We start from the raw sequence: 144,179 nt of genomic DNA, 5'->3' as shown, positions 1-144,179 counted from the left end.
GTTGTGGTGTTCACAATCCTCTTACAATTGGACAAGCTGGATGGCAAAACAAGTGCTAGTAATATCCCAAAAGTCATAGGAATGAAAAAATAACTTTTAACCATGCCAAAGGAGTTGAAAAGAAAAGTCTTGAGTGAGGAAAAGAAGGGCTCAATTCTGGCTTTACTAGCGGAGGGACACAGTGAGCATCATGTTGCCTCCATCCTTAAAATTTCTAAGACGGCAGTACATTACAACAAGGCAAGCAGCAGACATTGGGGACAACAAAGCTACAGATCGGCAGAGGGCGAAAACGACTCTCCACTGACTGGGATGACCGTTATCTTATTCGAATGTCACTAAGCAACCACAGGATGACATCATTTGACCTACAAAAGGAATGGCAAATAGCAGCTGGGTTGAAATGCACGGCAAGAACAGTTTGTAACAGGCTACTAGATGCAGGACTCAAGTCATGTAAAACTAGAAAAAAGCCTTTCATCCATGAGAAGCAAAGGAGAGACTGCGGAGACCTGCGTGTCGTAACCAGTGCCTTCCCCCCTCCCATCAATCGCATAATGAAACACATACAGTCCTGGGTGGGTTGAACAGGTCAGTCACAGTATGTTAATTACATAAACAGAGAAAGGCAATAACATTTTGTAATGGGCGGCTTGCGCCGAGCTCCTGTCCATGATCGACAGGTGAATTGGCCCAATGAGCGGTTACGGCCTTGCCCTCCTCCGCTTTTCCCGCTGTGACTTAATAAAGTTACCTGTTGTGAATTCCGCTCTTGGGCTCCCTCCGGTGGTTGTAAGTGGCATTTTTGCGGGTTCTGCTCTTGGGCTCCCTCCGGTGGTTTAAAGTGGTGCTGCTGCTCCTTGGATTTAGTAGTCAGCAGCTGCTTCCACTGATTGTCTTTCTGGCTCGACTATTTAGCCTGGTTCTATCCTTCAGCCTGTGCCAGTTTTCAATGGTTCCTGGTTGGATTCACATCTCTGCTTGGATTTCCCTGATATTCTGACCAGTTCAGCAAAGATAAGTCCTTGCTTTGTTCTTTTGCAGTCCACTTGTTGTGGACTTAATCTTTCTGCACTTTCTATGTTTTTTCTAGTCCAGCTTGTCAGTATGGATTTATTCAGTTAAGCTGGAAGCTCTGGGAAGCAGATTTACCCTCCACACCTTTAGTCAGGTGTGGAGATTTTTGTAAACTCTGTGGTGGATTTTTCTAGTTTTTAATACTGACCGCACAGTATTCTTTCCTGTTCTATTTATCTAGTTAGACTGGCCTCCTTTGCTACATCCTGGTTTCATTCTGCGTATGTCATTTCCCTCTCCACTCACAGTCAATATTTGTGGGGGGCTGTCCTATCCTTTGGGGATTTTCTCTGAGGCAAGATAGCTTTCCTGTTTCTATCTTTAGGGGTAGTTAGTCCTCCAGCTGTGACGAGGTGTCTAGGGAGTGAGAGGAACATCCCACGGCTACTTCTAGTGTTGTGTTATGCTCAGGAACTGTGGTCAGTACAGGTACCACCTCCTCCAGAGCACGTCCCATGTTGCTCCTAAACCACCAGCTCATAACAGTACAACTGGCCAAAGATGAATTAAATGCATCTCAAAAGAAGGAAAAGGAAGTTCTGAGCCATTTTTTTTTCTGCAATCTGTTTTGTCTTTTTTTTCCTCTTAATCTCTGGGTGGTTCAGGATTTTGGCGCTGGCATGGATGTTCAGGGTTTGTTTTCTCGTGTGGATCAACTTGCTGCAAGAGTACAGAGTATCCAAGATTATGTTGTCCAGACTCCGGCTTTAGAGCCTAGAATTCCAACCCCTTATTTGTTTTTTGGGGACAGATCCAAGTTTTTGAACTTTAAAAATAACTGCAAATTGTTTTTTGCCTTGAAACCCCGTTCCTCTGGTGATTCCATTCAGCAGGTTAAAATTGTCATCTCTCTGCTGCGTGGTGACCCTCAGGACTGGGCATTCTCCCTTGAATCAGGGGATCCGGCATTGCGTAATGTAGACGCATTTTTTCAAGCACTCGGATTATTGTATGACGAACCTAATTCTGTGGATCATGCAGAAAAGACCTTGTTGGCCCTGTGTCAGGGTCAGGAAGCGGCAGAAGTATACTGCCAGAAATTTAGAAAATGGTCTGTGCTCACTAAATGGAATGAGGAGGCTCTGGCAGCAATTTTCAGAAACGGTCTTTCTGAAGCCCTTAAAGATGTTATGGTGGGGTTCCCCACGCCTGCTGGTTTGAGCGAATCTATGTCTCTAGCCATTCAGATTGATCGGCACCTGCGCGAGCGCAAAGTTGTGCACCATATGGCAGTGTCCTCTGAGCAGAGTCCTGAGCCTATGCAATGTGATAGGATTTTGACTAGAGCAGAACGGCAGGGATTCAGACGCCAGAATAGGCTGTGTTTTTACTGTCGTGATTCTGCTCATGTTATTTCTGATTGCCCTAAGCGTACTAAGAGGGTCGCTAGGTCTGTTACCATCAGTACTGTACAGCCTAAATTTCTCTAATCTGTGACCTTGATTTGCTCATTATCGTCCTTTTCTGTCATGGCATTTGTGGATTCAGGCGCTGCCCTGAACTTGATGGACTTGGAATTCGCCAGGCGCTGTGGTTTTTCCTTGCAGCCTTTGCAGAGCCCTATTCCTTTGAGGGGCATTGATGCTACGCCGTTGGCCAAGGATAAACCTCAGTATTGGACTCAGCTGACCATGTGCATGGCTCCAGCACATCAGGAAGATTGCTGTTTTCTGGTGTTGCATAATTTGCATGATGTTGTTGTACTGGGTTTTCCATGGTTACAGGGACATAATCCTGTGCTGGATTGGAAATCTATGTCTGTGACTAGTTGGGGTTGTCAAGGGGTACATAGTGGCGTTCCTTTGATGTCAATTTCCTCTTCCCCCTCTTCTGAAGTTCCTGAGTTTTTGTCGGATTTCCAGGATGTATTTGATGAGCCCAAGCCCAGTTCCCTTCCTCCACATAGGGACTGTGATTGTGCTATTAACTTGATTCCTGGCTGTAAGTTCCCTATGGGCCGACTTTTCAATCTGTCTGTGCCAGAGCATGCCGCTATGCGGAGTTATGTTAAGGAGTCTTTAGAGAAGGGGCATATTCGTCCGTCTTCGTCACCATTGGGAGCGGGATTCTTTTTTGTTGCCAAGAAGGATGGCTCCTTGAGACCCTGTATTGATTATCGCCTTCTTAATAAGATCACGGTCAAATTACAATACCCTTTACCTTTGCTTTCTGATTTGTTTGCTCAGATCAAGGGGGCTAGTTGGTTTACTAAGATTGACCTTCGAGGGGCATATAATCTTGTTCGTATTAAACAGGGTGACGAATGGAAAACTGCATTTAATACGCCCGAAGGCCATTTTGAATACCTTGTGATGCCTTTCGGGCTCTCTAATGCTCCTTCTGTATTTCAGTCCTTCATGCATGATATTTTCCGCAATTATCTTGATAAATTCATGATTGTGTATTTGGATGATATTTTGATTTTTTCTGGTGATTGGGAGTCTCATGTGAAGCAGGTCAAGATGGTATTCCAGATCCTTCGTGATAATGCTTTATTTGTGAAGGGGTCTAAGTGTCTATTTCGAGTTCAGAAGGTCTCTTTTTTGGGTTTTATTTTTCTCCCTCGTCTATAGAAATGGATCCTGTTAAGGTCCAAGCCATTCATGACTGGATTCAACCCACATCTGTGAAGAGTCTTCAGAAATTTTTGGGCTTTGCTCATTTTTATCGCCGTTTCATTGCCAAATTTTCCAGTGTGGTTAAGCCCCTGACCGATTTGACGAAGAAAGGCGCTGATCTGACGAATTGGTCCTCTCTTAAACGCCGATTTACTTCTGCCCCTGTGTTGCGTCAGCTGGATGTTTCTCTTCCTTTTCAGGTTGAGGTTGACGCTTCTGAGATTGGGGCAGGGGCCTTTTTGTCTCAGAGGAGTTCTGATGGTTCTTTGATGAAACCGTGTGCCTTTTTTTTCCAGAAAGTTTTCGCCTGCGGAGCGCAATTATGATGTCGGCAATCGGGAGTTGTTGGCCATGAAGTGGGCATTTGAGGAGTGGCGACATTGGCTTGAGGGAGCCAAGCACCGCGTTGTGGTCTTGACCGATCATAAGAATCTGATTTACCTCGAGTCGGCCAAGCGGCTGAACCCTAGACAGGCTCGATGGTCCCTGTTTTTCTCCCGTTTTGATTTTGTGGTCTCGTATCTTCCGGGATCTAAGAATGTTAAGGCCCTCTCTAGGAGTTTTTTGCCTGATTCTCCTGGAGTCCTTGAGCCGGTTGGCATTCTTAAGGAAGAGGTGATTCTTTCTGCCATCTCCCCTGATTTACGGCGGGTGCTTCAGGAATTTCAGGCTGATAAACCTGACCGCTGTCCTGTGGGGAAGCCGTTTGTTCCTGATAGATGGACAAGTAAGGTAATTTCTGAGGTTCATTGTTCGGTGTTGGCTGGTCATCCTGGGATTTTTGGTACCAGAGATTTGGTTGCTAGGTCCTTTTGGTGGCCTTCCTTGTCGCGGGATGTGCGTTCTTTTGTGCAGTCCTGTGGGACTTGTGCCCGGGCCCAGCCTTGCTGTTCCCACGCTAGTGGGTTGCTTTTGCCTTTGCCGGTCCCTGAGAGGCCCTGGACGCATATTTCCATGGATTTTATTTTGGATCTTCCTGTTTCCCAGAAGATGTCTGTTATCTGGGTGGTTTGTGACCGGTTCTCTAAAATGGTCCATTTGATACCTTTGCCTAAATTGCCTTCCTCCTCTGACTTGGTTCCATTGTTTTTTCAGCATGTGGTTCATTTGCATGGCATTCCGGAGAATATTGTGTCTGACAGAGGTTCCCAGTTTGTTTCTAGGTTTTGGCGGGCCTTTTGTGCTAGGATGGGCATTGATTTGTCTTTTTCTTCGGCATTTCATCTTCAGACAAATGGCCAATCTGAGCGAACTAATCAGACCTTGGAAACCTATTTGAGATGCTTTGTGTCTGCTGACCAGGATGATTGGGTGGCTTTCTTGCCGTTGGCCGAGTTTGCCCTTAATAATCGGGCTAGTTCGGCTACTTTGGTTTCGCCTTTCTTTTGTAATTTTGGTTTTCATCCTCGTTTTTCTTCGGGGCAAGTTGAGCCGTCTGATTGTCCTGGTGTGGATTCTGTAATGGACAGGTTACAGCAGATTTGGACTCATGTGGTAGACAATTTGACGTTGTCTCAGGAAAAGGCTCAACGTTTTGCTAACCGCCGTCGGTGTGTTGGTCCCCGGCTTTGGGTGGGGGATTTAGTCTGGTTATCTTGTCGTCATGTTCCTATGAAGGTTTCTTCCCCTAAGTTCAAGCCTCGGTTTATTGGTCCTTATAAGATTTCTGAGATTATCAATCCGGCATCTTTTCGTTTGGCCCTTCCAGCCTCTTTAGCCATCCATAATGTTTTCCATAGATCTTTGTTGCGGAGATATGTGATGCCCGTTGTTCCCTCTGTTGATCCTCCTGCCCCGGTGTTGGTTGATGGGGAGTTGGAATATGTGGTGGAGAAAATTTTGGATTCTCGTTTTTCGAGGCGGAGGCTTCAGTATCTTGTCAAGTGGAAGGGTTATGGCCAGGAGGATAATTCTTGGGTTGTTGCCTCCGATGTCCATGCCGCCGATTTGGTTCGTGCTTTTCACTTGGCTCGTCCTGATCGGCCTGGGGGCTCTGGTGAGGGTTTGGTGACCCCTCCTCAAGGGGGGGTACTGTTGTGGATTCCGCCCTTGGGCTCCCTCCGGTGGTTGTAAGTGGCAATTTTGCAGGTTCTGCTCTTGGGCTCCCTCCGGTGGTTTTAAATGGTGCTGCTGCTCCTTGGATTTAGTAGTCAGCAGCTGCTTCCACTGATTGTCTTTCTGGCTCGACTATTTAGCCTGGTTCTATCCTTCAGCCTGTGCCAGTTTTCAATGGTTCCTGGTTGGATTCACATCTCTGCTTGGATTTCCCTGATATTCTGACCAGTTCAGCAAAGATAAGTCCTTGCGTTGTTCTTTTGCAGTCCACTTGTTGTGGACTTAATCTTTCTGCACTTTCTATGTTTTTTCTAGTCCAGCTTGTCAGTATGGATTTATTCAGTTAAGCTGGATGCTCTGGGAAGCAGATTTACCCTCCACACCTTTAGTCAGGTGTGGAGATTTTTGTAAACTCTGTGGTGATTTTTCTAGTTTTTAATACTGACCGCACAGTATTCTTTCCTGTTCTATTTATCTACTTAGACTGGCCTCCTTTGCTACATCCTGGTTTCATTCTGCGTATGTCATTTCCCTCTCCACTCACAGTCAATATTTGTGGGGGGCTGTCCTATCCTTTGGGGATTTTCTCTGAGGCAAGATAGCTTTCCTGTTTCTATCTTTAGGGGTAGTTAGTCCTCCAGCTGTGACGAGGTGTCTAGGGAGTGAGAGGAACATCCCACGGCTACTTCTAGTGTTGTGTTAAGCTCAGGAACTGCAGTCAGTACAGGTACCACCTCCTCCAGAGCACGTCCCATGTTGCTCCTAAACCACCAGCTCATAACAGTTACCTATGGGCAGCTATATATACACACACGCATTTTTTTTTATTACCGTATATACTCGAGTATAAGCTGACCCGAGTATAAGCCGACCCTCCTAATTTTGCCACAAAAAAACTGGGAAAACTTATTGACTCGAGTATAAGCCTAGGGTGGAAAATGCAGCAGCTACCGGTGAATTTCAAAAATAAAAATAGATGCTCCATACCGTTCATTATGGCCCCATAGCTTTGCCATATAGTGCTCTGCACCGTTCATTATTGCCCCATAGCTGTACCATAGAAAGCTGTGCCATATAGTGCTCTGCACCGTTCATTATTGCCCCCTAGCTGTGCCATATAGTGCTCTGCACCGTTCATTATTGCCCCATAGCTGTACCATAGAAAGCTGTGCCATATAGTGCTCTGCACCGTTCATTATTGCCCCATAGCTGTACCATAGAAAGCTGTGCCATATAGTGCTCTGCACCGTTCATTATTGCCCCATAGCTGTGCCATATAGTGCTCTGCACCGTTCATTTTTGCCCCATAGCTGTGCCATATAGTGCTCTGCACCGTTCATTATTGCCCCATAGCTGTGCCATATAGTGCTCTGCACCGTTCATTATTGCCCCATAGCTGTACGATAGAAAGCTGTGCCATATAGTGCTCTGCACCGTTCATTATTGCCCCATAGTTGTACCATAGAAAGCTGTGCCATATAGTGCTCTGCACCATTCATTATTGCCCCATAGCTGTGCCATATAGTGCTCTGCACCGTTCATTATTGCCCCATAGCTGTGCCATATAGTGCTCTGCACCATTCATTATTGCCCCATAGCTGTGCCATATAGTGCTCTGCACCGTTCATTATTGCCCCATAGCTGTGCCATATAGTGCTCTGCACCGTTCATTATTGCCCCATAGCTGTGCCATATAGTGCTCTGCACTGTTCATTATTGCCCCATAGCTGTGCCATATAGTGCTCTGCACCGTTCATTATTGCCCCATAGCTGTACCATAGAAAGCTGTGCCATATAGTGCTCTGCACCATTCATAATTGCCCCATAGCTGTGCCATATAGTGCTCTGCACCATTCATTATTGCCCCATAGCTGTGCCATATTGTGCTCTGCACCGTTCATTATTGCCCCATAGATGTACCATAGAAAGCTGTGCCATTGCTGCTGCTGCTGCAATAAAAAAAATGACATACTCACCTCTCTTGCTTGCAGCTCCTCAGCGTCCCGTCCCGGCGTCTCTCTGCACTGACTGATCAGGCAGAGGGCGGTGCGCACACTATATGCGTCATCGCGCCCTCTGACCTGCACAGTCAGTGCGGCCAAACCGTTCCATATCAGTTGTCATGCATTTGTATAGATCGGCCACCTTTTGCTTGCCTAGATCATTGCCACCCGCGTGCAACACTGTTATCACCGGGCATTTAGCCCTCCTTGCTATGCTAACCATCTCTTTGAACACCTGTTTCCATTGAAGGCCTCTGATACCCCTCCAGGTAACTTCTAGGCCCGGGAGGCCAAGACTTGTTCCTCCCAGACGCAGTCTGGCCCTTTTTTCGGCCCAGTAGACATAGGAATGTCCTACAATCCAAACTTCTACTCCTGTAAGAGGTAACATATGTTAATTCAGCAAATCAGGTCTTATGTATCTGGTGAAACATGTGGACTTCCAACGACCCATTCTCTGCACCTCGGCCTCTGACACTCCTGCCCTAGCTGCTTCTGTGGCTGCCTCGATCCAGAACGAATGTGTTTTGTACTCCTATGGATTTGCGCCAGTTTTTTCCAAGCATAGCTTGAACATTGACTGGAACTGGTACTTGGTCAGAGGGGCCCCTTTTGTATGAGTGAAGAAAAATCTACTTGCGTGTCTTATTACGGCGTATCTTTTAATGACTTTTAGCGGGCAAACTGGGCCATCTGTAGACTTAACCAGGACCCATGTGCCCCTACTGATGGGATCGCGCTTGGATTTTCGCCACATATAAGTATGTCCTCGTTAATTAGGTCTCCTTCCGACTCGTTTTTTGACCGTGGTAGTAATTCGCTAATGCGCAGTGCTCCAAAAAAGCAATTGCAAAAGCTGCCAATATCAGTTCCGCCTCGTATTGCGATGTGCAGACTGATGGGGATATCGAAATCATGTCATGCAATAGCCTCAGTGAAATGGGGCGGCGACATTCCTGGCTTAGCTGGAGCCTTTTCCAACCTTTAATGGCTTGCTTAATGAAGAAGAAATTAGTTACGTCTGCCCATCCCAGTAGTTGAAAGAAAAAGGCTAACCCTGATAATTTCCATTGCACTGACATCCCCGACGCCCCGCCTTCCCTCAGTCATAGTAGAAAATCGGCCGTCGCCGCGCTTCGTGCTCGGTCGCATTTATCAACTGGCCTACCCTGACTTAATGAGCACCACTCCTCCCAAGCCTTACTATAGACCTGCCAGGGAGCCGGCGAAACGGAGGACTGGATTAAGGGCATCAGTGATAGGCCACTGTGTCCCACAGGGACGGTGGACACTGAATACCCCAGGGTTGCTCATTGGGATGCTGGATTCTGAAAGCCTGCCAATTGGAAAATAACAGTGAGTTAATGGTATTGTCGTCTACCTCCGCCACCATGGTGGCTCTACACCAAATATTGTTTTCTAGACATAGCAGCGCCAGCCAGCGTAAGAGAGCAAGTATGGGCAAGGATGAGGATGGCGTGATTTAGACTCTTTACTGTTTTTGCATTTTTTGTTTGAAAATGAATGTTCATGTTTCTCAACTGATCAGCCCATATCTCGATAGCTGTCACCATTGCAAACATTTCCCACAGGGCTGGGTCTCGCCCCCAGTTTGATGTTGTCCATAGCTCCGGCCAATCGGATTTGCACCATTGGCTCTTATAAATTGCTGCAAAATCCTCTTTTTTGCTCCACCCTATTGCCAGCACTAATTCCTTGCTTGCAGTCTCTCTAGCCATGACACATGTGTGACCATTGTATGATTGCAGGAATGTCTGCCATACTAGTAAATCTGCTTTTAGCGCGCGAGTGAGCCTAATTCTATGGCCAGGCTGGGAAGCGCCTTTTGTTGCCAACGATAATCTGAACGAGAATGCTCTGCCGACCGGCATTATGCGGCAGGCGAATGTTAGTAGACCCAATAATGCCTGCATTTGCTGGAGGGTTACTTTGTTAACTTCACGAAAGCCTTCCAACATCTGCTGCGTTTTTTGTATTTTATCCATCGGTAAGCGGAAAACCATCGAATTGGTGTCCATTTCGATGCCTAAGAAAGGCAATGCATTGCATGGTCCCTCCGTTTTTTTACGGAGATAATGGTACGCCGAATTGCCGTGAGATAGCTTTGAATTTTTCTAGTTGGATGGAGCAAAGTTTAGAGTTTCTGGGGCCGATGAACAAAAAATCGTCGAGGTAGTGAATTAGGGATTTGGTGCCTGTTTCGTACCAAATTATCCAATCCAAGAAGGTACTGAATAATTCGAAATAGTGACATGAAATGGAACATCCCATTGGTAAACACATATCGAAATAATAGTGCTGGTTCACTTTGCCGCCCAGCAGGTGGAAACATTCAGGGTGCACAGGTAGTAAACGGAATGCCGATTCTATGTCGGATTTGGCCGCCCGGACTAGTTCCACTGCCTTATCGAAAGACGCATATGTGACGGATGCTTCTTCTGGGGAGATAGTGTCATTAACCAATTCGCCTTTTGGGTGAGACAGATGATGGATTAGACGATATTTACCGGGTTCCTTTTTTGGTATAATGCCTAACGGCGATATTTTTATGTTTTTGAAGGGGAGCGACTGAAAGGGGCCTGCTATTCTACCTAGTTCCACCTCCTTTTGTATTTCGGGAAATTCACAAGCAGATTTTAGGTCATCAGATAGAGTTGGCGTTCTTGTAAACTTGAAGGGGATAAAAAATCCATCCGTGAAGCCAGCTAGTAATTGCTGTGCCGCTTTCTTATTGGGGTAGAGATTTAGCAAGGGGGCCATCGCGGTTACACTCACTGGGGTTCTGCCTTGCAGGCGCTTTGTATGGCTGGAGAGTGCACCTTGAGGCTGGGTGCCCCCCCCCCCCCCGCAAGCTGAGCTATCATGTCTGAATTTGCGTAACGCGTGGAAACGGCAGTTTTCCTCGTTGAATAGCCAGCAGGCCCTGGGTTTTCGCACGACCACTGAGTTTTGACCTGCAGCTGCGGAGTAATTAGTGGTCATAGCCAAAAAGGGGGGCTGCTTCTGTGACAGCAACACGTCTGTAGCTTTCACCCCCCACCCTAGATCTGGCTGTAGATCGTCATACCGTCGCCAGGCGGAACCGCCATGCGATTTGTATGAGCTATATATCATGTCCTGATAAATAATTTGGAGCAGCGTTCCAGATGCTTCTGGCCCATAATACAGCCCAATACTGTGAAGGCCTGAAGCCAATTATTCATAGTTAATGCGATTTTTGATCTATTCCTATCGTATCCCCGTTTGTTAGCTTTATCCACCGTTTGTTGGCCGGCTGATAACAGCGACCATATGTCCATATGACCATATGTCAATATAATCGTTCCAGATTTTTTGTCTGGTTTCCTGGTCTATATGATCGCCTAGCGGGCTGATCCCGCAAAAGAAGGCGTCTTTGTGTAGATTCGCTGACTGTGGTGTTTTATTTTTCACCACTGTACCGCTAGGATGCGATAGGTATAGAATTAGGCCCTTTATCGCTGAGGTCAGTTCCATTTCCTTTAAGTTACCCCTGTAGCGTAACAGTTCCATGCTACCTTTGGAACACTCACTGCTTTGTGACTCTGGAGGAGTTTGCACTGATCCTGGAGGAGCCCCGGCTCCCGTTGATGCTGACGGGGTGATGTCACAGGACGGGGAAACTCTGGCTCCCGCTACAGTGATTGACCGGCCGATGTGTTGACTGGAAACCAGGGAAGCTTGAGAGGCGTATTCGGGGTTGTTAGCCAACGTTGGAGCGCATGACGATCTGTCGTGCGCTCGAGCCAAATTACAACCATGTGATGGCGGAATTACGGCTCTGTCTTGTGCAACTGCATGGCTGCTGGCGTGGCTGGAAGCCGTGAGGGATGGTTCTCCCCAGCCGATAGGTCTGGAGGGTGCACGTGACTTAGGAGTTTTGTCGTGTGCCCGATATCGCTCATCCGGGCTCTTCGATGTTTCGGACCCTTCAGATGTGGCTGACGAAAGCCATCCTGAGGCCCGCAATCTCCGGCAGCTCCTATGTGAGCTGCACCTGCGTCTGTGACGAGAGGGACGTTTAGAGGGGTGGTGGAATGGTGACGGGAGTTACCAGAGGCAGATTGGGAGGACGTGTGGCATCTATGCCTGCGTCCGCTGTTACTATGCGATGTGTTGGGGGAGATTATATCGGCTGCCAGCAGGGGGTTACTGGTCGCAGTCGGTCCAGTCATGCTGCTTAGAAGGGGGGGTGTTAGGAGGTAACTGTACTCAATCCAGTTGCTGGGATATGACGGGGCAGGGGTTAATGGGACATCTTTGTTAGGTATTTGGGCTGTGGGGGAGGTGTAAATGGGTCAGTATTTGGTGCCATTATTGATAAATCACATTGGTCCATATTGTGCACCTGTGGAGCGCTCTGATCGGTCTGGTTGGATTGAACAGCACGCTCTCCAGCTGCCATATTGTCTCTACAGCCTGTCCCCCAGTACCCCTGTGCAGGCATAAGGGCTGCGCCTGCTGGGGGTAGCCTGGAGGCCATTCCTGTACTGGGGCTCAAATCAGCGTGCTGCTCGGTCCGGTCTGGTTTATTGACTGCGCTCCTGTCAGCCTCCAGATTACCCCCTGCGGGCAGCATAGATGCGCCCGCAGGGCAGGTAATGGAGGACAGGCCAGCGCTGTTCTCCTCTGGACACGGCGGGGACCAGAAATGAGTGGGCGTGGCCCAGAAGTGACTGGGCGGAGCTTGGCCTGGACACCGAGAGGAGCCACAGGGAGCTGGAAGCCGCCGCCAGAAGCTGTGAGGCCAGAGCGGTGGCGACACTGCACCATCCCCCACCTGGAGCTGCTCTGGGGCGCGGAGTAACCACGCAGACCGCCTGCCCCCCGGTGCCACTGGCACAGTCTCCGGAGTGGCTGGGAAAGGTGGCGACGCCGCGTGCTGCCCGCCACCGCATGCCGCCCCAGCGAGAGGGGAGAGACCGCCGTTCCACAGGTGGGTGCGCCGCACAGCCCTGCCTTGCCGCCTCTGGGTGCCCGACTCTTGAGTGCCCGCAGCAGGGGGACCTCCGGTCGGCTGCGCTGCAGAGAGGGGTTGCCGCACGGAGATCTGTACCCCACCTACCTCCAGACCGCTGAGAAGCCGCGCTGAAGGCCCCTGGCCAGGGCGCTGGTCAGCAGCAAAGGTGAGCTAGCACGCGGCGTCAGGGCCACATGAGGACGAGGGTTAGGGAGGGCGATCCCCTAGTAGCTGGGCCGAGGCCGGACAAGGGCAGTGTAAACAGGGGGTCGGGAGAGGGCCCAGGGAGGTGAGCGCTGATGCCGGTAATTAGGGCTTGAAGCCAGTGCTCACCTTCCTGTGCCGCTCTCTGCCGCAGAGCCTCAACCAAAGGATCAGACATCACTGCAGGGACAAATGCTTCGGACATGCTGCTGAAGGTTCCAGGGAAGATTCTCCAACAAAAGCTTCCAGGTGTCCGCCGGGGAAAAAAAGAAGTTACTGGCACGAACACCTGGATTTAACACCTGTCGGAATGGCTTCAGGACCCTTCCCCTTTAGGGACCATTGGCCGGCTGGGGCATCCTAATTAGTGCATCGCCAAGGGGAGTGGTGCGAGGGGGAACTGGGCGCTGACCGCATTTTATTGTTGCTTGCTCTGTGTGCTCCCCAGTCAGAGGAGCGCACCTTATACAGTACCGCGCCTGCCAGCCAGGCTGAAATTTGCCAAAGACCTTAAGGATTGGATCATAGAGGACAGGAGTAAGGTAATCTTCTCTAATGAGTGTAATTTACAGCTTTGCCCAACACCAGGTCGTCTAATGGTTCGACGGATACCTGGAGAGGCGTACAAGCCACAGTGTCTTGCACCCACTGTGAAATTTGGTGGAGGATCGGTGATGATCTGGGGATGCTTCAGCAAGGCTGAAATTGGGCAGGTTGTTCTTTGCGAAGGATGTATGAATCAAGCCGCATACAAGGTTATCCTGGAAAAACTGTTGATTCCTTCTGCTCAGGCGATGTTCCCCAACTATGAGGACTGTTTTTTCCAGCAGGACAATGCTCCATGCCACACAGCTACAGTAGGTCAATCAAGATGTGGATGAAGGACCACCACATCAAATCCCTGTCATGGGCAGCCCAATCTCCAGACCTGAACCCCATTGAAAACCTCTGGAATGTAATCAAGAGGAAGATGGATAGTCACAAGCCACCAAACAAAGAAGAACTGCTTACATTTTTGTACCAGGAGTGGCATAAGGTCACCCAAAAGCAGGGTGAAAGACTGGTGGAAAGCATGCCAAGACGCATGAAAGCTGTGATTAAAAATCATGGTTATTCCACAAAATATTGATTTCTGAACTCTTCCTGAGTTTATACATTAGTATTGTTGTTTCTACATGATTATGAACTTTTTTTTGCGTTATTTGTGGTCTGAAAGCACTACTTTTTTATTATTATTTTGACCATTTCTCATTTTCAGAAAATAAATATTTAAAAATGTATTGCTTGGAACTTCGGAGACCTGTTGTCCGTAATTTATAGAATAAAAGAACAATTTACATTTTACTCAAAAACATACCTACAAAGAGAAAAATCAGAGAAACTGATCATTTTGAAAAGGTCTCTTAATTTTTGCCAGAGCTGTATAATAATATACAGGAGATGCCCAGGTTATACCAGCTGTACATATATAATTATGTACAGGAGATGCCCAGGTTATACCAGCTGTACATATATAATTATGTACAGGAGATGCCCAGGTTATACCAGCTATACATATATATATGTACACATATATAATTATATACAGGAGATGCCCAGGTTATACCAGCTGTACATATATAATTATATACAGGAGATGCCCAGGTTATACCAGCTGTACATATATAGTTATATACAGGAGATGCCCAGGTTATACCAGCTGTACATATATAATTATATACAGGAGATGCCCAGGTTATACCAGCTGTACACATATAGTTATATACAGGAGATGCCCAGGTTATACCAGCTGTACATATATAATTATATAGAGGAGATGCCCAGGTTATACCAGCTGTACATATATAATTATATACAGGAGATGCCCAGGTTATACCAGCTGTACATATATAATTATATAAAGGAGATGCCCAGGTTATACCAGCTGTACATATATAATTATATACAGGAGATGCCCAGGTTATACGAGCTGTACATATATAATTATATAGAGGAGATGCCCAGGTTATACCAGCTGTACATATATATATATGTACACATATATAATTATATACAGGAGATGCCCAGGTTATACCAGCTGTACATATATAATTATATACAGGAGATGCCCAGGTTATACGAGCTGTACATATATAATTATTTAGAGGAGATGCCCAGGTTATACCAGCTGTACATATATAATTATATACAGGAGATGCCCAGGTTATACCGGCTGTACATATATAATTATATAAAGGAGATGCCCAGGTTATACCAGCTGTACATATATAATTATATACAGGAGATGCCCAGGTTATACGAGCTGTACATATATAATTATATAGAGGAGATGCCCAGGTTATACCAGCTGTACATATATATATGTACACATATATAATTATATACAGGAGATGTCCAGGTTATACCAGCTGCACATATATATTTATATACAGGAGATGCCCAGGTTATACCGTCTGTACATATATAATTATATACAGGAGATGCCCAGGTTATACTAGCTGTACACATATAGTTATATACAGGAGATGCCCAGGTTATACCAGCTGTACATATATAATTATATACAGGAGATGCCCAGGTTATACCAGCTGTACATATATAATTATATACAGGAGATGCCCAGGTTATACGAGCTGTACATATATAATTATATAGAGGAGATGCCCAGGTTATACCAGCTGTACATATATAATTATATACAGGAGATGCCCAGGTTATACCGGCTGTACATATATAATTATATAAAGGAGATGCCCAGGTTATACCAGCTGTACATATATAATTATATACAGGAGATGCCCAGGTTATACGAGCTGTACATATATAATTATATAGAGGAGATGCCCAGGTTATACCAGCTGTACATATATATATATATATATATATATATATATATATATATATATATATATATATATATATATATATATATATATATATGTACACATATATAATTATATACAGGAGATGCCCAGGTTATACCAGCTGCACATATATATTTATATTCAGGAGATGCCCAGGTTATACCGGCTGTACATATATTTATAATGAACCAAAATGAGATTCAGAAACCGGGCGGCACCAGGTTAGTCAATCTTCACAGGCTATTCACTAAGCGAAAGCAAGCAGACTTGAGACACTTCCAGACTAAGCAATCAAGGGTGGTGCACTAATAATGTTCAATAGTAAAACAGAGACTTCACTTATAGCAACCAATATAACAGATCTGGCACTCACCCCGAAGATGCTGTGATTAATGTCCTTTATTTGCTACGACCAGCATTTAGACATACATGGAGAGGTGGCAGGGAATGAAGAGAGGAGGGTGCGGGGAGACAAGTGAGGACGACGGCCGTTTCGCGCGAATGCGCTTCCACGGGTCCAAGGGACCATATCTGTTATATTGGTTGGTACATATATTTATGTACAGGGGATGCTCAGGTTATACCAGTTGTACAAATATATTTATATACAGGAGATACCCAGGTTATGTCAGCATATGATTGGCTTTACTTGCAGTTTTTTATTACCTATGTATGTAACTGTTATTATCTTTTATGGTGTGCCGTAATGTAATACTCATATAACGCACAGCTCATTCATTCTATGTCTTTCCTCACATGTAGTGTCATTATCCCCTGCCTGTGTACCAGTGGGAGATGGCAGCTGGAGACGCCGCTTCTGGTCTCTTCTCAGTTAATTAGGCATCGGGACAAACCAGTTTAGGAGCAATTTACTGGTAATTGAATGATTGGTGGCTCCAGGGAGGCTAAGGGTTGTCTGGAGATTTTGGTTGCAAAAGTGACATCATAATTTGTGAAATTGGAGGAGCCACCAGCAATTACTTTTCTGTATAATGGAGCTGAGTGCAATCTCTGTGTCATGCAATAATTACCCAATTCTCCGATTCTGGTCATACATCATTAAATGATTGCCAACTCTCCCACATGTCCAGAAAGCTCCCAGAAAAAAGGAGACCACCTGGACAGCACTGTGTACCCGTAAAGGAGACCACCTGGACAGCACTGTGTACCCGTAAAGGAGACCACCTGGACAGCACTGTGTACCCGTAAAGGAGACCACCTGGACAGCACTGTGTACCTGTAAAGGAGACCACCTGGACAGCACTGTGTACCCGTAAAGGAGACCACCTGGACAGCACTGTGTACCTGTAAAGGAGACCACCTCGACAGCACTGTCTACCCGTACAAGAGACCACCTGGACAGCACTGTGTACCCGTAAAGGAGACCACCTGGACAGCACTGTGTACCCGTAAAGGAGACCACCTGGACAGCACTGTGTACCCATAAAGGAGACCACCTGGACAGCACTGTGTACCCGTAAAGGAGACCACCTGGACAGCACTGTGTACCCATAAAGGAGACCACCTGGACAGCACTGTGTACACGTAAAGGAGACCACCTGGACAGCACTGTGTACCCGTAAAGGAGACCACCTGGACAGCACTGTGTACCCGTAAAGGAGACCACCTGGACAGCACTGTGTACCCGTAATTTTCTTTTTCACCTCGCTCTGCTGGGGACAATTTAGTTCCTCCAGGGTCAAAGTGTGTAGAAGTCTGTAAGAACTCAGATCTGAACTGGTTATAGGGGATATCTGCAGGTTGTGGGCAGTTTTGTATTTTTAAGGGGCCTAGTCATGTGTTTCTTCTAGGTTCTGTATTTGATTAAGGGGGTCTGCTATGGCGTATATGTATGTTACAGGTCAGGCGGGAGTGTATGGAGTAAACATAGGTGGCTCTGTCTGTGGTCGCCTGGCAGCTCTAATTAGGGCCTCCGTGGAAAGGCTTTGTGCTAGCTACTCCGACTATCAGGTCTCAGTGGAGCCCTGGTCTTCCACCCTAAACTACTGCAAAGGGATGTGGACTTACACAGGGAACCTGGGTTGAGTCCTTGGAGTAGCCTCTGGCCAGTGGACTGTGGTGGCAGGAATGGTCAAGTTACTGGATCATTATCAGAAGGGATGAAAAGAGACAAAATCGTAAGTCAGAAGAATCATCACTTACCTGACTGAGGACAAGAAGAGAATCAATTAGATAGATTAGAAAATGAGAAACAGAGGTGAACCAGAGGTAGTATAGGCTATTACTGGCATCTCTCAGCTGTAAGCTAGACGGGTGTGGTGCTGTCCAATTGGCCACAACAAGGAGCTGATTTCTCCAGCTGATCAGCACACACACACATACAGACTGGACTAGACTTTCGGTTGGACTCTGTGACTGGACTGAGCCTGTCCTGCTTAAAGTCTCAAGTCCTGACATCTCCTCCATCACCAGCACCAACCACAGAATGGTGACAGAAGATTATATGCTCCTCATCTACCAAAGATTTGTTATGGCCTTATATGTCCCCACAAAGTGTGAAATAAATAAAGTAGAAGAAATAAAAAGCCATTGTCAGTAAGAATTAATTTTGTGCCAGACGAAAAAAACCCAAACAAATAAACATGAACATAAGTCAGTTACGTAAAAATAATTATTGAGGAAAGGAGAACACAATTTAAAATGTTTGCGGTAGTAAAAAAAAAGAAAATAAATGTGCCTGGTCACGAATGGGGGAAAATGATCTGGTCTTGAACTGGTTAATTTAAAATCTTATGGATTGGAAATGTCTGTATCATACCCAATGATTTGATTCCCATCAGTCAGAATCTGCTCCATTTGTCGTAACAAATTAGGAAGGGTTTTTTTTGGAAATGAAGAAGCATGTGCTTGGCTCTTTTAAGCTACGTTTCCATAATGAGCTTTTGGTGACTTTTCGATGTTGCCGATTTTCGGCACCATTTCTGAACCTATTAACTCTTTCACCGCAAAGCCTTTTTTTCACATTCCTGAACAGGCCATTTTTTCAATTTTCACCACTGTTATATGTGGTAATTACTCTCAAACACTTCAACAGATCCCACTGATTATGAGAAGGTTTTTTCGTGATTTTTTGTATTTCATGATGGTGGTAAAATTTATTTGATATGACTTACATTTATTTGTGAAAAAATCAGAAAATTTGTGAAAATGTAGCAATTTTCAAACATTTCATTTTTATGCCCTTACATCAGAGAATCATATCGTACAAAGTAGTTAATAAGTAACATTTCCCCCATGTCTACTTTACATCAGCACAATTTTTGAAACATACACAGTACAGACTAAAAGTTTGGACACACCTTCTCATTTAAAGATTTTTCTGTATTTTCATGACTATGAAAATTGTACATTCACACGGAAGGCATCAAAACTATGAATTAACACATGTGGAATTATATACTTAACACAAAAGTGTGAAACAACTGAAATTATGTCTTATATTCTAGGTTCTTCAAAGTAGCCACCTTTTGCTTTGATGACTGCTTTGCACACTCTTGGCATTCTCTTGATGAGCTTCAAGAGGTAGTCACCGGGAATGGTTTTCACTTCACAGGTGTGCCCTGTCAGGTATAATAAGTGGGATTTCTTGCCATATCAATGGGGTTGGGACCATCAGTTGTGTTGTGCAGAGATTTCTCATTTTTACAACACAATTTACAAAGCTATTATTTTAGAGAGCACCTCACATTTGAAGTGACTTTGAGGGGTCTATATGACAGAAAATACCCAAAAGTGACACAATTCTAAAAACTGCACCCCTCAAGGTACTGAAAAACACATTCAAGAAGTTTATTAATCCTTCAGGTGCTGCACAGGAATTAATAGAATGTGGAAAGACAAAAATTAACATTTACCTTTTTTTCACAATAAATTTCCTTTAGACCCAATTTTTCTACTTTCATAGGGGTAACACAAGAAAATGGACCCCAAAATTTGTTGTGCAATTTCTCCTGACCATGCCGAAGTCCCATATTTAGGGAAAAACCACTGTTTGGGCGCATGGCAGGGCTCGGAAGGGAATCAGCACCATTTGACTTTTTGAATGCAAAATTTGCTGGAATAATTAGCGGACGCCATGTCACGTTTGGAGAGCCCCTGATGTGCCTAAACAGTGGAAACCCCCCCACAAGTGCCCTCATTTTGGAAATTAGACCCCTCAATGAATTTATCTAGATGTGTGGTGAGCACCTTGAAACCCCAAGTGATTCACAAAAGTTTATAATGTAGAGCCATGAAAATAAAAAAATCAAATTTATCCAACAAAATGTTTTTTAGTCCCAATTTTGCATTTTCATAAGGGTAACAGGAGAAGTCACAGAATTTTATACCATTGGGCAGTGAAGTATAATAATTTCATTTTCACCACCAATATTTTGTGTTATTCTCAGATTTTACATTTTCATACTGGGAAATGGGTAAAAATGGCACCAAAACGTGTGTCACAATTTCTGCTGAACGTGGCAATACCCCATATGTGGCTGTACAGTACTGCTTAGCCATACGGAGAGACTCGGGAGGTCGGAGCGCTATTTGCCTCCTGGAGCAGATTTTCCTAGAATAGTTTGTGGACTCCATATACAGAGCCCCCTAAGTGCTAGAAAAGCAGAATCCCCCCTCAAGTGACCCCATTTGGGAAATGATACCCCTTTGGTAATTTATCTACAGGTGTAGTGACGATTTTGACTTCATGGATGTTTTCCAGAAACAAGCAGCAGTGGATAGCAAAACCATTAATTGCCTAGATCAATGGCACCTAGATCAATATATGCAATCCTATAAACGCAAGGAAGCCTTATGCCAAGTATATAAAAAATGAGTATCTTTATTTAAACGTATACATACACAAAAATGATTTAAAAATTGGGGTGATAAAAGTACAAGGGTGTATACTGATTCCCTCAAGGATTGAGAAACTCCATATATCATCATGGCTTGCCTATTGTTACAGAACAATGGTCTAAAGAGGTTGTTTGTAGAAGCTGCCTGAGACCAGTATAGATGAGTCTGGAAGGAGATGAGCCACATACACAAAAATTAGAGAAGAGTACAGGTAGATAGGCTTAGTAGGCCTTATTAATAGATATTAAGAGTCAGTGTTGCTCTTGTTTTCAATTTCTGAGAATGGGGGGGATCTCCTATGGTAAAGGTCTGGTAGTATGAAAGCCTGAGTAATGCACTGATATATAAAGAAAATTTATTTCAATATTCAAATATTGACTTATCTTGGAGAGAGTGCTCAAGAAAAATGTATTAGAATGCTTTAGTGCATAAGCATAGTGCATAATTAAACATTAATATAAAAATATACTGCAGTCAAAATTGATATAGAAATACCTTTAAACATAGAGCAGCACACCACGGTAAAATTTTAGAAGCACATCACATGGAGTAGCAGCACAGTTACACTGGGAATAGGCATACAAGGTAAAAATAGCCTCACAATATAAGGTAGGTAGGTAGGCAAAGCAAGAACACACAACCTAAGGATGCAGCACTGGTCCCCAACGCGCGTTTCGCATTAGCTTCTTCCTGTGAGGTTCTGTGCAGAAACGCGCATTTTTGTGTATGTATTCATTTAAATATAGATACTTGTTTTCTGTATACTTGGCATAAGGCTTCCTTGTGTTTATAGGATTTCAAGTAGCAGAGGATGTTGCTGAGTGGAAATGCCAAACATGTGGATGCTATATGTGGTTTAGGCACACTGGAGCTCAAAAGTGAGAGGGGAATTTGGATTTGGGAATGCAGAATTTGATGAATTTCTTTTCCAGAGCCCTTGTGCTATCAGTAACGTGGAAGCACTCTATATTTCTGTTAACAGATGACAGACCTGAGTGGGGACTTGTTTTTTTGTGGATTGAGTTGAAGCTTTTATTGGGAACAATTTACATAACATTTAGAGTCACATTTATCCTGCGCTCTACGCTGAGCACTTACTTTGGGGTTTCCATCTAAATTTCTGATTGATGTGACAGATGAAACCCCCGATGGATCCATTCACTATAATGAGGCAGCAGAGTCACTATTGACTTCATCTGACCTCTATTCAGCAGTGTCCTTCTTTTCAGAGGTGAACAAAACTATAGTCAATCACACTTTTATGCACCCCTAAAATGACAGACACCGCCAGATCACAGGTCCTACGGTGTCTACAGTGCCTTCTTCTGCCTCATTATAATCATAATGACACAGTAGGGTTACTCTGGACTCCATCTGTCCTCTTTTCAGCAGTGTCCTTCTATTCAGAGGTGCACAAAACTGTAGTCATCCATACTTTTATGCACCCCTAAGAAGACAGACACCACCAGATCACAGGACCTACAGCGTCCACACTGCCTCCTTCTGCCTCATTATAGGGACTCTTCCACCGGGGATTGCATCTGAATCATGTATTTCAGAGATTTACACAGAAACCCTGATGTAAATGATCAGTGCAGAGCGCAGGATAAATGTATGCCGAGCCTTACTGCGGTCTTTGGGCGGCTGAATGAACAAATCAACAGCAGGTGAAGAATTGGTGTATTTATTTTTCATCAACAAAGGTAAAACGAAAAGTAGGTCTTCGAGTCAGTAAAATTACAGTGATACCAGATTTATATCGGGTTTTTATGTTTGGCTGCTGTCACACACTAAAAGATATTTTTTATTGCAAAAAATAGTCTTTGCATCCCCATATTTAGACAGCTATAATTTTTCCATATTTTTGCTAACAGAGTCACGTGGCAGCCTCTTTTTGGGGGACGAGCTGACATTTTTATTGGTACCATTTTCGGGCACATGACATTTTTTGATCGCTTTCTATTCCAATTTTTGGGAGGCAGAATGAACAAACATCAGCAATTCAGAATTTTTTTTTTAATACCGTTCCGAGTGTGGTAAAATTGATAAGGCAGCATTATTCTTCGGGTCAATACGATTACAGTGATACCCTATTTATGTCTTTTTTTATGTTTTGATGCTTTTACACAATAAAAACTATTTTATAGGAAAAATAATTATTTTTGCATCATTTTATTCTGAGAGCTATAACTTTTTTATTTTTTCACTGATGGAGCTTTGTGATGGCTTGTTTTTTTGCAGGACAAGTACCATTTTTATTTACATTCGTCTTATTGATCGCTTTTTATTACACTCTTTGTTTGGTGGTATGATGATAAAGCATAATTTTTTTGTGGTGTTCACTAAAGGGGTTAACTAGTGGGAACGTTTTATAGGTCTGGTCGTTTCGGATGAGGCAATACCAAATATGTGTACTTTTTTTCTTTATTTTCTTTTTTAGATAAATACAGTAAATGTATTTATTTGAATAATAGTTTTTCATTTTTTTGTACTTTATTTGGGGTCTATTTGGGAATTTTTCTGAATATTTTCTCACGCTAGAGTTCATATAAGTTTATGCCAGCAGGGGGCGCATCACTGCAAGTCTAGGTAGCTATGTTCCCCTACATTTCATTCATTCCCCAGTTTTACAAGCCTGAGCAACAGCTGCATTAGCAGGCTCCTGGTTGTAAAATTATTTAACCTCTTCAAATGGATTTACAGCGTGGGACATGACTGAGTGCAGGAGAGGTATAGGATATTGTTGCTTTTTTCTTTTTTTTTCTTTTACAGAACGAGGGTCTTCAGGTAGATTAAGCATATAATAAAGATTTTACAACGCCATGTGTGTATTAATTTCATTAAAATACTTTATTCATAATGTGTGTATGTATTATTAACCCTTTATTACTATTGGATTAATAATGGATAGGTGTCTTATTGACATCTCTGCATTATTAACTAGGCTTAATGTCACCTTACATTAGCAAGGTGACATTAACCCTTTATTACCCCATATCCCACCGCTACTCGGGAGTGGGAAGAGAGTGGCTAAGTGCCAGAATAGGCGCATCTTACAGATGTGCCTTTTCTGGGGTAGCTGGGGGCAGATGTTTTTAGCCAGGGGGGGGGCAATATCCATGGTCTCTCTCTTCTAGGCGATTAATATCTGGCCTCAGTCACTGGCTTTCCCACTCTTGCAGAGAAAATTGCGCAGGAGCCCACGCTAGTTTTTTTAGGATTTAACACTTTATTTTAACAGCTAGAGCCCCCAAATTTTGCACACACACTCCACTAACATTAGTAGTGAGGAATATGTAAAAAAATAAGGAATATGAAATAGTTTACTGAATGTAAACCATGTCTCATATCCTGTCGTGTTTGATAAGGAGATAGCAAAAGCCGGCAATTGAATTACCGGCTTTTAAGCTATCTAGCGCTGTATGAAATATAAATATATATGTGTCTCACATATATATATATATACATATATATATATATATATATATATATATATATATATATAGACTGTATATATGCTTTCATGAATATTTGAGCCCATGGATCCATTATGTGTCTATTTTGCAAGGTTGCGAGAAAAAAACGCAGTACGGATGCCATACGGATTACATACGGAGGATGACATGCGTAAAATACACTGCCACACCCTGCCTATGGATAACATACGGATCACTGTTTTGGGATCATTTTTGCATATTACGCCTGTAAAAAATGGACCGTATTTCCCTATGCTGAGTGTGACCCCAGCCTTATACTGATCTGATACTCTGCAATGCTTCTGAACTGCAGAGCATCAGTTCAGCTTCTGACAGGCAGGGAGGGATGCTTGTCACCTCCTGCTCTTAGTACGCTCTCACAAGCCACCTTACTTGAAGGACCCTGACGGAGCCCATGGCCATCTTGCAGCCCGGGGTCACCGTAGAGACCATCAGCATAACGTGATCGCATCATGCTGTGCTGATAGGAGCAGACAGGGAGTTCACTCCCTCTGCGATACTGCTTGACAGCAGCATTGGAATGAGTTAAACGTCCACTATCGGGGCTAGCACAATAGTGGGTGTTGCTGCATGATATCAACTCTCATATAGAGCTGACTCCCATACTTGATCGTGTCGGCGCTGAACATGAGCCCACGTGATCGAGATTAAGTAAATGTATGGCGGTTTGCCGAAAAACAGTGCCGTACATATATGGCACCTGTTGGAAGGGGTTAAGTAAAATTGGTTACTTGAATTTTTTCAAAAACACGCAGCAGAAAAACCTCACCAAAAACTTGACTTAACCTTAGTGTCCATTATCCTAGTTGAGCTCTGGTATAACATAAGCAAATTTGCCAAGTCAATGGTCACATGCCCAAACTGACATGTGGTTGATGTCTCACTGATACTGATACAGAACTGGTAACATAAGGGGGTCACATACTTTATAAGCAGTCACTAATCATTGAAGTGTGGAATGGGTTAAGTTCTCAGCTATAAGATTTTTTTTCTAGCCCTGGAAAGAGCAGATTGTTCAATTCGCTTTGCTTCTCTCTAAATAGCTGTGGGAATTGTGAAACGCGTGCGAAGGGCGAGGAGGGGTGTCAGGCGGAGGATAATCTGTGCAATTATTTCATTTGGTGAGACATGTTGTAGCCTGACGTGTGAGCTCCCCAGCGGCCATTCAGCGAGAGATCTGCTGGAGTGTACGTCTGCGGTGAGCACCAGGAATAGTGAGGCCGGAGCCGAGCGGCTGTCACAGTGTCGTAACCCACAAAGAGGAAGTGTGCATCTACATAGAGAGAGAGATAGATAGATAGATAATAAATAGATAGATAGATAATAAATAGATAGAGAATATATAATAGATAAGAGTGATAAATGATAGATAATAGATAGGAGATAGATAATAGATAGACAGATAATAGATAGATAGATAATTGATAGAGAGATAATAGATAGATAATATATAGATAGACAATATATCATAGATTGATAAATAATAGATAGATAATAGATAGATAGATAGATAGATAGATAGATAGATAGATAGATAGATGGATAATAGATAGATGATAGGTAATAAATAGACAGAGAATATATAATAGATAAGAGTGATAAATGATAGATAATAGATAGGAGATAGATAATAGATAGACAGATAATAGATAGATAGATAGATAGATAGATAGATAGATAGATAGATAGATAGATAAAAATGAAATGGAAAGATAGAGGGGCATACAAAGAAATTGTGGGGCCGAATAAAAAAGTGCAAATTGGGCTAGAAAACCTTTTAAGCTGTACCCCTAATCCTGACAGTCCTCAAATAGTGCTCTGACTGAAGCCCCTTAGTGTGCCCCACACACATGATCTCCCACTGTCCCGCACACATGATTCTCCCATGGTGCCCCACACACGAGTCCCCACTGTGCCCCCTACATGATTCTCCCATGGTGCCCCCACACATGATTCTCCCACTTTCCCTCCCTACATGATTCCTCCACTGTGCCCCCTTACATGATTCTCCCATGGTGCCCCATTACATGATTCTCCCATGGTGCCCCCCACACATGATTCTCCCACTTTCCCTCCCTACATGATTTCCCCATGATGCCTCACACACATGACTCTCCCACTGTGCCCCCCTACATGATTCCCCCATGGTGCCCCACACACATGATTCCCCCATGGTGCCCCACACACTGTATGATGCCCCTGACACATTATGACACACACAAACATTTTGAGTGTTCACACAGTGTCCCCGATACAGCATGCTGCCTCCATACATTACATTGGGCCCTCATCAGAATATGAAGCTGTTACAGTGAAAAAAACGAAAATTAGCTGCAGAGGCAAAAGGTTAAAAAGGCTATCCAGGCTGGGGACAAAGGGATGCAGCAGCCCTCATGCTAAAGGTGGGGCAGCACTGGGGCAAAATACTGATGTAATGACCATCTACCAATTCATGGAGGGGGTGGCTGCCTGGCATTCTGACTGCACACCGATGGAGCTTGCATAGGACACCAGTCACACAGATGCACAGTGTCTGGCTTACAGTTTATTAGTGACGCCCATACTGTTAAATCAGGCAGGCTGCCCGGGACTGAATAAGTCCACCCCAGATAAACAGAAACTCCAACTTCCCAGCCAACAATAAATTTCCTGGCTGCATACAACGTCTCCATTACAGATAAGCCAGCGGACAGGTATTTGGCATTTGATGGGTATGTTAGAGGATAGAGAAAAAACTTTATGCCACAACTAAGAACCTTCCAATAGAATAGGCTTAAAACGCGTAGGACGCGATGGCTATCATGTTTTGGCTATCATGTTTTGAACTTGAACTCTTCACAGGTTTTAGAACACATCTGTTTCTAATTTGATATTATCAAGCATTTGATTTTTTTTTCTCACCCTATCAGACGAGTGCCGAAAATTTGTTTTCGCTCCTCTATGGGATCCTTAAGCTAGAAAATTTCCATAGGCTTGTAGGACCAAAGCGTCCTCGTGCCAAAAGTGCAGCCAATGGTCAGTGAAGGCAAGGATGGATAGACCAATGGGGATAATTCATCTACTCTGGAAAACCCGCCAGGTTTATGATTCATAGAGGTTACATTAGGGCTCACAAAATGATATGTATCCACCAGTGATGAACAGGAATGATGACATTCGAAGTCGCCAAATCGCGCGGATTTTAGTGAAAAATTCGTAAATTTATTTTCCGTGAATTAAATGTACCTTTTTATGCCCTAAATTGTGGAAACGTACCAGAAAATAATAAAAGTAAGATGTAGAAACACAAAAAAATTAATGAAGGGCTCAATCAGACGTCAGTCTTTTCCATGTACAAAAAAGTGGACCAGTTATTTTGATAAGGCTCTGATCTGACTTTGGCCAAGTGTCATCACTTTTTCTCTCACGTGGAGTTAAAAAAAAAGTTTCTCCAGCTTCTCCTGATGTCATCCGAATGCGGTCCGATTTTTTCACAAGCCTGTAGACTTACTTTGTCAAATTTAACACGATCCTCGGATCAAAATTGGACATGTTTCTGTGATTTTCCCTGGAGCTCTTGGTGTGCAATAAATTCACTAATGCGTGAATGACCTCAAAAATTGGGTCAGGCACAAAGACTCATAAGCGAAATTCGAATATCTGAATTAACCCTTATACTCACTCCACAGCTGACCCCTGCTGCCCACTATCCTCCGTATGGTCCTATTTTTACTACCACCGTGTGGCATCTTCATGCTATGCGAAGTCTAGTGGCAACCAGATGTCCTGGCCTAGAGTCCATATCCTAAGTTTGCGGCACCCATCATGACGTAAGTCACAACTTTATGGCACAAACTCAAAACCTGGACTTTTATCTATGACTAGGCATCGGACGTCCCTGCGCATGCAAGCCAACCCACCATCTCCTTGAATTCGTTAGGGGCACATTACAAAAAATCCGCATTTAGGAGAATACAGATTTTCGTAAAATTTGAGTAGCATTCACTTCCTCTGGAGTAGATTCCCCCAACTCTAGTGTCCACCTCAAGGACCTGTGGTCCCACGATCTGTACGGTGAAGGTCTCCGATGGTGATCTTGTATCTCCCTGTGTGTAATGTTTCTGTAGACTACAACTTCTTGTCCTGTGTATATAATTATAACTAATGTGGAAGGTTTATATCACATAACGAATGGTAAATATTCACCTGTTGCATCATCAGTGATCACAAGTTGTAGCCAAGTCTATAATTATAGAGCAGCTGCTTCTTCCCACACGACAACCTCAGCTTACTGATTTCTCATAGTGAATCCCACAATCATCGTTTCTGGAAAAAACTTGTACGAATCACAAAAAAAATTGGTAATTTTTTTTGTTACAGAATTTGCACATTATTAGAAAATGAAACTCTATGAAAGAGCAAAAACTTGATGTAAACTAGGCCAAAAAGCCAATGAAGAAACTCAACAGTATCATATTAACTGTGTTATGTTGTAATATCACTAGATGGAGCCATCTACCTATGAAATGAACATGAATATGTCATATTTCCAAAAATTTAGGGCACACTGTCAGGGACCATGTCCAAAGAACACTCACACCCCCCAATATTTTTTAACCCCTAAAAGACAGGACATTTTTTTCCATCTTTGTTTTTTCTTTGCCTTCTTATGAGAGACATAACATTTTAATTTTGTCCCCCAACATAACCCTACGAGGGCTTGTTTTTTTTTCCAAGATGAGTTGTGATGTTTATTAACATCGTCCATTTTTGCATTTGATGCCCAGGAAAACAGGAAAAAAAAATTCCAATTGCGGTGAAATTGTAAAAAAAAAACTAATTGTACATCCACAATTATTTTTTGTTTTTGTGTTTAAGGTGTTCATTGTTTGGTAAAAGTGAACCTGTAATATGATTTTCCAGGTCATTATGATTACGGCAATGCCCTAACTTGAAAATATTATTTCTTATTTAAATGGTGAAAAAAAGCGTAAATTTGTTATAAAAAAATGAATATTTTACTTATGTTATTATTTTCTGAGACCTTTTCATTTCAGTCAATAAAAATCTGTCAGGGCTTGCTTTAAAATTGACAAGATGACATTTTCAGTGATACTATTTTAGCCCGGTTTCACACGTCCTGATATTTCCAGTACCCGAAAAACTGGTACTGGAGATATCCATGTCCGTGTGTGTAATACGTGCGCCACACGTGTGGCGCATCAGTACCACACACATCGGCACTGGGGAAGAAGCGCTACAGGTAGCGCTGTTCCCCGGCGGCAGATGCTGAAAACAGCTCTCATCATTCTCCCCTGCTCTGCTGGCGATTGGCGCGAGCAGAGAAGAATGATGAGAGTTATAATAAAGTCAGAATGATGACAGAAGGCAGGGGCTTTTGGGATTCTAACCCATCATCCCACACCTGCTGCCACTAATAAGGCCGGCGTCACACATGCGTGTTTTACGGACAAAAGAGCGCAGAAACAACGTGCGTAAAACTCGCATTACATACGGCACAATGATTCTCAATGGGTCTCGTCCTATCAGCCGTATATTACGGATCCGTAATATACGGCGTTCTACGGCCGTACAAAATCGCAGCATGCTGCATTTGTCAGCGTATTGCGCAAAAAATCGCCAATGAAAGTCTATGGGGGCGAGAAAAATATGGATTCCACACGGACCAGCAGTGTGACTTGCGAGAAATACGCAGCGGTGTTAGTGAAAAGTCGGTAATTCAATTGCCGGCTTTTCATTTCTCCTGCCTAAACCCGACAGGATATGAGACATGATTACATACAGTAAACCATCTCATATCCCCATTTTTTTTGCATATTCCACACTACTAATGTTAGTAGTGTGTATGTGCAAAATTTGGGCGCTGTAGCTGCTAAAATAAAGGGTTAAATGGTGGAAAAAATTGGCGTGGGCTCCCGCACAATTTTCTCCGCCAGAGTGGTAAAGCCAGTGACTGACGGCAGATATTAATAGCCAGGAGAGGGTCCATGGTTATTGGCCCCCCCGTGGCTAAAAACATCTGCCCCCAGCCACCCCAGAAAAGGCACATCTGGAAGATGCGCCTATTCTGGCACTTGGCCACTCTCTTCCCACTCCCGTGTAGCGGTGGGATATGGGGTAATAAAGGGTTAATGCCACCTTGCTATTGTAAGGTGACATTAAGCCAGATTAATAATGGAGAGGCGTCAGTTATGACACCTATCCATTATTAATCCAATTGTCTGAAAGGGTTAAAAAACACACACACACATGAATAAAAAGTATTTTAATGAAAGAAACAAACAGGTTGTTTTAATAATTTATTGCTCTCTCAATCCATTTGCAGGCCCTCGCTTGGCAAAATAATAAACACACAATATACATACCTTCTGATGTCCTATCACGTCCCACGAGGTAATCCATCTGAAGGGGTTAACTAATATTACAGGCAGGAGCTGCGATAAACCACTCGCTCGTGCCTGTAATCCCCGGGTGCTGAAAGTAAAGCAGTGATCAGTACTTACATTGAGTCGTGGTGAGGCGCCCCTGCTGGATGTCCTCATGAACTGCAGCCTGGGAACTTTTTCCCACGCTCCAGGTCATATGAGGACATCCACCAGGGGGCGCATCACTGCGACTGAAGGAAATGTAGGTCAATGACCTACATTTCCTTCATTCGCCGGGGAATTACAAGCACGAGCACAGCTGCATTTGCAGGGCTCCTGCTTGTAAATTATTTTAACCCCTTCAGATGGATTACCTCGTGGGACGTGACGGTTCAACAGAGGGTATGTATCTTGTGCATTTATTGTTTTGCCAAGCGAGGGCCTGCAAATGGATTGAGAGAGCAATAAAATATTAAAACAACCGCTGTGTTTATTTCATTAAAATACTTTTAAATCATGTGTGTGTGTGTTTTTTAACCCTTTCAAACAATTGGATTAATAATGGATAGGTGTCATAATTGACGCCTCTCCATTATTAATCTGGCTTAATGTCACTTTACAATAGCAAGGTGGCATTAACCCTTCATTACCCCATATCCCACCGCTACACGGGACTGGGAAGAGAGTTTCCAAGTGCCAGAACAGGCACATCTTCCAGATGTGCCTTTTCTGGGGTGGCTGGGGGCAGATGTTTTTAGCCATGGGGGGGCCAATAACCATGGACACTCTCCTGGCTATTAATATCTGCCCTCAGTCACTGGCTTTACCACTCTGGTGGAGAAAATTGCGCGGGAGCCCACGCCAATTTTTTCCACCATTTAACCCTTTATTTTAGCAGCTACAGCGCCCAAATTTTGCATACACACACTACTAACATTAGTAGTGTGGAATATGCCAAAAAAATGGGGATATGAGATGGTTTACTGTATGTAACCATGTCTCATATCCTGTCGGGTTTGGGAAGGAGAAATGAGAAGCCGGCAATTGAATTACCGGCTGTTCACAGATATCGCACTGAAGTAAATATAAATACAGAATATATATATATGTGTCTCAATGACATATATATATACACTGTATATATGTTTTCCCGAACATTTGAGCACATAAATCCATTAGATGTCGGTTTTGCAAGCCTGTGAGAAAATCTCGCAGTACGGATGCCATACGGATTACATACGGAGGATGCCATGCGCAAAATACGCTGACACACCCTGCCTACAGATCACTATTTTGGGAACATTTCTCCGTATTACGGCCATATTACGGCCGTAAAATACGGACTGTATTGTCTTACGCCAAGTGTGACGCCGGCCTAACAGTGACAGCAGGAGCGGATGATCTGGGTATTCCACAGCCGCCGCCTGTGATATAACTAAATAAATGAATGAAAAACTCGACGTGGGTTCCTCCCTATTTTCCTTTACCAACCAGGCAAAACTCACAGCTGGAGGCTGCAACCCTCAGCTGTCAGCTTCAGCAATGTTAGTTATCAAGAATAGAGGGGTCCCCACGCTGTTTTTTTAATTATCAATAGTTTTTTATTTTTCTGTACTGTTCCAGTTGATGACAAGCAGTCAAAAGCCTTAGCAAAATTGATTTCCTTTAAGACGTTGGAAATGGGTTGGGTTGCTGTCTCTCAATAATGACTATGGATTTCTGGAGTCACAAATCCTCAAAGAAGAACTGCAGAAGTTCGGTGTATGCATCTCTTATCATGAGACATTTGGTCAAGGGACTTATTTAACAAAATTACAGGCCTTTGCAAACATTATCATTCAGTCCTCAGCAAAAGTTATCATACTGTTCTCCACAATGAACACACAGCCAGAATAAAGTATTTTATTTGAAATAAAACAAAACACACTTTTCCATTTTTATTTAAAAATAAGAAACACAATCATACTCACCTAACGCCTAATTCCTCTGAATCCATCATCTCCTGTAATAAAAAAATAAAAAATAAACAACAATATCCCTCACCTGTCCATCATTCTGTCCCTCTCCCTAATCCATGTCTGGGGGATAAATAGTTTTCAACCTGGTCGGTGCCAAGATGCAGCAGTCCAAGCTGATAACCACTGGGAAAAGAGCTGCTGCGAGCTCAGCCTCAGTGACTAGCGTTGATGTCACTGAGGTTACTGCCGGTCACTGAGGCTGCAGTCCCAGCTGGGCTGAACTGTGGTGACCTTGGTGAGATCCCCGCTAGCACAGTGAGAGAAAGTCTCACAGTGCAGAGGCAAGTTCACCGTAGTTCAAATTCACCGCAGTGAATTTCTCTTGGTGAACTGCTGTGGACTCACCTTGGCACTGTGAGACTTTCTCTCACTGTGCTAGCGGTGATCTCACCGAGGTCACCACAGTCCAGCCCGGCTGGGACTGCAGCCTCAGTGACTAGCAGTAACCTTGATGATGTCACAGCTAGTCACTGAGGCTGTGCTCACAGTAGCTCATTCCAGATTGAAAACTATTAATCCTCAGACATGGATGACGGCGTGGGACAGAACAACAGACAGGTGAGGGATATTGTTGTTTTTTTATTTTTGTTTTCTTACAGGAGATGAGGGATTAGCAATGGAGAGATGTCTTTTAGACACCTCTCCATTACTTAGCTGTGAGTTTGATGTCACTGGACAATACAAAGGTGACATCAATCCCAAAAATATATGCCTCACTTACCACAACTACAGGGCAAGTGGGAAGAGCCGGTCAAAGCACCAGAATTGGCACACCTAATAGATGCACCATTTCTGGGTTGCTGCGGGCTGCTATTTTTAGGTTGGGGGGGCAATATCCATGGTCCCTTATCAGCCTGAGAACACCAGCCTCCACCAGAAAGTCTGTGCTACTGTTTGAGTTCGGCACCCCGAACATCGGGTGATTGTAGCGCTGTCATGTGCATGACAGTGTGGCAAACACTGCTTCTGATCGGCAGTAAAATCATCATTGCCAGTCAGACAGCTGCAGTTCTCAAGCTGTCAAATAAAAGCGTGAGCCCGCAGCTATGATTGGAGGTATAAAGTTTACCTCCGGTCATTGGTGTCAGCTAATGATAGACTACTGCTCCCATCAGCCGATTCCTGCTGCCGCTAATAACAGTGAGAGCAGGATTGATGGGAGTATTCATCAGCCGGCTCCTGTGCTGTAAATAAATAATGAAAAAAAAAACGTTTTGGGTTCTTCTGCATTTTTGATAACCAGCCAGGCAAGACACACAGCTGAGGCTGCAACTCTCAGCTGTCAGCTTCATCAAGGCTGGTTATCAAGAATAGAGGGGTCCCCAAGCTGTTTTTTAATGATTTAATTACATTATTTTAAAAACCGGTGTGGGGACCCCAATTTTTTACAGCCAGTCTTGCTAAAGCAGACTGCTGGGGGATTGTGTTCTCAGGCTGGTAAGGGGCCATGAATAGTGGATCTCAGCCTAATAATAGCAGCCCTCAGCTGCCCAGAAAATTCACATCTATTAGATGCACCAATTCTGGTGCTTTGCCTGGCTGTTCCCAGTTGCCCTGTAGCGGTGGCAAGTGGTGTTCATATTTGTGGGGTTGATGTCACCTTTGTATTGTATAGTGATATGAAGCCCACGGCTTAGTAATGGTATCCATTGCTAATCCTATAGTTATATTGTAAATGAACACACAGCCAGAATAAAGTCTTTTATTTCAAATAAAACAAAACACACTTTTACATTTTTATCTGAAAATAACAAACACAATCATGCTCATTTAACGCCTAATTCCACTGATTCCATTGTCTCCTGTAATAAAACAAAAATAAATTAACAACAATATCCCTCACCTGTCCATCATTCTGTCCCTCTCCCTAATCCATGTCTGGGGGATAAAGAGTTTTCAACCTGGTCGGTGCCAAGATGCGACCATCCAGGCTGATAACCACTGGGAAAAGAGCTGCTGTGAGCTCAGCCTCAGTGACTAGCGTTGATGTCAGTGAGGTTACTGCTGGTCACTGAGGCTGCTTTCCAAGCTGGGCTGACCTGTGGTGACCTTGGTGAGATCCCCGCTAGCACAGTGAGAAAAAATCTCACAGTAGAGAGGCAAGTTCACCGTAGTTCAAATTCACCGCAGTGAATTTCTCTTGGTGAACTGCTGTGGACTCACCTCTGCACTGTGAGACTTTCTCTCACTGTGCTAGCGGTGATCTCACCGAGGTCACCACAGTTCAGCCCTGCTGGGACTGCAGCCTCAGTGACAATCAGTAACCTTGATGATGTCACAGCTAGTCACTGAGGCTGTGCTCACAGTAGCTCATTCCAGATTGAAAACTATTAATCCTCAGACATGGATGACGGCGTGGGACAGAACAACAGACAGGTGAGGGATATTGTTGTTTTTTTATTTTTGTTTTCTTACAGGAGATGAGGGATTAGTAATGGAGAGATGTCTTTTAGACACCTCTCCATTACTAAGCTGTGGGTTTGATGTCACTGGACAATACAAAGGTGACATCAATCCCAAAAATATATGCCTCACTTACCACAACTACAGGGCAAGTGGGAAAAGCCGGGCAAAGCACAAGAATTGGAGCACCTAATAGATGCACCATTTCTGGGTGGCTGCGGGCTTCTATTTTTAGGTTGGGGTGGCAATATCAATGGTCCCTTACCAGCCTAAGAATACCGGCCCCTAGCTATCTGATTTAGCAAGGCTGGTTGTCAAAAATGAGAGGAGACCTCACTCCATTTTTTTAAATTATTTATTTGAATAATTAAAAAATATAGCATGGGGATCCCTCTATTGTTGATAACCAGCAGCCTCAAGCTGTGAGTTTTGTCTGGCTGGTTATAAAAAATACAGAGGAACCCACTCCATTTTTTTTCTTAATTATTTAGTGCAGGTGCTGACTGATGAATATTCCCATCAGCTGCTCCTGCTCTCACTGTTATTAGCAGCAGCAGGCGTCGGCTGCAGTAGTACCATCAGCTGACACCATTGACGGGAGGTAAACTTCATACCTCTGATCACAGCTGCGCACTTACACTTAGCGTGGGAACCGCGGCTGTCTGACTTGCAGTGGTTGATTTTACCCCCGATCAGAAGCGGTGTTTGCTGCGCTGTTTGCTGCCCTGTTATGCGCATGACAGTGTGACAAACACTGGATGTTTTGGCTGACCATTCAAGTGAATGGAGTCCGGGTTCGGGTTCGGAACCGGATACTGTTCTGATACCCGAACTTTTTGAAACTGTTCTGTGGAATCGGCTGGACCCCTATATCTAGGTGTCTGCCCATCTCTACCCTTCAGGCAACAATATTCTTGAGTGTCCCCTTAAAGTAACAATCCCCCACAAAAAAATAAAAATGCATCCTGAGTACCCCAATGAAAACCTATAATGACCACATTTACAACAAATAATGTCCTCTGAGTACCCACATAACTCTGTATATACAGTATGATGGCTCTACATCCCTATTCACAATATCATGGCTCCTATAGCCCTTTATTATACATTGAGAACCCCAGAGCTCCCTATATATAGTATAATTGTTACAGAGCTCCCCTATATACAATAAGATGTCCCCACAGCACCCTATATATAGTATGAGGTCCCGACAGCCCCTCTATATATAGTATGAGACCATACATTTTCCTATTTAAAGTATGATGGTGCCCATATCTCCCTACAAATAGTGTGATTGCTCCACAATCCCCTATATAAAGTATGATGGCTACCACAACTCACTATTTAAGGTATTATGTCTCCCACAGCACCCTATATATAGTATAATGGCCCCACATATATAGTATGATGGCCCCACTGCCCCACATATATAGTATGATTCCCCCACCCCCATATATAGTATGATTCCCCCACCCCCATATATAGTATGATTCCCCCACCCCCATATATATAATGATTACCTCACCCCCATATATATAGTTTGATGGCCCCATTGCCCCACATATATAGTATGATTCCCCCACCCCATGTATAGTATGATTCCCCCACCCCCATATATAGTATAATTCACCCACCCCCATATATACAGTATGATTACCTCACCCCCATATATACAGGATGATGGCCCCAATTCCCCATATATCTCTACCCGATAATATAAAAAATCAATAAAGATGATGCTCACCTAATCTTGATATGTGGTGCAGCAGCTTCAGTCTCCTCTCCGACCTTTATGACGGGCTTGCAAAGGGTACGCTGACGTCTCATAAACCACAGGCCTATTGCAACCTGCGGCTTACAAGATGGATATTGATAGAGAAGGGAGCTTCGACTCCAGGCTCTATCATGGGATTGAACTGTAGCAGCATCATGTTGACGCTGACACAGTTCAATGTGGTGGTTGCAGGAGATCCAGGGCTCCGGCCAAGAAGTTTGGGTATTTATCATGACTCCGAACTATACCTTCATGCTAATGTTTAATTCTGGCCAAAACACACAGCTAGGGTTAATACTACTTCTACTACTAATAATAATAATTTTATTTCTATAGAGCCAACTTATCCCACAGCACTTTTCATTTTAGAGGAGACTTGTACAGACAGTGAAAGACATTACAGAATAACAATAATCACATAAATCAACAGATACCAAGAGGAATGAGGATTCAACATATTTGTCTAAATAAATATTTTGGTTTACAGTCAGTTATTTAGCCCATCCGATTTATAGATCCAACAGCTAACAACAGCAGCCAGCACAAATATTGTTGACCTTTGCATCTGCGGTTAGTTCTCCAAGACATATGGAAAAATCTCACAAATATGGTGAAAGTCAAGAAAGACAGTTTATTCCATCAAAATTACTCCAGAATTCTGGAACATTTAGCTTGATAAATATGGCCTAGTGTGTTTTTGGTTGAGATAATTTATAGAAACGATAAATTATGACAATTTTTCCATTTAATAACCAGAATATTCCTCAGAGTAATAAAATGAGTAGTAAAAACAATTCAAAATTGGATAAAGCCCTGGAGATATCAATATCTAATCATTCCAGGAGGAGAAAGTCTCTCTATATATCATACCAGGTAAGCATGCTGGTGGGATGAAGAGTGACAGTCAACCAGCCACGCACTCTCACTCCAGCACCTTGAACTGAACAATAAAAGGTAAGGAGGTCCTGTCTCAATATCTTGATGGAAAGATCTCAGTGTCTTGATTTTCATTTCTCTTCATAAATTGATTTTTCTCCCTCTTTCACACCCTATTATTCTTCTCTTCTCTCTATGTACTTCCATAATACTTACTGTACTTCCGTCCACTAATCTCATATTTTCATGATTGCTATGATTCAATCTATCTCCATATTTATGATAATGACTCTACATACCCCCCTTTTGTGTTACTACAATCTCTACCTTATGTATCTCAATAACTTTCTTCTCACCTTTTGTCCACATGTCCTTGGGTTCTCATGTAACCAGCTCTTTCCTCACTAGGCTTTTCTGATCACACATTGGTTAGGCATTATTATGTCTTCTAAATCAAGCAAGCACAATCCTTTCTGGTATGAGGGCCACATTGACAGGTTTTCCCACTCCCAGGAGCCACAAAGAATAAATAACATACATTTATTGCACAGTATTCCTCAGATAAATACTCAAAAGACTTATTTTCAAACCATATCCATCCTATGTATGTCCATGTTAAATAGACAACCTGTATGTCCTTACTGTGTATCTCCATGTCTTCCTCTTTGAACCCATCTTTATGGTACCGCTTCGTCCTGACTATATTTCTCTTATATTCCTTTATAAACTTTCTCCTCTTTCACTAGCTTCCTTTCATTGTATCTGAAAAGTATTGTCCAATCTGGTACAGATATGGCTTATTGACAAGGCGTGCCTTGAAAGTCCATTAGATGCGGGTCTCACCAATTTCATACATGTTTTCTCTGCAATTTTTAGAGCCTTCAGAGAGTGAATGTGACCACCTCTCCATTCTCGACAAGATAGGCCACAAAAGTCCAATATATGCAAGTCCCATTGAGTACCTATGAATTTACGCTGTAATTTTCAGAGACCCTATAGCAATGAATGAAGAGAGACACCATACATGGCCATGGCCACCTCTCCATTCCAGAGAGTTCATGGGAGAGTTTTGTTCTTCAAATTGATGTGGGGTCAGCACTAGAACCCTCATCAACTTTTTATGTTTTCAAGATTGTCTTTTCTCCATCAGTCTCTGTTTTCTTGTTTCCCTCTCTATGCATCCTACTCTTTCTTGCATCTCCTCACCATGTTCATAATTCTCAACTCTTTTCCCTAATTTTCTCAATGCATCTTTCATGTTGTCCCTTTTCGGTGTATCTTTATGTCATCCTGTTTTCCTGCTTGTATTACTCCATGTCATCTTGATCATCTCCTTATGTCCTTCAACACCTTCTTTTCAATGTATTGGTCCTCAGATTTCTTCCAATACATCTTGATGTCTTCTCGATAGTCATCAGTGTAATTCCATCTCTTACTACCATCGTTTCAGTTACTGTCTTAACTACCTTCTATGTTTTTTCCAAAAGATTGTTTTCTGCTTATGTTCCATGTCTTCCTGTTTCTTCTCCATCCTTTTCCATGTCTTCTTGATCGTCTTCTCTTTATTTTCCTCAGCTTCTTATTACCTTCCAACATTATACTCTCATGCTTTTTAGTCTGGCAAAAAATGGTACAAATTACAAACTTGAAGATACGACACCTTCTAGAGTTAAGGAATTCCTGATCCTTGAACATAAATTTAACATATTAAAGAATATTTTTCAGAATTTTTTACATCTGTGCTATGCATTAGAAAATGGGCCAAATGAATGAATAAATTCAATCAACTCTGAATGCTGACTATTATTGGAAACATCCCATAATAGGAAGGTCACCAAAACCCTTAAATATAATTGACCTTAGAAACACACAGATAATCAGTCTGATAGTGTTCTTTGGCGCTTAATGGCCCTTGATAAGTGGCAAAAAAATGGGAACACGCTAGAAATGTCATCCAGTCCCACCCATTGATAATTTCAATTTTACATAATTAATATTTTTCCTTTTTTACCATTTATAATTAGTATCTATGCTTAAGGTTGATGTTTTTACTTCCTGAAATATAAAGTTTAAAAAGGTTAGAAATGTTTTATTTTTCCAGCTTATAAAGGACCTGTCACTTGCTTAAAAATATTGAGGACCTTTCAGCAAATTTTTCATGTTTGACTGGGTGCATGATGTAACAGTGGAATAAAACTTTTTTTGTGCTTTTTTTATTTTGCCTCTTTCTTGTGGAGATATTAGCAATCAAAGTATTTGGCACACAATGAGTTGTCTTTTGTTAAGTCTGTGTTATCAGATAGCAACTCATACAGTTAGAAGAAGTACATGCCCCCAGTAAAAAGTATCTAGTAACATCTACTTGGACTTAACTAAGTTATCTAATTAGGCGCCAAGCACTCTGCTTATATCTCCTCAAAAAAGCGGAGAAATTAGAAAAAAGTTTTATTCTGATATACATCCACTTTTACATCTTGTGCCCAGGTTAACATTGAAAATTTGGTGAAAGGTTCTGTTTAGATCATTTTTTTTTTTTAAATCCTGATTCTGCTGTTCTTTTCCATTTTGTTCTATCTCACTCAATTGCAGGGATATTCACACTTATCTCTTCCGGAGTGCTGTATGTGAAATCTCTGCTTTGCAGTCCAACTGGGCAGTTCTTTAATTACTTCTTTGGGGGTGCGCGCTTTTACCCCATCTCTTCCAGCCACTGAGAATTACGGCGCAGCATCTGGTCTGGCCTATTAATCTATCAGTGTCAGATGCTGCTGAGCTGTGATTGGCAATATCTGGGAGAAGACTCTGAAAAAACACTCAGTTGGAATGCAAAACAGAGATTTCACATAGTGAACCGCATGAAAAACAAATGTGAATATCTCTACAATGGACTGGCGCAGTGCAAAAAGGAAAAAGCAACAGAATAAGGGGAGGTCTGGAATTTTTACACGGTATGCATCTCACTCAACTTTTTTGAGCAAGTGACAAGTCTTCGTTAACCAATTCATGACTGGGCAATTTGTCTACCTTTCCAGACAATGGACATTTTCAGGTTTTATCACATACTAGCTGAAGAGCCCGGCGTTGCCTGGGCATAGTAAATATCTGTGGTTAGTTATAGCACCTCACTTCTCTTATTTTCCCATCACGCCTCTCATTTTCCCCCTCACATCTTTCATTTTCCCCCCACATCTCTCATTTTCTCCCTCACACCTCTCATTTTCCCCTTCACTCCTCTTATTTCCCCCCTCACTCCTCTCATTCCCCACTAACACTTGTCATTTCGACCTCACATCTGTCATTTTCTGATCAATCTACTATTTTCACCTCACACCTCTCATTTTCACCTCACACCTCTCATTTTTCCCTCAATATATACATGTTTGTCATCTCCCTTAAAAATAGTATACACCTGTATGTCATCTCCTGTATATAGTATATACCTGTATGTCATCTTGCCTGTATATAGTATATACCTGCATGTCATCTCCCCTGTAAATAGTATATACCTGCTTTATGTCATCTCCTCCTGTATATTGTATATACCTATGTGTCATCTCCTCCTGTATATAGTATATACCTGTATGTCATCTCTTCTGTATATAGTATATACCTGTATGTCATTTCCTCCTATATATAGTATATACCTGTATGTCATCTCCTGTATATAGTATATACCTGTATGTCATCTCCCCTGTATATAGTATATACCTGCTGTATGTCATCTCCTCCTCTATATACCTATGAGTCATGTCCTCTTTTATATAGTATATACCTGCTGTATGTCATCTCCTCCTGTATATAGTATATATGTGTGTCATCTCCTCCTGTATATAGTATATACCTGTATGTCATCTCCTCCTGTATATAGTATATACCTGTAAGTCATCTCCTCCTGTATATAGTATATATGTGTGTGTCATCTCCCCTGTATATAGTATATACCTGTGTGTCATCTCCTCCTGTATATAGTATATATCTATGTGTCATCTCCCCTGTATATAGTATATATGTGTGTGTCATCTCCCCTGTATATAGTATATACCAGTGTGTCATCTCCTCCTGTATATAGTATATATCTGTGTGTCATCTCCTCCTGTATATAGTATATACCTGGGTGTCACCTCCCCTATATATAGTATATACCTGTGTCATCTCCCCTGTATATAGTATATACCTGTGTGTCATCTCCTTCTGTATATAGTATATACCTGTGTGTCATCTGCTCCTGTATATAGTATATACCTGTGTGTCATCTCCCCTGTATATAGTATATATCTGTGTGTCATCTCCTCCTGTATTAGACCTCGTTCACACATTATTTGGTCAGTATTTTTACTTCAGTATTTGTAAGCTAAATTGGCAGCCTGATAAATCCCCGCCTACAGGAAGCCCTCCCACTGGCAGTGTATATTAGCTCACACATACACATAATAGACAGGTCATGTGACTGACAGCTGCCGTATTTCCAATATGGTGCATTTGTTGCTCTTGTAGTTTGTCTGCTTATTAATCAGATTTTTATTTTTGAAGGATAATACAAGACTTGTGTGTGTTTTAGGGCGAGTTTCAAGTGTCACGTTGTGTGTGTTGAGTTGCGTGTGGCGACATGCATGTAGTGACTTTTGTGAGATGAGTTTTGTGTGGCGACATGCATGTAGCAACTTTTTGTGTGTCGAGTTACATGTGACAGGTTAGTGTAGCAAGTTGTGTGTAGCAAGTTCTGTGCAGCAAGTTTTGCACGTGGCGAGTTTTGCGCGTGGCGAGTTTTATGTGTGGTGCGTTTTGAGTATGTGCAAGTTTTGTGTGAGGCAACTTTTTCATGTGTGGCAACTTTTGTGCATGAGGCAATTTTTCCAAGTGTGCAAGTTTTGCATGTGGCGAGTTTTCCATGAGGTGAGTTTTGCGTGAGCCTAGTTTTGCGTGAGCCTAGTTTTCCATGTGGTGAGTTTTGCACGTTGCGAGTTTGGAGCGGTAACTTTTGTGTTTCGACTTTTATGTGGGAGGTTGGTGTATGTGTGGTGAAATGTGTGCTGAGGGCGGTATATGTGTTCAAGCACGTGTTAGTGTGTGGCGCATTTTGTGTGTGTGTTCATATCCCTGTGTGTGGTGAGTATCCCATGTCGGGGCCCCACCTTAGCAACTGAACGGTATATACTCTTTGGCGCCATCGCTCTCATTCTTTAAGTCCTCCTTGTTCACATCTGGCAGCTGTCAATTTGCTTTTTTCTTTTTTTTTGTATTATTTAAGTCATTATTTTTTCATTTATCTTATGCACTGTGTCCCCAATAAGGTCTAAAATAATAGTATATTAGCCACAGTTACAAGGGAATTTTATCCTGCAGGCTTTATAACAAATTAGACCATGATTCCAAGTACCCAACAGCTCCTGTTCTCTCCCTATACCCATGTCATTACATTGGGTCTGGAGAAGGAAGCAGGGTAAGTGCTTCCTAATCTATATACACAGTGATGGTTTTCCACTATATATTTAGAGAAGGTGAACATGGTAATATACATGTTTATCTTCTCTTATCTGAACATATTAAAACATCAGTGCATAGATAAGAGTTGATTGTCCAGACATTTATAGTCTAGGTGAAATGCAGAAACAGTTAAAGAACTTAAGGAAAAAAATATAATTTGTAATAAAAAATATATAAACTGATAGATATACCTTCTTCCTATTCATGCATTGGTTATATAATCTTCTGTGGATTTTCTTCATGTTTTTATCATTATTTTTTATACTTATCTAAATGTACTCAAGACTGTCATCACTTGGGTGTACCTCTATGCCTTTCTCATATGGTTTTCTATTGAAATCCATGACCTCGTAATCATATTCCTTCTACTAATATCCATAACCGTGTGATGAATGAGTAACCCTTACCTCCTCATTATCCATTTGCATATGGCTCCTTGTACAGTTATTTGGGAATCAGATATTCTCAGAATTATATTTTTCCATTTCTTAACATGTCATCTTCCCTTGTAGCTGGGAATATTATAGTATCCTGTATGCATTTTTACTTCCTGATACTTATCTTATCTTCATTCAAATCTAAATTATTGCTTAATATTTTTCTTATTATATTTCTCAGTTCTTTCAGTGACTTTCTAATCCATCGTTTGAAAGCCTTAAATTACAAAATTAATTTTTCTGTTATGTGAGAAATATTCCATGTTGGGCAATACAAATATATAATAATATATTAAACATTTGATGCTCAGAATTTTCAATTTTTTTAGAGTAATCTACAAATAACTAACTTTTTAGGTCAAAAGATTATTATTATTATTTTTTATATAGCACCATTAATTCCATGGTGCTGTACATGAGACGGGGTTATATAAAAATGCAAATATCACTTACAGTAAACAAACTAACAATGGCAGACTGGTAAAGAGGGGCAAGGACCCTGCCCTTGCGGGCTTACATTCTACAGGATGGTGGGGAAGGAGGCAGTAGGTCGGGGGTTGCACTAACTCCGATGGTGTTGAGATGGCCGAGTGGTCATTAAGGTTTTAAGTTTCTTTGAAGAGATGGGTTTTCAAGTTCCATTGAAGGATCCAAATGTGGTGGATAACCGGACGTGTTGGGGCACAGAATTCCAGAGGATGGGGGATATTCGGGAGAAGTCTTGGAGGCGGTTGGCTGAAGACCGAATAAGCGTGGAGGAGAGAAGGAGGTCTCGTGAGGACCGGAGATTACGTGAGGGAAGATATTGAGAGATTAGTACGGAAATATACAGAGGATAAAGGTTATGGATGGCTTTGTAGGTCAGTGTTAGTAGTTTAAACTGGAAACACTGAGAAATTGGGAGCCAGTGAAGGGATTTGCAAAGACGGGAAGCAGGAGTGAAGCGAGGGGAGAGATTAATTAGTAGGGCAGCAGAGTTAAGGAAGAACTGGAGGGGTGCAAGAGTGTTAGAGGGTAGCCCATAAAGGAGGATTTTGCAGTAGTCGAGGCGGGAGATGATTAAGGCATGCACAAGCATTTTGGTAGAGTGGGGGTTGAGGAAAGGACGGATTCTGGAAATACTTTTTAGCTGGAGGCGACAGGAGACGGCGAGAGCTTGGATGTGCGTTTTAAAGGACTGGGCAGAGTCAAGGGTTACTCCGAGGCAGTGGGTTACTGGGACAGGGGAAAGTGTGAATTAATTTATTGTCATAGATAGATCAGGTAGGGAAGATGTGCGAGATGGAGGAATGATAATTAGTTCGGCTTCGTCCACATTAAGCTTGAGGAAGCTCAAGATTGAACTTTCATCAGAAAATCAACTATTTTCCCTCCAGTTGATAACTATAGTATGACACAATTTTATACTACACTTTCAATACCTCTTTTCCTTGCAGTCCATTTGTCTAAGGAAGGTATGACTTGGGTCGAAACGCCTTTTATTTCTGGGGATTAACTAATAAATGACGAACCTTGAGTCCTAAAAAAGTGTCGGGTTCTTCATTTGCTAAAGTCTTACTGTACTTTAAGTTCCATAAACTGAGAGATATTAGTTCAAAAACAATTCAAATGAACTGTCTGCTTCAGAATCAGTTTTTGGAGTGTGGGGAAATTGCTAGTCAACCAATATTCAATGGAGAATGGTAATTTTTTTAATATTTGCAACACATGATGATACGGGGCCCACATGTTACAGAAATGTTCATAGGCTATCATGGATGGATGAAACTCACTATGCCTTAAGATGAATATGTGCATGAAGCGTAACTTTTGGAATTTTTGATTTACATATTATTTTTTACAAATACATATTTATTGACTAGCCTTAATTTTGTTCCATGTTTTCTTCCTCAGCATGGTCCTGGACATCATCATCTACATCTCCATAACGTATTTCCATGTTTGCTTCAGTCTTTCTCCCGCTTGTAGTCTCTACAGCCCTCCTCGGGAAGGGTATTTTCAAGATGGGGACATCATAATAGGGGGATTTTTCCCAATTTACGCATCATTTCCGGAACAAAATTATTTATTCACTGAAAGGGTCCAATCTGTCAGCTGCTATTCGTGAGTGTCCAATCATATTACTATCATCTTCTATTATGTTTTATTGTCATTTATAAACCTGAATGTTTTCTATTGGACGTTCAACACTAAATTATATTTCTTAATTTAGAATGTCATGCCATACTGAACAAAAGTATGAATGCAACACTTTTGTTTTTGCTCCCATTTTTCATGAGCTCAACTCAAAGATCTAAGACTTTTTCTATGGACACAAAAGGCCTTTTTCTGTCAAATATTGTTCACAAATTTGTCTACATCTGTGTTAGTGGGGTCTTCTCCTTTCCGGAGATAATCCATCCACCTCACAGGTGTGGCATATCCAGATGCTGATTAGACAGCATGATTATTGCACAGGTGGGCCTTAGGATGGCCAGGATAAATGGCCACTCTACAATGTGCAACTTTACAGTATTGGGGTGTCTGGGGGGGTTCAGAAAACCAGTCAGTATCTGGAGTGACCACCATTTGCCTCACGCAGTGCAACACATCTCCTTTGCATACAGTTGATCAGGTTGATGATTTTGTCCTGTGAAATGTTGCTCCAATCCTCTTCAGTGGCAGTGCGAAGTTCTTGAATCCCTTGCATGTTCACCGACATGTCACCTATTGAGCATGTTTGAGATACTCTAGATCAACGTGTACGACAGCATGTTCAATTTCATGCCAATATCATGAAACTTCGCACAGCCATTAAGAGGAGTGGACCAACATTCCACAATCAACAACCTGGTCAACTCTATGTGAAGGAGATGTGTTGCACTGAATGAGGCAAATGGTTGTCACACCAGATACTGACTGTTTTTCTGGCCCCCATGGAATCTCCCAATACTGTAAAACTGCACATTGTAGAGTAGCCTTTTATTGTGGACACTGAAGCCCACCTGTGCAATGATCATACTGTCTAATCGCCATCTGGATATGCCACACCTGTCAGGTGGATGGATTATCTTGGCAAAGGAGAAGAGATCACCAACACAGATTCAGAAAAATGTGTGAACAATATTTGACAGGAAAAGGCCTTTTGTGCACATAAAAGAAGTCTTAGATCTTTGAGTTCAGCTCATGAAAAATGGGAGCAAAAGCAAAAGTGTTGTGGTTATCTTTTTGTTCTGTATATTTTGGAGATTTATTTTCACTCATGCTTTTGTTTTTTAGCTATGTCTGGTATCTCACGGCAGGTCAACTTTTCATGAATGTGACCTTCAGAGAGATTTATTAGCAGAGAGGACATATATGTCAATGACCCTAAAAATCCATTAACAGTTATTATTGGGAATTTCTATGGAAAATCTACTTACAATCATTTTAGCTATGTCATAAATGCAAATGAGAAGATCCTATAAGTGAAGTTTGTAGTTTTAGACCACCAATGATTTCCACAGTGAAAGAGGTCTATAAAAAAATGTCTTTATCACTGCCCATCACTTATGCTACTCTCTAAACAAAGAAGACTTTAAGGGTTTGCTTAGAATATTGAGTCACATTTCTAGAGGTTTGCTCACTCTTTAGTTTACCAGAAATCAATGGTGGTCCCAGATCACAGACTCCACCAATGGTATTCCTTCATATGTATCTGTGACGTATGTGAATACCATTGTGACTAGAAGTACTATTGACATCTATATCCAATGTATCTGTATTATCACCTATTTTTGACAATCTGATTTTCGCCATTTCTACTTTCTTGACTTAGGTACAGCACTATTTCTTACAGCTGGATGCACACCATGATTTATGCCACAAAAGAGATAAACGCCATGGAGTTTTTACTCCCCAATATTTCTCTAGGCTATCAAATTACTGACACATGCGCACAGACTTCAGAAACTCTCTGGGGAACTATTTGGACTCTGTCTGGAGAGCATAATCCAGTTTTGAATTACCAGTGCAAGCAGAAGGTTCCTCTTTCTATCATTGGAGGTGCTTCTTCAAAAACCTGTATAGCAGTGGCTACTGTTTTAGGGACATACATGTTCCCTCAGGTAAATAAAGTTATAGGACTTGGTCCTACACAGTTTTAGGCCTGTACTAAAAATTGAACATTCATTTTACCAACTTTCTTTTTCTGGAGAACATTTTTACCAAAACTTTACTTCTAAAAAAAAAAATCCATTAATCTTTAATTTCACTACATGAAGCATAGTTATAGTATATTGATTGTTTTGTGATAGGCTATTCTTCTTTCTTCACATACTCCCCATTTTTCATTTTCTTTTTTTCTCTAAAGATCAGCCCTACAGCAACTGTCGCTTCTCTGAGTAACCGTCTACTGTACCCATCATTTTTCCGAACCAGTGCTAGTGACAGCAAACAAGCCAGGGCCTTGGCTGCACTTGTTGCCTATATGGGATGGAATTGGGTTGGCTTATTGTCCCTGAATGAAGACTATGGAATTGTAGGTTCCCAAGTTCTCAAAGAGGAGCTCAAAAAACTGGGAGTGTGCCTTGCATACGATGAATCATTTGGTTTTACAACATCCCTTAAGAAATTAAACAACATTGTAGACTTGGTTGTTCAGTCATCAGCTAAGGTTGTTATAATATTTTCCAGAGATCCTTTCGTCCATCCTTTGATGGCTCTTCTTTTAGAGAAAGACAACACTGAGCGCATTTGGCTTGGCACCGAAGGTTGGTCAAATTCACCCTACCTTGCTACCAAAAAGTTTAGTAAAATTTTAATGGGGACTCTTGCACTGTGTTTGCATGAGATGGAGATTCCTGGGCTGAAAGAATATCTGCTTGCTCTTCGGCCTTCTACTTCACTTCCTCAGGATATCTTCATTGAAAGTTTCTGGGAGATAGTCCACAGTTGTCGATGGCCAAATAAGATCAGTGATACAAAGAATGGAACTGTGTGGTGCACAGGAGAAGAGAAATTGACCAGATTTACGGGCATGGAATATGAGTTTAATGAATTTGACTTTAGGATACATTATTTGGTGTACAATGCTGTCTATGCTGTGGCCTATGCCCTACATGAGCTAATCTTTTGCTCATCTAGTCATGATCACATTGGAAAATGCGGAATTAAAAAAACAGTAGTGCCTTGGCAGGTACATTGTACATTTTTCTCTACTAAATGCTTTAAGACATATTCAGAAATATTTAGTTTGAGCTCACCAAAGGAGATGATTCTTGTAATATGGCAAGGCAAGTTAAAGGGTCAATATTGACTTTTAGGATTCCTACTTCCAATAAGTGGAACTAGACTTCTAGTCCTCTTGCTCTTTGAAGGGACAATTTTTATATTCAGTCTGTGGTCACATGGCAGCTCTAAAATTGGGTGTCGAGAACAGACTTAATGCAAGCCACTAAGGTTTACCAGATTCCAGGCAGTGTCCTGGCTTCCACCTTTTAACCACAGTACTGGGTTCTGGACTTACACAGGGTTCCTGGCCTGGGGACTTGGAGTCAGCTGCTGGATGGTGGTGAAGTCTGTCAGGAGTTGTCAAGTAGAGGGCAAAAAAGATGCAAAAGTAGTCAATGAGCAGGCTGGGGTCAAAACAGGAAACAAATACACAAGGCAGGATCTGAGCACACAGGGCTGAACCAGAAGAGAACGAGGCTATATCTGGCAGCTTCCAGAAATATGCTGAAGCTTTAGCAGAGTGTAGGACCTTCCAATTACCTGAAGCAGGGAGCTGATTACTTCAGCTGGACCACACATAGACCCATACTGCCAGACTGGACAGTATTATGGATCTAAGGTCTCAGCTATCTTAATATTAGTGTCTGAAAGAGCCTGTGCTGCTCCGAGCTTCTGGTTTTGATGTCTTCTTCATCAATGACTCTGCCCACAGAATGCATAAGGTGTCGCTTGCTGACAGAAGCAGATGTCACAGGAGCAGTTCCTGGAGAATATTTGACAATTCTAAGGCTTATTCTCTATATTTACAGCACTTGTACCTGTCCATTTTTAATTACACTATAATCTTTGTTGTTTCTTACCACACATAGGACACGGTAATTATAAACCGCCTCATAAGAAATAGCGGCAAGTAAAAATGATCAAATCTGCCTAAATTCAAATTTCGCAAATCACATGAATTTGAAAGAGCTAATCGATTTGCCTCAAAATAGTTTGATGCAAATTGAGTGCACAAAATTATGCTCCTAGTGTTTCTACAGATTACAGAGCATAGTAATCATAGTTTGTGAAAAAAACCTTAATAAGCACCTCACCACACACCTGTCTTGCTGATCTCGTAGTCAAATACTCCACGACTTGTTTTTCACTTTCTACCCTCATACACATACTCATTGACCTAATTCACTCTATGCCAAGTAGGCCTCTGACGTCACTGCACTATGCACCACCATGACGTGCATGTGCAGGACAGGTGAGAGGTAAGGTCAGGTGGCCGCAATTTTACTAAATTCATGCAGAACGAATTCCAAAATGGAAAATAGGAAAATTCAATTCCATTCGAATAAACTACAGGGTTTATTTTTATTCTCCATTTATATTGTAGATTGTCCATTCCTTAAAAAATGTTCATTTTAGAAATCCAATGGGGCAAGAAATGTATTTTGATTCTAGCGGAAACTCACCAACAGACTATGATGTGGTCAATTGGCACAGGAACCCTGATGGATCAGTCAAATTTGTGACAGTTGGGCGTTACAATATACGTAACTCTCAAGAGGAGGAGCTCATCATCAATAGCACTGCCATTAGGTGGATCTCTGGAGAACAAGAGGTATAATACCTACTACACATAGACCTGAAACATGGGATGTGATTCAAGTACTGGTCTGTTAAAAGAATAATAATTTCTACCTATAGATCCCCCGCTCTGTTTGCTCTGAAAGTTGCTCTCCTGGATTTCGAAAGGCTGTTCAAATTGGACAACCGATGTGCTGCTTTGACTGTGTTCCATGTTCAGAAGGAGAAATTTCTGACCAGATGGGTAGGTGTCATACATCAAGTTAGACTGAGGTTCCTTATGTCACAAACTAATGTAAGTCACATCATCTGTTTTAGAGCTGCTGGGTAGCTGAGGAGAACTATGTAACATGCCATGTGCCCATAAGACCCCACCATGTTGGATGTATATACCAAATGTTCAACTTCCAGAGATATTTATATAAGGCTTAGATTTGGTCTCCATTGGTTCCATATATTAGTTTTCAGAGCAGAAACTGAGCAAAACCTCTAAGCTTCTGAGAACTTTCAGTTTTTGAGGAGGATTTGGGTTATGTGCATATAGAGTTTTTCTAGGAGTTTTTTGAAACAGAAACAGAGCTGAAACTCTTTAAAACTTCCTCAAAATCTGGAGTTCTCGCTCCAAAACTGTGCAAAGACAACTCAGTGTGCACATAACCTTAACTGATCACCCTGCTATCATCTAATTGTTGGTCTGGAAAGCTGTTTACTATAGTTTTGAGAACCAATCTACAAAAAATCTAATTGGAAATTCTGATTTATTAGAAAGGATAACTATTTTTTAGGCCTTCTTCACACGTCCACTGATTTTGGTACTGGAAAAAAACAGCACTGGTGAAATATGTAGTCTGTGTCCGCGTGCCATCCGTGTGTACGTATGTGACATCTGAGTGATATCAGTGTGTCCGTGTGCTGTCCGTATCTGTGTGCGGTCAGTGTAAAATGTATGGAGTGAGATGCAGCATAGAAACTAAAGATTTTTAAGTATTAAAGATGTTCAAAGATAGAAATATTTGATGAATGCTAGATAGAAATATGACAGTGTTCTTTATAATCAGTGCCTTGCGTGTTTTTTTCTGTGCTTGTGTTTTATTTTTAAATAAATGAATATAAAAAATGATGTGGGCTCCTGCATAATCTTCATAACCAGCAGAGGGAAAGCTGACTGCTGTGGGCTGATATTAATAATCTGGGAAAGGAGCCATTAGCTCTAAATGTTCCCAAGCTATTAATGAGAGCTCACAGCTGTTTGTTTAGTTTTTACTAGTTAGTTTACAAGGGGACCCCAGAAAATAATGATGTAGGGTACCTCTATAAATTCTAACCACCAAATGCTAAACAGAAAGCTGTGGGCTGATACTGACAACCAGGGAAGGGGCCATGGATATTGGCCCCATCCCAGACTAACATAAGCCTTCAGCTGCCCCAGAAATTGTGCATCAATAAAATGCACCAAATCTGGCACCTAGCCTCACTCTTTCCACTTTTCCTGGTGTCGTGGCAAGTGGGGGAATGGGGTTAGAGTTGATGTCAGTTGTTTTATGGTCGCTGACATCAAGCCCAGGGGTTTTTATCGGAGAGACATCTATAAGACACCCCCATTACTAACCTCATGGTCATACTGTAAAAAATACACAGCCAGAATAAAAATCTTTAATTGAAAGAAAGACACAGGCTTCTTTCTTTGAAATCAACAGTTCCCACGATCTTTTACCTATTTATTAGTGTAAAATTAAAAATTAAAAACACCATATTCCTCACCTGTTTGACAATAATCCATTTGTCCCATGCCATAATCTATCTCTGCTTCATCTGGATGCCTTGCTGAATGGTAGCATGATGAGACCATTCAGCCTGGCATCCAGGAGTCACTGAGCAGAGTGTCAGAGCGCAGCTTCAAAATCTTTGGTTCCCCGGGCAGCTTATTGCGAGCAGTGACTTCAATGAGTTCTAAAGGTGGTAACGTAACAAAGTTTACTGCAGTTCATTGGCCAATTCACAGTCAACTGAGTGTGGGAACAGCTGGCAGTAACTGGCAGTAACCTCAATGACGTTAGTGCTCAAGACTGAAGCTGCAATTTGACACTCAGCTCAGTATCTCCTGGATACCAGGTTGAATGGTTGCATCATGCCATCGTTCAGCAAGGCATCCAGTTCAAGCAGAGATGGATTATGGCATGGGACAAAAGATCATCATCAGATAGGTGAAGATTTTTAATTATTTTTATTTTTACACTAATAAATGCCTCTCCATTGCTTAATCCTAGGCTTGACGTCAGCTGACATCAACCCCAACCCTGTTACCACACTTGACACCGCACCAGGGCAAGTGGGAAGAGCGAGGCTAAGGCCAGAATTGGAACATCTTGTGGATGCATCATTTCTAGGGCATCTGAGGGATGATGTTGGTAGCCTGGGAAGGGGGGCAATATCTCTGTCCCCTTCCCTGGCTTTTAATATCAGCCCACAGCTGATATTAGCCTACATCATTTTTTTTCTGGGGTCCCCTTTAAACTAACCAGTAAAAACTAGGCAAGCAGCTGTGAGCAGTTATTAATAGCCTGGGAACCTTTTGGGATATTGTCCCCTTTCCCAAGTTAGGGACATCATCTGCCAGCCATGAGCTTTCCCTCAACTGGTTGTCACGGCTATGGCCTGGAGGACCTTGACCCGGAAGTCCTCCTGCACACCATGTATTTAAGGTACACCCTTCCTCTGATCCTTGCCTTATTGTCATTTGTCCTCATTTGACCCAGGTCCCTCTGTACCTTGCTCTGTCCTGAGCATCCGTTATTCTCTGCATGTCTTGTGTTTCCGCCGTAGCTTGCTCTGTCCTGAGCGTCCATCATACTCTGCCTGTCCTGTGTTTCCGCTGTACCTTGCCCTGTCCTGAGCATCCGTCATACCTTGCCAATCCTGTGTGTCTGCCACATCCTGCCTGTCCTGTGTTTCCACCATACCCTGCCTGTCCTATATTACCGCCATACCCAGTCCGTCTTGAATGTCCACCATATCCAGTCTGTCCTGGGCGTCCGCCATATTCTACCAAATCTTAGTCTCAGTCTTTGCTAATCTGCCCTGTTTCTCCATCATAGTCAGTGCTGCTTCTTTTCCGCTCCTACTCCCTGTTCCCAGGTATCATCTTCTGCGGCAATAGTCTCCCTCGGGCCTGCCCCTAACGCTCCCTCTATTGGGGGTGGTCCACCAGGCCAGCTCACCCGTGGAAGGTTCGTTGTCGTGGATCTGCGGGTTCACTTTAGGAGTTCCTAAAGCTGTGACACTGGTTATCAAAACTATGCATAAGCCCATGCCAATTGTTTTGTTTAATTTTTAATCAATCATTGTCGCCTGGTCATACTGAGCTCAGGGAGACCAGGCAACAATGATCACAACTGTCTTCAGCATCCAGGGCCAGGGAATAGTGCAAACTGTACCGCATTTTCCCAGGCACCGGTATGTGTCACACTCATGACACACGGGTGTCATCCATGTTACATCAGTGTGCACGTATGCATGATGTTTTTCAACACTGGGTTTTTCACATGGTCTGTGTGAAAAGCCTGACATGTGCGCACCACCATTGGATATAATGGGTGTATGTGTCCATATTTCCAGTCCTTAAGAGGGGCCACATACAGAAATGAAAAACAGATGTGTGAAGGGGGTCTTAGCCAGAGCAGTAATTAGCTACAAAAAATATTCCTAACTCTGATGGACTCAAAACGAACAGCCAGTTGACTAAAAGAGAGTTTGTTCTCCTGTGGTGGAGCTGCAGGGATATTGATACTTCCCATTCAGTTGTCTCACAGGCTACAATATAAGTTTAGCTTTTTTTTATTTACCTGATTTAATTTGTTTTCCAGATTCTAGAAACTGTTTTTCTTGTCAAGAGGAAATGTGGCCAAATACAAATAAAACCAAATGCATACCAAAAGTCATTGAGTTTTTATCCTACTGGGAACCACTTGGAATTACTCTGACCGCAACCTCCGTCATTTGCTCACTCATCACTGTCAGCATATTATGCGTGTTCATCAAATACAAAGAAACGGCCATAGTCAAAGCCAACAATAGAGACCTCACCTACCTTCTACTTACTAGTCTATCCCTGAGTTTCTTGTGCTCAATACTTTTTATTGGGGAGCCTCAAAAACTCACTTGCCGCTTTCGTCAAGGAGCCTTTGGTGTCATCTTTGTTCTCAGTGTTTCATGTGTCTTGGCCAAGACCATCATGGTGGTCATAGCCTTTAGAGCTACTAAACCAGGAAGCAACATGAGGACATGGATGGGACCTAAAGTTCCAGCGTCAGCCATTTCTCTATGCACCTCCATCCAGTTTTTTATTTGCATTTACTGGATTCTTCAATGTTCCCCATTCCCAGAAAGAAATATGAAGATCCAATCTGGAGTCATTATCTTCCAATGCAATGAATGTTTGGATACCCTTCTATGGTGCATGCTGGGATATATGGCATTTTTGGCTTGTGTCAGCTTTCTTATGGCATTCCTGGCCAGAAAATTACCAGACAGCTTTAATGAGGCCAAGTGGATCACGTTTTCCATGTTGATCTTCTTGAGTGTCTGGGTCTCCTTTGTCCCAGCCTATCTCAGCACTCAAGGCAAGTTCATGGTTGCTATTGAAGTTTTTGGAATTTTATCCTCCAGTGCAGGGATTGTAGGTTTCATATTTATCCCCAAATGTTATATTATATTATTAAGACCAGAGCTGAACACTCGACAGAACCTAATGAGCAAAGGAACAATCAAGAAGTCATAGAGCGGATTTTCTCATTATTTAGTGGATCATGGTACTTTTTCTAAGTCATTTTAAGAAATCAGAAGGAGATTAATAGGTTCTTGACATGAGTAGCAGAAGTTTTTGGATAGACACCTGTAAAAAAATTGAGAGTCACATGATTAATGCTTTATATGATGCAATGTTTACAATACAAAGTCCAATTAACCACATAATGATAAATGATGAACATAGCACTTCATGAGCAGGTGTCAGTTCCTGCAGCATGATGTGCTATGTCCGTCATGGCTTAAAACTGTCACTGTACTTAGAGCGCTGTGATTGGCCAGTCAGTCTGACTCACCGATCACAGCATGATCATGCAGGAGGTGCTAATATTGCAGCTAACAGCCCAGTTCCTACAGTGAGAGCCAGTGACAATGCCAGCTCCACCCCTGGCTCATTAACCAGTCAGATATCGCAATCGAGAGAGATCATGACATTTGGAAGGTTGCGAGAGTAAGGGGGCTTCCTTCCTCACCCCCATTGGCACCCCGTGATAAAATCACGGGGAGCCGATGGTTGTCATGGCACCCAGAGGTCAAACAATGATGTCCTGGTGAGCAAGGTACAGTGGTCCGTTACACCCAGCCACTGCCTGTGTAATCACACAGGTCTCATGCAGTCCAATTGGGGTATCGGCATACTTAGGAGAAATTGTACAACAAGTTTTGGGGTCCAATTTCTCCTGTTACCCTTGTGAAAAATTAACAAAATTGGGCTAAAAGAACATGTGATTTTATATATTTTCACAGCTCTACGTTATACACTTCTGTGCAGCACCTGAGGGTTTCAGTTGCTCACTACAAATCTAGATAAAATCCTTGAGGGGTCTAGTTTCGAAAATGGGGTCACTTGTGTGGGGTTTCCATTGTTTAGGCACATAAGGAATTTTGCAAAATCAACAAGGCATCTTCAAAGTACTCCTTCCTTTCAAAGCCCTGCCATATGCCCAAACAGTAGTTTTCTCCAACATATGGGGTATTGGCATACTCAGGAGAAATTGCATGACAAGTCCAGTTTCGCTTGTTACCCATGTGAAAATTAAACATGAGGGCAAAAAGAAAATTTTTGTGGGAAGTATGTTATTATTTTTATTTTCACGGATCTGTGTTATAAACTTCTGTGCAGCACCTGAGGGTTCAAGTTGCTCAAAAAAAATCTTTATAAATTCCTTGAGGGGTCTTGTTTCCAAAATGGGGTCACAAAAGTAAAATGGTGCTCCTTCTCTTCCGAGCACTGCCGTTCGCACAAACAATAATTTTCCCCCACTTTTGGGGTATCGGCATGCTCAGCAGAAATTTTGTTGTCCATTTTCTTCTGTTACTCTTGTTAAAATAAAAAAATGGGGCTAAAGTATCATTTTTGTGAAAAAAGTAAAATAGTAATTTTTCTTCCACATTGCTTTAGTTCCTGTGAAACAACTGAAGGGTTAATAAACTTATAGAATGTGGTTTTGAAGACTTTGAGGGGTGCAGTTTTTAGAATGGTGTCACTTTTGGTAATTTCTGTCATATAGGCCCCTAAAGTCACTTAAAATTTGATGTGGTGCCTACAAAAATAGTTTTGAACATTTTGTCAGAAATATGAGAAATTGCTGATAAACTTTTAACCCTTACAACTTCCTAACAAAAAAAGATTATGTTTCAAAAATGATGTAGAAGTACAGTAGACATGTGGGAAATGTTATTTATTAACTATTTTGTGTGGTATAGTTATCTGATTTAAGGGCATAATTATGTAAAGTTTGAAAATTGCTAATTTTTTTTTTGTCAAATTTTCCATATTTTTCTAAACACAAATCTTATAGACCCTAATTGACCACTAACCATAATGTTGTTATGTAATGTTGGTATACTTGTGCAAGATTTGTGTCCTAATATTTTATGTACTGCTGTTTGTATTGCTGCTGTAATATCGTAATTTCCCCCCAGGATCAATAAAGTGTATTGCATCGTAACATGAAGTACAACATGCCATGAAAAACAATTTCATAAACACTGGGTATGTTAAAGCGTTTCAGAGTTACTACCACATAAAGTGACACTGGTCAGATTTGGAAAATGAGGCTCAGGCATTAACACACAAAGTGGTCAAGTGGGTTAGTTAGACCGGAATAAAAAGTCATCTTCAGACACAGAAGGGACTGTGAAACAAATTCCAACATTTCAATTAAGAATAAAGTTGATAATGTGATTCAAATCAACAGAAAGAGCTACATAAGTTATTTATAGCCTGATAAGAAAGTGTTCTTGACAACTACATTTCAAGGGGTTGTCCAGGGAATAAAAATGATTTTAAAAATATCTCGAACTGCTCTAAAAAATAACAGACATAATACTCACCGTAACTTGTTCTCTGGCACTCCTGTTCGGATGCACACCTAGTTCTTTCTGGACGTTAATTCTTGGTCTGGCTTCAACACACCAAAAATGGTTGGAATTGCTCACTGAGCCAATCACTGGTTGAGATGGGTCATTGAGGGTCGCTAGAATACATACACTGAACTAATATCACAAAACAGGAGAAAATCCAGCTCAACGAACTTGTAAATAAACTTCTTTTATTCACCAAAGTGCTCAGTCAAGGATAAAACAGCATCAGAGATGTAAATTACATGGCTTGCAACATTGACGCGTTTCAGGTGACTACGCATCCTTATTGATGATGATGTCCAGCATTTTGATAAGTAACTCTTTTTATACGTTCCGGTGAGAACATTGGTGTGCTGATAAGCATAAGTAAAGTATATTAATGGTATTAACTTAAAGGGAACCTGTCAACCCCCCAGGTGTTTGTAACTAAAAGAGCCACCTTGTGCAGCACTAGTGTTGAGCGATACCATCCGATACTTGAAAGTATCGGTATCGGATAGTATCGGCCGATACCCGAAAAGTATCGGATATCGCCGATACCGATACCCGATACCCATACAAGTCAATGGGACACCAAGTATCGGAAGGTATCCTGATGGTTCCCAGGGTCTGGAAACTCTCCTTCAGGCCCTGGAATCCATATCAATGTGTAAAATAAAGAATTAAAATAAAAAATAGGGATATACTCACCTCTCCGGCGGCCCCTGGACTTTACCGACGTAACCGGGAGCCGTTGTTCCTAAGAATGCGCTCTTGAAAGACCTTAGATGACATCGCGGCTTCTGATTGGTCGCGTGCTCAGTCAAGGATAAAACAGCATCAGAGATGTAAATTACATGGCTTGCAACATCGACGCTTTTCAGGTGACTACGCATCCTTATTGATGATGATGTCCGACATTTTGATAAGTAACTCTTTTTATACTAAGTTCCGGTGAGAACATTGGTGTGCTGATAAGCATAAGTAAAGTATATTAATGGTATTAACTTAAAGGGAACCTGTCACCCCCCAGGCTTTTGTAACTAATAGAGCCACCTTGTGCAGCACTGATGCTGCATTCTGACAAGGTGGCTCTTTCAGTTCGGGTCCCTGGCACTGCTGAAAGAATCGATTTTGAAATTTGTTCCTCATACAGTGAAATCGCCCCGGGGGCAGGTCTTTCCCCCCGAATCCAGATGCCTTCCAGCCATCAATCATGGCCACTGCACGCTGGGCGCCGCCTCCTCTTCCTTCATTAGCATCCTGTTATGATCTGGTGGCCTAGGAGCAGCATGAGACGTACTCTGGAGAAGGTGGTATCTGTACTGACCGCGGACCCCGAACCCAACACCGCAACTAGAAGTAGCCGTGGGATGCACCCACTGATCCCAGACACCTCGACACAGCCGGAGGACCAATTAACCCTATAGATAGAAAAGGGAAAGCTATCTCGCGTCAGAGAAAATTCCCAAAGGACAGGCAGCCCCCCACAAATATTGACCGTGAGAGGAGAGGAAAAAACATAAACAGGCTGAAAACAGGATTTAGCAAAGGAGGCCAATCTAGCTAAAATAGGAAAGATAGGACAGAGAACTATGCGGTCAGTATTAAAATACTAGGAAATATCCACCACAGAAAATACAAAAAACTCCACATCTAACTAAAGACATGGAGGGTATATCTGCCTCTCCAGAGATTCCAGCTTGACTGCATAAATCCTTACACAGATTAAGCTGGACAAGAAAAAATATGAAATGCACTGAACAATAAGGCCCACAAAATGTAGGCTGCAAAACAAGCAGGACTTATCTTGGTGAAAAGACCAGGAAGCAGGAGAGACCATGAAGAGATGTGAATCCTCCAGAAACAATGGACAACTGGCACTCACTAAAGGGTGAAGCCAGACTAAATAGCCCAGTTCAGAGTGGACACACCTGATAACTGCTGTGAAGGACAGACAGCAGCGCTACCACTTATAACCACCGGAGGGAGCCCAAGAACAGAATTCACAACAGCGTCCCCGGCGCCACCCGTTTCATGAAAAAATCTATGTATCCCAAGGTGCATTTCATCACACCAAGTCTAAGAACATGCTCTGATCGAAATGTGTCTGGTGGTAGTATTCCCTTCTTTTTTCCTCCCATGTTCCCCCCATTTTTCTTATCATGGATGTTGATTAAATAAAAAATAAAAAAAGAAAGGACAATTTGAACTGAACTCCTTTGTATTTCTCCCCTCTACTACCCTACCGAAACCTGATGTTTCCATTTCCATGAGTGGTTCTCCCATAACTCCCAAGCATGCACATTGTCTTGGAGTTATATTTAACTCAGATCTTTACTTCACTCCTTATATCTAATCACTCACTTGTTCATGTCACCTACACCTTTAAAAACATCTTGAGAATTCGACCTTTTCTTAACTTTGACTCTGCAAAAACTCTTACTCTTACTCTGATTCATTCTTGCCTGGACTGTTGTACCTCTACTCTAAGGCTCTACTAAAAGGCTTCACGCTTACTAAACTCACCCCTCTCCTATCTATCCCAAATGCAGCAGCCAGAATCATTTTTCTGTCCAGCCATTACACCAATGCCTCCCCTTTGTGCCAGTCATTGAACTAGTTACCCATCCGCTACAGAGTACAACAAAAACTTATATCTGTAACTCACAAAGCTCTCCACAATCCTGCATTGTTCTCCATCTTCTCCCTCATCTCTGTCAACCACCCTACCCTTTCTCTCTGTTCTGCTAATGACTTAAGGCTAACATCTTCTATTATCAAAACTTCCCACTTTCGGCTTCAAGACCATGCTTGTGCTGCCTCAGTTCTCTGGAATGCACTATCCTGAACAATTCAATTATTTACCAGTTTCCACCTTTTCAATTGTGCTGTAAAAACACATTTCATTTAACTGGCATGCCACCTCCCCTCATTAATGCCAGACAGGAGGACCAGGAGATTGTGCTGTCTTTGCCCCAGAGAGAAATCAAGGTGCAGAAATTTCAGGTTGCTTGTAGGTAAAACTTTATTCAAACTGATAAAATCTATATAAAAATGCATTTCAGCTGTTTGCAGGCTTCTTCAGGTAATCCAAGGTGCAGAAATTTCAGGTTGCTTGTAGGTAAAATTTTATTCAAACTGATAATAGCTAAATACACAGCACGTTTCGGCTATTTGCAGCCTTCTTCAGGAGTGTCAGGTGTCTCCCTCATCACATTTGCCCATCTAATTTGGATCTTCATTGCCTACCAGCAGCATAGATAAACCACATTTGTCTCCTTTTTTTTCTCTTTCCCGGTTGGACCCATGGGTCTTCAGTAGAGTTGAGCGACTTTTACTTTTTTCGGATCGAGTCGGGTTTTGCGAAACCCGACTTTGTCAAAAGTCGGGTCGGGTGAAATAGGCTGATTATTGCGAAAAGTCGGGGGCCGACTAAAACACGAAACCCAATGCAAGTCAATGGGGAATCAAAGTCGGCAGTGAGTGGAGGACAGGAAAACACCTACAGTGCCCATTTTAATGCCAGAAACATCAATTCTTATTACTTAAGCTTGTCAATCTTAATTTACTTTATAATAATAGTTAGGCATTGAAAATTGGGGGTCATTTGGCTAAAGTTGTGGGGGGGGGGTAGGGCTGGCTCAAGATTTTCGTGGGCCCAGGAAACGCGGAATACGTCACGGCGGTGGAGCAGGGAGAAGTAAGTATTTCAACTTTGCAAGTGCTGTGATCCTGAGCAAGCAGTGGGGGCCCACTCGTTGGCACTGGCACAGGGCCACTCAAAGTACGGTGGTGTGTTTGACGGTGGGTGGCGCCTCCCACTGGCAGAGACACTTTTGCATTCTATGAGGGGCCCTGTGCCAGTGACGTCGCCAACGAGTATGCCCCCCACCTGATGAAGGAACCTGCACTTTCACCTGCACCTTCCTCTTTGTCCCCGTGTAAGGTGCTATAGTATGCGGGAAGGGGAACCTGACTTTCAGCAGGGTCAGATTCTGGCTGTGTAGAGTGCAAGGGGAATGTAGTGGTCTGGGTCAATGTACCAGCAGACTCATCTAGCAGTGGCTGGGCAATGGGCAGGATGAGGAGGAAACACAGATATAGGCCCAAATAATAAAGTGGGCTAAATGCAGTTCAAAATTGGTAACCGGACTAAACAGGCGGCATTGCTTTGTTCAGTGGAGGAAAACTGTAATGAGCGGCAGACACAGTTAGTAGGCCCAAAAAATAAAGTAGGCTAAATGCAGTTCAAAATTGGTAACAGGACTAAACAGGCGGCATTGCTTTGTTCAGTGGAGGAAAACTGTAATGAGTGGCAGACATAGTTAGTAGGCCCAAATAATAAAGTAGGCTAAATGCAGTTCAAATGTGGTAACAGGACTAAACAGGCGGCATTGCTTTGCTCAGTGTCGGAAAATTGTAATGAATAACAGACTAAGTTAGTAGGCCCAAATAATAAAGTGGGCTAAATGTCTGCCAAAAAATTGCTCATAAATAAGCAGGTGGCATAGCTAGGTACAGGGGTGGGCTCCTCTGCTGAGTAGCAGACAGTGGTAGTAGGCGCAAATTATTAAATGGTCTAAATGGAGGCCAGGGCCCCTGTATATTTTAACTATCATCTATCATTTCAACAAATTTGTATTGGCAGTGCCATTGAAAGATTTAACAGCACAGACTACACAGTGGTGGAGCAGGGAGAGGAAAGTATTGCAAGTGGTAGAGCGCTGTTCGAGCCGGGGGGGGAACACGCTCGAGGGCGGCAGTACTCACACAGGGCCCCTCATATTACGACGGTGTGTCTGACGTTGGTTGTGCACCACCACCATCAGAGACACTTCATTGTACTATGAGGGACCCTGTGCCAGTGCCGTCGCCCAAGAGTGGGCACACCCACCTGTCCAGGCAAACGGCACTCGCACGGGTGCTTGCGCCAGGTGGTGACCACGGCCCTGTGGGGGGAGTCAGCCCATTTAGGGAGGTATAAAAATGGCCTATGGTGGACATTCAGCAGCTGCAAATAGAGGAATTGGAGCAGTTAGTAAGAGGAGGCCAAAAGCAAGACATTTTTCAGGCAAGCTACGTGTCAGCAGGGGAAGGTGGGGCAAAATAATTTGAAATCTACCTCCGGCCTTAGGTGCTATTGTGCTTTTGCCATTACCACCAGGTGCGCCACAACCACCAGATGCACCACCACCACCACCACCACCACCATCAGTACCAGCTGGCAACCACCGCCCACGGGTTCTTCCACCAGACTTCCTCATTTTTTGGAAAATCTAACCAAAATAACAACCGTTATATGGTACTGTGAAACAAGGTAGAAGGTGTATATAAACTTGTATTTAAATCTCCCTTTTTTTTTTTGGGAGACTGAGGCCCAGTGTATAAAACAACACAATGTGAGTGGTAGCAAGTGGCTGGCTGATATACGACAAACTAACAGGACTGAAGTATATCCACTTTGTGAGAATTTGAATCTCCCTTTTTTTTTTGGGGGGGGGGAGACTGAACCAAAACTCAGGCCCAGTGTATAACACAACACTATGTAAGTGGCAGCAAGTGGCTGGAAGGTATATGAAAAAATCCAAGGACTGTAGTACAATTTCAGTCTCCCTACAATGATCTCAGAACAAGTATGGCAGCAATAAAAAGGACTACTGCACACAAAAGTGTGGACAAATAAACAAGATAACTGTGCAGAAAGGAGCAACAGGATTTTTTCTTTTACAAAAGCAGTTGGTTTGCACAGCAGCGGTGCAAACAGCAATGCAGCTATCAGGGAGCCTTATAAGCAGCCTAATAAGCTACAGAGCTGATGCACAAAGATATAACCTCCACTGTCCCTGCAAAACAAAGGTGGTGTTGGACAGTGGAAATCGCTACAGCACAAGCGGTTTGGGGGTTAATCTTCCCTCCCTAACTATGTCCCTTCTTCTGATGAAGCTGCAGCAACCTCTCCCTATGCTCAGATCGGCAGAAGTAAGATGGCGGTCGGCGTGCACGCCCCTTTATACCCCCTGTGACGCCGCAGAAAGCAAGCCAATCACTGCCATGCCCTTCTCTAAGATGGTGGGGACCGAGACCTATGTCATCACGCTGCCCACACTCTGCGTCCTTCTTCATTGGCTGAAAAATGGCGCTGAAAGCGTCATACGAAACGCGACTTTCGCGCACAGATCGGCGACCTCATGGCTGATCCCACACTAGGATCGGGTCGGGTTTCATGAAACCCGACTTTGCCGAAAGTCGGCGATTTTTGAATTTGTCCGATCCGTTTCGTTCAACCCTAGTCTTCAGCAGTGGTTTTCATGCGTATTTATGGTTGTTGTGTCACACAACCTTATCTGGTTAGCATATCCTTTACTTGCTTAATTGTTATTCTCCGAGAAGACCCTATCTGTGCTTTTTTGCTTCTAGTTTCTACCATATAGCATAGAAGGTGGAAATACCATGCAGAGAAAAAAATCTGTGCTAGACAAATAAATCAGAAAAGTCATTAAGTGTCAAACAAGAAAAGCTAAAAAAAAAAAAGCATATACCTAAGGAAAACAACGAGACAGCCATATACAGCTCTAGCAAAAATCAGGAGACCACTGCAAAATGTGCAGTTTGTCTAATTTTTCTCTTTTTAGGTATATTTTTGAGTAAGATGTAAATTTTTCATTTATTCTATAAACTTCTGACAATGTCTTCGAATTTGAAAGCAATTAATTTTTTATTTTTTTTTTAAAAGGAGAAATGGTCAAAATTAAAAAAAGCAACCAATGATTTCAGACTTCAAATAATACAAAGAAAACAAGTTCATAATAATTTAGAAACAACAACACTAGTGTTTTAGAAATCAATATTTTGTGGAATAACCATGATTTTTAATCACAGCTTTCATGCGTACGACGGATCTGTTGCACGACGGATGCGACGTGTAGCTATCCGGTGCGATCCGTCGCTAATACAAGTCTATGGGAAAAAAACGCATCCTGCGAGCACATTTGCAGGATCTGTTTTTTCCCAAAACGACGGATTGCAACGGAACGCTAAAAACGCAAGTGTGAAAGTAGCCTTAGAAACATCGGCCTTTCTTTTATATATCTATGGATATATCTATCTATAGATATATTTATAGATAAATATATCTATAGATACATAGATGTATCTATCCATATATCTCGCTGCTTTCACACATCAGGTTTTTGCTGTCAGGTACAATCCGGCTAGTTTTGGAAAAAAATGATCCTTTTTTTCCGTCGGATCCATTTTTTTTCCACCGGATCCATTTTTTTCCACCGGATCCGGTTTTTTCCACCGGATCCCGTTTTTTCCGCCAGATCCGTTTTTTCCGCCGGATCCGTTTTTTTCACATAGAGTTGTATTAGCGCCGGATTGCGCCTGATGGCCACACGTTTCATCCGTTTTTTGCAGGATCCATCAAAAAAGCTGTTTCCGCCGGACGGAAAACACATACAGAGGAAAGGTTTTTCTGTCCGGCGAAAAAACGCACAGCGACGGATCCAGCAAAAAACGGATGAAACTGAGATGTGAAATGATGAATCCGGCCTCCGAATCCATTTTTTCATGCATGTTTCCATTCAAATCATGCACATTTTCCGTTTATTTATTTATTTCCAAAAACTACATCAAAACCGGTCAAAAAACGGAACGAAAACTGCATCAAAAACAGCATCAAAAACTGCATCAAAAACCGCACCAAAAACTGCACAAAAAACCAGCATCAAAACCTGCACCAAAAGCTGCACCAAAAACTACATGTTGTGTTTTGGCGGACCGTCAGCACGAAAAAAACGTTCAAGTGAACTTTTTTTCTCCGTCGCGTCTGCCATTTTCTAACGTGCATGCGCTGCAGAAACTCCGCCCCCTCCTCCCCGGACTTCAGAATGGGGGCGCATAGCAACGGACCCATACCGACGCAAGTGTGAAAGAGGCCTTTATGAGCGTTGAATTTAAAAAAAAAAAATAAATGGAAAAAAATGGCATGGGCTCCCGCACAATTTTCTGTGCCAGAGGGGGAAAGCCGACAGCTGGGGGCCAATATTTGTAGCCTGCTATGAATATCAGCCCGCTGCTGTCTGCATAGCCTTTACTGGCTATTAAAATAGGGGGACCCCCTAAAAAATGACGTGGGGTCCCCCTATATTTTATAGCCAGAAAGGCTATGCAGACAGCTGCAGGCTGATATTCATAGCCTAGAGAGGGGCCATGGATATTGCCCCCCCGGCTACAAATACCAGTCCGCAGCTGCCCCGGAAATGGCGACGGGCGTAATGGCGTAAGATGCGCCAATTCCAGCATTTAGCCCCTCTCTTCCCACTCCTGTGTAGCGGTGGGATATGGGGTAATAAGGGGTTAATGTCACCTTGCTATTGTAAGGTGACATTAAGCCTGGTTAATAGCGGAGAGGCGTCAATAAGACGCCTATCCGTTATTAATCCAATAGTAAGAAACGGTTAATAAAACACGCACACATTAGGAAAAAGTATTTTAATATTCTTCATTTCACCATACTTACCATACTTCTGCACCTGCAAAAAATGTAAAATAATAAACCGCATACTACCTGTCCGCCGTAGTCCAATTAATGTGTCCCATGACGATCTCTCCTATAGAACAGTGACATCAGGTGAGTGACACACAGACAGGAGACAATGGCTTCTGCAGTGCATCACTGAGAGGTTACTAGAGTTCAAAGTCTCACTTTATGGCAATTGCTGCCTGGGAAAATTTATCATACAGCAATGGCATAAAGTGAGACTAGGGACTATTTTTTTACAGCGGCGGAGGAATACCTTCCTCCCGTCATTGTGTTTCTGGGGCCCCTGGAGAGCGGTTGCAACAGCTGTTGCTGCTCTTTCTCCACGGGAGATCGTCATGGGACACTCATGGATTTCTGCGGCCAGGGAGTATATTGGTTGTTTGTTTTTTTCATATTTTTTACAGGTTGACACTGGCTTTGGGGATCAAAATGACAAGTAATGGTGAGTATGTAATCTATGTTTAATGTACTGTATGTCTATATGTATGTCATGTATGTAATGTATGAAAGTATTGTATGTAGTATGTATGTAGTATGTATGTAGTATGTATGTATGTATGTATGTGCAGCGCCCCAGAGTCCTGGTCATTGCAGTAATGTTGCTCTCCCACCAGGGGGAGTGATATTACATCTGATGGTACTAAAGGAGTTCATCTGATCAGGTATCACAAGACACACACTACACTTCACACTCCAGTCCACCAGGGGGAGCCTTGCTTCTATCTATTAGGGCACTCCTCACACACGGGTAAAACTGGTGGGTTGGATAGGAAGTTAGAGAGAAGCTATCTGGGTTTGACCCAGAGAGGACCTGTCAGGCAGACAGGGGGAGAAGGAGGAACATCTGAGCTGCAGACAGAGGGTCCCTGTCAGGGGTGGGATCCTGACAGAGGCCAAGCACGAGATTGCGGCAGCATCCTAAGAAAGGACACGAAGCGAAGTATATTGTGGAGAGTGAGAAGCGAAGTCACGGCACAAGGAGATAACACCGGGAGGAGCCCTGCCCCAAGATCGGCAGCCTCCTTCTGAGGCACGTAGCCGGTGGCCGGAACACCGAGGGAGTAATTAACTCTACCTATTACGTCAGAAATCGGCAGGGCAGTTAATTCCAAGTTGGCTGTCCAACCTTATTACCTAAGAAGACACGGAGGCAATATGTGGGAGAGGGGCGACGCTAGGGTCCCTATAAAATAGCTCCAGGCCTACCCCATCATACGGGTTGTCCTATCCATACCATCTGGGGGACAGAGAGAGATAACATCAGAGACATCTACGAAAGTTGTGAGGACTATCCCATGGTGCTCAGCAGGGAGGTACTACAACACACAGGCGCTAGTAGGAAGGCTACTGATTTCCACCTGATTAAGGGAACTCTGGATGTTCCTTCGGACCGGCCGGATTCTATCTGCCCTGTGAACGGTACTCTGGACTGTGGACTCTGAGGTCTTCAGTAAAAGGTAAAGAGACTGCAACCTTTGTGTCCTCGTTATTCACTGCGCCTTACAATGCCCACCATCACCACCTACACAGCAGGGAAGCCCTGGGGACCTACTTCACCTGTGGGAAGGTATACCATTTAGCTGCCATAACATCACCCCAGCGGACCCCTCAGCAGCATCGGTCACCCTGACCGAGTACCACAGGTGGCGTCACGAACACCAGACAAACTACACCTTTAATTTGGGCGCCCCTCAAAGGGCCACGGACCGGGTCGGGCCACCGTGACATCTCCAGCATCGAGGGAGGGAGAGATTGACCCGGTACCGAGTACCCCATTGCCCTTACTCGTGGGGGCGCTCCATATGTATGTAGTATGTGTGTATGTATGTATGTAGTATGTAGGCAGTATGTATGTAGTATGTATGTATGTAGTATGTATGTATGTAGTATGTATGTATGTATGTAGTATGTATGCAGTATGTATGTAGCATGTATGTAGCATGTATGTAGTATGTAGCATGTATGTAGCATGTATGTAGTATGTATGTAGTATGTAGCATGTATGTAGCATGTAGCATGTATGTAGCATATATGTAGCATGTATGTAGTCTGTATGTAGCATGTATGTAGTATGTATGTAGTATGTAGCATGTATGTTGCATGTATGTAGCATGTATTTAGTATGTATGTAGTATGCAGCATGTATGTAGCATGTATGTAGCATGTATGTATGTAGCATGTATGTAGCATGTACGGAGTATGTATGGAGTTTTTTTTTTTTTACATTCAACACATGATGGGATGATGGGACTACTACTGTCCCATCATTGGCTAAGGTGTCAACCACTGTCATTGGAGCCCCGGCAGGCCGCACAGACCCCCCAGAAGGCCGTACAGACCCCGGAGAGGCCGCACAGACCCCCCGGCAGGCTGCATAGACCCCCCGGCAGGCCGTACAGACCTCGGAGAGGCCGCACAGACCCCGGAGAGGCCGCACAGACCCCCCGGCAAGCCGCACAGACCCTAGAGAGGCCGTACAGACCCCCCGGCAGGCCGTACAGACCCCGGAGAGGCCGCACAGACCCCCCGGCAGGCCGTACAGACCCCGGAGAGGCCGCACAGACCCCCCGACAAGACGCACAGACCCCGGAGAGACCGCACAGACCCCTGGCAGGCCGTACAGACCCCCCAGCAGGCACGCACAGACCACCCACGGTCCCGCAGAGACCCAGCTGGCACAGAGACACGCAGTCTCCGCCCATGCACCGCCCACACTCCATTATACTGCATTTTTGCACTGTGGGAACTTCCGATTCCGGTATCCGATATCTCAAATATCGAAACTCGGTATCGGAATTCTGATACAGCGAATATCATCCAATACCCAATATTTGCAGTATCGGAATGCTCAACACTATTGACGAGCCGCACATGCGCAGTGATGTAATGTATGCTATGCCCACAGTTGGGCAAAGCATAATGCACAGGCGCGAGTGCCGAATGCACTACGCAACTGCAAAAAAAGGGCGCGATCTGTGGTATTCACAGATCTATTTACGTCAGACGCGCCGAGGAGCGGGGGGAGAAACAGTGATTTCACAACGCCCATTTGACCGGACAAGCGTGATTGACAGGCAAAGACGGCGATTTTAGCAAGGTATTTCGGCAGCATAGGTGGAGAATCAGGGGACAAAAAATACACTATTATAAAGCACAGCTCAGGCCCTATTTAACGGTATTTTTATCTCATATTGAAAAAACGGGGTGACAGGTTCCCTTTTAAGGTGTTCATTGTTTGGTAAAAGTGAACCTGTAATATGATTTTCCAGGTCACTATGATTACGGCAATGCCCTAACTTGTAAATATTATTTTTTATTTAAATGGTGAAAAAAAATGTAGATTCGTTATAAAAAAAAGAATACTTTGCTTATGTTATTATTTTCTGAGACCTGCAGCGTTTTTATTTATCAGCCAATAAATATATGTCAGGGCTTGTTTTAAACTTGACAAGATGACATTTTCATTGATACTATTTTAGCCCGGTTTCACACGTCCTGATATTTCCAGTACACGAAAAACCTGTACCGGAGATATCCGTGTCCGTGTATGTAATACGTGCAGCACACGTGTGGCAACCATGTTACACCCGAGCGCCGCATCAGTACCACACACATCGGCACTGGGGAAGAAGTGCTACAGGTAGCGCTGTTCCCCGGTGGCAGGTGCTGAAGACGGCTCTCATCATTCTCCCCTGCTCTAACGGCGATTGGCGTGAGCAGAGAAGAATGATGAGAGTTATATTAAAGTCAGAATGATGACAGAAGGTAGGGGCTTTTGGGACTCTTACCCATCATCCCACACCTGTTGCTGCTAATAACAGTGACAGCAGGAGCGGATGATCTGGGTATTCCACAGCCGCCGCCTGTGATATAACTAAATAAATTAATGAAAACCTCGACGTGGGTTCCCACCTATTTTCCTTAACCAACAAGGCAAAACTCATAGCTGGAGGCTGCAACCCTCAGCTGTCAGCTTCAGCAATGTTGGTTATCAAGAATAGAGGGGTCTCCACGCTGTTTTTTTAATTATCAATGGTTTTTTATATCCATCATTTTTCTGTACTGTTCCAGGTGATGACAAGCAGTCAAAAGCCTTAGCAAAATTGATTTCCTTTAAGACGTTGGAAATGGGTTGGGTTGCTGTCTCTCAATAATGACTATGGAATTCTGGGGTCAAAAATCCTCAAAGAAGAACTGCAGAAGTTCCACTGAATCCATTGTCTCCTGTAATAAAACAAAAATAAACAAACAACAATATCCCTCACCTGTCTCCATCAGTCTGTCCCTCTCTCTAATCCATGTCTGGGGGATAAATAGTTTTCAACCTGGTCGGTGCCGAGATGTGACCGTCCAGGCTGAGAACCACTGGGAAATGAGCTGCTGCGAGCTCAGCCTCAGTGACTAGCGGTGATGTCACTGAGGTTACTGCCGGTCACTGAGGCTGCTTTTCAAGGTGGGTTGACTTGTGGTGACCTTGGTGAGATCCCCGCTAGCACAGTGAGAAAAAGTCTCACAGTGCAGAGGCAAGTTCACTGTAGTTCAAATTCACTGCAGTGAATTTCTCTTGATGAACTGCTGTGGACTCACCATTGCACTGTGAGACTTTCTCTCACTGTGCTAGCGGTGATCTCACTGAGGTCACCACAGTTCAGCCCGGTTGGGACTGCAGCCTCAGTGACTATCAGTAACCTTGATGATATCACAACTAGTCACTGAGGCTGCGCTCACAGCAGCTCATTCCAGATTGAAAACTATTAATTCCCAGACATGGATTACGGTGTGGGACAGAACAATGGACAGGTGAAGGATATTGTTTTTTTAATTTTTGTTTTCTTACAGGAGATGAGGGATTAGTAATGGAGAGGTGTCTTTTAGACATCTCTCCATTACTAAGCTGTGGGTTTGATGTCACTGGACAATACAAAGGTGACATCAATCCCAAAAATATATACCTCACTTACCACCACTAAATGGGCAAGAGGGAAGAGCTGGTCAAAGCTCCAGAATTGGCTCACCTAATAAATGCACCATTTCTGGGTGGCTGCGGGCTGCTATTTTTAGGTTGAGGGGCAATATCCATGGTCCCTTACCAGCCTGAGAACACCAGCCTCCACCAGGAAGTCTGTGTTACTGTTTGAGTTCGGCACCCCGAACACCGGGTGATAGTCGTGCTGTCATGTGCATGACAGTGTGGCAAACACTACTTCTGATCAGCAGTATAATCATCATTGCCAGTCAGACAGCTGCAGTTCTCAAGCTGTCAAATAAAAGCGTGAGCCCGCAGCTATGATTGGAGGTATAAAGTTTACCTCCGGTCATTGATGTCAGCTAATGATAGACTACTGCTCCCATCAGCCGATGCCTGCTGCCGCTAATAACAGTGAGAGCAGGAAAGGCTGATGGGAGTATTCATCAGCCGGCTCCTGTGCTGTAAATAAATAATGAAAAAAAAAACGATTTGGGTTCCTCTGCATTTTTGATAACCAGCCAGGCAAGACACACAGCTGAGGCTGCAACTCTCAGCTGTCAGCTTCACCAAGGCTAGTTATCAAGAATAGAGGGGTCCCCAAGCTGTTTTTTAATGATTTAATTACATTATTTTAAAAACCGGTGTGGGGACCCCCATTTTTGACAGCCAGTCTATCTAAAGCAGACTGCTGGGGGCTTGTGTTCTCAGGCTGGTAAGGGGCCATGAATACTGGACCTCAGCCTAATAATAGCAGCCCTCAGCTGCCCAGAAAATTCACATCTATTAGATGCACCAATTCTGGTGCTTTGCCTGGCTCTTCCTAGTTGCCGTGTAGCGGTGGCAAGTGGTGTTCATATTTGTGGGGTTGATGTCACCTTTGTATTGTCTAGTGATATGAAGCCCACGGCTTAGTAATGGTATCCATTGCTAATCCTATAGTTATATTGTAAATGAACACACAGCCAGAATAAAGTTTTTTATTTCGAATAAAACAAAACACACTTTTACATTTTTATCTAAAAATAACAAACACAATCCTGCTCATTTAATGCCTAATTCCACTGAATCCATTGTCTCCTGTAATAAAACAAAAATAAATAAACAACAATATCCCTCACCTGTCTATCATTCTGTCCCTCTCTCTAATTCATATCTGGGGCATAAACAGTTTTCAACCTGGTCGGTGCCAAGATGCGACTGTCCAGGCTGAGAACCACTGGGAAAAGAGCTGCTGCGAGCTCAGCCTCAGTGACTAGCGGTGATGTCACTGAGGTTACTGCTGGTCACTGAGGCTGCTTTCCAAGCTGGGCTGACCTGTGGTGACCTTGGTGAGAAAAATTCTCACAGTGCAGAGGCAAGATCACCGTAGTTCAAATTCACCGCAGTGAATTTCTCTTGGTGAACTGCTGTGGACTCACCTCTGCACTGTGAGACTTTCTCTCACTGTGCTAGTGGTGATCTCACCGAGGTCACCACAGTTCATCCTGGCTGGGACTGCAGCCTCAGTGACTACTAATCAACCAAAAGATCCAGCAATAATTATGTGCTGTCAATTACATATAATACCTTGATCATGTCACAGCAGCTCATTCCAGATTGAAAACTATTAATCCCCAGACATGGATTACAGTGTGGGACAGAACGACGTACAGGTGAGGGATATTGTTGTTTTTTTATTTTTGTTTTCTTACAGGAGATGAGGGATTAGTAATGGAGTGGTGTCTTTGATGTGAGTTTGATGTCACCTGACAATACAAAGGTGACATAAATTCCACAAATATAAACCCCACTTGCCCCCACTTCAGGGCAAGTGGGAAAAGCCGGGCAAAGCATCAGAATTGGAGCACCTGATAGATGCACCATTTCTGGGTGGCTGCGGGCTTCTATTTTTAGGTTGGGGTGGCAATATCAATGGCCACTTACCAGCCTGAGAATACCAGCCCCTAGCTAACAGTTCAATGTGGTGGTTGCAGGAGATCAAGGGCTCCAGCCAAGAAGTTTGGGTATTTATCATGACCCTGAACTATACCTTCATGCTAATGCTCAATTCTGCTCAAAACACACAGCTAGGGTTAATACTACTACTACTACTAATAATAATTATTATTATTATTTTATTTCTATAGAGCCAACTTATCCCACAGCACTTTTCATTTTAGAGGAGACTTGTACAGACAGTGAAAGACATTACAGAATAACAATAATCAGATAAATCAACAGATACCAAGAGGAATGAGGAATCGGATTCAACATATTTGTCTAAATAAACATTTTGATTTACAGTCAATGATTTAGCCCATTCGATTTATAGATCCAAGAGCTAACAACAGCAGCCAACACAAATGTTGTTGACCTTTGCATCTGCGGTTAGTTTTCCAAGACATATGGAAAAATCTCACAAATATGGTGAAAGTCAAGAAAGACAGTTTATTCCATCAAAATTACTCCAGAATTCTGGAACATTTAGCTTGATAAATATGGCCTAGTATGTTTTTTGTAGAGATAATTTATAGAAACGATAAATTATGACACTTTCATAGAAGGGAACAATTAATATTTCCATTTTATGACCAGAATATTCCTCTGAGTAATAAAATGAGTAGTAAAAACAATTCAAAATTGGATAAAGCCCTGGAGATATCAATATCTAATGATTCCAGGAGGAGAAAATCTCTCTATATATCATACCAGGTAAGCATGCTGGTGGGATGAAGAGTGACAGTCAACCAGCCACGCACTCTCACTCCAGCACCTTGAACTGAGCAATAAAAGGTAAGGAGGTCCTGTCTCAATATCTTGATGGAAAGATCTCAGTGTCTTGATTTTCATTTCTCTTCATAAATTAATTGTCTTCCTCTTTCACACCTTATTATTCTTCACTTCTCTCTATGCACTTCCATAATACTTCTCCACTAATCTCATATTTTCATGATTGCTATGATTCAATCTATCTCCATATTTATGATAATGTCTCTATATACCCCCCTTTTATGTTACTACTATCTCTACCTTATGTATCTCAATAACTTTCTTCTCACCTTTTCTCGACATGTCCTTGGATTCTCATGTAACCAGCTCTTTCCTCACTAGGCTTTTCTGATCACACATTGGTTAGGCATTATTATGTCTCCTAAATCAAGCAATCACAGTCCTTTCTGGTATGAGGGCCACATTTACAGGTTTTCCCACTCCCAGGAGCCACAAAGAATAAATAAGATACATTTATGGCACAGTATTCCTCAGATAAATACTCAAAATACTTATTTTCAAACCATATCCATCCTATGAATGTCCATGTTATATAGACTATGTCCTTACTTTGTATCTCCATGTCTTCCTCTTTGAACCCATCTTTATGGTAAGAATTCGTCCTAACTATATTTCTCTTATATTCCTTTATAAACTTTGTCCTCTTTCACTAGCTTCCTTTCATAGTATCTGAAAAGTATTGTCCAATCTGGTACAGATATGGCTTATTGACAAGGCGTGCCTTAAAAGTCCATTAGATGCAGGTCTCACTAATTTCATACATGTTTTCTCTGCAATTTTCAGAGCCTTCAGAGAGTGAATGTGACCACCTCTCCTTTCCCGACAAGATAGGCCACAAAAGCCCAATATATGCAACTCCAATTGAGTACCTGTGAATTTACGCTGTAATTTTTAGAGACCCTATAGCAATGAATGAAGAGAGACACCATACATGGCCATGGTCACCTCTCCAGAGAGTTCATGGGAGAGTTTTGTTCTTCAAATTGATGTGGGGTCAGCACTAGAACCCTCATCAACTTTTTATGTTTTCAAGATTGTCTTTTCTCCATCAATCTCGGTTTTCCTGTTTCCCTCTCTATGCATCTTGATCTTTCTTGCATCTCCTCACCATGTTTATAATTCTCAACTCTTTTCCCCAATTTTCTCAATGCACCTTTAAGTTTGTCTCTTTTCAGTGTATCTGTATGTCATCCTGTTTTCCTGCTTGTATTACTCCATGCCATCTTGATCATCTTCTCCTTATGTCCTTAAACACCTTCTTTTCAATGTATTGGTCCTCAGATTTCTTCCAATACATCTTGATGCCTTCACGATAGTCATCAGTGTAATTCCATCTCTCACTACCATCGTTTCATTTACCATCTTAACTACCTTCCAAGTTTTTTCCAAAAGATTGTTTTCTGCTTATGTTCCATGTCTTCCTGTTTCTTCTCCATCCTTTTCCATGTCTTCTTGACCGTCTTCTCTTTATTTTCCTCAGCTTCTTATTACCTTCCAACATTATACTCTCATGCTTTTTAGTCTGGCAAAAAAAGGGTACAAATTACACACTTGAAGATACAACACCTTCTAGAGTTAAGGAATTCCTGATCCTTGAACATAAATTGAATACATTAAAGAATATTTTTCAGAAATTTTTACATCTGTGCTATGCATTAGAAAATGGGCCAAATGAATTAATAAATTCAATCAACTCTGAATGCTGACTATTATTGGAAACATCCCATAATAGGAAGGTCACCAAAACCCTTAATTATAATTGACCTTAGAAACACACAGATATCCAGTTTGACAGTGTTCTTTGGCGCTTAAAGGCCCTTGATAAGTGGCAAAAAATGGGAAGATGCTAGAAATGTCATCCAGTCCCACCCATTGATAACTTCAATTTTACATACTTAATATTTTTCCTTTTTTACCATTTATAATTAGTATCTATGCTTAAGGTTGATGATTTTACTTCCTGAAAGATAAAGTTTAAAAAGATTAGAAATGTTTTACTTTTCCAGCTTATGGAGGACCTGACACTTGCTTAAAAATATTGAGGACCTTTCAGCAAATTTTTCATGTTTGACTGGGTGCATGGTGTAACAGTGGAATAAAACTTTTTTTGTGCTTTTTTATTTTGCCTTTTTCTTGTGGAGATATTAGCAATCAAAATATTTGGCACACAATGAGTTGTCTTTTGTTAAGTCTGTATTATCAGGTAGCAACTCATACAGTTAGAAGAAGTACATGCCCCCAGTAAAAAGTGTCTAGTAACATCTATTTGGACTTAACTAAATTATCTAATTAGGCGCCAAGCACTCTGCTTATATCTCCTCAAAAAAGTGGAGAAATTAGAAAAAAGTTTTATTCTGACATATAGCCACTTTTACATCTTGTACCCAGGTTAACCTGGAAAATTTGGTGAAAGGTCCTGTTTAGATCATTTATAAAAAAAAATCCTGATTCTGTTGTTCTTTTCCATTTTGTTCTATCTCACTCAATTGCAGAGATATTCACACTTATCTCTTCTGGAGTGCGGTATGTGAAATTTCTGCTTTGCAGTCCAACTGGGCAGTTCTTTAATGACTTCTTTGGGGGTGCGTGCTTTTACCCCATCTCTTCCAGCCACTGCCAATTACAGTGCAGCATCTGGTCTGGCCTATTAGTCTATCAGTGTCAGATGCTGCTGAGCTGTGATTGTCAATATCTGGGAGAAGACTCTGAAAAAACACTCAGTTGGACTGCAACACAGAGATTTCGCATAGTAAACTACATGAAAAACAAATGTGAATATCTCTACAATGGAGTGTCACAGTGCAAAATGGAAAAAGCGGCAGAATAAGGGGAGGTGTTATGACCTGGTGGTTAGGAGCACCCGGAATGACCTGATGGGTAACAAGAAATTAAGGACAAGCTCTGGGTATGTGGGAGCTCTACTGACCGCAACCCTGATCCTATCACACACACTAGAAATAGCCGTGGAGCGTACCTAACTCTCCCTAGACGCCTCTTCACAGCCTAAGAGCTAACTATCCCTAAAGATAGAAACAAAGCCTTACATTGCCTCAGAGAAATTCCCCAAAGGAAAAGGCATCCCCCCACAAATATTGACTGTGAGTTAAGAGGAAAGTCACAAACACAGAAATGAAACAGGTTTTAGCAAAGGAGGCCAGACTTCACTAAATAGTCAGAGGATAGTAAAGGGAACTGTGTGGTCAGTACAAAAACCTACAAAAAACCACGCAGAGTGTGCAAAAAGGCCCCCACACCGACTCAATATGAGAAGGTGCAGCTCTGCACCCCCAGAGCTTCCAGCTAGCAAGGAAATATCATGAAAGCAAGCTGGACAAGAACTTAGAATGTACTAATACATATATTCAAAAGGTAATGAACAACAGATGAACTAGCAGGGACTTAGCTTCTGCTGAAGTAGACAGGTCATCAGAGAAATCCCAGAGAGCTGAACCAGTGCTAAGACATTGACAGCTGGCATGAAGTAACTATCTGAGTGGAGTTAAATAGGGAAGCCAGCCTAGCAATAAACGAGGGCAGCTGAGGAAGCCAAGCTCAAAGACCAGCAATTCCACTCAAAGCCACCAGAGGGAGTCCAAGGACAGAACTCACCAAAGTACCATTCATGACCACAGGAGGGAGCCCGAGAACGGAATTCACAACAGGGAGGTCAGGAATTTTTACACGGTATGCATCTCATTCAACTTTCTTGAGCAAGTGACAAGTCTTCTTTAACCCCTTCCTGACATCAGACGTACTATCCCGTCGAGGTGGGGTGGGCCCGTATGACCACCGACGGGATAGTACGTCATACGCAATCGGCCGCGCTCACGGGGGGGGCGCGGCCGATCGCGGCCGGGTGTCAGCTGCATATCGCAGCTGACATCCGGCACTATGTGCCAGGAGCGGTCACGGACCGCCCCCGGCACATTAACCCCCGGCACACCGCGATCAAACATGATCGCGGTGTACCGGCGGTATAGGGAAGCATCGCGCAGGGAGGGGGCTCCCTGCGGGCTTCCCTGAGACCCCCGGAGCAACGCGATGCGATCGCGTTGCTCCGAGGGTCTCCTACCTCCCTCCTCGCCGCAGGTCCCGGATCCAAGATGGCCGCGGCATCCGGGTCCTGCAGGGAAGGAGGTGGCTTACCGAGTGTCTGCTCAGAGCAGACACTTGGTAAGCCTGCAGCCCTGCACAGCAGATCGTCGATCTGACAGAGTGCTGTGCACACTGTCAGATCAATGATCTGTGATGTCCCCCCCTGGGACAAAGTAAAAAAGTAAAAAAAAAATTCCCCACATGTGTAAAAAAATAAATAAAAAAATATCCTAAATAAAGAAAAAAAAAAAAATATTATTCCCATAAATACATTTCTTTTGCTAAATAAAATTAAAAAAACAATAAAAGTACACATATTTAGTATCGCCGCGTCTGTAACGACCCAACCTATAATACTGCCCCACTAGTTAACCCCTTCAGTAAACACCGTAAGAAAAAAAAAAAAAAAACGAGGCAAAAAACAACGCTTTATTATCATACTGCCGAACAAAAAGTGGAATAACACGCGATCAAAAAGATGCATATAAATAACCATGGTACCGCTGAAAACGTCATCTTGTCCCGCAAAAAACGAGCTGCCATACAGCATCATCAGCAAAAAAATAAAAAAGTTATAGTCCTGAGAATAAAGCGATAACAAAATAATTATTTTTTCTATAAAATAGTTTTTATCGTATAAAAGCGCCAAAACATAAAAAAAATGATATAAATGAGATATCGCTGTAATCATACTGACTTGACGAATAAAACTTCTTTATCAATTTTACCAAACGCGGAACGGTATAAACGCCTCCCCCAAAAGAAATTCATGAATAGCTGGTTTTTGATCACTCTGCCTCACAAAAATCGGAATAAAAAGCGATCAAAAAATGCCACCTGTCCAAAAATGTTACCAATAAAAACGTCAACTCGTCCCGCAAAAAACAAGATCTCACATGACTCTGTGGACTCAAATATGGAAAAATTACAGCTCTCAAAATGTGGTAACGCAAAAAATATTTTTTGCAATGAAAAGCGTCTTTCAGTGTGTGACGGCTGCCAATCATAAAAATCCGCTAAAAAACCCGCTATAAAAGTAAATCAAACCCCCCTTCATCACCCCCTTAGTTTGGGAAAAATAAAAAAAATTAAAAAATGTATTTATTTCCATTTTCCCATTAGGGCTAGGGTTAGGGCAAGGGTTAGGACTAGGGTTAGGGTTAGGGCTAGGGTTGGGGCTAGGGTTAGGGTTAGGGCTAGGGCTAGAGTTGGGGCTAGGGTTAGGGCTAGGGTTGGGGCTAGGGTTGGGGCTAGGGTTAGGGCTAGGGCTAGAGTTGGGGCTAGGGTTAGGGCTAGGGTTAGGGCTAGTGTTAGGGCTAGTGTTACGGCTAGTGTTAGGGCTAGTGATAGGGCTAGGGTTATTGCTAGGGTTAGGGCTAGGGTTAGGGTTGGGGCTAGGGTTGGGGCTACAGTTAGGGTTGGGGCTAAAGATAGGGTTAGGGTTTGGATTACATTTACGGTTGGGAATAGGGTTGGGTGTGTCTGGGTTAGAGGAGTGGTTAGGGTTACTGTTGGGATTAGGGTAAGGGGTGTGTTTGGATTAGGGTTTCAGTTAATTGGGGGGTTTCCACTGTTTAGGCACATCAGGGGCTCTCCAAACGGGACATGGCATCTGAATTCCAGCCAATTCTGCGTTGAAAAAGGAAAACAGTGCTCCTTCCCTTCAGAGCTCTCCCGTGTGCCCAAACAGGGGTTTACCCCAACATATGGGGTATCGGCGTACTCAGGACAAATTGGACATCATCTTTTGGGGTCCAATTTATCCTGCTACCCTTGGGAAAATACAAAACTGGGGGCCAAAAAATAAGTTTTGTGGGAAAAAAAGGATTTTTTATTTTCACGGCTCTGCGTTATAAACTGTAGTGAAACACTTGGGGGTTCAAAGTTCTCACAACACATCTAGATAAGTTCCTTGGGGGGTCTAGTTTCCGATGTGGGGTCACTTGTGGGGGGTTTGTACTGTTTGGGTACATCAGGGGCTCTGCAAATGCAACGTGAAGCCTGCAGACCAATCCATTTAAGTCTGCATTCCAAATGGCGCTCCTTCCCTTCCGAGCTCTGTCATGCGCCCAAACAGTGGTTCCCCCCACATATGGGGTATCAGCGTACTCAGGACAAATTGGACAACAACTTTTGGGGTCCAATTTATCCTGATACCCTTGTGAAATTACAAAACTGGGGGCTAAAAAATCATTTCTGTGAAAAAAAAAAAGAATTTTTATTTTCACGGCTCTGTGTTATAAACTGTAGTGAAACACTTGGGGGTTCAATGTTCTCACAACACATCTAGATAAGTTCCTTGGGGGGTCTAGTTTCCAATATGGGGTCACTTGTGGGGGGTTTGTACTGTTTGGGTACATCAGGGGCTCTGCAAATGCAACGTGATGCCTGCAGACCAATCCATTTAAGTCTGCATTCCAAATGGCGCTCCTTCCCTTCCGAGCTCTGTCATGCGCCCAAACAGTGGTTCCCCCCCACATATGGAGCATCAGCGTACTCAGGACAAATTGGACAACAACTTTTGGGGTCCAATTTATCCTGATACCCTTGTGAAAATACAAAACTGGGGGCTAAAAGATCATTTTTGTGAAAAAAAAAGGAATTTTTATTTTCACGGCTCTGCGTTATAAACTGTAGTGAAACACTTGGAGGTTCAAAGCTCTCACAACACATCTAGATAAGTTCCTTGGGGGGTCTAGTTTCCAATATGGGGTCACTTGTGGGGGGTTTGTACTGTTTGGGTACATCAGGGGCTCTGCAAATGCAACGTGACACCTGCAGACCAATCCATTTAAGTCTGCATTCCAAATGGCGCTCCTTCCCTTCCGAGCTCTGTCATGCGCCCAAACAGTGGTTCCCCCCCACATATGGGGTATCAGCGTACTCAGGACAAATTGGACAACAATGTTTGGGGTCCAATTTATCCTGATACCCTTGTGAAAATACAAAACTGGGGGCTAAAATATCATTTTTGTGAAAAAAAATAAATTATTTTTATTTTCACGACTCTGCGTTATAAACTGTAGTGAAACACTTGGGGGTTCAAAGCTCTCAAAACACATCTAGATAAGTTCCTTAGGGGATCTACTTTCCAAAATGGTGTCACTTGTGGGGGTTTTTAATGTTTAGGCACATCAGGGGCTCTCCAAACGCAACATGGCATCCCATCTTAATTCCAGTCAATTTTGCATTGAAAAGTAAAATAGCGGTCCTTCCCTTCCGAGCTCTGCTATGCGCCCAAACAGTGGTTTACCCCCACATATGGGGTATCGTCGTACTCAGGACAAATTGCACAACAACTTTTGTGGTCTAATTTCTTCTCTTACCCTTGGGGAAATAAAAAAATGGGGGCGAAAAGATCATTTGTGTGAAAAAATATGATTTTTTATTTTTACGGCTCTGCATTATAAACTTCTGTGAAGCACTTGTTGGGTCAAAGTGCTCAACACACATCTAGATAAGTTCCTTAAGGGGTCTACTTTCCAAAATGGTGTCACTTGTGGGGGGTTTCAATGTTTAGGCACATCAGGGGCTCTCCAAATGCAACATGGCGTCCCATCTCAATTCCAGTAAATTTTGCATTGAAAAGTCAAATGGCGCTCCTTCCCTTCCGAGCTCTGCCCTGCACCCAAACAATGGTTTACACCCACATATGGGGTATCAGCGTACTCAGGACAAATTGCACAACAATTTTTGGGGTCCAATTTCTTCTCTTACCCTTGGGAAAATAAAAAATTGGGGGCGAAAAGATCATTTTTGTGAAAAAATATGATTTTTTATTTTTACGGCTCTGCATTATAAACTTCTGTGAAGCACTTGGTGGGTCAAAGTGCTCACCACACATCTAGATAAGATCCTTAGGGGGTCTACTTTCCAAAATGGTGTCACTTGTGGGGGATTTCAATGTTTAGGCACATCAGGGGCTCTCCAAATGCAACATGGCGTCCCATCTCAATTCCAGTCAATTTTGCATTGAAAAGTCAAATAGCGCTCCTTTCCTTCCGAGCTCTGCCATGCGCCCAAACAGTGGTTTACCCCCACATATGGGGTATCGGCGTACTCAGGACAAATTGTACAACAAATTTTGGGGTCTATTTTCTCCTGTTACCCTTGGTAAAATAAAACAAATTGGAGCTGAAATAAATTTTGTGTGAAAAAAAGTTAAATGTTCATTTTTATTTAAACATTCCAAAAATTCCTGTGAAACACCTAAAGGGTTAATAAACTTCTTGAAAGTGGTTTTGAGTACCTTGAGGGGTGCAGTTTTTAGAATAGTGTCACACTTGGGTATTTTCTATCATATAGACCCCTCAAAATGACTTCAAATGAGATGTGGTCCCTAAAAAAAAATGGTGTTGTAAAAATGAGAAATTTCTGGTCAACTTTTAACCCTTATAACTCCGTCACAAAAAAAAATTTTGGTTCCAAAATTGTGCTGATGTAAAGTAGACATGTGGGAAATGTTACTTATTAAGTATTTTGTGTGACATATGTCTGTGATTTAAGGGCATAAAAATTCAAAGTTGGAAAATTGCGAAATTTTCAACATTTTCGCCAAATATTCGTTTTTTTCACAAATAAACGCAAGTTATATCGAATAAATTTTACCACTATCATGAAGTACAATATGTCACGAGAAAACAATGTCAGAATCGCCAAGATCTGTTGAAGCGTTCCAGAGTTATAACCTCATAAAGGGACAGTGGTCAGAATTGTAAAAATTGGCCCGGTCATTAACGTGCAAACCACCCTTGGGGGTGAAGGGGTTAACCAATTCATGACTGGGAAATTTGTCTACCTTTCCAGACAATGGACATTTTCAGGTTTTATAACATATATGCGTCTAATGCGTTAATAATTTTTCTCATTTAGATATACAAATATTTTTTCCCTTCTATCTGGAAAACATATTTTGGTTTTTTTGGCTGACATCGAGGGGGAAGGGGGGGATTATAAAGGAAAATAGAAGACGTGTCAATTTTTATCTTTACTTTTGATATTTTTTTTATCACTAACACCACTACAAACACTTTAAATTGGTTCCACTTTCAGTAGAATTTATTGTTACATAGTGGACATATTTTTTCAATGCAGACTAGTCTAGGAACAGAGATTTACACTTACAACATCAATTTTTATTCCTTAATTTGATTTTTTCTTTTTTTGTATTATTTATGTCATTATTTTTTCATTTATCTTATACACTGTGTCCCCAATAAGGTCTAAAATAATAGTATATTAGCCACAGTTACAAGGGAATTTTATCCTGCAGGCTGCATAACAAATCAGACCATGAGTCCAAGTACCCAACAGCTCCTGTTCTCTCCCTATACCCATGTTATTACACTGGGTCTGGAGAAGGAAGCAGGGTAAGTGCTTCCGAATCTATATACACAGTGCTGGTTTTCCACTATATATTTAGAGAAGGTGAACATGGTAATATACATGCTTATCTTCTCTTATCTGAACATATTAAAACATCAGTGCAGAGATAAGAATGGATTGTCCAGACATTTATAGTCTAGGTGAAATGCAGAAATAGTTAAAGAACTTAAGGAAAAAAATATAATTTGTAATAAAAAATATATAAACTGATAGATCTATCTTCTTCCTATTCATGCATTGGTTATATAATCTTCTGTGGATTTTCTTCATGTTTTTATCATTATTTTTGATACTTATCTAAATGTACTCAAGACTGTCATCACTTGGGTGTACCTCTATGCCTTTCTCATATGGTTTTCTATTGAAATCCATGACCTCGTAATCATATTCCTTCTACTAATATCCATAACCATGTGATGAATGAGTAACCCTTGCCTCTTCATTAATCCATTTGCATATGGCTCCTTGTACAGTTATTTGGGAATCAGATATTCTCAGAATTATATTTTTCCATTTCTTAACATGTCATCTTCCCTTGTGGCTGGAAATATTATAGTATCCTCAATGTATTTCTACTTCCTGATACTTAACTTATCTTCATTCAAATGTAAATTATTGCTTAAGATTTTTCTTATTATATTTCTCAGTTATTCAGTGACTTTCTAATCCATCATTTGAAAGCCTCAAAGTACAAAATTAATTTTTCTGTTATGTGAGAAAAATTCAATGTTGGGCAATACAAATATATAAAAATATATTAAACATTTGATTCTCAGAATTTTCAATTTTTTTAGAGTAATTTACAAAAAATAATAATTAACTTTTAGGTCAAAAGATTGAACCTTCGGTAGATAATTGACAATTTTTCCTCCGGTTGATAACTATATTATGACACAATTTTATACTACACTTTCAGTGCCTCTTTTCCCTGCAGTCTAATTGTCTAAGGAAGGTATGACTTGGGTCGAAACACTTTTCATTTCTGTACAGGGTGGGCCATTTATATGGATACACCTGGGTGGGCCATTTGTAAAGTTGCATCCAAAATGGCCCACTTCAAAATGGCCGCCATGGTCACCATCTATCTTGAAAAGTTTTCCCCGCCCATATACTATTGGGCCACAAACAGGAAGTTGATAGCACCAACCATTTCCGTTTTATTTAGATGTATCCATATAAATGGCCCACCCTGTAGATTAACTGATAAATTACGAAGCCTAGAGTACTAAAAAAAGAGTCTTGTTCTCTATTTACTAAAGTCTTACTGTACTTTCAGTTCCATAAACTGACAGATATTAGTACAAAAGCAATTCAAAGGAACTGTCTGCTTCAAAATCAGTTTTTGGAGTGTGGGGAAATTGGTAGTCAACCAATATTCAATGGAGAATGGCATTTTGTTTTAATATTTGCAACACATGATGATACGGGGCACACATGTTACAGAAATATTCATAGGCTATCATGGATGGATGAAACTCGCTATGCCTTAAGATGAATATGTGCACGAGGCGTAACTTTTGGAATTTTTTATTTACATATTATTTTTTTACTAATACATATTTATTGACTAGCCTTTATCTCGTTCCATGTTTTCTTCCTCAGCATGGTCCTGGACATCATCATCTACATCTCCATAACGTATTTCCATGTTTGCTTCAGTCTTTCTCCTGCTTGTAGTCTCTACAGCCCTCCTCGGGAAGGGTATTTTCAAGATGGGGATATCGTAATAGGGGGATTTTTCCCAATTCACTCATTAATTGAGGAACAAAATTATTTATTCACCGAAAGGGTCCAATCTCTCAGCTGCAATTCGTGAGTGTCCAATCATATTACTATCATCTTCTGTTATGTTTTATCGTCATTTGTAAACCTGACTGTTTTCCATTGGACGTTCAACACTAAATTATATTTTTTTATTTAGAATGTCATGCCATACTGAACAAAAGTATAAATACAACACTTTTGTTTCTGCTCCCATTTTTTCATAAGCTGAACTCAAAGATCCAAGACTTTTTCTGTCAAATATTGTTCACAAATTTGTCTACATCTGTTAGTGACTGAGCTCTTCTCCTTTGCCAAGATAATCCATACACCTGACAGGTGTGGCATATCCAGATTCTGATAATAATAATAATAATAATAATTTTTATTTATATAGCGCCAACATATTCCGCAGCACTTTACATTATAGAGTAGACTTGTACAGACAATAGACATTACACAGCATAACAATAATCACAGATACCAGGAGGAATGAGGGCCCTGCTCGCAAGCTTACAATCTATGAGGAAAAAGGCGGTGACACGAGAGGTGGATGGTAACAATTGTTTAAGTTATTTGGACCAGCCATAGTGTAAGGCTCGGGTGTTCATGTAAAGCTGCATGAACCAGTTAACAGCCTAAGTATGTAACAGTACAGACACAGAGGCTATTAACTGCATGTAGTGTATGAGAAAATGATGTGAGGAACCTGATTATGGTTTAAGTTTTTTGAATGGGCCACACAGGGATAGTTAGGGTAATGCATTGAGGCAGTAGGCCAGCCTGAACAAATGCATTTTTAGGGCACGCTTAAAACTGTGGAGATTAATCGCATTAACCTGGGTGGTGCATTCCAAAGAATCGGCGCAGCACGTGTAAAGTCTTGGAGACGGGAGTAGGAGGTTCTGATTATTGAGGATGCTAACCTCAGGCCATTAGCAAAATGGAGGGCACGGGTAGAGTGGTAGACTGAGACCAGGGAGGAGATGTAGGGTGGTGCTGAGCCATGGAGTGCTTTGTGGATGAGGGTAATAAGTTTGTACTGGATTCTGGAGTGGATGGGTAACCAGTGTAATGACTGGCACAAGGTAGAGGCATCGGTGTAATGATTGGTGAGGAATATGATCCTGGCAGCAGCATTCAGGACAGATTGGAGCGGGGAGAGTTTGGTAAGAGGGAGGCCGATTAGTAGAGAGATACAATAGTCCAGACGAGAATGAATGAGTGAGACAGTAAGAGTTTTTGCAGAGTCGAAAGTAAGAAAAGGGCGAATTCTAGAAATGTTTTTGAGATGCAGATAAGAAGAGCGAGCCAGTGATCTGATGTGGGGGGTGAATGAAAGCTCGGAATCAAGGATGACCCCAAGGCAGCGGGCATATTGCTGGGGAGTAATGGTGGAACCACACACAGAGATGGCAATGTCAGGCAAAGGTAGGTTAGTAAAGGGAGAGAACACGAGTTCAGTTTTTGACAGGTTCAGTTTCAGATAGAGGGAGGACATGATGTTAGAGACAGTCACTGGTGTTTTCTAAAAAGACAGGCGTGATATCAGGAGAAGAAGTGTATAATTGGGTGTCGTCAGCATAGAGATAGTACTGGAAACCAAATGTACTGTTTATCCAATAGGGGCGGTATACAGAGAGAAGAGGAGGGGGCCTAGGACTGATAATTGAGGAACCCCAACAGTAAGGGGAAGGTGAGAGGAGGAGGAACCAGCAAAAGATACAGTAACAGAGCGGTCAGAGAGATAGGAGGAGAACCAGGGGTGTTGTGAATTCTGCTCTTGGGCTCCCTCCGGTGGTTGTTAGTGGTAGTTCAGTTGTCTCTGGGTTTGAATCCAGGGCAGGTGTGTCTGCTGATTACAGCTTTATTAGTTATTTAGGTGTGTAGGATCCAGGAGTCCAGTTGTCAATTGTTCTTGGAGGGATTGCATCTCTGTCTGGCTCCTCATGCCCTGCTGTCAATTCAGCTAAGATAAATGTCACTGTCTGGTTTTTTGTCCCTGCAGCATACTTGCAGTGTGCTTTACTGTTCAGTGCAATTAATTGTGTTTTTGTCCAGCTTAGACTTTGTTTTGATTTTTCTGTCTTGCTGGATTCTCTGGAGATGCAGATATACATTCTATGTCTTTAGTTAGATGTAGAATATAGTATTTTCTGCTGTGGATTTTTAGGATTTTAATACTGACCGCTTAGAATTCTGTCCTATCCTTTTCTATTTAGCTAGAAGTGCCTCTTTTGCTAAATCCTGTTTTTCTGCCTGCGTACGTCCTTCCTCTTAAACTCACAGTCATTATTTGTGGGGGGCTGTCTATCCTTTGGGGTTCTGCTCTGAGGCAAGATAGAATTCCCATTTCCAACTTTAGGGGTATTTAGTCCTCCGGCTGTGTCGAGGTGTCTAGGCCGTGTTAGGTACATCCCACGGCTACTTCCATTTGCGGTGTCAGTTTAGGTTTGTGGTCAGTACAGGTACCACCTACTCCAGAGATAGTCTCATACGGCTCCAGGGTCACCGGATCATAACAGTACAACTGGCCCCCAATGAGTTAAACGCATCTCAGAAGAAGGGAAGAAAAGTGCTGAGCCATTTTTTTTTTTCTGTAGTCTGTTTTGTCTTTCCTTCCCTCTTTTCCTCTGGGTGACTGAGGAGTTTGGTGCTAGCATGGATGTTCAGGGATTAGCTTCTCGTGTAGACCAGCTTGCTGCCAGGGTACAGGGTATTTCCGATTATATTGTTCAGACTCCGGTTTTAGAGCCTAGGATTCCTACTCCTGATTTGTTTTTTGGGGACAGGTCCAAATTTTTGAGTTTTAAAAATAACTGTAAACTGTTTTTTGCTCTGAAACCTCGTTCCTTTGGTGATCCCATTCAGCAGGTTAAAATTGTCATCTCCCTGCTGCGTGGCGATCCTCAGGATTGGGCATTTTCCCTGGAATCTGGGAATCCGGCCTTGCTTAATGTAGACACCTTTTTTCAGGCTCTAGGGTTATTATATGATGAACCCAATTCTGTGGATCATGCAGAGAAGACCTTGTTGGCCCTGTCTCAGGGTCAAGAAGCAGCAGAATCGTATTGTCAGAAATTTAGAAAATGGTCTGTGCTGACTAAATGGAATGAGGATGCTTTGGCAGCAATTTTCAGAAAGGGTCTTTCTGAATCCGTTAAAGATTTTATGGTGGGGTTTCCCACGCCTGTCGGTCTGAGTGATTCTATGTCTCTGGCCATTCAGATTGATCGGCGCTTGCGCGAGCGCAGAGTTGTGCGCACTGTGGCGTTGTCCTCCGAGCAGAGTCCTGAGCCTATGCAGTGTGATAGGACTCTGTCTAGAGCTGAACGACAAGGATTCAGACGTCAGAATAGGTTGTGTTTCTACTGCGGCGATTCTGCTCATGTCATTTCGGTCTGCCTTAAGCGTACAAAGAGAATCGCTAGTTCAGTTTTCATCAGTACTGTACAGCCTAAATTTCTGTTATCTGTGACCTTGATCTGCTCATTGTCATCATTTTCTGTCATGGCGTTTGTGGATTCAGGCGCTGCTTTGAACTTAATGGACTTGGAATTTGCCAGGTGTTGTGGTTTCCCCTTGCAGTCTTTGCAGAACCCTATTCCTTTAAGGGGCATTGATGCTACACCTTTGGCTAAAAATAAACCCCAGTTTTGGACACAGGTGACCATGTGCATGGCGCCAGCCCATCAGGAAGATTGTCGTTTTCTGGTGTTACATAATTTGCATGATGCTATTGTGCTGGGTTTTCCATGGTTACAGGTACATAATCCGGTGTTAGATTGGAAATCTATGTCTGTGACTAGTTGGGGTTGTCAGGGGGTTCATAATGACGCTCCTTTGATGTCAATTTCCTCTTCCCCCTCTTCTGAAATTCCTGAGTTTTTGTCTGATTTTCAGGATGTATTCAATGAGCCCAAGTCCAGTTCCCTTCCACCGCATAGGGACTGTGATTGTGCTATTGACTTGATTCCAGGCTGTAATTTCCTAAAGGCCGACTTTTCAACCTGTGTTATGACCCCAATGGCAGGGGGTCTCAAGACAAATAGCGAAGTCTGCAAACATAAAACCCAGCTCATAGGGCAGTGGTAACTGGGCTGACCATATACCTGAACCTAGCACACAAATAACAGCAGCCGGGGAACGTACCTACGTTGATTCTAGACGTCTCGCGCCAGCCGGAGAACTAACTAACCCTAGCAGGAAAAGAAAGACCTTTCTTGCCTCCAGAGGAAATACCCCAAGAAGTTGGATACAAGCCCCCAACAAATAATAACGGTGAGGTAAGAAGAAAAGACAAACGCAAGAAATGAACTAGGTTTTAGCAAAGAGAGGCCCACTAACTAATAGCAGAATATAGGAAGATGACTTATATGGTCAGCAAAAACCCTCTCAAAAACTCCACGCGGAATATTCATGAACCCCCGAACCGTCTAACGGCACGGTGGGAGAACATCCGCCCCCTAGAGCTTCCAGCAGTATCAGAAATCACATTTAGTACAAGCTGGACAAAAATAGGAGCACAGTAAATAATCAAAAACAAGAAAGCAGGACTTAGCTTAATTTTGCAAAGAACCAGGACCAGCAGGAAGGAGCAAACAGAAGGATCTGATTACAACGATGCCAGGCACCAGACTGAAAATCCAGGAAGTTCAAATAGCGACACCCCTGGACTAACGAGGCCAGGTGGGTGCCAAGCAAGGGAAGGAATAACAAAGTGTCATATCACTAGTGACCACAAGAGGGAGCCAAAAAGTCTAATTCACAACAACCTGTCTGTGCCAGAACATACCGCCATGCGGAGTTATGTTAAGGAGTCTTTGGAGAAAGGGCATATTTGGCCATCTTCTTCACCATTGGGAGCGGGTTTTTTTTTTTGTTGCCAGAAGGATGGCTCCTTGAGACCCTGTATTGATTATCGCCTCTTGAATAAGATCACGGTCAAATTTCAATACCCTTTGCCTTTGCTTTCTGATTTGTTTGCTAGGATTAAGGGGGCTAGTTGGTTTACTAAGATTGACCTTCGAGGGGCATATAATCTTGTTCGTATTAAGCAGGGTGACGAATGGAAAACTGCGTTTAATACGCCCGAAGGCCATTTTGAATACCTTGTGATGCCATTCGGGCTCTCTAATGCTCCATCTGTTTTTCAGTCCTTCATGCACGATATTTTCCGGAATTATCTTGATAAATTCATGATTGTATATTTGGATGACATTTTTGATTTTTCCGATGATTGGGAGTCTCATGTGAAACAGGTCAGGATGGTATTTCAGATCCTTCGTGATAATGCTTTATTTGTGAAGGGGCCTAAGTGTCTCTTTGGAGTGCAGAAGGTTTCTTTTTTGGGCTTCATTTTTTCTCCCTCATCTATAGAGATGGATCCGGTTAAGGTTCAGGCCATTCATGATTGGATTCAGCCCACATCCGTGAAGAGCCTTCAGAAATTTTTGGGCTTTGCTAATTTTTATCGCCGTTTCATTGCTAACTTCTCCAGTGTGGTTAAACCCCTGACCGATTTGACGAAGAAAGGCGCTGATGTGACGAATTGGTCCTCTGCAGCTGTCTCTGCCTTTCAGGAGCTTAAACGCCGATTTACTTCTGCCCAGGTGTTGCGTCAGCTGGATGTTTCTCTTCCATTTCAGGTTGAGTTTGACGCTTCTGAGATTGGGGCAGGGGCCGTTTTGTCTCAGAGGAATTCTGATGGTTCCTTGATGAAACCATGTGCCTTCTTTTCCCGAAAGTTTTCGCCTGCTGAATGCAATTATGATGTTGGCAATCGGGAGTTGTTGGCTATGAAGTGGGCGTTTGAGGAATGGCGACATTGGCTTGAGGGAGCCAAGCACCGTATTGTGGTCTTGACAGATCATAAAAATCTGATTTACCTCGAGTCTGCCAAACGGCTGAATCCTAGACAGGCTCGATGGTCCCTGTTTTTCTCCCGTTTTGATTTTGTGGTTTCGTATCTTCCTGGTTCTAAGAATGTTAAGGCTGATGCCCTCTCTAGGAGCTTTTTGCCTGATTCTCCTGGGGTCCTTGAACCGGTCGGCATTCTGAAGGAAGAGGTGGTCCTTTCTGCCATCTCCCGTGATTTACGACGGGTTCTTCAGGAATTTCAGGCTGATAAACCTGACCGCTGTCCAGTGGGGAAACTGTTTGTTCCTGATAGATGGACTAGTAAAGTGATTTCTGAGGTTCATTGTTCTGTGTTGGCTGGCCATCCTGGTATTTTTGGTACCAGAGATTTGGCTGGTAGGTCCATTTGGTGGACTTCTTTGTCGTGGGATGTGCGTTCTTTTGTGCAGTCCTGTGAGACTTGTGCGCAGGCCAAGCCTTGTTGTTCCCGCGCTAATGGGTTGCTTTTGCCTTTGCCGGTCCCTGAGAGGCCCTGGACGCATATTTCTATGGATTTTATTTCAGATCTTCCGGTTTCCCAGAGGATGTCGGTTATCTGGGTGGTTTGTGACCGGTTTTCTAAGATGGTTTATTTGGTGCCTTTGCCTAAATTGCCTTCCTCTTCTGATTTGGTTCCGTTGTTTTTTCAGCATGTGGTTCGTTTGCATGGTATTCTGGAGAATATTGTGTCCGACAGAGGTTCCCAGTTTGTTTCTAGGTTTTGGCGGGCCTTTTGTGCTAGGCTGGGCATTGATTTGTATTTTTCTTCCGCATTTCATCCTCAGACAAATGGCCAGACCGAGCGAACTAATCAGACTTTGGAAACTTATTTGCGATGCTTTGTGTCTGCTGATCAGGATGATTGGGTGGCTTTCTTGCCATTGGCCGAGTTTGCCCTTAATAATCGGGCTAGTTCGGCTACCTTGGTTTCGCCCTTCTTTTGTAATTTTGGATTTCATCCTCGTTTTTCTTCAGGGCAGGTTGAGCCTTCTGATTGTCCTGGTGTGGATTCTGTGGTTGACAGGTTGCAGCAAATTTGTGCTCATGTGGTGGACAATTTGGTGTTGTCTCAGGAGGAGGCTCAGCGTTTTGCTAACCGTCATCGGTGTGTTGGTTCCCGGCTTCAGGTTGGGGATTTGGTCTGGTTGTCTTCCCGTCATGTTCCTATGAAGGTTTCTTCCCCTAAGTTCAAGCCTCGGTTTATTGGTCCTTATAGGATTTCTGGGATTATCAATCCAGTGTCTTTTCGTTTGGCCCTTCCGGCCTCTTTTGCCATCCATAATGTTTTCCATAGCTCTTTATTGCGGAAATATGTGGTGCCCGTTGTTCCCTCTGTTGATCCTCCTGCCCCTGTGTTGGTTGATGGAGAGTTGGAGTATGTGGTTGAGAAGATTTTGGATTCTCGTTTTTCGAGGCGGAAGCTTCAGTACCTTGTCAAATGGAAGGGTTATGGCCAGGAGGATAATTCTTGGGTTTTTGCCTCTGATGTCCATGCTGCTGATTTGGTCTGTGCCTTTCATCAGGCTCGTCCTGATCGGCCTGGGGGCTCTGGTGAGGGTTCGGTGACCCCTCTTCAAGGGGGGTACTGTTGTGAATTCTGCTCTTGGGCTCCCTCCGGTGATTGTTAGTGGTAGTTCAGTTGTCTCTGGGTTTGAATCCAGGGCAGGTGTGTCTGCTGATTACAGCTTTATTAGGTATTTAGGTGTGTAGGATCCAGGAGTCCTTGCCAGTTGTCAATTGTTCTTGGAGGGATTGTATCTCTGTCTGGCTCCTCATGCCCTGCTGTCAATTCAGCTAAGATAAGTGTCTGGTTTTTTGTCCCTGCAGCATACTTGCAGTGTGCTTTACTGTTCTGTGCAATTTATTGAGTTTTTGTCCAGCTTAGACTTTGTTTTGATTTTTCTGTCTTGCTGGATTCTCTGGAGATGCAGATATACATTCTATGTCTTTAGTTAGATGTAGAATATAGTATTTTTTGCTGTGGATTTTTAGGATTTTAATACTGACCGCTTAGAATTATTTCCTATCCTTTTCTATTTAGCTAGAAGTGCCTCTTTTGCTAAATCCTGTTTTTCTGCCTGCGTACGTCCTTCCTCTTAAACTCACAGTCATTATTTGTGGGAGGCTGTCTATCCTTCGGGGTTCTGCTCTGAGGCAAGATAGAATTCCCATTTCCAACTTTAGGGGTATTTAGTCCTCCGGCTGTGTCAAGGTGTCTAGGCCATGTTAGGTACATCCCACGGCTACTTCTAGTTGTGGTGTCAGTTTAGGTTTGCGGTCAGTAAAGGTACCACCTACTCCAGAGATAGTCTCATGCGGCTCCAGGGTCACCGGATCATAACACAGGAGAGAACAGTGTCCTTAAAGGGAACCTGTCACCCCGTTTTTTCCGTATGAGATAAATATACAATTAAATAGGGCCTGAGCTGTGCATTGCAATAGTGTATTTTGTGGACCCCAATTCCCCACCTATGCTGCCAAAATACGTTACCAAAGTAGTCGTTTTCGCCTGTCAATCAGGCTGGTCTGGTCAGATGGGCGTGGTGTCTTCCCCCAGATCTTGCTTAGTTTTCCGTTGGTGGCGTAGTGGTGTGCGCATGCCCAAGGTCCCGAATCCACTGCACAGGGGAGGGAAAAGAGCGTGATGTGCGCTCTTTCATTGGTGATCGGTGGGGGCGCCCATCTTCCTTTGGCCGCGAGTGCGCAGAAGCGGCGCTCTGCTGACCGCGGCTTCAGGAAAATGGCCGCGGGATGCCGCGCGTGCGCAGATGGAGATTGCGGCGGCCATTTTCCTGAAGCAGAGTTCGCATCTCGGCTTCAGGAAAATGGCCGCCGCGATCTCCATCTGCGCACGCGCGGCATCCCACGGCCATTTTCCTGAAGCCGCGGCAGCAGAGCGCTGCTTCTGCGCACGCGCGGCCAAAGGAAGATGGCCACCCCCACCGATCACCAATGAAATAGCGCACATCGCGCTCTTTTCACTCCCATGTGCAGTGGATTCGGGACCTTGGGCATGCGCACACCACTACGCCACCAACGGAAAACTAAGCAAGATCTGGGGGAAGACACCACGCCCATCTGACCAGACCAGCCTGATTGACAGGTGAAAACGACTACTTTGAACGTATTTCGGCAGCATAGGTGGGGAATTAGGGTCCACAAAATACACTATTGTAATGCACAGCTCAGGCCCTATTTAACACTATTTTTATCTCATACGGAAAAAACAGGGTGACAGGTTCCCTTTAAGGCCGATGGAGCGCAGCATAGTGAGGAGGAGATGATGATCCACAGTCTGGACAGCATGACTATTGCACAGGTGTGCCTTAGGATGGCCATGATAAATGTGCGTCTTTACAGTATTGTCTGGGGGGTTCAGAAAACCAGTCAGTATCTGGGGTGACCACCATTTGCCTCACGCAGTGCACATCTCCTTTGCATACAGTTGATCAGGTAGATGATTTTGGCCCATGAAATGTTGCTCCAATCCTCTTCAGTGGCTGTGTGAAGTTCTTGTATGGCTAGCATGCTCACCGACATGTCACCTATTGAGCTTGCTTGAGATACCCTAGATCGGCGTGTATGACAGCATGTTCAAGTTCCTGCCAATATCCTGCAATTTCACACAGCCATTAAGAGGAGTGGACCAACATTCCACAATCAACAACCTGATCAACTCTATGTGAAGTAGATGTGTTGCAGTGAGTGAGGCAAATGGTGGTCACACCAGATACTGACTGTTTTTCTGACCCCCATGGAATTTCCCAATACTGTAAAACTACACCTTGCAGAGTAGCCTTTTATTGTGGCCGGAATAAGGCCCACCTGTGCAATAATCATACTGTCTAATCACCATCTGGATATGCCACACCTGTCAGGTGGATGGATTATTTTGACAAAGGAGAAGAGCTCACCAACACAGATTTAGAAAAATGTGTAAACAATAGTGTTGAGCATTCCGATACCGCAAGTATCGGGTATCGGCCGATACTTGCGGTATCGGAATTCCGATACCGAGATCCGATACTTGCCGTGTATCGGATACCGGAATTGGAAGTTCCCAGGATTCAAACTGCACAAATTCAGCCAATGAGGAATGATTCCAAGTGTGGGCACATCCTGTTCAGCATGGAGGGCATGAAACTACTGGCAAGGCTGTGATTGGCTGCTGAAATGATGTCATGCTGCAGTTTAAAAGTCGCTGGCGCCATTTTGCGCTCACTCTGCTGTGAATTCAGTTAGTGACAGGATGCTGTTTGCTGACTGAGGGCCAGTTTAGAGATAGCGATTTGCTTCATTGTTCTTTTCCAAGGCTAATTTAGCAACCGCTGTGTTCACCTACTAATCACCTTGCTTTTGCCTTGCAGCGCTGTTTTCACAGCGATCTGCAAGGTCTGTGTGTGTGTGTGTGTGTGAGTGCAGCCCACTCTCTAGTCTGTGTGCAGCCATAGGCCATAGCTGGTTGTATTCAGTTCAGGGAGGGTGGTTCACTGCCTCATACTGTTCTATTTTTTTTTTTTTTTTCAAGTAGTGCAGGCTGCTGCACATTTTTTCTAATAATTCCTATTAGTGACTTTCCACCCGTATCCAGCTAACTTGTGGAAAAACACTATATAGGATAACGTAGAGGAGTGTTTTTGGGCCTTGCAGCGCCATTTACGGCTGTCTGCACGGTCTCCGTGTGACTGCAGCTCGCCCTGTAGTTTGTGAGCAGCCATAGCCGGTTGTATCCAGCTCAGGGTTCTTCACTGCGTCATACCGTAAAATCAATTTTCCTTTTGTTTTAAGTAGTGCAGGCTGCTGCACATTTTTTCAAAAAATTCCTATTAGTGTCTTTCCACCCGTATCCAGCTAACTTGTGGAAAAACACTACATAGGATAACGTAGAGGAGTGTTTTTGGGCCTTGCAGCGCCATTTACGGCTGTCTGCACGGTCTCCGTGTGACTGCAGCTCGCCCTGTAGTTTGTGAGCAGCCATAGCCGGTTGTATCCAGCTCAGGGTTCTTCACTGCGTCATACCGTAAAATCAATTTTCCTTTTGTTTTAAGTAGTGCAGGCTGCTGCACATTTTTTCAAAAAATTCCTATTAGTGTCTTTCCACCCGTATCCAGTGTGAGTGCAGCTCTCCCTGTTGTCAGTTCAGCCCCCAAAAAATAAATAAATAATAAAGTTCACCAAACACACCACTTTACATTTGTGTAGGCCATATTAGCTCATATTAAAGTCTAGTCCACACTTTAGAAAATTAGTGTTTCTTATACCTGTTAGGAGCTGTTCAGGAATAAGCACACTAAGCCGTTAGTACTCTTCTGCTTATCATTATCAGTCAACCAAGATGAAGAAGGCAGGGAGTAAGGCACATAGGCGTGGGCGCGGAGCAGGGAGAGGACGTGGGGATTCTGTGCCTGCTGCGGGCACCGGTGACTCATCAGCACCCACTTTCAGCAGGGAACAGTTGTTCATTCGCAGCTTTGTCGGAGAGCGCCATACACCGCTGCTGCATGAAGAACAAATTGAAGCCGTTGTCGGATGGATGGCAGCTAATGCATCGACTTCAATTAGTGCCACATACTCTCAGACACAGAGCACTGGAGAGCACCCATCTGTCTCTTCACCACCTGCCAAATTGCCCAGGCAGATAGAGAGCCCAGGACAGGAGCCGTCTCTACTTCTGTTCTCTGAATCTCTTGGCTTGGAAACAGGGGGCCAGCCAAGCAGCATTGGAGAAATGGAAGAAGAGGCAGGGTGCAGTGATGCCCAACAGCTTTTTCTCTCTGAGTCTGAAGAGGTGGGTGGGCCAGTGCCTCCGGTCACCACATCGCAGGACGCATCCGCTGATGACACTCAGGTGCCACTTTCTGGTGCGTGCTCTGCTGCTGAGACTACCCAGGAGGAGCAGTTGGTGGAAGAGGGTAGTGTAGATGATGAGGTCCTTGACCCATCTTGGCGTGAGGGACAGGAAGGTGGTGGGAGCAGCTCTGAGGAAGAGATTCCCCGAACGGGCCAAAGAGGGAGAGGGAGGGGGAAGACTGCGGATCCTGCAGCCTCCACTTTGGCACCCGTTAGGAGCATGTCTCTTCCAAAAGCCAAAAAGGGCGCTCCCAAGACTTGCAGTGCCTGGTCCTTTTTTGACACAGTTGCAGATGACATTTGCTATGTCAAATGCAAGGTGTGTCATCACAAAGTCAAAAGAGGTCGAAATGTCAACAACCTCAATACCTCCAACATGTGGAAACATGTGCGGACCAGGCACGCGGCGGAGTTAGAAAAACACACTGAAGAGCTAGGCCAACCAACAGCGGCAGCTACCACCTCTTCAGCTCGTGTTGCCTCTTCCTCCAGCTCACACGCAGCTGGTTCGGCTTCCTCCCAGGATCGCCGTTGAAGAACCTCTGGCCCTGTTGTCCAGAGACCCACTGTAATTCCACCCGCAGCACCACGTTCCCAGTCATCCTCACACTCCCAGCCCAGTCTACAGCCATCAGTAGTACAGGCATGGGAGAAAAGGCGGCCTTTCTCATCAAACCACCCACGAGCACAGGCTCTGACTGCAGGCATTGCCAAACTTCTGTCACTGGAAATGCTGTCATTCAGGCTGATGGAGACTGACAGCTTCCGTGACTTGATGTCATTGGCAGTCCCACAGTACAATGTGCCCAGCCGCTTTTACTTCAGCAGGCAAGCTGTCCCTGCCCTGCACAACCATGTGGAGGGACACATAAAACACGCGCTACTGAACACCGTCAGTAGCAAGGTCCACCTCACCACCGATGCGTGGACCAGTCAACATGGACAGGGGCGATACCTTTCCCTCACAGCCCATTGGGTTAATGTTGATGAGCCGGGTACAGATCGTGCGAGTGGCGCAGGACATGTCCTGCCCACTCCAAGGATTGCAGGAATCCAGTCTGTACGCATTGACTCCTCCTCTTACACCAGTTCCTCAGAATCATCGCTGCAGGAGCCGTCACAGTCCACCTCCACATGGACCCGTGATGAACGTTTACCTGTTACGACCGACATGAGCACAGCCATGGCCAAACGTCAACAGGCCGTCTTGAAATTAATTTCTTTGGGGAATCGTAGCCACACAGCGCAGGAGCTCTGGAATGCCATCAAGCAGGAGAGCGATGTGTGGTTTGTGCCAGCGAATCTCCAGCCAGGCATGGTAGTGTGTGATAATGGCCGAAATCTGGTGGCAGCTCTGGGCCTCGGCAACCTCACTCACATCCCATGTCTGGCACATGTGCTCAATTTGGTCATGTAGAGTTTTTTGAGGGACTATCCAGATCTTGATGCACTGCTGCACAAGGTCCGCCTAGAGTGTGCTCACTTGCGGCGTTCCAGCACGGCAAAATCGCGCATTGCGGCTCTGCAGCGCCGATTCCGCCTTCCGGAACATCGCATTATATGTGACCTACCTACCAGGTGGAATTCCACGTTACATATGTTGGAGCGGTTGTGTGAGCATCAGCAAGCTGTAATGGAGTACCAGCTGCATCAGGCGCAAAGAAGTCACACGCCGCACCGTTCAGACTTCACAACCACAGAGTGGGCCACTATGAAGGACGTCTGCCAGGTTTTGCGTCCCTTCGATTATTCCACGCGGATGGCGAGTGCAGATGATGCACTAGTCAGCATGACTGTCCCCCTTATCTGCCTGCTTGAAAAATCACTGCAAGCGCTAAGGGATGATGTTGTGGAAGAGGTGGAGGATGAGGATTCACCACTTCCATCATCTTCTGGACAGTCAGCGCCACGTGGTTCCTCACAAACGCGTAGGCAGGGGACAGTTTGTGAGGAGGATGAGGAGGAGTCAATGGAGGAGGAAGACATCCGTCCAGAGGAGGGAGTTACACAATTGTCCAGTAGTCAGTGTGTACAGCGAGGGTGGGGTGATGACGAGCGGGCAGAGATCACGCCTCAAGCAGGGGACAGCATTTCTTGGCCAGTTGGCAGTCTGCAGCACATGGTAGATTACATGCTGCAGTGCATGAGAAACGACCGCCGCATTGCCCACATTCTCAACATGTCTGATTATTGGGTGTTCACCCTCCTCGATCCTCGCTACCGGGACAACGTAGAAAGCCTCATCACACCGTTGAACCGGGAGCGAAAAATGCGGGAGTACCAAGACAAACTTTTGAATTCCATCATCTTCTCCATTCCAACTGAGAGAAGTGCTGCTAGTGCATTACAAAGCAGCTCAGTGCGTCCAGGCAGTGGAGGAGGCTCTGCACAAAGAGGGAGCAGAAGCAGTGCCTCTGCCCAAGGCAAGACCAGTATGGCCCAACTGTGGCACAGTTTTGTGTTCCCGCCACAAAAGTCTACACCATCACAGACGGCTCCAGTAAGCTGGAGGCAACGGTTCCGTCAGATGGTGACAGACTACATGTCTTGCCCTCTTGCTGTACTCCCAGACGGCTCTTCCCCTTTCAAGTTTTGGGTCTCAAAGCTGGATACATGGCCAGAGCTAAGCCAGTATGCATTGGAGGTGCTGGCTTGCCCTGCGGCTAGTGTATTATCGGAACGCGTCTTTAGTGCTGCAGGTGGTGTACTAACTGACCGTCGCATGCGACTATCCTCCGATAACGTTGACCGGCTTACTTTCCTGAAAATTAACAAGGCCTGGATCTCGCAGGAATTTGCCACTCCTCTTCCTGATTAAATAATTAGGTGACTGTCTACAGTATCCAGGTCTCCTGTTGTGTTCATCTTTCTACCACCTGAACTTTAATTCCTGGGCTCCAACACCGCCAGTTGAGGCTCAGAAGTGCCGTCTGCACAGTCAAAACATACGACCCAGTGTTATTGGGTGTCAGTAACGTCAGCTGATCCCCAGCTGTGTAGCCGGCAATGTGTCCTGCGACCGCCACGCTGACACAACAACTGAAATGTAAGGGAACCTGTCCCCCCCCCCAAGGCGTTTGTTACTGAAAGAGCCACCTTGTGCAGCAGTAATGCTGCACAAGGAAAAGGTAGCTATTTTTGTTTAGCTCCTTGCACACGCAGAACTTAACACTTATAAAATGTGTCCACTGATACCGTAAAACCGTCCCGGAGGTGGGACTTTCCTTCGTAATGTGACGCAGCACAGCCGTCATTCTTACCCCCCCGGCGCCGTGCGCCGGCTCCTCAGCATTGTATGATTCTGTCTCGAAGCCTGCGCTGTTATGTTATCCCTTGGCTAGGCACACTTAGCGCTGCCCCTCTTCTGACATCATTTGGTGTCAGGCTGACTGCTCTTGTGCGGCCGCGCTGGCCGAGATCCCGCCTCGCAGTGTCTTCTGATTTAATCACACTGCGGGCATGGGATCCATGGGCATGCACAATGCATATCTTCACCTCCGCCTCTCACTCAGTCATCTCCCTTCGCCTTCTTCAGACTGTGCACTGTCAGCTGATCCCTAATAGCATGCCACGGCCGTGACACCGCACAGTCTGAAGAAGCCGGAGGGAGGGGAGTGAGAGGCGAGGATATGCACTGCGCATGGCCACGGATCCCAGGCCCATGGTGGGATTACATTAGATGACGCTGCTAGGCGGGCTCTCGGCCAGCGCGGCCGCACAGGCGCAGCCAGAGTGACACCAAATGATGTCAGAAGATGGGCAGCGCTAAGTGTGCCTGGCCAAGGGATAACATAACAGCGCAGGCTCCGGGACAGAATCAAACAACGCTGAGGAGCCGGGGTACGGCGCCAAGGGGATAGGAATGACGGCTGTGCTGCGTCATATTACGAAGGAAAGTCCCACCTCCGGGACGGTCTCACGGTATCAGGGGACACATTTTATAATATGTGTTTAGTTCTGTGTTTGCAAGGAGCATAATGAAAAGAGCCACCTTTTCCTTTTGCATCCTTTGTGCTGCACAAGCTGGCTCTTTCAGCTACAAACGCCTTGGGGGGGGGGTTAAAGGTTCCCTTTCGACTTTCTCCAATCGGGCTTCGGCCTACATTGTGTTCCTCTGCTCCTCCTGCTGTCCCTGGGCTCCAACACCGCTAGTTGTTGTCCGAAAGTGCTGTCCGCACAGTCACCAGTCACTCCTCTGTTATTGGGGTTCAGTAACGTCAGCTGTTCCCCAGCTGTGTGTGTGGCAATCCCTCCTATCTCCTCCACCTCCTCCTGCTGTCCCTGGGCTCCAACACTGCTAGTTGTTGTCCAGAAGTGCTGTCCGCACAGTTACCAGTCGCTCCTCTGTTATTGGGGTTCAGTAACGTCAGCTGTTCCCCAGCTGTGTGTGTGGCAATCCCTCCTATCTCCTCCACCTCCTCCTCCTCCTGCTGTCCCTGGGCTCCAACACCGCTAGTTGTTGTCCGGAAGTGCTGTCCGCACAGTCACCAGTCACTCCTCTGTTATTGGGGTTCAGTAACGTCAGCTGTTCCCCAGCTGTGTGTGTGGCAATCCCTCCTCCACCTCCACCTCCTCCTGCTGTCCCTGGGCTCCAACACCGCTAGTTGTTGTCCGGAAGTGCTGTCCGCACAGTCACTCCTCTGTTATTGGGGTTCAGTAACGTCAGCTGTTCCCCAGCTGTGTGTGTGGCAATCCCTCCTCCACCTCCACCTCCTCCTGCTGTCCCTGGGCTCCAACACCGCTAGTTGTTGTCCGGAAGTGCTGTCCGCACAGTCACCAGTCAGACTGTGCAACATCAGCTGATCCCTAATAGCATGCCACGGCCATGACGCCGCACAGTCTGAAGAAGCCGTAGGGAGGGGAGTGAGAGGCGAGGATATGCACTGCTCATGCCCATGGATCCCAGGTCCGCAGAGTGATTACATTAGATGACACAGCGAGGCGGGATCTCGTCCAGCGCGGCCGCACAGGCGCAGCCAGCCTGACACCAAACGATGTCAGAAGACAGGCAGCGCAAAATGTGTGCATGGCCAAGGGCTAACCTAACAGCGCAGGCTCCGGGACAGATTCAAACAACGCTGAGGAGGCAGCGCATGGCACCAAGGGGGTAAGAATGACGGCTGTGCTGCGTCACCTGACAAAGGAAAGTTCCACCGACCGGACGGTTTAACGGTGTGAGGGGACACATTTCATAAGTGTCAAGTTCAGCGTTTGCAAGGACCATATTTAAAAGAGCTAAGTTTACCTTTTCCAGCATTAGTGCTGTACAAGATGGCTCTTTCAGCTACAAACGCCTGGGGGGGGTTAAAGGTTCCCTTTCAACTTGCTCCAGTGCAGGCTTCGGCCTACATTCTGCTCCTGCTGCTGACCCTGGGCTCCAACACCGCCAGTTGGCGCCCGGAAGTGCTGGCTGCACAGAGCAAAACACCCGCCACTCTGTCAGTGGGGTTCAGCACCACCAGCTGTTCGCCTGCTGTGTAGCCGGCAACGTGTCCTGCAAAAGCCACGCAGACACAAAGCTGCCGCCAGTGCAGGCTTCGGCCTACACTCTGCTCCCTCTGCTCCTCCTGCTGACCCTGGGCTCTAACATCGCCAGTTGGGGCCCAGAAGTGCTGGCTGCACAGAGCCAAACACCTCGCCAATTTGTCAGTGGGGTTCAGTAATGCCAGCTGTTCCCCTGCTGTGTAGCCGGCATCGTGTCCTGCAACAGCCACGCAAACACAAGAACTGAAATTGAAGGGAACCTGTCCCCCCTCCCCCAGGCGTTTGTATGTTTTTTCAGCCGCCTTGTACAGCAGTAATGCTGCATGTGTGCAAGGTGGCTCATAAACTTATTCTCCTTGCACATGTTGACCTGAACACGTCTAAAATGTGTCCTCTGACACCATTAAACCATCCCTGAGGTGTGACTTTCCTTTGTAATGACATGCAACAACCCCCTTGGTAGCGCTGCCCATCTTCTGACATCATTGTTTGGCTGGCTGCGCCTCTGCGGCCGCCCTGCCCGACACAACGCCCCTCGGTGTCTTATTTATTTTGACTGCGAGGTTGTGATTGACGGGCATGAGCAGTGCATTTCTTCGCCTGTCCCTCATCTCCTTCCGCCTTCTTCAGACTGTGCGGCTTCATGGCCGTGGCATGCGATAAGGGATCAGCTGACGCCACATAGTCTGAAGCAGGTGTAAGAACCCAAGCGAGAGGCGAACATATGTACTGTGCAAGGCCATGAAGCCCAGCCCCGCAGTGTGAATAAATGAGAAGACACTGCGGGGCTGGTATTCATGGTCATCGCGAACCGCACCGGCCGACATTAAATGATGTCAGTAGACGGGCAGCGCTAACAGCGCAAGGCCAAAGGATAACACGACTCCTGTACAGCAAATAACGATGCTCAGGAGGCTGCGCCCAGCACCAAGGTGGGATTTTTGACAGCTGGGCTGCGTCTCATTAACCCCTTCATGACCCAGCCTATTTTGGCCTTAATGACCTTGCCGTTTTTTGCAATTCTGACCAGTGTCCCTTTATGAGGTAATAACTCAGGAACGCTTCAACGGATCCTAGCGATTCTGAGATTGTTTTTTCATGACATATTGGGCTTCATGTTAGTCATAAATTTAGGTCGATAATTTCTGAGTTTATTTGTGAAAAAAACGGAAATTTGGCGAAAATTTTGAAAATTTCTCAATTTTCACATTTTGAATTTTTATTCTGTTAAACCAGAGAGTTATGTGACACAAAATAGTTAATAAATAACATTTCCCACATGTCTACTTTACATCAGCACAATTTTGGAAACACATTTTTTTTTGCTAGGAAGTTATAAGGGTTAAAATTTGACCAGTGATTTCTCATTTTTACAACAAAATTTACAAAACCATTTTTTTTAGGGACCACCTCACATTTGAAGTCAGTTTGAGGGTTCTATATGGCTGAAAATACCCCAAAGTGACACCATTATAAAAACTACACCCCTCAAGGTGCTCAAAACCACATTCAAGAAGTTTATTAACCCTTCAGGTGTTTCACAGCAGCAGAAGCAACATGGAAGTAAAAAATGAACATTTAACTTTTTAGTCACAAAAATGATCTTTTAGCAACAATTTTTTTATTTTTCCAAGGGTAAAAGGAGAAACTAGACCATGAATGTTGTTGTCCAATTTGTCCTGAGTACGCTGATACCTCATATGTGGGGGTAAACCACTGTTTGGGTGCACGGCAGGGCTCGGAAGGGAAGGAGCGCCATTTGACTTTTTGAATGAAAAATTGGCTTCAATCTTTAGCGGACACCATGTCACGTTTGGAGAGCCCCCGTGTGCCTAAACATTGGAGCTCCCCCACAAGTGACCCCATTTTGGAAACTAGACCCCCCAAGGAACTTATCTAGAAGCATAGTGAGCACTTTAAACCCCCAGGTGCTTCACAAATTGGTCCGTAAAAATGAAACAGTACTTTTTTTTCACAAAAAAATTATTTTAGCCTCAATTTTTTCATTTTCACATGGGCAACAGGATAAAATGGATCCTAAAATTTGTTGGACAATTTCTCCTGAGTACACCAATACCTCACATGTGGGGGTAAACCACTGTTTGGGCACATGGTAAGGCTCGGAAGGGAAGGAGCGCCATTTGACTTTTTGAATGAAAAATTATCTCCATCGCTAGCGGACACCATGTCACGTTTGGAGAACCCCTGTGTGCCTAAACATTGAAGCTCCCCCACAAGTGACCCCATTTTGGAAACTAGACCCCCAAAGGAACTTATCTAGAAGCGTAGTGAGCACTTTAAATCCTCAGGTGCTTCACAAATTGATCCGTAAAAATGAAAAAGTACTTTTTTTTCACACAAAATTTCTTTTAGCCTCAATTTTTTCATTTTCACATGGGCAACAGGATAAAATGGATCCTAAAATTTGTTGGGCAATTTCTCCTGAGTACGCTGATACCTCAAATGTGGGGGTAAACCACTGTTTGGGTGCACGGCAAGGCTCGGAAGGGAAGGCGCGCCATTTGACTTTTTGAATGGAAAATTAGCTCCAATCATTAGCGGACACCATGTCGCTTTGGAGAGCCCCTGTGTGCCTAAACATTGGGGCTCCCCTACAAGTGACCCCATTTTGGAAACTAGACCCCCCAAGGAACTTATCTAGATGCATAGTGAGCACTTATAACCCTCAGGTGCTTCACAGAAGTTTATAACGCAGAGCCGTGAAAATAAAAAATAATTTTTCTTTCCTCAAAAATGATTTTTAGCCCAGAATTTTTTATTTTCCCAAGGGTAATAGGAGAAATTGGACCCCAAATGTTGTTGTCCAGTTTGTCCTGAGTACGATGATACCCCATATGTGGGGGTAAACCACTGTTTGGGCGCACGGCAGGGCTCGGAAGGGAAGGCACGCCATTTGGCTTTTTGAATGGAAAATTAGCTCCAATCATTAACGGACACCATGTCGCGTTTGGAGAGCACCTGTGTGCCTAAACATTGGAGCTCCCCTACAAGTGATCCCATTTTGGAAACTAGACCCCCCAAGGAACTTATCTAGATGCATAGTGAGCACATTAAATCCCCAGCTGCTTCACAGAAGTTTGTAACGCAGAGCCATGAAAATAAAAAATAATTTTTCTTTTCTCAAAAAATGATTTTTAGCCCCAAATTTTTTATTTTCCCAAGGGTAACAGGAGAAATTTGACCCCAAAAATTGTTGTCCAGTTTCTCCTGAGTACGCTGATACCCCATATGTGGGGGTAAACCACTGTTTGGGCACATGCCGGGGCTCAGAAGGGAAGTAGTGACGTTTTGGAATGCAGACTTTGATGGAATGGTCTGCGGGCATCATGTTACGTTTGCAGAGCTGTTGTGAATTTGGATTCTGGGCTCCCCCGGTGGCCGCTTGTGGAATTGGACTTGTCATCCTCTTTCCTGTTTCACCTGGTTCCATCAGTAGTGGGTGTCGCTATTTAAGCTCATTTCTCTGGTGGTTTCTTGCCGGTCAACAATGTTATCTGATGCCTCTCAGTGCTTGTTCCTGCTTCTAGACAACTACTAGATAAGTTGGACTTTTGTCCATGTTTTGTTTTGCCTATTTGTTCCAGTTCACAGCTGAAGTTTTGTTACTGTGTCTGGAAAGCTCTCGTTGATCAGGGATTGCTACTCTGGCGTTATGAGTTAATGCCAGAGTTTAAGGTAATCTCTGGATGGTGTTTTGTTAGTGTTTTCCTGCTGACCATGAAAGTATACTATCTGTCTTCTGCTATCTAGTAAGCGGACCTCAAATTTGCTAAGACTATTTTCCTGCTGCGTTTGTTGTTTCATCTGAACTCACCGTCATTATATGTGGGGGGCTACTGTCTTCTTTGGAATATTTCTCTAGAGGTGAGCCAGGTCTTATATTTCCCTCTGCTAGCTATTTAGGTCTTAGGCCAGAGCTGGGCATCTAGCGATAAATAGAAAATGCTACCTGGCTATTTCTAGTTGCGCGGCAGGCTTAGTTCATGGTCAGTATAGTTCCATCTTCCGAGAGCTTGTCCCTCTATAGGCTTGCTATGATCTCTGACTGCAGAGATCATGACAGTTTGACCGGCCAGTAAAGTGTTAAAGACCCAGGTTGAGAAAGGAGAGTTATAAGAAGTCTGCTGGAATTTTTTTTTTTTTTTCTCCTCCAGTCTGTCTTGCTGCAGTCTTTTTTCTCTCTCTCCTCCTAATCTCTGTATGGCTCTGTGTGCACCTGACAATAATGGATCTCCAGAGTGTAACTGCGGGTTTGAATAATCTCATCATGAAAGTACAAAATTTACAAGATTTTGTGGTACATGCTCCGGTATCTGAGCCGAGAATTCCTTTGCCGGAGTTCTTCACAGGGAATAGAGCTAGCTTCCAGAATTTCCGAAATAATTGTAAGCTTTATTTGTCCCTGAAGTCTCGTTCAGCTGGAGACCCTGCTCAGCAGGTTAGGATTGTGATTTCCTTGCTCAGGGGTGACCCTCAAGATTGGGCCTTCTCATTGCCAGCAGGGGATCCTGCGTTACGCGATGTGGATGCGTTTTTTCTGGCCTTGGGCTTGCTTTATGAGGAACCTCATTTGGAACTTCAGGCAGAAAAAACTTTGATGGCACTATCTCAGGGGCAAGACGAAGCTGAAGTTTTCTGCCAAAAATTCCGTAAATGGTCTGTGCTTACTCAGTGGAATGAGTGCGCCTTGGCGGCAACTTTCAGAGAAGGTCTCTCTGATGCCGTTAAGGATGTTATGGTGGGGTTCCCTGTGCCTGCAGGTCTGAATGAGTCCATGACAATGGCTATTCAGATTGATAGGCGTCTGCGGGAGCGCAAACCGGTGCACCATCTGGCGGTGTCTATGGAAAAGACGCCAGAAAGTATGCAGTGTGATAGAATTCTGTCCAGGAGCGAGCGACAGAATTTTAGACGGAAGAATGGATTGTGTTTCTATTGTGGGGATTCTACTCATGTTATATCAGCATGCTCTAGGCGTACAAGGAAGCTTGATAAGTCTGTTTCCATTGGCACCATTCAGTCTAAGTTTATTTTGTCTGTAACCTTGATTTGCTCTTTGTCATCCATTGTCACGGACGCCTATGTTGACTCTGGCGCCGCTCTGAGTCTTATGGATTGGTCCTTTGCCAATCGTTGTGGTTTTGATTTAGAGCCTTTGGAGACTCTTATTCCTCTGAAGGGGATTGACTCCACCCCATTGGCTAATAATAAACCACAATACTGGACACAAGTAACCATGCGTATCAATCCGGATCACCAGGAGATTATTCGTTTCCTGGTGCTGTATAATTTACATGACGATTTGGTACTGGGATTGCCATGGTTGCAGTCTCACAACCCAGTCTTGGACTGGAGAGCAATGTCTGTGTTGAGCTGGGGATGTAAGGGTATTCATGGGGACTTACCTTTGGTTTCTATTTCGTCGTCCATTCCCTCTGAAGTCCCTGAGTTCCTCTCTGATTATCAAGACGTCTTTGACGAACCCAAGCTTGGGTCGTTACCTCCGCACCGTGAGTGCGATTGTGCCATAGATTTGATACCGGGTTGTAAATATCCAAAGGGTCGTTTGTTTAATCTGTCTGTGCCGGAACATGCTGCTATGCGGGAATATATAAAGGAGTCTTTGGAAAAGGGACATATTCGTCCATCTTCTTCTCCCTTGGGAGCTGGGTTTTTCTTTGTCTCAAAAAAAGACGGCTCTTTGAGACCATGTATTGATTATCGGCTTCTGAATAAGATCACTGTTAAGTATCAATACCCATTGCCATTGCTTACTGATTTGTTTGCTCGTATAGAGGGTGCTAAGTGGTTCTCTAAAATTGATCTTCGTGGGGCGTATAATTTGGTGCGGATCAGGCAGGGGGATGAGTGGAAGACCGCATTTAATACGCCCGAGGGCCACTTTGAGTATTTGGTCATGCCTTTTGGTCTTTCTAATGCCCCTTCAGTTTTCCAGTCTTTTATGCATGATATTTTCCGCGATTTTCTGGATAAATTTATGATAATATATCTGGATGATATTCTGATTTTTTCTGATGACTGGGACTCTCATGTCCAGCAGGTCAGGAGAGTTTTTCAGGTTCTGCGGTCTAATTCTTTATGTGTGAAGGGGTCTAAGTGCGTTTTTGGGGTCCAGAAAATTTCCTTTTTGGGGTATATTTTTTCTCCCTCTTCCATTGAGATGGATCCCGTCAAGGTGCAAGCTATTTGTGACTGGACTCAGCCCTCCTCTCTTAAGGGTCTTCAGAGATTTTTGGGCTTTGCCAACTTTTACCGCCGATTTATTGCTGGTTTTTCGGATGTCGTTAAACCACTGACTGATTTGACCAGACAAGGCGCTGATGTTGCTAATTGGTCCCCTCATGCTGTAGAGGCCTTTCAGGAGCTTAAGCGCCGTTTTGCCTCTGCCCCTGTGTTGCGTCAGCCTGATGTGAATCTGCCTTTTCAGGTTGAGGTTGACGCTTCGGAGATCGGAGCTGGGGCAGTGTTGTCGCAGAAAGGTTCCGACTGCTCCGTCATTAGGCCTTGTGCCTTCTTTTCTCGCAAATTTTCGCCCGCAGAGCGGAATTATGATGTTGGGAATCGGGAGCTTTTGGCCATGAAGTGGGCGTTTGAGGAGTGGCGCCATTGGCTCGAGGGGGCTAGGCATCAGGTGGTGGTATTGACTGACCACAAAAATTTGATTTATCTTGAGACTGCCAGACGCCTGAATCCTAGACAGGCGCGCTGGTCTTTATTTTTTTCTCGCTTTAATTTTGTGGTGTCATACCTACCGGGTTCTAAGAATGTTAAGGCAGATGCCCTTTCTAGGAGTTTTGACCCGGACTCTCCTGGTAATTCTGAACCCACAGGTATCCTTAGGGAGGGAGTAATTTTGTCGGCCGTTTCTCCTGATCTGCGGCGGTCCTTGCAAGAGTTTCAGGCGGATAGACCGGATCGTTGTCCGCCTGATAGACTGTTTGTTCCGGATGATTGGACCAGCAGAGTCATCTCTGAGGTACATTCTTCTGCATTGGCAGGTCATCCCGGAATTTTTGGTACCAGGGATTTGGTGGCAAGATCCTTCTGGTGGCCTTCCCTGTCACGAGATGTGCGAGTCTTTGTGCAGTCATGTGACGTTTGTGCTCGGGCCAAGTCTTGTAGTTCTCGGGCTAGCGGACTGCTGTTGCCCTTGCCTATTCCTAAGAGGCCTTGGACACACATCTCGATGGATTTTATTTCAGATCTGCCTGTTTCCCAGAAGATGTCTGTCATCTGGGTGGTCTGTGACCGTTTCTCTAAAATGGTCCATTTGGTTCCTCTGCCCAAGTTGCCTTCTTCTTCTGAGTTGGTTCCTCTGTTTTTTCAGAATGTTGTCCGATTGCACGGTATTCCTGAGAATATTGTTTCTGACAGAGGTACCCAATTTGTGTCTAGATTTTGGCGGGCATTCTGTGCTAGGATGGGCATAGATTTGTCTTTTTCATCTGCTTTTCACCCTCAGACTAATGGCCAGACCGAGCGGACTAATCAGACCCTTGAGACATATCTGAGGTGTTTTGTCTCTGCTGACCAGGATGATTGGGTTGCTTTTTTGCCATTGGCAGAGTTTGCCCTCAATAATCGGGCCAGCTCTTCCACCTTGGTGTCCCCGTTTTTCTGTAATTCGGGGTTTCACCCTCGATTTTCCTCCGGTCAGGTGGAATCCTCGGATTGTCCTGGAGTGGATGCGGTGGTGGAGAGATTGCATCACATCTGGGGGCAGGTTATGGACAATTTGAAGTTGTCCCAGGAGAGGACTCAGCGTTTTGCCAACCGTCATCGTCGTGTTGGTTCTCGGCTTTGTGTTGGAGATTTGGTGTGGTTGTCTTCTCGTTTTGTCCCTATGAGGGTCTCTTCTCCTAAGTTTAAACCTCGGTTCATCGGCCCTTATAGAATATTGGAGATTCTTAATCCTGTTTCTTTCCGTTTGGACCTCCCTGCGTCCTTTTCCATTCATAACGTTTTTCATCGGTCGTTATTGCGCAGGTATGAGGTACCTGTTGTACCTTCAGTTGAGCCTCCTGCTCCGGTGTTGGTTGAGGGTGAGTTGGAGTACGTTGTGGAGAAAATTTTGGACTCTCGTGTTTCCAGACGGAGACTCCAGTATCTGGTCAACTGGAAGGGTTACGGCCAGGAGGATAATTCTTGGGTCAATGCATCTGATGTTCATGCTTCTGATCTTGTTCGTGCCTTCCATAGGGCTCATCCTGGTCGCCCTGGTGGATCTGGTGAGGGTTCGGTGCCCCCTCCTTGAGGGGGGGGTACTGTTGTGAATTTGGATTCTGGGCTCCCCCGGTGGCCGCTTGTGGAATTGGACTTGTCATCCTCTTTCCTGTTTCACCTGGTTCCATCAGTAGTGGGTGTCGCTATTTAAGCTCATTTCTCTGGTGGTTTCTTGCCGGTCAACAATGTTATCTGATGCCTCTCAGTGCTTGTTCCTGCTTCTAGACAACTACTAGATAAGTTGGACTTTTGTCCATGTTTTGTTTTGCCTATTTGTTCCAGTTCACAGCTGAAGTTTTGTTACTGTGTCTGGAAAGCTCTCGTTGATCAGGGATTGCTACTCTGGCGTTATGAGTTAATGCCAGAGTTTAAGGTAATCTCTGGATGGTGTTTTGTTAGTGTTTTCCTGCTGACCATGAAAGTATACTATCTGTCTTCTGCTATCTAGTAAGCGGACCTCAAATTTGCTAAGACTATTTTCCTGCTGCGTTTGTTGTTTCATCTGAACTCACCGTCATTATATGTGGGGGGCTACTGTCTTCTTTGGAATATTTCTCTAGAGGTGAGCCAGGTCTTATATTTCCCTCTGCTAGCTATTTAGGTCTTAGGCCAGAGCTGGGCATCTAGCGATAAATAGAAAATGCTACCTGGCTATTTCTAGTTGCGCGGCAGGCTTAGTTCATGGTCAGTATAGTTCCATCTTCCGAGAGCTTGTCCCTCTATAGGCTTGCTATGATCTCTGACTGCAGAGATCATGACACAGAGCTCCTGATGTGCCTAAACAGTAGAAACCCCCCACAAGTGACCCCATTTTGGAAACTAGACCCCCCAAGGAACTTATCTAGATGTGTAGTGAGCACATTCAACCCCCAAGTGCTTCACAGAAGTTTACAACGCAGAGCCGTGAAAATAAAAAAATCATTTTTCTTTCCTCAAAAAAGATGTTTTAGCAAGCAATTTTTTATTTTCCCAAGGGTTACAGGAGAAATTTGACCCCAAAAGTTGTTGTCCAGTTTCTCCTGAGTACGCTGATACCCCATATGTGGGGGTAAACCACTGTTTGGGCACACGTCGGGGCTCGTAAGGGAGAGAGCACCATTTGACTTTTTCAACGCAAGATTGGCTGGAATCAATGGTGGCGCCATGTCGCGTTTGGAGACCCCCTGATGTGCCTAAACAGTGGAAACCCCTCAATTCTAACTCCAACACTAACCCCAACACACTCCTAACCCTAATCCCAACCCTAACCCCAACACACCCCTAACCCTAGTCTTAACCCTAATTCCAACCCTAACTCTAATTCCAACCCTAACCCTAAGGCTATGTGCCCACGTTGTGGATTTGTGTGCGGATTTTTCCGCACTGTTTTTGAAAAATCTGCAGGTAAAACGCACTGCGCTTTACCTGCTGATTTACCGCGGATTTCCAGTGTTTTTTTGTGTGGATTTCACCTGCGGATTCCTATTATGGAGCAGGTGTAAAACGCTGCGAAATCTGCACAAAGAATTGACATGCTGCGGAAAGTACAACGCAGTGTTTCCGCGCTGTATTTTCTGCACCATGGGCACAGCGGATTTGGTTTTCCATAGGTTTACGTGGTACTGTAAACGTGATGGAAAACTGCTACGAATCCGCAGCGACCAATCCACTGCAGATCTGCAGCCAAATCTGCACCATGTGCACATAGCCTAATTCTAACCCTAATTCCAACCCTAGCCCTAATTCTAACCCTAACTCTAACGCTAATTGTAACCCTAACCCTAATTCTAACCCTATCCCTAAGTGCAACCCTATCCCTAAGTGCAACCCTAAGTGCAACCCTAAGTGCAGCCCTATCCCTAAGTGCAGCCCTATCCCTAAGTACAGCCCTATCCCTAAGAGCAGCCCTATCCCTAAGTGCAACCCTATCCCTAAGTGCAACCCTAAGTGGAACCCTATCCCTAAGTGCAACCCTAAGTGCATCCCTAAGTGCAACCCTAAGTGCATTCCTAAGTGCAACCCTAAGTGCATCCCTAAGTGCAACCCTAAGTGCATCCCTAAGTGCAACCCTAAGTGCATCCCTAAGTGCATCCCTAAGTGCAACCCTAAGTGCATCCCTAAGTGCATCCCTAAGTGCAACCCTAAGTGCAACCCTAAGTGCATCCCTAAGTGCATCCCTAAGTGCATCTCTAAGTGCATCCCTAAGTGCAACCCTAAGTGCATCCCTAAGTGCAACCCTAAGTGCAACCCTAAGTGCATCCCTAAGTGCAACCCTAAGTGCATCCCTAAGTGCAACCCTAAGTGCATCCCTAAGTGCAACCCTAAGTGCATCCCTAAGTGCATCCCTAAGTGCATCCCTAAGTGCATCCCTAAGTTCATCCCTAAGTGCAACCCTAAGTGCATCCCTAAGTGCAACCCTAAGTGCATCCCTAAGTGCAACCCTAAGTGCATCCCTAAGTGCAACCCTAAGTGCATCCCTAAGTGCATCCCTAAGTGCAACCCTAAGTGCATCCCTAAGTGCATCCCTAAGTGCATCCCTAAGTGCAACCCTAAGTGTAACCCTACCCCTAACCCTACCCCTAACCCTAACCCTAACCCTAACCCTGGTTCTGAACCTAGTGGGGGAAAAAAAAAATATATATTTTCTTTATTTTATTGTTGTCCCTAGCTATAAGGGTGATAAAGGGGGGTGTCATTTTTTTTTTTTTTATTTTGATCACTGTGATAGGTTTTCACAGTGATCAAAATGTACATTTTGGCAGATTCGGCGGGCGTACTGCGCATGCGCCCGCCATTTTGGAAGATGGAGGCGCCCAGGGAGGAGACGGACCGACACCGGGAGGCTCGGTAAGTATGAGGGGGTAAGGGGGGTGAGCTCGGGGGGTGGATCGGAGCACAGGGGAGGTGGATCGGAGCAAGGAAGGAGCGGGCAGGAGGACGGGGGAGCGGACAGGAGGACGGAGGGGACCGGGCCACATAACGGACGATTGGGGAGGCGATCGGTGGCGGTGGGGGGGCAGATCAGGTTTTCCAGCCATGGCCGATGATATTGCAGCATCGGCCATGGCTGGATTGCAATATTTCACCATTTTCATAGGTGAAATATTGCAAATTGCTCTGATTGGCTGTTGCACTTTCAACAGCCAATCAGAGCGATCGTAGCCACGTGGGGGCAAAGCCACCCCCCTGGGCTAAAGTACCACTCCTCCTGTCCCTGCAGATCGGGCGAAATAGGAGTTAACCCTTTCACCCGATCTGCAAGGACGCGATCATTCTGTGTCACAGCATATGCGTCACAGGTCGGATTGGCACCGACTTTCATGACGCATACGCTGTGTCACAGGTCGGGAAGGGGTTAAGAAGGAAACTCCCGCCTCCAAGACAGTTTGACTGTATAAGGAGCTAAATGTTATACGTGTTTCTTTCAGCGTGTGCAAGGAACAAAATTTAAAAGAGCAACCTTTGACTTGTGCAGCATTACTGCTGCCCAAGGTGTGGCTCTTCTAGTTTGTAACCCCTGAGGGGGGGTTAAAGGTTACCTTTAAAATTGGTTCAATTAGGCTTCGGCCTACACTCTGCTCCTCCCACAGAGCCTGGGCTCTAACACCACCAGTTGGGGCCCGGAAGTGCTGGCTGCACAGAGCAAAACACCCGCCACTCTGTCAGTGGGGTTCAGCACCGCCAGCTGTTCCCCTGCTGTGTAGCCGGCAACGTGTCCTGCAAAAGCCACGCAGACACAAAGCTGCCGCCAGTGCAGGCTTCGGCCTACACTCTGCTCCCTCTACTCCTCCTGCTGACCCTGGGCTCTAACACCGCCAGTTGGGGCCCCGAAGCGCTGGCTGCACAGAGCAAAACACCCGACACTCTATCAGTGGGGTTCAGCACCGCCAGCTGTTCCCCTGCTGTGTAGCCGGCATCGTGTCCTGCAAACGCCATGCAGACACAACAGACCTACAAATGCCTCCAGTGCAGGCTTCGGCCTACACTCTGCTCCCCCTGCTGACCCTTTGCTCCAACACTGCTAGTTGGGGCTCTAGGAAGACAAGCTTGAATAGGTCCCCATCCTGGTTCCAGCACCGTCAGCTGGTTCCGGGCAGAGCCTTTGGCTTTGGTGCCTCCTTCTGGGTATCCGAGTTCCACCAACGTCAGGTGGTCCTTTGGTAGTGCTTTCAGGCACGGGTACCTCCTGCTTAGTAACCGGGTTCCAGTAACGTCAGCTGGTCCTCGGTAGTTCCATTGGCTCTTTGACCTTCGGCTACCCATCCGGGTTCCAGTACCGTCAGCTGGTTCTCGGCAGTGTCTTTTGCTCTTGTACCTTCTGCTCCCCATCCTGGTTCCAGTACCATCAGCTGGTTCCGGGCAGAGCCTTTGGCTTAGGTGCCTCCCTCTGGGTATCCGAGTTCCACCAACGTCAGGTGGTCCTTGGTAGTGCTTTCAGGCACGGGTACCTCCTGCTTAGTAACCGGGTTCCAGTAACGTCAGCTGGTCCTCGGTAGTTCCATTGGCTCTTGGACCTTCGGCTACCCATTCGGGTTCCAGTACCGTCAGCTGGTTCTCGGCAGTGTCTTTTGCTCTTGTACCTTCTGCTCCCCATCCTGGTTCCAGTACCGTCAGCTGGTTCCGGGCAGAGCCTTTGGCTTAGGGGCCTCCCTCTGGATATCCGAGTTCCACCAACGTCAGGTGGTCCTTGGTAGTACTTTCAGGCACGGGTACCTCCTGCTTAGTAACCGGGTTCCAGTAACGTCAGCTGGTCCTCGGTAGTTCCATTGGCTCTTGGACCTTCGGGTAGCCATCCGAGTTCCAGTTCCATCAGCTGTTTCTCGGCATTTTCTCAGCCTTCTTGTACCTTCTGCTACATTTCCAAGTTCAAGAGACTAAAGACGATGACCCGGAATACCACCCCTAAGATGATGACGACACCAGAGACAACAACCACTGAGATGACGACGACCCTGGAGACGATGACCCTGAAGACCACCCCGATGACGACGACCCCGGAGATGACGACCCTGGAGACGACGACGACCTGGAAGACCGAGAAGCAGAAGAACAAGAGGCTGCAGAACAAAGAGCAGAAGAACATTAAGCATAACACTAAATATCAGAGCAAAAGATATTATCTAAATTATAAGCAGAAGAAGACTAAGCAGTGTATGGGGGTGAGTCCGTTCCTCCTTGTGGTGCCCCTGGATAAAGCCTGATGCTGCAGGCCAAACTGAACGCGGACAAATGTAACTCTTTTGTGACAGGCAGAATGGAAGGTGTAATCTTCAAACTTTTATAGATAACAACTACGGGAATGCCTGTCACAAATAAGAATATGATGAAGAAGTTGAATATGAAGAAGAATAATAGTTAAATATAACGAATATGAACAATGTAACAAAAAATAAAATAGGTAGAAGATGAAGAAGAAGATGAATAAGGTGAAGAAGTTGATGTCAAAGATGCTGATGATGATGAAGAAGAAAGTGTGGGAGAAGTAAAAAAGAGGGTGAAGGGCGTGGAAGTAGTGAAACATCAATATCTGACAAAATAAAAAAAATCTTAACATAGTCAATATCTTTGTAACTCCGAACGTCTTAAAAAAAATTACAATTCCTCCTATTCTATTTGATTGGGCTAAACCTCTATGCCTTTAATGTCTCCGCCACCTCCCCCAATACATCCTACATTATTCTTAGTTGTTTTCCTTCATGTAGAATGAACCTACAAGGAAAGAAAGGGTTTATTTTAATTCCGATATTTTCGTCCCATTGACTTGCATTGGGATCAGGTATCGGAATCGGCGAAATCCGATGCTTTGCCGGTATCGGCCGATACTTTCCGATACCGATACTTTCCGATATCGGAAGGTATCGCTCAACACTACCGGTGAGTGCTATCTGCATATTTCTTTTTTGCTTCATATGTATCTGTGACCTATGTGAATACCATTGTGACTAGAAGTACTATTGACATCTATATCCAATGTATCTGTATTATCACCTATTTTTGACAATCTGATTTTCTCCATTTCTACTTTCTTGACTTAGGTACAGCACTATTTCTTACAGCTGGATGCACGCCATGATTTATGCCACAAAAGAGATAAATGCCATGGAGTTTTTACTCCCTAATATTTCTCTAGGCTATCAAATGACTGACACATGCGCACAGACTTCAGAAACTCTTTGGGAAACTTTTTGGACTCTGTCTGGAGAGCATAATCCAGTTTTGAATTACCAGTGCAAGCAGAAGGTTCCTCTTTCTATCATTGGAGATTTCTCTTCAAAAACCTCTATAGCAATGGCTACTGTTTTAGGGACATACATGTTCCCTCAGGTAAATAAAGTTATAGGACTTGGTCCTACATAGTTTTAGGCCTGTACTAAAAATTGAACATTCATTTTACCAACTTTCTTTTTCTGGGAAAGAACATTTTTTACCAAAACTTTACTTCTAAAAAAAAAAATCTATTAATCTTTAATTTCACTACATGAAGCATAGTTATAGTATGTTGATTGTTTTGTGATAAGCTATTCTTCTTTCTTCGCATACTCCCCATTTTTCATTTTCTTTTTCTTTTCTCTAAAGATCAGCCCTACAGCAACTGTCGCTTCTCTGAGTAACCGTCTACTGTACCCATCATTTTTCCGAACCAGTGCTAGTGACAGCAAACAAGCCAGGGCCTTGGCTGCACTTGTTGCCTATATGGGATGGAATTGGGTTGGCTTATTATCCCTGAATGATGACTATGGAATTGTAGGTTCCCAAGTTCTTAAAGAGGAGCTCCAAAAATTGGGAGTGTGCCTTGCATACGATGAATCATTTGGTTTTACAACATCCCTTAAGAAATTAAACAACATTGCAGACTTGGTTGTTCAGTCATCAGCTAAGGTTGTTATAATATTTTCCAGAGATCCTTTCATCCATCCTTTGATGGTTCTTCTTTTAGAGAAAGACAACACTGAGCGCATTTGGCTTGGCACCGAAGGTTGGTCAAATTCACCCTACCTTGCTACCAAAAAGTTTAGTAAAATTCTAATGGGGACTCTTGCACTGTGTTTGCATGAGATGGAGATTCCTGGGCTGAAAGAATATCTGCTTGCTCTTCGGCCTTCTACTTCACTTCCTCAGGATATCTTCATTGAAAGTTTCTGGGAGATAGTCCACAGTTGTCGATGGCCAAATAAGATCAGTGATACAAAGAATGGAACTGTGTGGTGCACAGGAGAAGAGAAATTGACCAGATTTACGGGCATGGAATATGAGTTTAATGAATTTGACTTTAGGATACATTATTTGGTGTACAATGCTGTCTATGCTGTGGCCTATGCCCTACATGAGCTAATCTTTTGCTCATCTAGTCATGATCACATTGGAAAATGCGGAATTAAAAAAACAGTAGTGCCTTGGCAGGTACATCGTACATTTTCTCTACTAAATGCTTTAAGACATATTCAGAAATATTTAGTTTGAGCTCATCAAAGGAGATGATTCTTGTAATGTGGCAAGGCAAGTTAAAGGGTCAATATTGACTTTTAGGATTCCTACTTCCAATAAGTGGAACTAGACTTCTAGTCCTCTTGCTCTTTGAAGGGACAATTTTTATATTCAGTCTGTGGTCACATGGCAGCTCTAAAATTGGGTGTCGAGAACAGACTTAATGCAAGCCACTAAGGTTTACCAGATTCCAGGCAGTGTCCTGGCTTTCACCTTTTAACCACAGTACTGGGTTCTGGACTTACACAGGGTTCCTGGCCTGGGGAGTTGGTGTCAGCTGCTCGATGGTTGTGAAGTCTGTCAGGAGTTGTCAAGTAGAGGGCAAAGAAGATGCAAAAGTAGTCAATGAGCAGGCTGGGGTCAAAACAGGGAACAAATACACAAGGCAGGATCTGAGCACATAGGACTGAACCAGAAGAGAACGAGGCTATATCTGGCAGCTTCCAGAAATATGCTGAAGCTTTAGCAGAGTGTAGGACCTTCCAATTACCTGAAGCAGGGAGCTGATCACTTCAGCTGGACCCCACATAGACCCATACTGCCAGACTGGACAGTATTATGGATCTAAGGTCCCAGCTATCTTAATATTAGTGGCTGAAAGAGCCTGTGCTGCTGCGAGCTTCTGGTTTTGATGTCTTCTTCATCACTGATTCTGCCCACAGAATGAATAAGGTGGCGCTTGCTGACAGAAGCAGATGTCACAGGAGCAGATCCAGGAGAATATTTGACAATTCTAAGGCTTATTCTCTGTATCTACAGCACATGTACCTTTCCATTTTTAATGACACTATAATCTTTGTTGTTTCTTACCACACATAGGACACGGTAATTATAAACCGCCTCATAAGAAATAGCGGCAAGTAAAAATGATCAAATCTGCCAAAATTCAAATTTGGCAAATCACATGAATTTGAAAGAGCTAATCGATTTGCCTCAAAATAGTTTGATGCAAATTGAGTGCGGAAAATTATGCTCCTAGTGTTTCTACAGATTACAGAGCATAGTAAACATAGTTTGTGAAAAAAACCTTAATAACCACCTCACCACTCACCTGTCTTGCTGATCTCGTAGTCAAATACTCCACGACTTGTTTTTCACTTTCTACCCTCATACACATACTCATTGACCTAATTCACTCTATGCCAAGTAGACCTCTGACGTCACTGCACTATGCACCATCGTGACGTGTATGTGCAGGACAGGTGAGAGGTGAGGTCAGGTGGCCGCAATTTTACTAAATTCATGCAGAACGAATTCCAAAAAAATAAATAATATTTTGTAGCATCTCAATTTTTGGAAAATAGGAAAATTCAATTCCATTCGAATAAACTACAGGGTTTATTTTTATTCTCCTTTTACATTGTAGATTGTCCATTCCTTAAAAAATGTCCATTTTAGAAATCCGATGGGAGAAGAAATGTATTTTGATTCTAGCGGCGGAAACTCACCAACAGACTATGATGTGGTCAATTGGCACAGGAACCATGATGGATCAGTCAACTTTGTGACAGTTGGGCGTTACAATATACGTAACTCTCAAGAGAAGGAGCTCATCATCAATAGCACTGCCATTAGGTGGATCTCTGGAGAACAAGAGGTATAATACCTACTACACATAGACCTGAAACATGGGATGTGACTCAAGTACTGGTCTGTTAAAAGAATAATAATTTCTACCTATAGATCCCCCACTCTGTTTGCTCTGAAAGTTGCTCTCCTGGATTTCGAAAGGCCGTTCAAATTGGACAACCGATGTGCTGCTTTGACTGTGTTCCATGTTCAGAAGGAGAAATTTCTGACCAGATGGGTAGGTGTCATACATCAAGTTAGACTGAGGTTCCTTATGTCACAAAGTACTGTAAATCAGAGCTGCTGGGTAGCGGAGGAGAATTAAGCAATATGCCATGTGCCCATAAGACCCCACCATGTTGGATGTATATACCAAATGTTCAACTTCCAGAGATATTTATATAAGGCTTAGATTTGGTCTCCATTGGTTCCATATATTAGTTTTCAGAGCAGAAAGTGAGCAAAACCTCTAAGCTTCTGAGGACTTTCAGTTTTTGAGGAGGACTTGGGTTATGTGCATATAGAGTTTTTCTAGGAGTTTTTTGAAACAGAAACAGAGCTGAAACTCTTTAAAACTTCCTCAAAATCTGGAGTTTTCGCTCCAAAACTGTGCAAAAAAAATTCAGTGTGCACATAACCTTAACTGATCACCCTGCTATCATCTAATTGTTGGTCTGGAAAGCTGTTTACTATAGTTTTGAGAACCAATCTGCAAAAAATCTAATAAGAAATTCTGATTTATTAGAAAGGATAACTATTTTTTAGACCTTCTCCACATGTCCACTGATTTTGGTACTGGAAAAAAACAGCACTGGTGAAATATGTGGTCTGTGTCCGCGTGCCATCCGTGTGTACGTATGTGACATCTGAGTGATATCAGTGTGTCCGTGTGCTGTCCGTATCTGTGTACGGTCAGTGTAAAATGTATGGAGTGAGATGCAGCATAGAAACTAAAGATTCTTAAGTATTAAAGATGTTCAAAGATAGAAATATTTGATGAATGCTAGATAGAAATATGACAGTGTTCTTTATAATCAGTGCCTTGCGTGTTTTTTTCTGTGCTTGTGTTTTATTTTTAAATAAATGAATATAAAAAATGATGTGGGCTCCTGCATAATCTTCATAACCAGCAGAGGGAAAGCTGACTGCTGTGGGCTGATATTAATAATCTGGGAAAGGAGCCATTAGCTCTAAATGTTCCCAAGCTATTAATGAGAGCTCACAGCTGTTTGTTTAGTTTTTACTAGTTAGTTTACAAGGGGACCCCAGAAAAAATGATGTAGGGTCCCTCTATAAATTCTAACCACCAAATGCCACACAGAAAGCTGTGGGCTGATACTAACAACCAGGGAAGGGGCCATGGATATTGGCCCCCTCCCAGACTAACATCAGCCTTCAGCTGCGCCAGAAATTGTGCATCAATAAAATGCGCCAAATCTTGCACCTAGCCTCACTCTTTCCACTTTTTCTGGTGTCGTGGCAAGTGGGGGAATGGGGTTGGAGTTGATGTCAGTTGTTTTATGGTCGCTGACATCAAGCCCAGGGGTTAGTAATGGAGAGACATCTGTAAGACACCCCCATTACTAACCTCACGGTCATACTGTAAAAAATTCACAGCCAGAATAAAAACCTTTAATTGAAAGAAAGACACAGGCTCCTTTATTTGAAATCAACACTTCCCACCATCTTTTACCTATTTATTAGTGTAAAATTAAAAATAAATAAACACCATATTCCTCACCTGTTTGACAATAAACCATTTGTCCCATGCCATAATCTATCTCTGCTTCATCTGGATGCCTCGCTGAATGGTAGCATGATGAGACCATTCAGCCTGGCATCCAGGAGTCACTGAGCAGAGTGTCAGAGTGCAGCTTCAAAATCTTTGGTTCCCCGGGCAGCTTATTGCGAGCAGTGACTTCAATGAGTTCTAAAGGTGGTAACGTAACTGCAGTTCATTGGCCAATTCACAGTCAACTGAGTGTGGGAACAGCTGGCAGTAACCGGCATTAATCTCAATGATGTTAGTGCTCAACACTGAAGCTGCAATTTGACACTCAGCTCAGTATCTCCTGGATACCAGGTTGAATGGTTGCATCATGCCATCGTTCAGCAAGGCATCCAGTTCAAGCAGAGATGGATTATGGCATGGGACAAAAGATCATCATCAGATAGGTGAAGATTTTTTATTATTTTTATTTTTACACTAATAAATGCCTCTCCATTGCTCAATCCTAGGCTTTATGTCAGCTGACATCAACCCCAACCCTGTTACCACACTTGACACCGCACCAGGGCAAGTGGGAAGAGCGAGGCTAAGGCCAGAATTGGAACATCTTGTGGATGCGTCATTTCTAGGGCAGCTGAGGGATGATGTTGGTAGCCTGGGAAGGGGGGCAATATCTTTGTCCCCTTCCCTGGCTATTAATATCAGCCCACAGCTGATATTAGCCTACATCATTTTTTTTTCTGGAGTCCCCTTTAAACTAACCAGTAAAGGCTAAGCAAGAAGCTGTGAGCTGTTATTAATAGCCTGGGAACCTTTTGGGATATTGTCCCCTTTCCCAGGTTAGTGACATCATCTGCCAGCCATGGGCTTTCCCTCAACTGGTTGTCACGGCTATGGCCTGGAGGACCTTGACCCGGAAGTTCTCCATGTATTTAAGGTACGCCCTTCCTCTGATCCTTGCCTGATTGTCATTTGTCCTCATTTGATCCAGGTCCCTCTGTACCTTGGTCTGTCCTGAGCATCCGTTATTCTCTGCCTGTCTTGTGTTTCCGCCATACCTTGCTCTGTCCTGAGCGTCCATCATACTCTGCCTGTCCTGTGTTTCCACCATACCCTGCTTGTCCTGTATTACCACCATATCCAGTCTGTCTTGGGTGTCCGCCATATCCAGTCTGTCCTGGGCATCCGCTATATTCTACCAAATCTTAGTCTCAGTCTTTGCTAATCTGCCCTGTGTCTCTGTCATAGATAGTGTTGCTTCTTTTCTGCTCCTACTCCCTGTTCCCAGGTATCAGCTTCTGCGGCAATAGCCTCCCTCGGCTAAAGGCTTTATTCTCAAGTCCTCCTCTCCTGCTGGTGCTGTTTTTTTCTTCATTAAGAAGAAGGATGGATCCCTCCGTCCATGTATTGATTACCGGCGCCTCAACAATCTCACGATCAAAAACAAGTATCCTCTACCTCTTATTCCAGAGTTGTTCGATTGCCTTAGGGGAGCACGAATTTTCACAAAGTTGGATCTTCGTGGAGCTTACAACCTAATCCGAATTCGTTCTTGTGACGAGTGGAAAACTGCCTTTAACACCCGAGACGGCCACTATGAGTATCTAGTAATGCCTTTCGGCCTGTGTAGTGCTCCTGCAGTGTTCCAGGAGTTCGTGAATGATGTCTTCAGGGATCTACTCTACTCCTGTGTGGTGGTATATTTGGACGACATTCTTGTGTTTTCCTCGGATCTTGCTTCCCACAGGAGAGATGTCCGCCAAGTTCTGTCTTGTCTTAGACAGAATAATCTCTATGCCAAACTCGAGAAGTGTGTCTTTGAACAATCCTCGTTACTGTTCCTCGGCTATGTCATCTCTGACTCTGGCTTATGAATGGATCCAGATAAAGTGTCTGCTGTTCTTAACTGGCCACGTCCTCAAGGGGTAAAAGCAATTCAACGCTTCTTCGGGTTCACAAATTACTAGTTTATTCCACATTTCTCTACTCTGGTCTCCTCAATTTCTACCTTGACTCACAAAGGATCCAATCTTCACATCTGGTCTTCAGAAGCTGAAGAAGCATTTCTGTCTCTTAAGCAAGCCTTTGCTTCCGCTCCTGTACTTCATCGTCCTGAGGTAAACAAGCCTTTCATCCTTGAGGTAGATGCTTCTGCCATTGGCGCTGGCGCGGTTCTTTCCCAGAGATCATCTTCCGGACAACTGGCTACTTGTGGTTTCTTCTCCAAAATCTTCTCTATCTCAGAGAGAAATTACACCATAGGCGACAGAGAACTATTGGCCATCAAGTTGGCACTGGAGTAGTGGCGGTATTTGCTGGAGGGAGCTATTCACCCTTTCAAAATCTATACCGACCACAAGAATCTGGAATACATCCATTCTGCGCAAAGACTAAATCCCTGACAGGCCAGATGGTCATTATTCTTTGCCCGCTTTGACTTTGAATTACATTTCCGTCCTGGCAACAAAAACCTCAAAGCTGATGCCTTTTTCAGATCTTTTCTTGCGTCCGATGTAGAAGAAGAACCTTCACATATCATGGATTCCAGCAAGATCATTCTAGTAGCTCCGATCAGCATGTCTTCCTTACCTCCAGGTAAGACCTTCGTCCAGGCAAACAAGAGGTCTCGAGTAGGGTTGAGCGAAACGGGTCGATCATTTTCAAAAGTCGCCGACTTTTGGCTAAGTCGGCGTCTCATGAAACCCGATCCGACCCCTGTGCTTGTCGGCCATGCGGTACGCGACTTTCGCGCCAAAGTCGCGTTTCAATGACGCGAAAAGCGCCATTTCTCAGCCAATGAAGGTGAACGCAGAGTGTGGGCAGCGTGATGACATAGATCCTGGTCCCCACCATCTTAGAGAAGGGCATTGCAGTGATTGGCTTGCTGTCTGCGGCGTCACAGGGGCTATAAAGGGGCGTTCCCGCCGACCGCCATCTTACTGCTGCTGATCTGAGCTTAGGGACAGGTTGCTGCCGCTTCATCAGAAGCAGGGAGAGCGTTAGGCAGGGTCCACTAACCACCAAACCGCTTGTGCTGCAGCGATTTCCACTGTCCAACACCACCTTCGGTGTGCAGGAACAGTGGAAGCTATTTTTTTTTTTTTTTCCCCTCAGCGCTGTAGCTCATTGGGCTGCCCTAGAAGGCTCCGTGATAGCTGTATTGCTGTGTGTACGCCACTGTGGAAACCAACTGCTTTTTTCAAAGCACATATCCTCTTGTTCCTTCCTTTCTGCACAGCTATCTTTTTTGTTTGTCCACACTTTTTATTTAATTTGTGCATCAGTCCACTCCTATTGCTGCCTGCCATACCTGGCTTACATTACTGCAGGGAGATAGTAATTGTAGGACAGTTTTTTTTTTTTTTTTGATTTTTTTTTGGGGGAGATTAAGATTGGCATTTCTGCTACAGTGCCATCCCTGTGTGTGCCATCTCTCACTGAGTGGGCCATAGAAAGCCTATTTATTTTTTCCGTGATTTGTGTTCTAAAATCTACCTCAACACAGAAACACTACATCAATCAGTGGGAGAAAAATATTGGCCTCAGTCAGGGCTTGTGTGCCACTGCTGTGTGTGCGCTATCTCTCATTCAGTGGGCTATAGCAAGCCTATATTTTTTTTTTTTTTTTTTTTTTAATATTATTTGGTTTCAAAAGTCTCCCTGAAAAAAAAAAAAAACCTAAAAAAACAGTGGGAGAGTAATATTGCCCTTTCAGCTTGTGTGCCAGTCTTGACTCCTGGGTGTGCCACCTCTCTCCCTCTCATTCAGTGGGCCATAGAAAGCCTATTTATTTTTTTTTTTAAATATTATTGGGTTTCTAAAGTCTCCCTGAAAAAAACAAAAAATACATAAAAAAACAGTGGGAGAGTAATATTGCCCTTTCAGCTTGTGTGCCAGTCTTGACTCCTGGGTGTGCCACCTCTCTCCCTCTCATTCAGTGGGCCATAGAAAGCCTTTTTTTTTTTTGGTTTTTTTAATATTATTTGGTTTCTAAAGTCTCCCTGAAAAAAACAAAAAAAAACATAAAAAACAGTGGGAGAGTAATATTGCCCTTTCAGCTTGTGCGCCAGTCTTGACTCCTGGTTGTGCCACCTCTCTCTCTCTAATTGTGGGCCATAGAAAGCCTTTTTTTTTTTTTAAAATATTATTGGGTTTCTAAAGTCTCCCTGAAAAAACAAAAAATACATAAAAAAACAGTGGGAGAGTAATATTGCCCTTTCAGCTTGTGTGCCAGTCTTGACTCCTGGGTGTGCCACCTCTCTCCCTTTCATTCAGTGGGCCATAGAAAGCCTATTTATTTTTTCCGTGATTTGTGTTCTAAATTCTACCTCAACACAAAAACACTACATCAATCAGTGGGAGAAAAATATTGGCCTCAGTCAGGGCTTGTGTGCCACTGCTGTGTGTGCTATCTCTCATTCAGTGGGCTATAGCAAGCCTATTTTTTTTTTTTTTTTTTTTTTTTTAATATTATTTGGTTTCTAAAGTCTCCCTGAAAAAAAAAAAAAACCTAAAAAAACAGTGGGAGAGTAATATTGCCCTTTCAGCTTGTGTGCCAGTCTTGACTCCTGGGTGTGCCACCTCTCTCCCTCTCATTCAGTGGGCCATAGAAAGCCTATTTATTTTTTTTTTTAAATATTATTCGGTTTCTAAAGTCTCCCTGAAAAAACAAAAAATACATAAAAAAACAGTGGGAGAGTAATATTGCCCTTTCAGCTTGTGTGCCAGTCTTGACTCCTGGGTGTGCCACCTCTCTCCCTTTCATTCAGTGGGCCATAGAAAGCCTATTTTTTTTTTTTTAATATTATTTGGTTTCTAATTCTCCCTGAAAAAAAAAAAAAAACCTAAAAAAACAGTGGGAGAGTAATATTGCCCTTTCAGCTTGTGTGCCAGTCTTGACTCCTGGGTGTGCCACCTCTCTCCCTCTCATTCAGTGGGCCATAGAAAGCCTATTTATTTTTTTTTTAAAATATTATTGGGTTTCTAAAGTCTCCCTGAAAAAACAAAAAATACATAAAAAAACAGTGGGAGAGTAATATTGCCCTTTCAGCTTGTGTGCCAGTCTTGACTCCTGGGTGTGCCACCTCTCTCCCTTTCATTCAGTGGGCCATAGAAAGCCTATTTTTTTTTTTTTTAATATTATTTGGTTTCTAATTCTCCCTGAAAAAAAAAAAAAAACCTAAAAAAACAGTGGGAGAGTAATATTGCCCTTTCAGCTTGTGTGCCAGTCTTGACTCCTGGGTGTGCCACCTCTCTCCCTCTCATTCAGTGGGCCATAGAAAGCCTATTTATTTTTTTTTTTAAATATTATTGGGTTTCTAAAGTCTCCCTGAAAAAACAAAAAATACATAAAAAAACAGTGGGAGAGTAATATTGCCCTTTCAGCTTGTGTGCCAGTCTTGACTCCTGGGTGTGCCACCTCTCTCCCTTTCATTCAGTGGGCCATAGAAAGCCTATTTATTTTTTCCGTGATTTGTGTTCTAAATTCTACCTCAACACAAAAACACTACATCAATCAGTGGGAGAAAAATATTGGCCTCAGTCAGGGCTTGTGTGCCACTGCTGTGTGTGCTATCTCTCATTCAGTGGGCTATAGCAAGCCTATTTTTTTTTTTTTTTTTTTTTTTTTAATATTATTTGGTTTCTAAAGTCTCCCTGAAAAAAAAAAAAAACCTAAAAAAACAGTGGGAGAGTAATATTGCCCTTTCAGCTTGTGTGCCAGTCTTGACTCCTGGGTGTGCCACCTCTCTCCCTCTCATTCAGTGGGCCATAGAAAGCCTATTTATTTTTTTTTTTAAATATTATTCGGTTTCTAAAGTCTCCCTGAAAAAACAAAAAATACATAAAAAAACAGTGGGAGAGTAATATTGCCCTTTCAGCTTGTGTGCCAGTCTTGACTCCTGGGTGTGCCACCTCTCTCCCTTTCATTCAGTGGGCCATAGAAAGCCTATTTTTTTTTTTTTAATATTATTTGGTTTCTAATTCTCCCTGAAAAAAAAAAAAAAACCTAAAAAAACAGTGGGAGAGTAATATTGCCCTTTCAGCTTGTGTGCCAGTCTTGACTCCTGGGTGTGCCACCTCTCTCCCTCTCATTCAGTGGGCCATAGAAAGCCTATTTATTTTTTTTTTTAAATATTATTGGGTTTCTAAAGTCTCCCTGAAAAAACAAAAAATACATAAAAAAACAGTGGGAGAGTAATATTGCCCTTTCAGCTTGTGTGCCAGTCTTGACTCCTGGGTGTGCCACCTCTCTCCCTCTCATTCAGTGGGCCATAGAAAGCCTTTTTTTTTTTTGGTTTTTTTAATATTATTTGGTTTCTAAAGTCTCCCTGAAAAAAACAAAAAAAACATAAAAAACAGTGGGAGAGTAATATTGCCCTTTCAGCTTGTGCGCCAGTCTTGACTCCTGGTTGTGCCACCTCTCTCTCTCTAATTGTGGGCCATAGAAAGCCTTTTTTTTTTTTTTTTTTAATATTATTTGGTTTCTAAAGTCTCCCTGAGAAAAAAAAATAAATAAATTAGGTGGGAGATTAATATTGACATTAGTGCTTGAGTGACAGTCCTGCGTGTGTGTCATCTCTGTGATTTTGTGCCACAGAAAACAGAGTGTGTAACATTGTGCCTGATTTTCCTTGTGGTCTCACCAACCTGTTAAGGGATATTGAAATCATACTGAAGTTATAGCTCACCGTGTAAGTTGTTTGATAGCAACAAATAAAGTTACTTTGGTTAAGATTTTAAAACAATGAGGAAGTCTGGTGCAAGAGGTCGTCGTGGGCGTTCATTGTCAGCTGGTAATGATGGTAGTGGTAGTGGAGCATCAGGTGGTCGTGGGGATAAAAATATTCCACCTAAGTCTGGAGCTGTGGAGCCAGTTTCGTCGTCAGGCTACACAAGGCCTCGAACGCTCTCTTTTCTGGGAGTAGGAAAACCGCTTTTAAAGGCGGAGCAGCAACAGCAAGTTTTGGCTTACATTGCAGACTCAGCCTCTAGCTCTTTTGCCTCCTCTTCCGAAACTGGTAAATGTAAAAGCAGCGCGTCGCTTGTGGATGTTCACGGTCAGGGACAAGTCGCTTCCTTGTCCTCCTCAGCAAAAACTACAACAAGAGAGAAGGATGCAGCAGGCGACACAACGGGTCACTCCATGGAGCTCTTTACACATACCGTCCCTGGCTTAGAAAGTGAAACATTTAACAGGCCATGCCCATTACAAGTATATTCTGACATGGAGTGCACTGATGCACAGCCACAGCCAGAGTACTATGCTGCTCCTTTGACTCAGACCACCACATTGCCCTCTCAGGGTACAGATCCACAATCAGACCCTGATGAGACTATGTTGCCCCGCCACGAACGCTATACCACCGACCGACACAGTGACACAGACGAAGTTGCACACGAGCTCGAAGAGGAGGTAATAGATGACCCAGTTATTGACCCCGATTGGCAGCCATTGGGGGAACAGGGTGCAGGCGGCAGTAGTTCAGAAGCGGAGGTGGAGGAGGGGCCGCAGCAGGCATCAACATCGCAACAGGTTCCATCTGCCGGGCCCGTATCTGGACCAAAACGCGTGTCAAAGCCAAAACCTGTTGGAGCACAGCGTTGCCATCCGGTTAAAGCTCAGTCTGCAATCCCTGAAAAGGGATCAGAGTCTAGGAAGAGTGCAGTCTGGCATTTTTTTAAACAACATCCAACTGATCAGCGCAAAGTCATCTGTCAAAAATGTTCAACTAGCTTAAGCAGAGGTCAGAATCTGAAAAGTCTAAATACTAGTTGCATGCATAGACACTTAACCACCATGCATTCTCAAGCCTGGACTAACTACCAAACGTCCCTCAAGGTTGTAGCACCCTCGGCCAATGAAGCTAGTCAGCAACGCAACATCCCTTCCGTCACTGTAAGGCCACCATTTTCCGCACCACCGGCAGTATCTGTGCAGGTTTCTTTGCCAGCCAAAAGCAGTCAGGGTCAGGGAATCACCAGTTTTGTAGGAGGAAATATTGCATGTAGGGCACCGGCGGAAACAATACCGTCTCCAACCGTCTCTCAGTCTGCCATGTCCACCGGCACACCCGAAAGTTCCACGATCTACAGCTCTCCAGTCCAGCTCACCCTACATGAGACTCTGGTTAGAAAAAGGAAGTACTTATCCTCGCATCCGCGTACACAGGGTTTTAACGCCCACATAGCTAGACTAATCTCGTTAGAGATGATGCCCTACCGGTTAGTTGAAAGCGAAGCTTTCAAAGCCCTGATGGAGTACGCTGAACCACGATACGAGCTACCCAGTCGACACTTTTTTTCCAGAAAAGCCATCCCAGCCCTGCACCAGCATGTTAAACAGCGCATCGTCCATGCACTCAGGCAATCTGTGAGTACAAAGGTGCACCTGACTACAGATGCATGGACCAGTAGGCATGGCCAGGGACGTTATGTGTCCATCACGGCACACTGGGTGAATGTGGTGGATGCAGGGTCCACAGGCGACATCAATTTAGGGACAGTTGTGCCTAGCCCACGGTCTAGGAAACAGTTGGCTGTAGGCGTTCGCACCCCCTCCTCCTCCTCCTCGTCCTCCTGCAGAAGCTACAGCTCTTCCACAGAACGCAGTCGGCCAACCACTCCATCGGCAGATGACACTGTTGCACACCAGTTGTCCCATTATGGGCCAGCTACTGCCAAGCGTCAGCAGGCTGTATTGGCTATGAAGTGTTTGGGCGACAACAGACACACCGCGGAAGTTCTGTCCGAGTTCTTGCAACAAGAAACGCAGTCGTGGCTGGGCACAGTAGATCTTGAGGCAGGCAAGGTAGTGAGTGATAACGGAAGGAATTTCATGGCTGCCATCTCCCTTTCCCAACTGAAACACATTCCTTGCCTGGCTCACACCTTAAACCTGGTGGTGCAGTGCTTATTGAAAACTTATCCTGGGTTCTCCGACCTGCTCCTCAAAGTGCGTGCACTTTGCTCACATATCCGACGTTCGCCTGTACACGCCAGCCGTATGCAGACCTATCAGCGGTCTTTGAACCTTCCCCAGCATCGCCTAATCATAGACGTTGCAACAAGGTGGAACTCAACACTGCACATGCTTCAGAGACTGTGCGAACAGAGGCGTGCTGTTATTTATTTGTGGGAGGATACACGGGCAGGCAGTAGGATGGCAGACATGGAGTTGTCAGGTGTGCAGTGGTCGAAGATACAAGACATGTGTCAAGTCCTTCAGTGTTTTGAGGAATGCACACGGCTGGTTAGTGCAGACAACGCCGTAATAAGCATGAGCATCCCCCTAATGCGTCTGCTGATGCAAAGTTTGACGCACATAAAGGAGCAGGCGTCTGCACCAGAGGAAGAGGGAAGCCTTGATGACAGTCAGCCATTGTCTGGTCAGGGCAGTGTACAGGACGAGGTAGCGGGCGAAGAGGAGGTGGAGGACGAGGAGGATGATGGGGATGAGTATATTTTTAATGCGGAAACTTTCACGGGGGCACAGGAAATTGGTTGCGTGTCACGGCCGGGTTCTGGTTTTTTGAGGGACACAAGTGACGTAGATTTGCCTGCAACTGCCCCTCAACCAATCACAACCGGAGATTTGACAAGTGGAACTTTGGCCCACATGGCGGATTATGCCTTACGTATCCTACAAAGGGACACACGCATTACGAAAATGATGAACGATGACGATTACTGGTTGGCCTGCCTCCTTGATCCACGCTATAAAGGCAAATTGCAAAATATTATGCCACATGAGAACTTGGAACTAATATTAGCAACCAAACAATCAACTCTTGTTGACCGTTTGCTTCAGGCATTCCCAGCACACAGCGCACGTGATCGTTCTCACACGAGCTCCAGGGGGCAGCAGACTAGGAGTGTTAGGGGTGCACACATCAGAAGTGGCGTTGGACAGAGGGGTTTTCTGACCAGGTTGTGGAGTGATTTTGCTATGACCGCAGACAGGACAGGTACTGCTGCATCAATTGAAAGTGACAGGAGACAACATTTGTCCAGTATGGTTACTAACTATTTTTCATCCCTTATCGATGTTCTCCCTCAACCGTCATTCCCATTTGATTACTGGGCCTCCAAATTAGACACCTGGCCAGAATTGGCAGAATATGCATGGCAGGAGCTTGCTTGCCCGGCAGCAAGTGTCCTATCAGAAAGAGTATTCAGTGCTGCAGGGTCAATATTAACCGAAAAAAGGACTCGTCTGGCTACCCAAAATGTTGACGATCTAACATTCATTAAAATGAACCACAACTGGATTTCAAAATCTTTTGCCCCACCTTGCCCGGCCGACACCTAGCTTTCCTATGAAAAGCTCTTGCCTGTGAATTACTTTTCTAATGTCTAATTTGCTGCTGCAGATTGTACAGCATACGACATGTTTACACCTCCCTAAATGGCCAAACTCCCCACACGGGGCCGTGGTATCGCGACTTGGCGCAAGCACCCGTGAGACTGCTGTTTGTCTGAAGAGGTGGGTGTGCTCGCTTTTGGTTGACGGCATTGCTACTGGGTCCCTCATAGTACAATGTAGTGTCTCTGGCGGTGGTGGTGCGCACCCAACGTCAGACACACCGTTGTAACATGAGTGGCCCTGGGGCGGTCCCGCCGGCCTCAAGAGAGTTCCCCCCTACCCCAGCTCAAACTGGGCTCTACTACGTGCAAAATTATGTCGCACAGCTCCACCAATCTTTAGTCTATTCGCTGACATCATTCAATGTCTGGCACTGACAATACAAATTTGTAGACATCTATGATGCAACTTAAAGTAGTCTGTGTCTGTGTCCTATATTGGCACCATTAAATAGTTACTGCCAAATTACTATGTCAGAAACACAGCAGATGAGCCCACCCCTGTACCTAAGTATGCCATCTTTTTTTTTGTTTTGGTTGTTTTGCGAGACATTAACATCTATTTATATTTTGGGAGTACTGGGACAGACACTCCTTGCACTACTCCTCCACTCAGCACCAAGCTGCCTGCCCGTGTATCCATGTAACCGCTGTAAAACTGCCATGAGCCTATTGTTTGTTATTTTAGGCCTTTGATAGCCTGTCTGCGGTCCCTACTCCTCCACTGACCACCAAGCTGCCTGCCCGTGTATCCATGTAACCGCTGTAAAACTGCCATGAGCCTATTGTTTGTTATTTTAGGCCTTTGAAGCCTTTCTGCGCTCCCTCCTTCCACTAGTCCTCCACTGACCAGACCACTGCTGCCCGTGTACCCCTGGAACCAATTTTAAAGTGCCTACAGCCAGCCCATTTTATTGTGTTAGGCCTTCGAAGCCTGTCTGCGGTCCCTCCTTCCACTAGGCCTCCACTGACCAGACCACTGCTGCCCGTGTACCCCTGGAACCAATTTTAAAGTGCCTACAGCCAGCCCATTTTATTGTGTTAGGCCTTCGAAGCCTGTCTGCGGTCCCTCCTTCCACTAGGCCTCCACTGACCAGACCACTGCTGCCCGTGTACCCCTGGAACCAATTTTAAAGTGCCTACAGCCAGCCCATTTTATTGTGTTAGGCCTTCGAAGCCTGTCTGCGGTCCATACTTTAAATACTCCTCCACTCAGCACCAAGCTGCCTGCCCGTGTATCCATGTAACCGCTGTAAAACTGCCATGAGCCTATTGTTTGTTATGTTAGGCCTTTGATAGCCTGTCTGCGGTCCCTACTTTAAATACTCCTCCACTCACCACCACCAAGCTGCCTGCCCGTGTATCCATGTAACCGCTGTGAAACTGCCATGAGCCTATTGTTTTTTTATGTTAGGCCTTTGATAGCCTGTCTGCGGTCCCTACTTTAAATACTCCTCCACTCACCACCACCAAGCTGCCTGCCCGTGTATCCATGTAACCGCTGTAAAACTGCCATGAGCCTATTGTTTGTTATGTTAGGCCTTTGAAGCCTTTCTGCGCTCCCTCCTTCCACTAGTCCTCCACTGACCAGACCACTGCTGCCCGTGTACCCCTGGAACCAATTTTAAAGTGCCTACAGCCAGCCCATTTTATTGTGTTAGGCCTTCGAAGCCTGTCTGCGGTCCATACTTCCACTAGTCCTCCACTGACCAGACCACTGCTGCCCGTGTACCCCTGGAACCAATTTTAAAGTGCCTACAGCCAGCCCATTTTATTGTGTTAGGCCTTCGAAGCCTGTCTGCGGTCCATACTTCCACTAGGCCTCCACTGACCAGACCACTGCTGCCCGTGTACCCCTGGAACCAATTTTAAAGTGCCTACAGCCAGCCCATTTTATTGTGTTAGGCCTTCGAAGCCTGTCTGCGGTCCATACTTTAAATACTCCTCCACTCAGCACCAAGCTGCCTGCCCGTGTATCCATGTAACCGCTGTAAAACTGCCATGAGCCTATTGTTTGTTATGTTAGGCCTTTGATAGCCTGTCTGCGGTCCTTACTTTAAATACTCCTCCACTCACCACCTAGCTGCCTGTGTATCCATGTAACCGATGTAAAACTGCCATGACTGCCTACTGTTTGTTATTTTAGGCCTTTGATAGCCTGTCTGCAGCCCCTACTTGCAATACTCCTCCACTGACCACACCAATGCTGCCCGTGTACCCCTGGAACCTATTTAAAAGTTCATAGAGCCTAGTTATATATTTTATTTACTATTAATAAGGCCATGATGGACTACGCTGTACCACGCTACAAGCTAACCAGTCGACACTTCTTTTGCGAGAAAAGCCATCCCAACCCTCCACCAGCATGTAGAAGACCGCATTGTCCATGCACTCTGGCAATCTGTGAGTACAAAGGTGCACCTGACAACAGACGCATGGACCTGTAGGCATGGCCACGGAAGATTACGTGTCCATTACGGCGCAATGGGTTAATGTGGTGGATGCATGGTCCACAGGGGACAGCCTACTAAGTCTGTCTGCAGTCCCTAATTCAAATTGTCCTCCACTGTCTAAATCGGAACTTCCACCTTCTGGCTTTCGGCCTATAGTATCAGAAATTAAACTGCATTTGGCCTTCAACTTTGGTTAGGGCCTACTAACGGCTTCTGCCCCTCCCTGGTGTTGCCCTCAACTAAATAAAGCTGAGCTTCAACCTTCCGGCTCTCATTATGTGGTTTTAAAAAAAAAAATGGTGGTTAGGGCCTACTAACGGCTTCTGCCCCTCCCTGGTGTTGTCCTCAACTAAATAAAGCTGAGCTTCAACCTTCCGGCTCTCATTATGTGGTTTAAAAAAAAAAAATGGTGGTTAGGGCCTACTAACGGCTTCTGCCCCTCCCTGGTGTTGTCCTCAACTAAATAAAGCTGAGCTTCAACCTTCCGGCTCTCATTAAGTGGTTTTAAAAAAAAAAAAAATGGTGGTTAGGGCCTACTAACGGCTTCTGCCCCTCCCTGGTGTTGTCCTCAACTAAATAAAGCTGAGCTTCAACCTTCCGGCTCTCATTAAGTGGTTTTAAAAAAAAAATGGTGGTTAGGGCCTACTAACGGCTTCTGCCCCTCCCTGGTGTTGTCCTCAACTAAATAAAGCTGAGCTTCAACCTTCCGGCTCTCATTAAGTGGTTTTAAAAAAAAAAAAAATGGTGGTTAGGGCCTACTAACGGCTTCTGCCCCTCCCTGGTGTTGTCCTCAACTAAATAAAGCTGAGCTTCAACCTTCCGGCTCTCATTAAGTGGTTTTTAAAAAAAAATGGTGGTTAGGGCCTACTAACGGCTTCTGCCCCTCCCTGGTGTTGTCCTCAACTAAATAAAGCTGAGCTTCAACCTTCCGGCTCTCATTAAGTGGTTTTAAAAAAAAAAAAATTGGTGGTTAGGGCCTACTAACGGCTTCTGCCCCTCCCTGGTGTTGTCCTCAACTAAATAAAGCTGAGCTTCAACCTTCCGGCTCTCATTATGTGGTTTAAAAAAAAAAAATGGTGGTTAGGGCCTACTAACGGCTTCTGCCCCTCCCTGGTGTTGTCCTCAACTAAATAAAGCTGAGCTTCAACCTTCCGGCTCTCATTAAGTGGTTTTAAAAAAAAAATGGTGGTTAGGGCCTACTAACGGCTTCTGCCCCTCCCTGGTGTTGTCCTCAACTAAATAAAGCTGAGCTTCAACCTTCCGGCTCTCATTAAGTGGTTTTAAAAAAAAAATGGTGGTTAGGGCCTACTAACGGCTTCTGCCCCTCCCTGGTGTTGTCCTCAACTAAATAAAGCTGAGCTTCAACCTTCCGGCTCTCATTATGTGGTTTTAAAAAAAAAATGGTGGTTAGGGCCTACTAACGGCTTCTGCCCCTCCCTGGTGTTGTCCTCAACTAAATAAAGCTGAGCTTCAACCTTCCGGCTCTCATTAAGTGGTTTTAAAAAAAAAAAAAATGGTGGTTAGGGCCTACTAACGGCTTCTGCCCCTCCCTGGTGTTGCCCTCAACTAAATAAAGCTGAGCTTCAACCTTCTGCTCCAAATTACCATTTTAAAAAATGCAATAGGCTTTTCCGGCCTACTAAAGGTGTCTGCCCCTCCCTGGTGTTGTCCTCAACTGAACAAAGCTGAGCTTCCACATTCTGGCTTTCGCCCTATACTATCAGATATTAAACTGCATTTGGCCTACTAGTGTGGTTAGGCCCTTGAAACAGTGTCTGCTGCTCTTGGGTTTGCTACTCCACTGAACAAAGCAATGCCGCCTGTTTAGTCCTGTTACCAATTTTGAACTGCATGTAGCCTACTTTATTCTTTGGCCCTATATCTGTTTCCTCCTCATCCTGCCCATTGCCCAGCCACTGCTAAATGAGTCTGCTGGTACATTGACCTAGACCACTACATTCCCCTTGTACTCTACACAGCCAGAATCTGTCCCTGCTGAAAGTAAGGTTCCCCTTCCCGCATGTTATACCACCTTACACAGGGACAAAGAGGAAGGTGCAGATGAAAGTGCAGGTTCCTTCATCAGGTGGGGGGGCATACTCGTTGGCGACGTCACTGGCACAGGGCCCCTCAGAGTACACAAAAGTGTCGCTGCTGGTGGGAGGCGCCCCCGCCATGCAAACACACCGCCGTACTTTGAGGGGCCCTGTGCCAGTGGCAATGCGAACGAGTGGGCCCCCCCTGCTTGCTCAGGATCACAGCACTTGCAACTTTTAAATACTTACCTTTCCCTGCAACACCGCCGTGACGTAGTCCGCATTTCCTGGGCCCACGAAAAACTTGAGCCAGCCCTACTCCCCCCACAACTTTCCCCCAATTCCCTATGCCCAACTATTATTATACAGTTAATTAAGATTGGCAAGCTTCAGAAACAAGAATGGATGTTTTTGGCATTAAAATGGGCACTGTAGGTGTTTTCCTGGCCTCCACTCACTGCCGACTATGCTTCCCCATTGACTTGCATTGGGTTTCGTGTTTCGGTCGATCCCCGACTTTTAGCGATAATCGGCCGACTGCACTCGACTCGACTCTGGACAAAATCGGGTTTCCCAAAACCCTACTCGATCTTAAAAAAATGAAAGTCGCTCAACCCTAGTCTCGAGTTCTACGTTGGGGTCATGCCTCCAAATTAGCAGGCCATATACGGTACAAGAAGACACTCACTCTACCCACATGCTATTATTGTTAGCCGTCTCTCTTACAGGACGTCCGAAGTTTTGTCACCTCATGTCCTTCTTGTGTGAGGATCAAGGTTCCTAGACATCTACCCTCTGGCCTCCTGCATCCGCTTCCAGTTCCTTCGGCTCCCTAGCAACACATTGCCATGGATTTTATTACTGATCTTCCTCGCTCTTCTGGACATTCGGTCATTTTTGTAGTTGTGGATCAATTTTCCAAGATGGCTCAGTTTGTCCCTTTGCCTGGTTTACCTTCCGCTCCAGAGTTGGCAAGAATCTTCATTGCTCACATCTTCCGGATTCACGGTTTTCCTCTACACATAGTCTCTGATAGAGGAGTCCAGTTCACATCTCGATTCTGGTGTGCTCTATGCAAGCTGATGAATGTTGCTTTGGATTTCTTTTCCGCTTACCATCCACAGACCAACAGACAAGCTGAGCGCAGTAACCAAATTCTAATGACTTATCTCCATCATTTTTCCAACAGTCATCATAATAACTTGGGCCGAATTCACGTACAATAACCATATCAATGACTCTTCTTCCAAATCTCCCTTCTTCATCATCTATGGGCAACATCCTGGAGTTCCTCTGCCGGTGCTTCCTGTCTCGGGTGTGCCAGCGGCCGACCTTCTATCTGAGGAGTTCTCCAGGGTCTGGTAGGAGACCAAAATCGCTCTTGAACAGGCACAAGTCAGGATTAAGAGACATGCTGATAAGAGACGCCTGGATCCTCCGTTATGTCGGCCAGGTGATAAGGTCTGGTTGTCTTCCAGATTCATTCATCTTAAGATCCCCTCGTACAAGTTGGGTCCTCGGTACATAGGTCCCTTCAAGGTTTTGGCTCGTATCAACGATGTTTCCTACAAGTTGAAGTTGCTCGCTTCACTTCGCATACCCAACTCTTTTCACGTTTCCCTTCTCAAACCTCTCATTTTCAATCAGTTCCATGCTTCTTCTGCTCAAACTCCTTTACCGGTTTCTGACCCGGATATCTTTGAGGTTAAAGATATTCTTGCCATGAAGAAGTCTAGCGGTAAAACTGTCTTTCTGGTCGATTGGAAGGGTTTTGGTCCTGAGGAGAGGTCTTGGGAACCCCGTGAAAACATACAGGCTCCTTGTATTCTAGCCAGATTCCTTTCTCGTCTTAGAAAGAGGGGGAGTAAGGGGAGGGGTACTGTCATGGTGCCGCTCGGCACCACCACTCCTGCCGCCCTGCCTGCCGCTCCGCCTCCCGCTCGCCGGCATACTTACCCTCTCTGGTACGCTCCTCTTGCAGGCGCGTGTTCTCCCTTCTTCTCCTCCTGATGCACTGCAGCTTCCTGGTGTCCGCCGGCTGTGCATGCGCACTCCATCTCTCTCTGCGCATGTGCACTTCCTCTGTGACATACTGGCGCACTGCTTCTCCTGTCTATGGCCTGGAGGACCTTGACCCAGAAGTCCTCCTGCACACCATGTAGTTAAGGTACCCCCTTCCTCTGATCCTTGCCTGATTGTCATTTGTCCTCATTTGACCCAGGTCCCTCCGTACCTTGCTCTGTCCTGAGCGTCCATTATTCTCTGCCTGTCTTGTGTTTCTGCTGTACCTTGCTCTGTCCTGAGCGTCCATCATACTCTGCCTGTCCTGTGTTTCCGCCGTACCTTGCCCTGTCCTGAGCGTCCGTCATACCTTGCCAATCCTGTGTGTCTGCCACATCCTGCCTGTCTTGTGTTTCCACCATACCCTGCCTGTCCTGTATTACCGCCATACCCAGTCCATCTTGGGTGTCTGCCATATCCAGTCTGTCCTGGGCATCCGCCATATTCTACCAAATCTTTGTCTCAGTCTTTGCTAATCTGCCCTGTGTCTCCATCATAGTCAGTGCTGCTTCTTTTCCGCTCCTACTCCCTGTTCCCAGGTATCAGCTTCTGTGGCAATAGTCTCCCTCGGGCCTGCTCCTAACGCTCCCTGTATTGGGGGTGGTCCACCAGGCCAGCTCACCTGTGGAAGGTTCGTTGTCGTGGATCTGCGGGTTCACTTTAGGAGTTCCTAAAGCTGTGACACTGGTTATCAAAACTATGCATAAGCCCATGCCAATTGTTTTGTTTAATTTTTAATCAATCATTGTCGCCTGGTCATGCTGAGCTCAGGGAGACCAGGCAACAATGATCACAACTGTCTTCAGCATCCAGGGCCAGGGAATAGTGCAAACTGTACCGCATTTTCCCAGGCACCGGTATGTGTCACACTCATGACACACGGGTGTCATCCATGTTACATCAGTGTGCATGTATGCATGATGTTTTTCAACACTGGGGTTTTCACATGGTCTGTGTGAAAAGCCTGACATGTGTGCACCACCATTGGATATAATGGGTGTATGTGTCCGTATTTCCGGTCCTTAAAAAAGGGCCACATACAGAAATGAAAAACAGATGTGTGAAGGGGGCCTTAGCCAGAGCAGTAATTGGCTACAAAAAATATTCCTAACTCTGATGGACTCAAAACGAACAGCCAGTTGACTAAAAGAGAGTTTGTTCTCCTGTGGTGGAGCTGCATGGAAATTGATACTTCCCATTCAGTTGTCTCACAGGCTACAATATAAGTTTTGCTTTTTTTATTTACCTGATTTCATTTGTTTTCCAGATTCTAGAAACTGTTTTTCTTGTCAAGAGGAAATGTGGCCAAATACAAATAAAACCAAATGCATACCAAAAGTCATTGAGTTTTTATCCTACTGGGAACCACTTGGAATTACTCTGACCGCAACCTCCATCATTTGCTCACTCATCACTGTCAGCATATTATGCGTGTTCATCAAATACAAAGAAACAGCCATAGTCAAAGCCAACAATAGAGACCTCACCTACCTTCTACTCACTAGTCTATCTCTGAGTTTCTTGTGCTCAATACTTTTTATTGGGGAGCCTCAAAAACTCACTTGCCGCTTTCGTCAAGGAGCCTTTGGTGTCATCTTTGTTCTCAGTGTTTCATGTGTCTTGGCCAAGACCATCATGGTGGTCATCGCATTTAGAGCTACTAAACCAGGAAGCAACATGAGGACATGGATGGGACCTAAAGTTCCAGCATCAGCCATTTCTCTATGCATCTCCATCCAGTTTTTTATTTGCATTTACTGGATTCTTCAATGTTCCCCATTCCCAGAAAGAAATATGAAGATCCAATCTGGAGTCATTATCTTCCAATGCAATGAATGTTTGGATACCCTTCTATGGTGCATGCTGGGATATATGGCCTTTTTGGCCTGTGTCAGCTTTCTTATGGCATTCCTGGCCAGAAAATTACCAGACAGCTTTAATGAGGCCAAGTGGATCACGTTTTCCATGTTGATCTTCTTGAGTGTCTGGATCTCCTTTGTCCCAGCCTATCTCAGCACTCAAGGCAAGTTCATGGTTGCTGTTGAAGTTTTTGGAATTTTATCCTCCAGTGCAGGGATTGTAGGTTGTATATTTATCCCCAAATGTTATATTATATTATTAAGACCAGAGCTGAACACTCGACAGAACCTAATGAGCAAAGGAACAATCAAGAAGACATAGAGTGGATTTTCTCATTATTTAGTGGATCATGGTACTTTTTCTAAGTCATTTTAAATAGTGTTGAGCAATACCATCCGATACTTGAAAGTATCGGTATCGGATAGTATCGGCCGATACCCGAAAAGTATCGGATATCGCCGATACCGATACCCGATACCCATACAAGTCAATGGGAGACCAAGTATCGGAAGGTATCCTGATGGTTCCCAGGGTCTGAAGGAGAGGAAACTCTCCTTCAGGCTCTGGGATCCATATCAATGTGTAAAATAAAGAATTAAAATAAAAAATAGGGATATACTCACCTGTCCGGCGGCCCCTGGACTTTACCGCCGTAACCGGGAGCCGTTGTTCCTAAGAATGCGCGCTTGAAGGACCTCAGATGACGTCGCGGCTTCTGATTGGTCGCGTAGCGGTCGCGTGACCGCTACGCGACCAATCACAAGCCGTGACGTCATCTAAGGTCTTCAAGCGCTTGAAATACCTTAGATGACATCGCGGCTTCTGATTGGTCGTGTGAGCGGTCGCGTGACCGCTATGCGACCAATCAGAAGCCGCGACGTCATCTGAGGTCCTTCAAGCGCACATTCTTAGGAACAACGGCTCTCGGTTACGGCGGTAAAGTCCAGGGGCTGCCGGACAGGTGAGTATATCCCTATTTTTTATTTTAATTCTTTATTTTACACATTGATATTAATCCCGATACCGATTCCCGATACCACAAAAGTATCGGAACTCGGTATCTGAATTCCGATACCGCAAGTATCGGCCGATACCCGATACTTGCGGTATCAGAATGCTCAACACTAATTTTAACAAATCAGAAGGAGATTAATAGGTTCTTGACATGAGTAGCAGAAGTTATTGGGTAAACACCTGTAAAAAAAATTGAGAGGCACATGATTAATGCTTTATATGATGCAATGTTTACAATACAAAGTCCAATTAACCCCATAATGATAAATGATGAACATAGCACTTCATGAGCAGGTGTCAGTTCCTGCAGCATGATGTGCTATGTCCGTCATGGCTTAAAACTGTCTCTGTACTTAGAGCGCTGTGATTGGTCAGTCAGTCTGACTCACCGATCACAGCATGATCATGCAGGAGGTGCTAATATTGCAGCTAACAGCCCAGTTCCTACAGTGAGATCCAGTGACAATGCCAGCTCCACCCCTGGCTCATTAACCAGTCAGATATCGCAATCGAGAGAGATCGTGACATTTGGAAGGTTGTGGGAGTAAGGGGGCTTCCTTCCTCACCCCCATTGGCCCCCCGTGATAAAATCACGGGGAGCCGATGGTTGTCATGGTGCCCGGAGGTTAAACAATGACCTTCTGGTGAGCAAGGTACAGTGGTCTGTTACACCCAGCCACTGCCCGTGTAATCACACAGGTCTCATGCATTCCAATTGGGGTATCGGCATACTTAGGAGAAATTGCACAACAAGTTTTGGAGTCCAATTTCTCCTGTTACCCTTGTGAAAAATCAACAAAATTGGGCTAAAAGAACATTTTTTTTGTTGGAAAAATGTGATTTTTTTAATTTTCACAGCTCTAAGTTATACACTTCTGTGCAGCACTTGAGGGTTTAAGTTGCTCACTACAAATCTAGATAAATTCCTTGAGGGGTCTAGTTTCGAAAATGGGGTCACTTGTGTGGGGTTTCCATTGTTTAGGCACACAAGGGATTTTCCAAAATCAACAAGGCATCTGCAAAGTACTCCTTCCTTTCAAAGCCCTGCCATATGCCCAAACAGTAGTTTTCTCCCACATATGGGGTATTGGCATACTCAGGAGAAATTACATGACAAGTTTTGGAGTCCAGTTTCCCTTGCTACCCATGTCAAAATAAAATATGAGGGCAAAAAGAAAATATTTGTGGGAAGTATGTGATTTTTTATTTTATTTTCACGGCTCTGTGTTATAAACTTCTGTGCAGCACCTGAGGGTTCAAGTTGCTAAAAAAAAATCTATATAAATTCCTTGAGGGGTCTAGTTTCCAAAATGGGGTCACAAAAGTAAAATGGTGCTCCTTCTCTTACGAGCCCTGCCGTACGCACAAACAATAATTTCCCCCCACTTTTGCGGTATCGGCATGCTCAGCAGAAATTTTGTTGTCCATTTTCTTCTGTTACTCTTGTTAAAAAAAATGAGGCTAAAGTAGCATTTTTGTGAAAAATTTGAAATGGTAATTTTTCCTTCCACATTGCTTTAGTTCCTGTGAAACAACTGAAGGGTTAATAAACTTATAGAATGTGGTTTTGAAGACTTTGAGGGTATGTGCACACGTCAGGATTTCTTGCAGAAATTTCCTGAAGAAAACCGGAAATTTTCAGCAAGAAATCCGCATTTTTTTTTGCGTTTTTTAGCATTTTGCAAGCGTAATTAGCTTGCAGAATGCTAAAGTTTTCCAAGCGATCTGTAGCATCGCTTGGAAAACTGACTGACAGGTTGGTCACACTTGTCAAACATTCTGTTTGACAAGTGTGACCAACTTTTTACTATAGATGCTGCTTATGCAGCATCTATAGTAAAAGATAGAATGTTTAAAAATAATAAAAAAAATTAAAAAATGGTTATACTCACCCTCTGAAGACAGCTGATCTCCTCAGCGGCTTCCGTTCCTATAGATGATGTGTGTGTGCAGGACCTTCGATTACGTCGCGGCTTGTGATTGGTCGCGTGAGCGGTCACATGAGCGGTCACGCGACCAATCACAAGACAGTGACGTCATCGCAGGTCCTTCACCACACCATCTATAGGAACGGAAGTGGCAGCATGCAGCGCTGAGAGGCGGGAACACTCCGGGGGCCATCAGAGGGTGAGTATATCACTATTTTTTATGTTAATTCTATTTTTTTTTAACAACTATATGGTGCCCAGTCCATGGAGGAGAGTCTCCTCTCCTCCACCCTGGGTACCAACCGCACATGATCTGCTTAATTCCCGCATGGTGTGCACAGCCCCGTGCGGAAAGTAAGCAGATCAATGTACTCCTAGGTGTGCGGAATTCCCGCAATTCCGCAAATTTAATGAACATGTTGCTTTTTTTTCCGTGATGCGATTTTTTCGCAGAAAAAAATGCAGCACGTGCACAAAATATGCGGAATACACTGAAAATAATGGGAGGCATGTGTATACGGTTTTTTTCGTGTTTTTATCACGTTTTTATAGCAAAAAAACGCAAAAAAAACCGCAAAAAATACTGAACGTGTGCACATGGCCTCAGGGCTGCAGTTTTTAGAATGGTGTTACGTTTGGTAATTTCTGTCATATAGGCCCCTAAAGTCACTTAAAATTTGATGTGGTGCCTACAAAAATAGTTTTGTACATTTTGTCAGAAATATGAGAAATTGCTGATAAACTTTTAACCCTTACAACTTCCTAACAAAAAAAGATTATGTTTCAAAAATGATGTAGAAGTACAGTAGACATGTGGGAAATGTTATTTATTAACTATTTTGTGTGGTATAGTTATCTGATTTAAGGGCATAATTATGTAAAGTTTGAAAATTGCTAATTTTTTTTTGTCAAATTTTCCATATTTTTCTAAACACAAATCTTATAGACCCTAATTGACCACTAACCATAATGTTGTTATGTAATGTTGGTATACTTGTGCAAGATTTGTGTCCTAATATTTTATGTACTGCTGTTTGTATTGCTGCTGTAATATTGTAATTTCCCCCCAGGATCAATAAAGTGTATCGTATCGTAACATGAAGTACAACATGCCATGAAAAACAATTTCATAAACACTGGGTATGTTAAAGCGTTCCAGAGTTACTACCACATAAAGTGACACTGGTCAGATTTGGAAAATGAGGCTCAGGCATTAACACACAAA

The 144,179-nt window shown here is 44.0% G+C and overlaps 2 protein-coding genes across 2 annotated transcripts; both read left to right on the top strand.

Annotated features, from left to right (window-relative positions):
- The first annotated feature begins 42,976 nt into the window (after window positions 1-42,976).
- Window positions 42,977-55,079, top strand: LOC143774821 (extracellular calcium-sensing receptor-like). The gene is made up of 7 exons (XM_077262590.1): window positions 42,977-43,053; window positions 45,428-45,526; window positions 47,331-47,619; window positions 47,865-48,689; window positions 50,109-50,336; window positions 50,423-50,546; window positions 54,166-55,079. The coding sequence occupies exons 1-7, from the start codon at window positions 42,977-42,979 to the stop codon at window positions 55,077-55,079; spliced, it is 2,556 nt and encodes an 851-aa protein (XP_077118705.1).
- A 28,048-nt stretch (window positions 55,080-83,127) lies between these two features.
- LOC143774820 (extracellular calcium-sensing receptor-like) lies at window positions 83,128-140,333 on the top strand. Its single transcript, XM_077262588.1, has 7 exons — window positions 83,128-83,204; window positions 84,823-84,921; window positions 116,493-116,781; window positions 117,034-117,858; window positions 119,309-119,539; window positions 119,626-119,749; window positions 139,420-140,333. The coding sequence occupies exons 1-7, from the start codon at window positions 83,128-83,130 to the stop codon at window positions 140,331-140,333; spliced, it is 2,559 nt and encodes an 852-aa protein (XP_077118703.1).
- Window positions 140,334-144,179: the final 3,846 nt, after the last annotated feature.

This window comes from Ranitomeya variabilis, chromosome 5, assembly GCF_051348905.1.
Source record: "Ranitomeya variabilis isolate aRanVar5 chromosome 5, aRanVar5.hap1, whole genome shotgun sequence".
NCBI lineage: Eukaryota > Metazoa > Chordata > Amphibia > Anura > Dendrobatidae > Ranitomeya > Ranitomeya variabilis.
The sequence above is the reverse complement of the archived record's forward strand: the minus strand, read 5'-3'. Positions and strand labels throughout refer to the sequence as shown.

What these genes read in the sequence shown, in the direction of transcription:
- LOC143774821 (XM_077262590.1), top strand. Translation starts at nt 42,977, where the DNA reads ATGATTCCAAGTACCCAACAGCTCCTGTTCTCTCCCTATACCCATGTC. An exon ending in TACAGCCCTCCTCGGGAAGG is followed by an intron (nt 45,527 to 47,330) that starts GTATTTTCAAGA and finishes TTCTTGACTTAG; the next exon opens with GTACAGCACTATTTCTTACA. An exon ending in GGACATACATGTTCCCTCAG is followed by an intron (nt 47,620 to 47,864) that starts GTAAATAAAGTT and finishes TTTTCTCTAAAG; the next exon opens with ATCAGCCCTACAGCAACTGT.
- LOC143774820 (XM_077262588.1), top strand. Translation starts at nt 83,128, where the DNA reads ATGAGTCCAAGTACCCAACAGCTCCTGTTCTCTCCCTATACCCATGTT. An exon ending in TACAGCCCTCCTCGGGAAGG is followed by an intron (nt 84,922 to 116,492) that starts GTATTTTCAAGA and finishes TTCTTGACTTAG; the next exon opens with GTACAGCACTATTTCTTACA. An exon ending in AAACAGTAGTGCCTTGGCAG is followed by an intron (nt 117,859 to 119,308) that starts GTACATCGTACA and finishes TTTACATTGTAG; the next exon opens with ATTGTCCATTCCTTAAAAAA.